Source organism: Andrographis paniculata, unplaced genomic scaffold (genome assembly GCF_009805555.1).
Source record: "Andrographis paniculata isolate CXL003 unplaced genomic scaffold, ASM980555v1 Contig62END, whole genome shotgun sequence".
Classification (NCBI taxonomy): Eukaryota; Viridiplantae; Streptophyta; class Magnoliopsida; order Lamiales; family Acanthaceae; genus Andrographis; species Andrographis paniculata.
The window spans coordinates 3,881,681-4,025,859 of NW_026137598.1; the positions used below are offsets into that span (position 1 = coordinate 3,881,681).

The following is a 144,179-nucleotide window of genomic DNA, read 5'->3' on the forward strand; positions in this document are numbered from 1 at the left end:
ACATAAATTCCACTAATATGAAGTGAAATTCAAAAATAAATCCATATAAATATTCAATAGTAATAATATCATACTAATATTGAATTAGTCTAATAAATCCATATTGACTCTGACGATACGATAGTCTTATTTAATTATATATATATATCAAAAGTTTCTCACCACTTTCACATCATTATTTTACTTTTCCACCTCAACAAAAAATTCCATATATACTTATATTTATATAAACATAATTTGTTTAAAAATTAAATTTAAACAGAAATATATTATATATCATTTTATAGAATTTTATTTTTTAAGTTGCGCTAACCCCAAAATTCATTTTATTTTTTTTAAACCCTGAGAAATGCCACAAAATAGGCCACGTAAGAGAGAGAAAGTACCGTTGCGCTAACCTTAAGTTGCTATTGTGGTCCACGTGGCAGAATGAGGAACGTGGGGTGAGCTGTACACGATAACGGCACCTGATTCGGCTTAAAAGAGAACAAAAACACGAAATAAAAACCTGTCCTCAGCTTTCCAACGTCTCTCTCTGCACTAACTAATCAGCGCCCGCCACGTGTCTCAATCACACACAACCTGTAGCCCCTATAAATATGATCAACCCTTATTTCTCCTCCATCTACACTACGCTTATCTTGAGAAATATTTTCGACACAGTTACATTTAATTTTGCAGTAAACTCACTCCATCAAAATTATACATATAATAATTATCAGTTTCTTGCTCTTGGAATCAAATGGCACAAGGGACAGCAAACTGCATTGATATTCTTGTGGCGATTCTGCTGCCTCCTCTGGGAGTCTTCCTCAAGTTTGCCTGTGGGGTGAGTCACTAATTATTTATATTCCTATAAAATTAATAGACAACAAATCTGTTTCATTTTTTTTTTTTTTTTTTTTGAAGTGGATTGGTTCAATCTAATTTGGTGATTAGTTAATTAATTAATTTTGATGCAGGTGGAGTTTTGGATATGCTTGTTGTTGACACTGTTTGGTTACATTCCTGGAATTATCTATGCTATCTATGCTATCACCAAGTAGGGTTTTCTCCTATCATATATATATACATTTACATACAGTTACATTTGTTTGGATTTTGGGCCATTGGTTGATTGATTGAATGTTTCTGCATCTTTTGCAGGTGAAATGTGAAGGGCATAAATGTCATTTTAGTGTGATGGGTTGATAATTATCTTGAGTTCGGGGATCCCTTTTGCTGTCATTTTACTTCTTTTCTTGTTTTTTTGTTTTAACACATTTTATTTGATGGGCTCCTCCTGCATTGCATTACTGTAAGTTGTGATCAAAAGTGGTGTGTATTAGCTTCTTTTATTCAGATAAAAGGGAAAAAAAAAAAAACTCTTTGGATCATATTAATACAGTATATCCACGTTACTGAGCATGATGAACATACAATCATATATAATACTTCCCCCCGTCATTCAATTGTGTGTTCATTTGATCGGGTTTTAAGAAAAATATGTAAAAATAGAAATTTTTATTTTTTTATTTAAAAAAAAAAAAGTGGTATTTTTTTACTAAAAAAATAAACGGAAATAAATTTGGATGACGACGAAAAAAAAGAAAGTGAGAATAGACTTGAATGACGGAGATAGTAAATAGTTTTATATAATAACTAAGGAGTAATTAATTAATTAAACATGTCATACAATAATGAGATCAAGATCTAAGGCCTACAGTTAGACCATCTTCGACCTATCTAAGTTTGCATAATTTGGAATATATTTTCCATTTTTCCAGAGTCTTCTAGTTATTTATTTTCAATTATACCCTCTCTTTTTGCAAGATCAAATAATATTCTATATATATTTTATTTGATTTGATTTGATTTTATATATTATTATATGAATTTTTTAAATTTATAAAAAGACATTAATATTTAATATAGATATTAATTATAAAATTAAAATATAATATATAAAAAAATAAAGATATTGACAAAAAATAAAATAAACAGAGGTAAAAATATAATTTATACATATATTTAAATTAATAATTCTTAAAAATTAAAATAAAAAATAATATAAAAAAAAAAAAAAAACACATCCTCTCTCTCGAGAGGGTGGATTGGAGATAAATTAAAGACACTCAAGAACACATTAAAAAAGCAATGACCATATATATATATATATATATATGCATTCTAGTTTTTATAGATAAGTTTCAATCATATCAATTGATTTTGTAGGGTCGGTAAAAATAGGCACAGCCCAATAATTTGACCCGAACTTGACACCAAAAAAAATAAAAAAAATTCGTCTTTGAGCCTAAAAAAACAGGCATGGAAAAATTCGGATCATGCCTGACCCGGCAGAGTATGAAACGGGCCTTGCCCAGGCCTTTGAATGTCGGGCCATGCCCAGCCCGGACCGAATTTTAGATTAAATATAATTTTAAAAAATAAATTTACAAATATATAAACAAATGATTTTGTGTTGAAAGTAAAGGTGTAGTTTAATGGTTTTGTTTATGAGTTCAATTCTCACATTTAATATATAAAATTATTTTATAATTAAGACAAATAAAAAATAAAAAAATATAATGGGCCAGCCCGACACAGTCTGATTTAAAATCGGACCGTTCGTATCTAACTAGCCCAAAATATTTCTCCCATTACTAAATTTTTCATTCAACCCACGGTCACATTGTATGGACCTTACCATTCATGTTAAATATTTATTTTTATCATTTAAAAATTTACATAATTTATTATTGTTATATTATTAGTTTAATTAATTCTATCATAATTTTTTTAAGTTTTATTTTGATAATATAAAACATTTAAAATATCTAAAAATAAATAAATATAATTATTAAGCAAAAAGTCTAAAATATCTAATTTGATATGTTATAATTTTAAAATTAGAAATTTTAAAAATTTTAACATTGTAACAGTTAGTTTGATGTGTAAATAAAAAAATTAAATATATTTACAACTTCAAATTTATTAAAAAAAAGTAGAATAATTATAATATTTTTTTAGAAAATAAAATATAACAACTTAAATATTGCAACAATTATAACAATTTTCTAAATCAACGTAAATATTACAATAATCATAAGAATATGAGAAAAAATAAAAATTTACAACAATGAAAATAATATATTAATAAAAACTGTATTTCTCTTTAATTTTCTCAATGCTACCATTTTTATATTCATTTTAACGGTATTTTTTTTTGTTAAAAATTCACAAATTCTTACTAAGTTAAGTTTCTCAAGCTCATATTTTATATTATCCCTAATCTCTATATTTTTTATTGTTTCGATACGAATATTTTCAACAACATTATTTGATATCACATCTTTCATCTTAGTTTTTTCTTTTCTTTTTTTTGTCTTTTGACCCATTAAACGAACTTTCACCTCACTATTATTTAAGTCGAAACTTTCATTCATAGTAGGTGAAGATGTGTAATATCTACAGTTATTCGTTCTTATCTTCTTAAAAGGACATTGCACAGATATCATTATCTCTCACTTTGGATTGTCTTTTACAATCACCCACATATGTTCATACGTAAAATGTTGATTCATACTTTGGTGATACAAAATAGGAGCTCGTTCACTTCATCCACATTCCATCCACTATGATGTTCGGCTACCGACCTATTATAATGTTGGTTGAATTCATTTATCTGTTGACTTATCCAATGGCAATGAGCTTTTGTTGCCTTATATTTTCTATTAGGGCTTTTTCTTTTTATTCTTATTAAAATATTTAGCGACTCATTTTCAAAACATCAGCTCTATTTACGAGTTATCTATTATATTGAAATCGGAGATGTTAAGCCATGCTCTTGCAAGGATCTCCTCGTCTTGCATACTCTACTTCACGCTTCGTGATTCATCGATTGCAATTATTGCTTCATTCAAGAAATATCTTTGATGTCCCACTATTTTGAATAAGTTGGAATTTGTGTGGCTAGCGTAGAAAATAAATGTGTTTGCTGTAGAAACTGTGGTATGTTTTGAAAATTTTGAGTAGCAATTTGAAAATGTGGTTGGGACATTAAAAAATTTCAGAAAGAGATTTCGAAGGTTTGAAAGTATTGTAGATTGAAAATTTTGTGCAAGAATAAAATCAGAAAATTTGGAGGACAAACATGATTTTACAAGCTATGATTACATTATATGCAAAATTTGGCACTTCGTATGACGAAAAGGAAGAATTTCCAAATTTCGGAAGATTAAAAATATTTTTTCAATTTTTATTTTGGATCATGGTATTTTAAAAACTTTGAAGATATTAGAATTGGGAAGAGATTTGAGAGAAATTTATGGAAAAAATGTGGAGATATGTGAGAGATGAAGAAGTATCAAAATAGAAAACATATATATCATTTTGTTCACTTTGCATATTTGGATTGATTTATTTTTATATTAGATATGAAAAAATTATGTAATATAAAAAATAATATTTTTTATTAAATTGTTGACTTTTTGTCGATGAGTAAAAAATATATATTATATATATATATTATGTTGATATGTATATATTTGTATTTTTTCTAATAACATTTATGAGAAATTATTTCACTTCAAAATAATAGTAAGTAAACACACAAATTTTTTTAGATATATTTCTGAAATTTTAATAAATTTAATAGTAATTGGTAAAATCTTTAACGGCTATATAGCCTTTACAAAGTACTGATTTGATATTTGAAAAGTAATTAAAAAAATATTTAAATATATTATAAAAAATAATAATGACAATATAACCATTGAAATTTATTTTTTTTATATTTAAATATATCGATTAAATATAAGGTGGAGTATCAGACTTCACCATACCCTTGGAGTGGCTCTTATACATAATTCATTTACAATGAATTATTTTATTTACTTATAATTTTATTATTTTTATTTTAGTGAATAATAGTTACATTATCACTATTTTGCCTACTTACTTATTATCTTATCAATATTTTTAATAAAAATTTTATAATAACATCAATTATTTTTATACCTATTATATTTTAATACTAAAATCATTGTATTTTTAATTTTCATATCTAACAAAACCTACATAATAATTAAATTGAGCCAATTTTCTGATGTTGCTAGAAGATTTTATTAATATTTTTGCACCATCATTTTCCAAGATTCAACTTATTTTTTTTGGTTTGAAAACTTTCAGGAACTTGTATTAATTGTTCTTTATTTTCTCTCTCTCTCTCTAATACGTGGTATCATATTAGTTGTTAGCTATTAAATTAGCCGATAACAATTAGCTGATTTAATTAGCTGGTTTGACGAACTGATTTGATTAGTTGTTTATATTAAAATGTTTGGTAAAACAACTGTGTTGTTTATACGTAAAATGACAATTGAGGACATTTTTATTTTATTTTTTTTTCTAATATATTCAATTGTATTATTTTGAATTTAGAATGTTTGAATTTTTTTTGTTATTAGTTATTGAAATTTATAAAAGTGTCATAAAATAGTATTTATTTATATTATAGTTAGATTTAAAAAACAATATATTTTTATTGAAAAATATAAATAATTTTTTCTATTGAAAATGATGTAAATTATTAAATAATAAATTTTCCGTGTATATATTTATTATGTTAATTATCGATTAGTTCATTATATTTATAATTTTCAATAAATTTAAGTTAATTTTAGTATAAAAATTATATAATGTAATTTTAATATAAAAATAAATTATTAATATTTATATTTTCTATTTTGTGTTGATTTTAATAATTTTATATATTTTACAATTAAAATAATTTATATATAAAAATTAATTATTTTAAATTTATAAAAGTAAAAATAATATAATAAAATATTCTAATATATTTAATAATAATCAAAATATATTTATTTGTGTAAAATGCATAATAATTTTTAAGGACAACTAAGAAATAAAAAATTTAAACTGAATAAGCTATTTCAAAACGATGGGTAGGTTAATTTTTTATAAATTAGCTTTTTTGGTCCAAAAAATTTACCAAATACCTAAATTAGTTATTTGACTGATCAAATAGCTAAAAAAGCTATTTTAAAAGTTATTTGCCAAACACCCTCTGCATAAAAAATTCACCAAAATTTCTTAGACTTTTGGCTAACATTGTAGAATTATAAATAAAGTTCTTAATGTCGAAGTTCTTAATGTTTTATATGTCATATCAGGGTAAATTATATAGCACACCATGTATTTTAGTAAAAATTGCATAAAATACTCTATATTTTATTTATTGTGTGAAATCCTTTTGTGTTATTGTAAAGTTTGAACGAAACACTCTCCTTAACCAAAACTGATATTTGGCTCTAAATAAAGACCTAAATTAAGCAAGTTTTGTACAAATAAAAAACGTAAAATATCTTAAATAATGTTTTGAATAAAATAAATAAATAAATAAATAATTGATTAACCATTCATTTTATAATATTTTGAGATAAATTGTTATTTAATTTTTATAATTAAATTAAATTAAAATTAAATAAATTATATATAATGTAACCATAGATAGTAGAATGTTTATATAAAAATAAATATAGAATTAAGATTTTACTAATATTTCGATATTTATGTCATAATTTTAAATAGTGATGAATAGGTTATTCAATTACAATACAAGTAAAAAAACAAAAATATTGAAGATGATTTTAGTATTTTGTTATTACTTTAAATAGATAATAAGAAAACTTTATGGTTGTTTTCGTTACTTATGTTATGATATTTGGTTTTAAAAAGTCACCTAAATTATACCATGATAATATCTGTAATAATTTAAAATGTCGCAAGTATTTTGGTTATTTTTTTTTGCAACTAAAAATAGTCGCAAAAAAAATTCGTGCAATTTTTGTGATGAAATAGTCAAAAGGCACCAAATAGAAATATTTAAGACATTTTCGTTACATAAGCCGTTATTTTAAATAGTCACATAAACTTGTTTGTAAATTGTTTTGCAAATATTACCCATGGAACTGTCAAAACAAAAAATTGTGACATAAATTTGTCATGAAATTACTTTTCATAACTTTTAGTTATCGACTGTTTAAAATTTGCCATAAATTTCTGCAATTATTAACCTTTTTTTTTTTTCTTGTAGTGACAATTGCAAAATTATATTTCAATACCAACTGAAAATTTGATCCACACAGCAAGCTGCAAGCAAGACACAAGACACAGAAAGCAACCAAAAAAATAATTTCAAACACACCGGAAAGATATTCTAATTATATAGGTATGGGTCAAACATTATAAATTGCATCATTTTATGGTAGAAATATATATATATATATATATATACTTTGTTTGTCAATTGTTAATGTATATACATAAGTTTAATGAATATTATATTTTAATGATAATTTATTGGTATTTTTGTATATACAAAGTATTTTGTCTCTATATTTTAATTAAATATAATGATATTGATTTAAATAATTATAAGTTTGCAATTATTTATAATGTATAATAGAATTCATATTTATTTAAAAAAGTAATTATTACTTTGTGTTTGAAATTTTTGAAAATGTATAAATAAACAACATACAAAAGAATAATTAAAATATATTTTTGTTTAAAAAATTATATCGTCGAGCAACATCCAAGTATACATATATTTTTAAGCATGCATAAATATTTTAAGTTTGAATAAATATATATATATATATTAAACTACATGAAATTAAGAATTTGGACAAGGCTATATATATATATGTTGAACCTACAAGACATTTTAGAATTGACTTCTAATAAGTGCGCTAGTGTTTACAAATACTCTCTTCGTCCGACTGCAGGAATATATTTGTATATTTTTTTTATATAAATATCTTTATATTAGCATTATTTTTTATGATTTGTATAATATTTTGATATCATAATAATATTTAAATATCAATATAAAAAACAAATGTAAGTGTTGCAATCGGATGAAGATAGTATAATAAAGTAGTAAATGAAATTAAAATAATAGCTTATAAAAATAATTTTGAATATGCTTTTTTTGGTAAAGTTAGTATGCAATTGCTTATTACAAATTTTAAGAAATAATACTATCTTTTTCTACTTTGGAAGTTCACATTTTGATTTATTTTTTATTATTAATTATTATATCATAATATAGTACATTTTTTAAAAAAAAAAACAAATATACTTTATTATTGTCTTATTGTAATATAATAATTTTTTTAAATATTAAATATAATAATACAGAAAATAATATAAATTTATTAAGTGCACAGAGATAATAATATTTAATATAAACATGATGACATTAACTAATATGTATTGTGTGAATTAATATTATGTAATTTTATTTTATATCTTATGTGTTAATTATAGTGAACATAGTAACAAAAGTCATACCATTACAAGAAAATGTTCATGTCATGTTGGCTTTGGTTTGTTTGATTTTATTTTTTTTCTCCCAATTTTATTATTCATCTAACTGTAATTTTCTTTTCTTTTTTTTTTTTGTTTCAAAATATTCATAAGTTATATTTATTTTTTCTTTAATGTATTATAGATAAATAAATTATATTTATAGTATTACATTCAATAATTATATATATCAAATCAAATAATTATTATAATTCAAATTTTTGTTATATACCAAAACATAATAAAACAAAACCAAACAAATTTAATTAAATTTTTTTTAAAAAAAAAAAAAAGAAAGAAACTCGATATGAATATTTAAAGCTTTGTTTCCCCTAAGTTATGTTTATGTACTATTTAAATTAAATAATAGTATTGCAATGATAATAGGATTAATCATATGGTACTAATTAGTCGTAATCACTGTATTAATAGTGCACACGGCATCTTGACTGATCCCTAAAGTAGGTAGGATTATTGATCAATTATGGATAGTTTGGTGGATTAGAATTTAATTTAATTTAATTGTGTGTGAAGCTATATATAAATAAATAAATATAGAGGGTTTAAATTATTGACTAGAATCTTTTTACTTTTGCCATGGATTTTCCAAATGAGTGTTGGCCATAGAAAATGAATTGAAGGAATTCAAAAGAAACAAATGAAAGCTCGATGCCTTCACCATTCTTGATTCCCCTCCTCAATATATATATATATATATGTATACAGTGACGGAAAAGTTCAGGAGGGCAGAATCAAATTTTTTTTATCGATTCAATGTTGTTTTTTTTTATTCATAGTATACCCTCGAAAAAAAACAATTGAAAATTTTAAATGTTTTAAAAAAAGTTTCAGCAAAATAAAATTTAATATTTTTTATTATAAAAAATAAAATTTAAAGACTAAAAATATAAATCAACAAGCGGATAAAATATTTATGATTTTTTACATTATAAAATAAAAAAATTAGGAGGATATAATTTTATTATTTTTTACGTTAAAAACTATATATATTTTAAGGGGTGGGGGTCAACTGACCCCTAGTCCCCATATAGTTCGCCTCTGTATGTATATATGACCAAAATTTATTAATTTTTTTTTAATAATATAGGAATCTACGATCGCTACTTAGTGCATTATGGATCAATTTCAGTGGAATATAATAGTATCTAAAAAAGTTGTTTGAGATAGAAGAGTCTTGAGTTGATTTTTGTTGGACTTAAATTGTGACCATTTAATTCGTTATTTGGTTTGAGGGGAAGAATAGAATTTTATTGATTTGTTGGGATATATAAATTCTATAATAAAAATTGATTAGATGGTTGGATTCAATTAGTAAAATTCAATGATGTATGTAGGTATGCAGGGGGTATTTTTGCTTTATTGACCAGCTCCTTGTTTTTGGGTTTGTAGTTTTACAGCTTAATAATTATCCTCCATCCGTCTTATATAAAGAGTAGCATTTATTGTTTATACGTAAATTTTTTAATATTAATATTATATTGGATTGTAGTAAAGAGACAAAAATAACTTTGTTAGTATTGTGTAATATAAAGGTAATGAAATTTGTGTAATATATTGTAAGTTGGAAAGGTATTTATGATGTTAGGTAGGTAGTACAATTACTAAATTAGGAAATAGTATTCTTATTTTAGAACAGACGAAAATGAAAAATAAAATCTTTGTTATGGAACGGAGAGAGTATTTAATTTTCACATATTCAATTATTAATTATGAGAATGAATTCTTGGTTTTAAAATTTTAAAACTGATGAAATTACACATGTATATTAATTGAGCTGAGTGGGGCTTTCTAATTTATCAACATTATTATTATTATTATTATTATTATTATTATTATTACTTCTCTGATATAATTTTATTCTTATTTTACACCTTGAGTTGTTTTCAAATAATATTATCATTTTTATTTTTGACAAAAAAAATTAGAATGTTTTTCTCGTCCTTAAACATTTGGCCTATTTGGCCAGTGATACAGTATTTAAGAAAATAAAATTTAGTAAATTAATTGTAGTCAATTATGATATTATGATATTATTTTTTATGTGAGTTGTGTTGTAGATATTTTTAAAATAAAATTAATATATGATTAAAAGATATTTAAAATATGTGGTTAAATATTTTTAAATGTTATATATATCTAATAAACTATATTTTCTCATTCCCCTAATTAAGTATCTATTTATTTTTTCCTGTGATAATCTTTGAATATTAATTATTATATCAAAACATATTTCAAATCAAAGAAAAATGACAAAAATACTTATATCAATGTCTTATAATACTAATATAATTATATTTGTACAATAAATTATACAAATATAATAATATTTTTAATGTTAAGTTCAATGACGCAAATAGTAAATAAATATCTTATTATAAGACGGATGAAGTATTATAATATGGATTATTATTTTGTAAAAATTAAAATTTTATACATAATAACTAAATAAAAAATATTTATTTATTTATGATTAATGTAAATTAAATTTATAAAAAATTGGGAGTTATAAATATAAATAAAAATATTTGTTTATAGATATCATATATAATTAAATAAATAAATTTTGAATGATTTTGCATCTAAAAATTTAATTAAATTAAATTATATTTGTAAAATCGATAAATTTATTAAAAATATAAATATATCATATGATAACTTTAAAAAAAAAAAAAAAGTATTAATTGTTATGATATTTTATTAATAACAATAAATCACATTTATATTAAAATTTGAGTTTGTGTGTGGCGGGGTATTTTAGGTAGGCTTTTGATGTAACGCCTTTTTCCGGATCTACAACTAGACAAAATCTTTAATTTAATTGGTCCTCCAACCAAAATCCATTCTGCCTTTTCTTTTAAAAAAAGTTTGGGTGTTTACGAGAGATTTTGATTTTGAATAATAAAATTTTGAATTAAAATAATTTAGTGTGATATAAATATGTATTGATATATATTTTGAAGGTAAAATTAAATTTTAGTGTAATAAAATAAATAAAAATTAAATGTTTGATTTGATATTTTTGGAGAAAAAATAAAATTGAAATAGTTGCGAGTAAACATATTAGACCAATTATAATATTAGAATGCAATCATTTGTATATATATATATATATCCACATCTACAATTTAGGAAAAAAAAGTCCACCATTCACTATAAGTTAAGTTATACTTATTTGTCTTATATTATACTCTTTTCGTCTCAATACAATAGTCTTGTGTACCATTTTTGTCCGTCCCAAAACAATAGTCTCATTTTCATAAATAACCATATCACTATAAAACTATCTTTATTTTTTCATTATTATTACACAATTGTCACTACTTTTTACACTAATACACTCACAAGAGCAAAAAGTCTTTTACTCTTACTTTTTACCCACTACCAATATAATATCAATATTCTTTAAATCTCGTGTCAAACACAACCCAGACTATACACTACAAAAAAAATAGTATATTTGTAACGAAATTCCGTTTCTAAAGTTCACGTAGCTAACGTAATTACATCTTTAATTCCGTCTCTAATATCATTAGTAACGGAAAAAGTGGATTTAAGAACGAAAAAATTTCGTTACAAAATTGATATTTTTTTGTAGTGATAGTTCTAGGACAGAGGGAGTACGTTTTTTTAAAAATAAAAAATTACACATTTTAATCCCATTTTAAATTTTATAATAATTTATAATCTTTTTAATTTTAATTATACTAATCAGTTATCATAATATCAATATATAACTAATTTTATTAATATATATTTTAATTATTTATAATAATTATATATTTTCTAAATTTTTTAGTATCCACAGTAATCAAGACTTAATATGAGGGACAAAGAGAATAAAAAATACCTATAATATAAACTAATTTATTTAATAAAAAATTTAATAATGTTAAATAATTTATTAATATAATTTAAAAAATAATATATATCTTTATATCGTATAAAAATATCACGCATTCAATTTATAGTATCAGTGTGGATATATATTCAATGTAAAAATGAAAAAATAATGCCAAAATAACATAAATTCAAACTATAATGTAATTAATTATATATGAACCACACAAGAATAAAATGCGAAGATGTACGTGTGTTTGTGCGGCCTTGAATTTTGAGTTGGGATTTGAATAGTAAAAGTTTTGAATTTGAATAGTTGTATGATGTGATATAAATAGATGTTTTGAATGTAAAAATGATTTTTATTATAATATAAAAAATAAATATTTGATTTGATATTTTAAAAAAAAAATCGGATAAATAATGTATTTGTGAAAGAATCCCCAAACAAACACACTATTTAAAAGATTCTTGCAAAAATAATAAAGATGAATTTTATTTACTGTTAGGAGCATTCGGTACAAATAACAAATAATAGAATGGTAGAGAAATGAAGAATAAAAAATAAAATTTGTCGGAAAAAAAAATTAGTAAAGAATAATTTTTTTTTTTTTTTTTGTTTAGAAAATCAAATAATTCAATTGAAAAATATAAAAATAAAATAAAATACACACAAAAAAAATAGCTATTTAGATGGATTGATAAAAAAAAATTAACAAGTAAAATTCTATGAAGAAATATTTTTGTTTATTTATTTAATAATAAATTAAATATAATATTTTGTAAAATCATATTTAGGGTAATTTTTAAAATTATAAAAATTAAATACTTGAATAATAAATTAAATATAATATTTTGTAAAATTACAATAATATAGTATAAAAAATTATAAAAATAAATAGTATAAAAAATAAATAAATAAAAATAAATGTACAGGGTCAATATTCAATTCTATGCATTCAAAAGAAATAAAAAAATCATAAATAATTTATTTGTCGAAGTACTGATTCTCTAATTGAATTAAATAAGATAACTGACGTTATTTCTATTTCTTCGGACTCCAAATAAGATAATTGAGGTCATTTTTTTTTACGATCTCGTTTCTCTGTATCAAACACAATCTAAAGGTGTTTAATTGCATGTGTAATCTAATACAGTTTAAATAAATTATATAATTATATAATTATAAAATTAATTAATATTATATTTATTTTGTTTCATTATATAAATATAAACTCAGATAAATTTTAGTAATCTTACATTTAATTATTATATTATTACAGTGACTACAATCAATTCCAAATTTTAATAAATTATAATAAATATATAATTAGATTGAATAAAATAGTATTATACAGTGTAATTACTTAAACTACACACACCCTAAATATACAAAATATGCATAATTAACGAGAATGTGTTGCTCAAATGGTTGAATCTTCCCTTGACATATTTGAGGTTAGGGGTTTGATCCTCGTCGAGTGCGTATAGAGATGAATAAATCTACCAAAATATCGATTTATCGTACCATAAATTTCGATACGATATTGATTTTAATTTTTGAAAAGTTTAATATTTCGCTATTATACTGTATCAATAATATTTTAATTAAATAACCAATAATATTTTAAATAAATAAGGTAATCATTAATATAAATAATTAATTTTTTTAAAAAAAAAACAAAATTAAAGAAAAAAAAAGTTCTAACTCACTCTACAAATTCAAACGGTCATAGCAAAAAAAATCCTAATTTTTCTCTCTTATCTTTCTTTCCTTAAACTTTTTCGTCTCTTTCAGTTATTTTTCTTCTCCATCATTCCTTCTTTTTTCTTCAACTTCTTCGCCTCTTTTTTCTTCTTCTTCATCATTCCTTCTTCTTTATTCGACTTCTTCGCCACTTCTATTCTTTTTCTTCTTCTTCACCTTTTTCTCTCTTCTTACTATTTCTACATTGCGCTACTTGCTGGAATATCTGTGGTCGCCACCGCCGTTATTTCGTCGTTCTTTGGCTGAGCAAGGGAAGGTCTTTTTTGAATTTTTTAAAACAAGTTTTGGCATAATCAGAATATATCGATTTGATACTAAAAAATTTTAAAATATTGAATTTTCGGTATAAACAATATATACCGGTATCGTACCAAAAATTTCAGTATACCGGAATCGGTATATCGAATGTTTCAGTACAGTACCGGAATATATTTCTACCATTCCGAACTTTTTGGTACGATATGCGATATGATTCAAAATTTTCAATTCGGTACTGTATGTCATCCCTAAGTGCGTGAATGTGTGTGGGTGACGGTACAGTGCTAAGTCTATATTTCGGTCAGTATAGCATATCAAGATCATAGTCCCAAATGAGAGATATCTTACCACTAGATCTATGAATTTGACAATAATAATTAAATTGGTATTCATTATACAAAGAAATATTTTAGAATTACTGTTTATATACTTCCAACCAGCCACATAGTTTAGAGAGTTATATGTAAGAAATAACTTATAATTTATTATTTCTATTCACCCTAAAAATCTTATACTTACTATTTTAATATTTTTATTTGCATCGAATTTTGATAATTCGTTGGTTATTTATGTGCCCTTGTTGCCCACTAGATAAATGAGGAAGAAATGTCATATTATTTGTTGTTCTGTCAAACTTTTTGTATCATTTTAGAAGATTGCTAATGTCCGTTGGCCATTTGTTGAAGTTGTTGCTTGAAAATTTTTCGGAGTTCTAACGTCATTTGCTTTACATTGTTGCTAGACTCATCTCATGTGGTATTATTATTGTTGTCTTTAAACTAGTTATTGTTAATCACGAGTTTAATTATTGACTAATAGAATCTTAGAGGATATGGAAATAATAGCATTGAATACGTTGTAAATAATCTTTTATTATTTTGAACATTTTTGTTCTAATAGAAATTTGTTGTTACGGGCATATTTACAATGAAATTTATATATATTACTAGGAAACACTAAACCCTAACATACTATCAAATACAAATGTCTCAGGAGTCCAACAAAGCACAATACAACCAGCGCATTCATGATTGTCTAGGTCATAAGCATTGTTGTTGTAGGCCCAGTCACCAAAGCAGAAACAACAACCGAATTTTGATTCCCAAGTCGGGGATGTATCATGTGAGGAAGACATAAATAAAATTATTATTTTTAACTAGTAAAAACATAAATATAATTTATAAAATTTGTGTTATTTAGATATATCAACAACAGTTGCATCACTAATTACACAAAGTGACACCTCGTGTTAGTAAATTTCACATGAGTGCTTTAATTGATGTTTCATTTAAAGTATATGAATTTCATATTTCAACAACTGATGCAGCTTCTCAATCAACTACCGCGAGGCGACCTATGTGTACGAGTAGAAGTCCAGGTAGATAGGAGCTATATTTTTGCTCTAAATTTCTTTATGCATTTACCTTTAAATTGTATTATTTCTACATGTGTAATACTTGCAGCGCTTTCTGGCCATATGAGGTCTCAAAGTATTTTCGAACTATATTCAAATCAAATTGTAAGGAACAAAAGAGCAAGTGAAAGAACATACTGACAGAGACGCGCTAATAGTATGCGACGGAGATGAAGTTGTGATAATTAATTATGTGAGTATAGATTAATTTATTTTGGTCCTAACATGACTGTATTTATTCTAAACCATGAAAAAGTACATCACGTGGGACCAAGTTCATGAGGCAATGGTCATATGTAAATTTAAAAAACAGGCCCAAGATCTATACAATAAATGAATGTACGATGTCCATTATGAACAGGATAAGAGTAGGGCTCTATTAACTCTCCGTCCGGTGCTCACCGCGTGGAAAGAAGGGTTTATAACTCCGACAATGCATAGAAAAAGCTTAAAAGTACCAAGAAGAATACACGGGGCAATTTGATGGGTAAGGCAGAATGGATCCATACCAAAAAGTTCCGATCTTTTATAGAGACCATGAAGAAAATGATTAGTATTGTTTTATTTGTTGACATGTATGAACTAATAACTAACTACATATTCTATCTTTTTCATATGCAAATTCAATGCAAGGTCTTGAAAAATGGGAGACATATGACCGGGCTTACACAAAGGTTACGAAATAAAACGCATGTTAACCCAACAGTTGTCTTTGTTGCAGTATGCAAAAATATGAATTTATAAATATAATTTAAATGTATATTATACAATATATTCCAAATGTTTGAATTTTCAGAAAGACATATAGGGGATTAAGTAGAGATGTCCAAGCTCGGGAACACATAATACAACAAGGACAGTGTTTTCCGAGCTTGGTCATTTAATATAATAATAATAAAAAAACATATATTCGGGTTGGAAACATTAGCATCAATTGTGCCAAATGAACTATCGTCCTTCAGTAGTAACAGTCGTGCCCTAGGAAGTCCTGTGTATGAAAAACATAGAGGTCCAGTAGTTTTTAATGGAACATAATATGACTATCATAGAACTGTTGAAGAAGATCCAGACTCATATCAATCGTCGTGACTAGAACGGTGATACGGGTACTCCCTCATCACTTGTTGTGTGTCCCTTACATTTAATTATCATTTTATATCATTTGTTTTATTGGTGGAATAGTTCATTTGTTGTATATTATTGTATTTTAATGATTTGATTTTCATTTACTTTGAATTACATAGTTTAAATGGGAATATGTAAATTTTGTAATTATTGTTAGAATTAAATGACATTTAGATTATAAATTTTTAATTGGTTGCCGACATGTGTATGAATTCAAAAACTAGTTAAAACATGTGTAGGAATTTGAAACGTACAAGTGCTCGGGGAACATGAGATATAATTTACGATGAAATTTATGAGGAATAGTTTCCCTTACAACCTCCGAGTTAAAGTTCGAAAGTAAGCCATCTCAATTCATTTGCGACGACTTGAAACAAAAATTGCGAGGGATAATGTCCCTCGTAAAACTTGAATTACATATGTGTAGGATTTTAAAAAGGGATACATCCATCGTAACTTATTTGCGAGTGATCATTAGTCGTATATTATTATCGACGAATTTCATTCTAGAATACTTTTGTTCCAATCTTCTTTGAACTTTAAAGATTCATAATCCCGCGCAACACCCCTCGCTACATGCTTACGAGAGGAAAATTGAGGATTTGGTGGATTTTTACCTTCAAAAATCCTTAATTCTTTTGTAATGTATTTAATTTATAAAAGTAGATATTTATTCAATATTGATTTTTTTTCAAATTCTTTGAAAAAAAGAAATAATATCCTAGTAGTTAGGAATTTAACTAATTCAAATTGAAGAAATGATCTTTAATTCTCAAGAGTTTGGTGAATAAAACATTTAAACTTTATTACAAACCTCCTTAAGCATTGAAGCAAACCTGACCAAAATAAAATAAAATAAAATAAATGTAAAAATTACTATAATGGTATTGATTCCACCGTATTGAAAATAATCTAGAATATTAAGATTTTTTTACTTATAATAGACTCGCCATTGTGTACTCGATTCAAAATTCTAAGACCTTTATATGGTAATATATATATATTGGATGACAACCAAGAGAATATTTGATATCAACGATTATCTTGATTTTAATATGTCTTTGCATGATGCAATCAGCAAGTTTACTATCTTACCTTATAATATGTCTTTCTATAGTTATTCAGATGGTTTGCTGCGATTTAAAGGAAAATTGGTGATGGGATCTATGGGGAGCTGAGGGCCCAGATTTTACACCAACTGCATAATTCTAGTGTGGGAGGTCATTCGAGTATCAATGTTACATTTCGGAGGATGACCCAAACCTTCTGGTGGCCAAGAGTTCTACAAGATGTGCAAACGTTTGTGAACTCTTACCATGTGTGTCAAATCAGTAAGCATGAGAACATTTGAAATCCGGGGTTGCTGTAGCCATTACTTATCCCGAGCAGGCTTGGACTCATATTTCTATGAATTTTATTGATCAACTCTCACTTTTAGACAAGAAGAATGTCATTTGGGTGATTGTTGATAGATTAACTAAGTATGCCCAATTTTGTAGCTATTTCGCATCATTTTATTGATTCCAGTTTAGCTCTCTTATTTGTGAACTCTATCTCTAAACTACACAGCCTACCTCATAATGCGATCTCAGATAGAGACTGAATCTTCACTAGACAATTTTGGCAATAACTATTCATAGTGTTGGGAATTTATCAGTGTTTGAGCACTGCTTATCACCCATAATCTGATGGAAAAACGGAGAGAGATAATCAATGCTTGGAGTTTTACTTGAGGTGTATATGTAGTTCGAATCCTAAACAATTGACTTCTTCGTATCCTATGGTTGCACTATGATACAACACTTCCTACCATACTTCGTTAAACACTAGTCCTTTTCATGATCTCTATGGATTCCATCCAACTCCGTGGCTTGTTGGTCTCATTGTCTATACTATAGTGGAAGATTTAGACGAATTGGTTCCTGACAAACAACAAGCCCAACAACTTTTAAAGCAGGCTTTAGTGGCTACACAATCTAAAATAAAGTTATTTGATAATAAACAGAGAAGTGAATGAACTTTTCAAGTCGGGGACTGGGTTATCTCAAACTGAAACCCTACAGGCAACTTTCGACTCATTCCAACCAGGCGTAGAAACTCAGTCCTAAATTTGTTAGCCCATTTCAAATGATTGCATGAGTGGGACCTGTTGCCTACAAGCTTCAGTTACCTTATTCTTCAAAAATCCATCAAGTCTATTTACTCAAGAAACATGTAAGATCTCTTTCTGCAGTGAGTTCATCCTTGCCAAAATTTGATGAAGATGGTAAAATCTTGTTAAGGGTGTGTTTGTTTTGGGGTTTGAATTTTGAGTTGGGATTTGAATAGTAAAAATTTTGAATTTGAATAATTGTATGATGTGATATAAATAGGTGATGATGTGATGTTTTGAATGTAAAATTGATTTTTAGTATAATATAAAAAATAAAAAATAAGTATTTGATTTGATGTTTTTGGGGGAAAATTTTTGGATGAATAGTGGGATTTTGTCAAAATCCATCAAACGAACACACCCTTAAAGCATCTTAAAATCCTTGTTCGGCGCATAGTTAAGAAGGGTTCTTCATCAGCTACTCAACTTTTGGGGCACTAGGCTCATCTTCCTGTGACACCACGATTGGTAAGCTATGCAAAGTCGGGCAAGTCAGGATCATAGACTGGTTCTACAGGTCAATATAAGTCCTTCCAGCGCGCTTCTGTCTTCATTCACGCACACCCTGAGAAACTTTCCAGGGGGTCATCCATCATCAAATTACTCTATGGCAATCACGCTTAACTCTAGAGTTTTTTCAGTAGAACTTCCGAAAAGAAATGTGCACATTGTTGACATGAGTCTATTCAATTCATTTAACCTCTAATCAACTTCAAATAACCCAATACCGGCTCATTCAAACACGGGAGTTGGCCAAGCAACGGCCCAACCCTGGGGTATCACACCTTCTAGAAGCTGAGGCGACTTTGGAATCTTTTGAAGAAATTCATAATTGCTTTCCTGAATTTTTGTCTTGAGGACAAGACACTTTTTAGGGGGGGGAGCAATGTCATGAAATTATTTTCTGCTATTTCATATCCTTTCTAAAAGCATAGTTCTTTTCATAAAAGCGTGTGTAGGGAACTCTATAAATACTATTGTTTTACCTTATAAGGCATTTATAAAAAATAATAACATATTTACCTTGCTTTCTTCTTCTCTCAAACCTTCTACAACCTCTCTGTTACGCAGTGCATGACATACATCTAGTACCATCTTATATGAATTTAAATATTATTAAAAGAGCTTGGTTTGAGCAAAGAAAAAGCTACAAAAATAATAACAAGTTATGTCTAATTTTGGCCAAGAATCTAATATAGTAATCAAAGTAAGCTTATTAATAGCCGATCAAAAAAAAAAAGTAAGCTATTAATAGCCACTTTCATTTTATTTGAGAATGCATCGAGAAGAAAGAAGTAGTAGAAGTTTTGTTGGTTCCAAAAGTAATTTGGTTCAGGGTTCCAAAAATAAGAATGCGTCGGAATCAAGCGATTTGTGTTGATCAATGGATTCAAATTATGTTGCCTAAATTTTACAAGCGGAGGATATGAGATAGTTATCCACTGAAAGCCGAATTGATGATCAATTAAGTTGCTAAAGTAACCAAAGATAAATTTTGTTTGGGGGATTTTCCTTTAAATGCACTATTCATCCAAATTTTTTCTCCCAAAAAAATCAAATCAAACATCTATTTTTTTATTTTTTAGTTATATTAAAAATTAATTTTACATTCAAAACATCACATCAATACTCATTTATATCACATCATACAACTATTCAAATTCAAAATTTTTACTATTCAAACAAACACACATAATGCCTAATCAAGAGAATAGCATGAAATGCATAAACAATCTAATTATTCTTTAAAATAAAGAGTTATTCCGAATCTAAAACAAAACCTAATAAGCATCAATGGCTAAGTTTTGATCAATAACCTCTTGTGGATAAATATCAACCCTTCTTTGGTTGAGATTTTACCCATACTTTTACGCTTAATTATATCTTCCCAAGGTCTAGAAAAACCCTATCTATTGAGGCCTTGGCAAAGCTTCATTAATTAGTTCAGTTCGTGATAATCCTCTTTGTTAGACTCAAGTCAAATGTTGTTAAAACACTATTGGGTTTAAGGAAAAAAAATTTCTTTTGGCCTATTGGATTTGGACATGATCTTATAAATTCGATAGTCGAATCAATATCATAAAAATAGCGGTTGCAGGTTCCCACGTTACCAAAAATTATATATTTATAAAAGTAGCGAGCATTGTATGAAGCAATTGAAAAATTATTGTTTTCAAATATGCTAGCTAGCTAGTTTTAAGTATATCGTTGCATAATGAATTAAAATGATAGCAAAATATTTTAAAAGTGATGTTCTTCCAAAATGATCTTATTGAGCTTCTTTTCTCTTTCTTGTTTTTTTTTTTTTTTTTTTTTAAAAAAAAAAAAAAGGAAGTTAGTGTTGCTCCTCCTTTTTCCAACAACAATACATGCCTTCAATCAAATACCCAATCTCCAATGAATTATGCAAAACTGCAGATATGATGAGACACAAATCAAAATCAATCAATTAATTAATTACATCATGTAACGACATCATGATCATCTTCATCGTCTTTGTTCTTGTTCTTCCGAAAGGGACAAGTGATCAGAGCCAGGAACTACCTAACGACAATTAACAACATTAACAGAAATGAAAAAAACAAATAACATGAAGACGATGGATTTCAAATGATGTCAGTCAAGCTTGTCCCATTTATCAGTGGTGAAGGAAATGTAAGCAGAAGCCCTTCTGTCGATCCCTGGCTCTGCCACCCACCTCCCCCTGTCCTCGTCGCCTGGATACACCTTGTAGTAACCCTTCACGTACTGTTCCTCCTCCCTCCAGCTCCGGGACCTCCCAAAGCAACTCAGTATCGACATGTTTGACCAGCACGACCCTGCCGACTTCTTGCTGTGCTTTGCCATTCTCGTCTTCTTCGAATGCTCAGTCAGCCCCTCCTCGTCTTCTTCCAGTTATTTATAGCGTTCAAGAAGACTCCGCGACCGTCAATCTCAATCTCATCGACGGCCGTGATTCATTGCAGCATCAATCTATGTATATATATATATATGTTAGAGGGGTAGGCTAAGCAGAACATGGATTGTCGACCGTCGGTTTGACTGAAAACACAGTTTGCTTAATGGAGGATGCTTTCCTACTGCTACTACATCTGTAGCCCTTCTACCTTTTTATTTATTTTTATCCTTTTTAACTTTCATATTCTTTATTCTTAATTTCAAATTTACAGTTCAAAAATAAATTCTACTTTTAAAAAACATACAACCGATAATAATAATAATAAGGTGCAAGTTGATGGTAATTGAATTCAACCCATTCATTTTAGGTGAATCTTTTTTTTTTTGCAGTTTTTCTCCTTATTTATTTTTTTACAGTATTAGTATTAGTATTAATATTAAATTAGCTTCTGAAAATAATAAAAATAATAATAATAATAATAATGTGAGCTTCCTTCCAACAATGGGTGCAAGCTGTCTTGTGTCAACCTTTAGGGATTCTTTCCTTAAAATATAAACTTTTAATTTGTCTCTGTTAATTGTACTTACAACCTACGGAACTCATATCATATGTATTCTGGATCCTTTGATTGCTTTATACACTTTTTTTTTTTTTTTTTTTTTTTTTAAATTTGATCAGCTGCTTTATACACTTTTGTGTGCAAGTACAGTGTGTAGTGTGTTGTTGTTTACAGCAGAAGAATAATGATTATATATATGTGCATTCAAAACTAATTTAGGACCATCTCAATCTTCATTTAAGCATCTTGTTAGGCTGCCTGCCTTTTTTCCTTTTTTTTTTTTTTTTTTTGCTTTCTTTCTTTCTTTCTGGTAAAGTAATTAATTAACTAAGTACGTGTGAAAGCTTATTGTTGTTCATCAGTCCTTTTTTATATTTTTGTAGCAATATTTTTGACAAGTAAAGATACCAAAGAATTTTCATGATCTTATATATATATATATATATTTACGCGGCTTCGATTAGTGAGCAGCATGCTTATTAGTTTCAATAGCACACCGAATTCTAACAAATAACAATTGTTCTATGTATTGTTGTATGTATTTTTATTAGAGTGAATAATATTATTTTATTTAATTTAATTATATGTTTACCATATACTGTATTATTATAATCTTAAATAAAATAAAGCCCTGTATAATAATGTTATAATAAAATATTATTATTATTTTTTTTTTTATAGACGATATTAAATAATACGAAAGTATTGTTAATGCTAAAAGCCTATTGTATCTTTAATTAATAACTAATCAATTAAAGTAAAATATTGAATTATTTTATCATATGATTATGTAATTTATTAGAATAATAGATGTATTATAATCCTATCCTAAAAAATAAACATTAATTTATATATAATATGTTGCCCGTATATATATCAAACAACCATCCAGATATGTAACATACTATTCGGTGGTGTGGGGTTGGACGTGAATTTGCCTGTCGGACCTAGTTTGCAGGTAGTAGGTTGTGCCAAAAAAAAAATAATTGAAATAATTATGTGATATATTCCCTCCGTCCCATAACTAAGTATCCGTTTGCTTTTTGCACGGAGTTTTAGAATTTGTGTAATATGTAATATATTATATATTGTAAGGGTATTTGTAATGTTAGTACAGTTACTTAAAAAAAAAAAAAAGAATGGATACTTGTTATGTAACGGAGCAAAATTGATAATTTGTTATAGGAGCGAAGGAGTATTATAAATAGATATTGATAATAATAAAGAAAATAAAAAAATAAATATTTAATGTAATATTAAAAAAATAATTAAAAAAAAATCAATGAATGGTAAAAGTCTACCAAGATCCTCCCCACCAAACCAAACACGACATAGGCTCTCTTTAGTTACATTATCAAAGTTATTTTTACATTATTAACCAAAATTTCTTTTTCTATAAAGCATTATATTCAAAGATTATTTTTAACATCAGATACAATTCCTATTTAAATCACATAAAAGTATAAAACACTATTTGAAAAATAGCATGACTCCTCTGTAAAATAAACATTACTTTCAATGTCTATATATTATTCCAAAACTTTTAAATCTAAAAACACAATCAAAGACAGCTATTTGCCCTATTTCTTATGGTCATAAGCTGCTATATTTTGGGGTTCACATTCGGGACTAAATAGTCGAACCAGCAAAGCAGTGGTTGTGCTCATCGAGACAGCTCCACAGGCAGCCCATCTTAGACTTCGAGGAGTTGTAATTCTCGGACCTGCATCAGCATCAAGAACTCAAACACTTGACCCTCGAGTCAATAAAGACGACAAACACATTGATATATAAATGCATTTCATAATTTCAGAGAATTATAGACACTGGGACATGAAGAAGTATTCCTACACAAGTAAATAACTGCTCAGTTCATTTAAATATCCGAAACCATCAAGGAAATAGGAAACAAGTAGATCGTTTAGAGGGGGTGGTTCATTCCCATTTGAAGCCCTATAAGGCTCCCATTTCTTTTCTCGGATTTACATTACCTCATTAAAATTCGATTGCATGCTTATCATAATGTTGACAATGTGAAATTCCCTACATATGTAACCTATATACTTCATTCTTATCCCAATTCTAAGAATCACAACTCCAATTCCCATACGTAAAAACATTTGAATTTAGAAACAAATGATGAATAAACTTGAGCCAAAAAAAAAAAAACCCCACATGAATCTATAGTAAAAACACTTAAAACTAGTTTACTACATGTTTACTGTGGTTTCTTCCTCATCTACAAGCTCAACTCTGCATTTGTCCATAAATATTTAGATTTGACTCAAATTAGGGCAGAAAAATTAAATTTCAAAACCAACAATGTCAAGCAGTAAAGAATGGAATCCGAAAACAGTTACATCAAACATAAGCAGATCATATCACAAGTTTTGAAAAAAAAAACAAACCTAATCAAACATACCATAATGCAAACGGCAAAGGACCCAAAAACCCAATGCTCCTCCCACAGAACAAATGCCAGCCGTTTGCCTCATCAATCGAGAACAGGGCTTTCCATCTGACCTCATCAATTCTCCATCCGAAAATCCAAGAATGCGCCTTAGCGCCATCCTGGAGTCTTAAAAACTATATGTCTTGTTGTTAATTTCTTCCTATTTCGGGTTACCAAGGTACGAATATCAGATTAAAGTTGAAGCACAAAACAAATTCACACTCCAAGAGACTACCTGCTTTCGAATAGGAGTCGACTAAAACATCAGAATCCATTGAAATCAGTACATGAGTGTTTAAATATCAAAATAAAAATTTTCAGAACTGAATTTAGTCGGGCATAATGTCGAACACCTCGACAGCAACGTAAAAAAAAAAAAAAAAACAAACCAAAATACCTCAATCTAACGCTTCCTGTCGGCCTTGACCTTGTGAATCCGAAAACTGGTAACACAATCCTCTCAATCTCTTGAATACCCACTGACGGAACACCAAGTCGAGCCGATGCTATTTTTCGCAGACGATGTCAACAATACTGACCTTCAGAATCAATACGGGTGTAACCCGAAGCAATATCCTGGGCCGAGGTGGGCCGAGTCCATAAACTTAGCTCAATTCATAATCCACCCAAAGTTAAGAGCGGCTCTATGGAAATTGAGGTTTATTGGAATTCTTTTTATATCTAAAAAAAAATGTAAATAAATAAAATAAAATAAAAAAATTGAATAAAATATATATAAAAAAATCATAAAGAGTTTGGCCAACTTGCTTATGGATTTTTATAAAATTGATAGGATCATATTTATTAATTTATATGAATTTTCCTAGAGTAGATAGGATTGTGAAAAAAAAAATTATTTACATGGATTTGAAATAATTTTTGCTGAAAATATTGATAATGCAAATATATATTGAACACACTTATATATAAAAATATATACTCAAATATTTTTAACAAATTATTCATATAAGAGAAGTTACATATGAAATTTTAAAATTTACAAAAATTTAAAAATAAAATAAGTAAAAATCCACTTGTAGCCACATCATCAACATGTCACTACCGGTGACGAAAGACCATTTCCGTGGAAAAATTAATTGTGGAAAAATTTTCATATAAGTCATGACAATATGTCAAAGTGAAAAAATAAATAAATAAATAAATAAAATAAAAATTACCTAGTAAAAAATAAATAGTTACCTCAAATATAAATAAAATAATACTACATCCTCCCACATACAGTGTTTGTTGCATTTTAGACAAGGTATTTTATAGGAGGGGTGTAATTAATAGATACTTTTATAATATAAATAATTATAAATTAAGATTAAGATAACTAATTAGTTTAATTAAAATTTAAAAAAAATTAAAAGTTTAAAATGGATTAGAGTGTGTAATCATTTTTTTAAAAAAAAGAAAGTGGCATGTTATATGGGACGGACAGAAACGGCAAAGTGGACATGATATGTGGGACGGAGGGAGTAATAAACTTTTTTTTTAAGTTTTGAGAATGAGTAGGAAATCCAGAAATAATCATAACTATTGTTTAAACTAAGGTTGTGTTTGATACAGAAAAATGAGACCAGAGAAATAGAAATGTATCATTTATCTTGTTTGTTTGAGTTGAATTTGAAAAATAAATTATTTTCATTTATCTGTTTTAATTTATCTCCCATATGCAGAGAAACAGAGAGAAATGATATTGTAATATTTTTTTTTTTAATTTTTTTTTTGTACTATTTAATTTTTATAATTTTTTTAAAATTATATTATTTCAATTTTACAAAAAAAAAATTAATTTATTGCTAAAGTATTTAATTTTTATTATCTTTTAAAAAATTATACTAAAATATAATTTTAAAAAATATCGTATATAATTTATAATTTTTTTAAAAAAAATCACTAAAAATATTTTTAATAAATTCTCACTCGTTAAAACTCTTTTTTCATCCAGTTAATCATTTATTCTTATTTGATCATTCGTATAGTTGTATTTTTTTTTTTATACTTCTCAACTGAATTATCTATTCAATTCCATTTCTCTATTCTTGTTTATCTGCAATTTTATTCTCTGTACCAAACGCCCCGTAAAGAGTTATTCCAAATCTAAAACAAATCCGAACAAACATGGCTAAGTTTTGATCATCAATAACCTTTTGTGGATAAACACAAACTCTTCCTCGTACGAGATATGGAATTGCAACAATGGCTTTAACGCGAGACCTACTAGGAATAATTTAGCTATGATAATTTAATTAGCTGATATTCCGAACGATCAGATCAGCACATAATCAAAACATTGTATAGAAACAGACTATTAAAGTTTTAAACAACTACTGCATCGAAATACAAGCTTCAGCAAATAATAAAAACACTGTAACTGAACAATTCAAAACCATGACAGCACCTATAATGTGAGATATATATCGAGAATCATTTTGTTGTCTTGATTTAATTCGTGAATACTATCCTGAACAATCGGCATTCTTGTGCTTTATTCTCAGTTTGTGGAGTAAAAGATAATCGAAACACCAATTAAAATTTGTATCATGAGATATACCAGAAATTGTTTCACCATCCTGATGTAATTCATCGATATTCTGAACTACCAGCAATCCTGTGGTTCAATTTCAATTCATAAATTAGTAGATGATCAAAACATCGATTCAAAACTGTAAAAGTGTGCTAAAGACTGTAATGGAAGATATACCAGAATTGTTTTGCAGTCCTGATTTAATTCACCACTTGATTTGAACCTTAGAAGAAGAGATTGAATTCAAGACCAGGCGAGCTTTCATCCTCCTTGCGGGATGTTTCTAAAGTAATATTTTTTTCTGACTAAAGAAACTGAACAGAGTCATTGTGAAAATTAATAATGATGACTGCAGAGGAGTGGCGATGAGGTATCATTAACATATTACAGAAATGAAATAACAAAATACGACAAAAACAATAACAACAATTTTCCACAGCCTAAAAGTCCTGTTTCTGCATCTTTCGACCACTTCTATGTCTCTACAAAAAGATAAAAACCAATAACACCTTGGGAAGGAAACAGACTTTTCCTTCTCAAGGGAAGAATCAAAATATTGTAAAATGCTAAAGACATGTAATCCTGTAGTGGCTAACATTGGTTATTCTATCTAATTTACTCAACCAATCAGCCAAAGAAGGAGTTAAGCTGCCACTGAATCTCTTCTACTCGTATTCGCAAAGAAATTGAGTGAAATGCCGTACAAAAAAACAAAATTTCCATAATTGCAGTTTTCATTTTAAGGTAGAAATGTAATGAAATGAAATTTTTATTAATCTCATTTCTGTATTTAACATTAACTTAATTCCGTCGAGTTCCAAATTGGATATAGACGTCCATTTATAATTATAACATGCAAATGTCTAAAAACCTTTGAGAAAACGCAGAAATCATCATATCTTATCAGCCTAAACTCAGCAACAAGAATGCCTGAAGAAAGTCCTGTGGTATAGAAGGGTTCCTGAAAAGATGAACTCCAACGAAAGCTTGAAAATGACTCTACAATGAGCCTTTTTTATCATATGTTTGTGTTACTTAGCTAAAACACTTAAAGAACAACAAAGTAAATTCTAAGCTTCATTTATTTCATCATTCTTAGTGCATCCATTAATTCATATTTTATGAGGAATTAAAAACAATTTGCTTGACTATATCATAACTTGTTCTTATAACCTTGGATTTCAAATGCTAAGATTCAACAATCGCTTTTTATATTTGTTCACTGGATATTGAACAGCACAAAGACCAGCATCCAATTTCAGTCCAAGAAATCAACAGTGATGCAAATAATTAATCACCAATTAAATATGCAAAATAAGGACTCACTAGATCAATTTCTTAGATAATTCAAGGCGATCTTTTAGGAGATTCAGCTCCATCTTGAGGTTTGAGATTTTCCTTCTTCTCCATAACTTCTTGTATACCTTCTTGATATCCTTCAATGAAATTTCTCAGAGCATCTCTATAAGCAGAAGCTCTTGTCATGTATATACGCTGCAGCGCTGGCCTTAAAGTCTCCATTCCCCCTCGTGCAGCCACAGCTATATAATGAAATCAGAATTGCGTGTGATGAAAACTTGAAAATGCGGATAGATAAAAATAGTCATACAGGATGGTTTATCAAATTTATAAAAGTTCATCCTCTAAAAGCGTTATTTAAGTATTAAATTGTTCCCTCCCACCAACTCAAGTGGACATTAAAACATAATTTCAGTCTCAGCAAGATGTATATTGGTGAACACAATAATTCGTACAAGATTTCTGAACAATCCATACCCAAAAAACTTCTCCATATGCCTAATACAATATGATTCAAGGATACTCTACATGAAAATATAAAAACACTCCTTGGAGTTGCACTAATTTTTAGATTGAGGATTACAGAAGGAAATGAAAACAAAAGTGATTCAAATATTGGATTGACGTTGAATACTCCAAGGACAAGAAAATCTGATGGAAACATTATACTCCCTCCGTCGACAAATTAATGTCATGCGTTCCTATTTGGAGTGACCATCAATTATTGTCCTCTTCCTATAGGACAAGAAAATCTGATGTGAACATTATGCTCCCTCTGTCCAACAATTATTTCCTCTTTATTTTTTCATACACAATTTTTTTTTTTTTGTCATCCTTTATATACTCTTTCTTTTTCTATACAAGATAAAGGGCAAATTCGTAAGCTAATTGCCTAAAGTATATAAATATCAATTAGGACAGTACAAATGGACTGAGGGAGTATTATTTTTCTGTCCAAATAGGTCAGAAAAAGGTAGACTATCTTGTCTACAACATAATTCAACCGAATTTTATCTTTTCCATCAACTTAATCAGCATTAAAGCAACACTACCTTCAAAATTTATTCCTATTTCGTATGTTTTTACTAACATATTAAAACCAGTCAAGCACAAAAGTTACAAAATCTACAAAAGTTTCATTTTGTTATTATGTTTTCCAAACATTATATTACCCTAGTCAATTTCTCCTAAAGTCCTCAAACAAAACACATTGTGTTAATATCTCATATTGCATATCATATTAAAAACATGCAATGCTCCTTACCAAGGTCCTCAAGTGTGGATGGTTCTTTATCCTTTGGTGCACCTTTCCCTGCAATTGGCACATCATCACTCCCCTCTTTCTTCTTGTAATCTTGTGGCCTGAGCTCCGGACCGATGTCCCTAACCCAACTAGCGGCATAAAGTCTAGATGCTTTCTTCAACACCTACCAACACACCCCATAGACTTTATCCTTCAGCCACAAGAATTTGATCAGCGTGCAAATGTGTTCAATATTGAGAAATCATAGAACTAACAAGAAAGCTATCTTTCAATGTGAGTTTGGGAAGTGGTTTGATGTGAGGAGGATCAGGCAAAGAAGACGGGAATGCTATTTCTTTGAGATCATATCGAACGTAATCATAAATCTTCTTGCACGCCACTCTAAACTTCATTCTTGGCCCAGTATTTTGCGCCCACAACACCTACCTGTTGTACAAAACAACAAGAAGGCAGCAAAAGGCAAATATATAACATAAACCCTCATGGTTCATAAAGTTATCAAGTCATAGCTATTAGATGCTCCATAGCGGCGAGTCAACACTAGAGCAGCAAACGAAATCACTATAAACAGTCGACAACCAAATCAAATGGATAATTATTTGGCGTAAAATAGGTGTAACTAGACCGATATCAAACAATTTACCAAAGAAAAAAAAATGCTGAAACACAGCTCTCAGCGCTGTCTTCCAAATCATCTCCGAAATGGAATTGATATAACAAATCAATAAACACGTGTGTAACTTGTGTAAATGCTTGAAAAATTCTCAGAGAATGATTGAATATACAATTTTCTCACACATTTGCACGACAAAACTGCAGTAGCACTGTAGCAGCGAGAAAGACGCGACAGCCGATGGCTGTGTTTACTTGAGCTATTTTCCCCTGATTTTACTATGCGTTTATTATTCAAAAAAACACCCTCCAGTCCCTTCGGCCAAAGGACAATGAAATGACAGCGGCAGCGACCACCGGCGGAAGAAACTGAAATTAAAAATAAAAAAAAAGATAACAAAAATGTTAAAATAAACTCGATTTCCTTCGTATACGGTTACGGTGGAAGTACCAAACAGAGAAATAAATAAAATCAGAGAAAGAATCAAGAGGAGAGGAGGAAAAAAGAATAAGCAAAAGAAACAAACGCACCGGATGTTCTAGCTGCCGGCGGCGGACTTCGTCTCCGAGAGAAGTTTAAAACTTCAATTTTAATGTAAAATTCTTATGATGGGTTTGTTTGTAGGTTTTTGTTTTGAGCTTTAGACGATGTTTGGGGAAGAGCTTATTTAAGAGATCAGACAAACAGCTATATCTGGTAAATTAATTTTTCCAAAAATTCATCTGCTGTTTTAGAACAAAATTTTTGATTTATTTTTTTTATTTATCTTTAAAAATTAATCATTTATTTCATATATGTTAAATACTATTATTTTATTTATATATAAATTTTTTTATATGAATTTTATATCAAAAAAATAAAATAAAAATAATAAATTAGTTACTAATTAAAATAATACAAATATATAAATATTCATTATTTATCAAAATAACTGAAATCATATTTTCTTTTTACTATTTTTTATATCTCTTTCAAAAATATCAATATAAAATAATCACACTACTATCAAAATAACTTTGTTTTATTATTTTTTTTTGTGAACTATTAATGTATCATTATATATAAAATAAAATAATAACTACATCAAAATCATCTTATAATTCAAACCAAACCGGGCCATATTGGGTAAAATTTGAAAGGCCATACCAACCGGCTCGTAATTGCTGCTTCTAATTCTCCCTATCACCTAAAAATATGTTTATTTTCTTATTTATCATTTTTAAAAAATATATTATTGTTTTTCTACTAGTAAAAAATCATAAACTAATAACAAAAAATACATTTTAAAACTATTTTTTGTAACCGAATGAGCATATTTTATTGTGACATTGAGATAGCGTAAAATGAAGTCTGATTTGGGTTAGGGTTACGAAAATTGGAGAGCTAGCTCGGCCCGCAGTCTTATCTATTCTAGCCACATTGGCCCGGCTCATTTACTGAAACAGGAAGTCATGCGACGTGCACGTGACCACCAAAAAAGGGTCAAAACTGATCTGACTGAGTACCATCTCCTCCTCCGCCGCGCTGTCCGGCAGCCATTTTCGTCAGTATTTTATGCTTCTTCAACTCGTCTTCTTTGCATAGTTTAATTCGCAGCCGTGTCAGTATCCACTGCCAAGTTTATTATATTGTTACAATTCCCTTCTCAATGATTAATTCTGCTCAAAACCCTCAAAAATGGCCGCTTCAGACCCCACCGCCGCCTCAAACCCTACCCCCATCACCGCGGCGGAACTCCGGGAGGAATTCTCCCACCATGACCCCTCCATTGCCCGCATAAACAACGGAAGCTTCGGTTGCTGCCCGGCCACCGTAATCGCCGCCCAGGACCGCCACAAGCTCCTCTTCCTCCGGCAGCCGGATTCCTACTACACCAACGACCTCAAGCCATCCATCCTCCGCACGCGCCGCCTAATCCAAACCTTAATCAACGCCGACCACGTCGATGAAGTCTCGATCGTCGACAACGCCACCACCGCCGCCGCCGTCGTCCTCCAGCACATCACCCGCACCTTCTTCTCCTCCGATCTCCATTCCGGCGACGCCGCGCTCATCCTGCACTACGCATACGGCGCCGTTAAGAAGTCCGTACAGGCGTACATCTCACGCGCCGGCGGGCACGTGATCGAGGTCCATCTTCCTTTCCCCGTTAAATCCAACTCCGAGATCATCCATGAATTCCAAAAAGCCCTCCATTTAGGGAAATCAAACGGCCGGAAAATCAGACTGGCAGTCATCGACCATATCACCTCAATGCCCTGTGTCGTCATCCCTGTCAAGGAACTGGTGAGAATGTGCAGGGACGAAGGCGTCGACAAAGTTTTCATCGACGGCGCCCACGCAATTGGAAACATCGAAATCGATGTCAACGACATCGGCGCAGATTTCTACACCAGCAATCTACACAAATGGCTCTTCTGCCCGCCCTCAGCTTCCTTCCTCTACTGTAAAAAGTCGAATAAACTATCCAACTTACACCATCCAGTGGTGTCCCTAGAGTACGGAAATGGCCTGGCAATGGAGAGCTCGTGGGTCGGGACTAGGGATTACAGCGCGCAGCTTGTCCTGCCGGAGGTGATGGAATTTGTGGATAGGTTCGAGGGGGGGATCAAGGGGATCATGAAGAGAAACCATGAAACAGTTGTGGAGATGGCACAGATGTTAGCAGAAGCATGGGGGACTGAATTGGGGGCGCCCCCAGAGATGTGTGGGAGTCTAGCTATGGTGGGGATGCCACCTCGTTTGGGCATTGGGAGTGATTCGGATGCATTGTTGTTGAGGAAGCATTTGAGGGAGTGTTATAAAGTTGAGGTGCCAATTTACTTCCTGGCGCCATTGGAGGGGCAGCTCGACTGGCGCCGGAGGATAACCGGGTACGCCAGGATTTCTCATCAAGTGTATAATGTGGTTGAGGACTACTTTAGATTTAGAGATGCTGTTAAGAAGTTAGTGAAAGATGGATTTACTTGTGGGCATCTTTCCAAATAGGAAGGTACTATTTCTTTGTGAATTTTGTTGGTTGTTAATTGGGGTGATTTGTGATGTTAGTTATGTATACTTGGTGACACGAGGCTTCGAGTTTTGGTGGTTTGATGAAGAACAGAGGATGAGAAGGAGAGGAAATCATTGTCAATGTATAGTTTCTTCTGAATAGCTTAATCTAATACTCCCTCCCAATACAATAGTCTTGTTTACCATTTTTGTCCGTCTCAAAACAATTTCTATAAATAATCATATCATCGTAAAACTACCCTTGCTTTTTCATTTTTATTATACAATTACCACTATTTTTTACACTAATACACTTACAAGAACAAAAAATTATTTTATCTATATTTTTTACCAACTAGATATATAATATCAATATTCGTGTCCAACCCAATTAAGACTATAGTTCAGGCACGGAGGGAGTATTTATTAGTAGGCTGGAGATCTGATCTGTGCTGATCCGATCAAGTCAGCATGGTGCTAACCGACATATATTTATATGTATCTCAGCATATAATGTGTTATAAGATAGTATATGTTAGAATTATAATATAATATATATTGCATTAAAATATGCCGAGACATATATAAATATATGCCGGTTAACCTGTGGCATACACTTACGGTATGAATTTGTTTTACCAAACATAATAATTAATTTCATTTTGCTAGCATTTCTCTTCAATTCCATTCTAACTCTATTTTGCCTATCACTAGATATACATACCATAAATAATTTTTCTGTTAGCTAACAAGCAACACTACAATCTATTTTATTGTTACACAGAAGTGAGAACTGATGTGAGTTGAGGTTCACTATTATGGGAACAAAGCATTTTAATGTGTGATTGGCATGTTTCTGTAGGCATCTTCATTATCCCGTCCTCACAATTTTCAATTAAAATACACTATTTCTTTCTATAAAATATCACATCAAACCGCTATTTAAATCAAAATTCAAACAAAAAACCCACAAAACTCCAAAAGAAACAGAAAAGTTAACGGGACAAAATAATAATCAGAAAATATTTCTGCAGATTCTGTATGTCAGGGTTACTAAATATCAACATGAAGAAGTTGACATGATTTTGTTAAGTTATGACATGTATGGGTAATTCCTAGCAGAAATGCCATGGTTCTTGAGATGAAGCAGACCAAGATAAAAGTGCCAAAGGGACATGAAGGAGTGATGAACAGCAGGTAGAGAAGTGGAGGAAGAAGGTAATCTTAAAAAGCTAATTTTATTCTTGGAGAAATCACATGATGTATAGATAATTTCATAATTAGTGCTTTAGAAAGGTAAGCCAATCACAGAAAATTACCAGATTAAAACTTCGGAAGAAAATACTTTCTTGCAACACCGACAAAAGAGGCTTTTGAGAATAAAAAAAGAACACTACAACACCTACCATAAGCTGAAGAGAAGATAATCGAAAACTAAGAACTAGAAACAAGAAAATCATAAAAACAAGTTCCGACAAAAATATATGAATGAAAAACACTAGCATCATCTAAACAGGCAGAGCAGATTCCTAAGCACATGTATTGTTTATTTTCAGAACCTTTTCCGTGTACTTCTATCCTAGTGATCTCACTTAAGAGGTTTGACAAGAACAAGCACCAGAACTTACGAGATATGCACTTACTTTTGGCAATGTTCTCAATCAAATTCTCGGAAATTCCCACCCAAGCAAATAAACCAGGTTCCTGCAATAAAAATCGAATGTCAAAAAAATAACAAAATACATCGAAAGAAAGCCTCAGCAGTTCTTTCTGAATGACAACCAACAGTTTAACACATGACCAAAACTACTGAAATGCTTCCATTTCTGATCCTAAGAAATCTTTTGAGAGCAAGAATCATAATGCCTTTCAATAATATGCTGCTAATGTCACTATTCATTTTCATCAAACAAACTAAACTTTCAAACTACTGGCAAATAACCCTACTCAGATCTAAATGCTTATTGCAGTAGGCATTCCAAAAATTAAAAGCCAATCAACTCAGAAACATAGTGCACACAAACACTAATTTCTCCTCCCCATTGAAGAAGTTCAAAGCCAAATTCCAGTATAAAATCTTGTTAAATAAGATCTTGATCTAAGCTACAAATCCATCAAGAATTCTATCAAACTGGGAGTACATCAATCATTCCAGTTCCCAAAACCCTAACTCTCACCACATGCAGCTCCAGAAAGAAATCTTCAATTCTTAACCAAAATCAATAAGAGGAAGATTACAGAGAATCGGGTAAATCCAGAAAATGTACGTTCAAATCCCCATAGAATCAAATTCAGAATATATCATCACAGCCAAACCTAAAACTTCATCAACAAATCAAAACTCGGCTAAGTTACAAAATTTAGCGAAAGTAGCGTTTAACTCGGCCATTCCCTAGCAGAACCCAGAAATATACATGCCCCAAATTACATTCCCCCTTCAGAACTAGGGTTCGACAAAGCCAAACAAAACAAGTAAATTCCCTTCGCAGAGCAAGAAGCCATCCAAAAAGGCATTACATTGATTAAGCGACCACCTGCCTCTCAAGTCGGTGCGCCACGATGGATGTTAATGTATTAGGGTTCCGCGTATTTATTTCCACCAAGGTAAAAACGATAATTAAAGAAATCTCTCGAGTCGATCGGCGATGTTCTGCGAATATTATATGAAAATATATATATGAATCTTACCCGTAGCAGTCACGGCCACCGTGGGGCGGAGCGGAAGGGAGGAGCTTGAAGAAGAAGTGGAAGGAGGAGGAAAGGAGAAAATGGGAGAAGAAGAAAAGAAAGAGGAAGAAGCTGGTGCGGGGAGGCGGCTCACGGCTGTGAATCAGCGGATGATTACGCACGGCAAAAACTTTTGAAGTATAAAATTAATGGGTTAGTTAGGTTTTGAAAAGAAAATAGGGGTTACAATTGAGTTTTATGATTTTATTTTATTTCTTTTCCATTTTCAATTTTAATCAACGTTACTTATCTGTATAAATTTTAATAAAAATACACTATTAGACAAATTATTATGTAATTATTTTTAATAATATTTAAAATTTTATTAATATATAAATTAAAATAGTTTGTAACAAATTAGTATTGAAATTATTTTCATACAATAAGATAATGCGAAACTGCATATGTATGGTATTCATCGGGGGTTATAAATACGGATGAATTTGATATTCACCTTATTTTTCAGTCTTCGAACAACTTCGATACCAACATAAACGATTTAGGGTGAGTCAACGTTAGTGGACAGTAAATTCGAATGAAATCTAACATAACATCACTGCTACGAGAGCAGCTTGGACGAGCCATTTCAATTTTACCATGGTTTCTTGAATATTTCACTTGAAAAGAGAATGGAAACCATGGATAGTTGTCGAACACCCTCCATCAATCGGCTCTGGGTTCGGGTCTAAATCTGGAACTATCTCACAAGAAACAACTTAAACGGACGTCAACAAATTAGATTTAGCCGCATTGGACTCCGATTTGAGGGGCTTGAGCTTCGAATTAATTCAAAGCAATAAGTAAATAGATTGAGACGATTAATGTCATTGTGCAAGATTGGAAAATAAATTTGCTGACTCAAGGACATTACTGTCATTGTATGCCCCCGACAAACGAAAATAAGCATGTCATATCCAAATATCGTAATTAGCCACAACTTATACGATGATTGTCGGTTTGCCTGAATGTCCTGTTTACTGTCAGGCAAATGCTGTAAGACAATTTTTTCCACTTCCAATGGATATAATCTAAATTATCCAATATTTCGGGAAATTTACAGCTTTCGCCAATATGCAGAAGCCTCACCACATCATTCGTATTGGGTGATCTTAGTTACGTTTCTGCAAAAATTTCAACAATCGAATGGCAAAATCACTTAAGACTTTCGATTGCAGTTGACTCACCGATTTTTACATGTTCGTATGTTGCATCTTCCGGTACACCACATGCCAACATTCAAAAAACAACGTTTCCTTTTTGGAGAGGGGATAATCCAAGTTTTCCTACCCTATCACGCCATTACTGGAAGTATCTATCATGAGATTTAACACTCTTAAGAATACAGTGAAAGAGGGGTCATGATATTCGATACCGACAAAAAAACATTTCATCGTCGTATTGTAGATTATCACTGAAATAATCTTTGAATAAATTGAAATCTGCAGCTTTATGATCACAATTTATCACTATATGAACGGTAGGAGAGCCACTTAAGGAAGAATACTTGAGCTTGTAAAGATTATCTTTTAATCTTTTGTTGTTATTTTAAAATATTGAAAGTAATATTTTTTGCTCTACTTCAAATTCATCACCGGAAGAAGATGATGAAGAATTATAAAGTGAAGAGCCTATATTATTGTAATTCATCTTGGATTGAGATGAATGATAATTTCATTCTACACATATATTTATAGAATGATTTAAAGAGATATTTTAATTAAGTTGAATTAAATAAAATGAATTGACTTAATTTAATTATTCACCTTGGATACCATTTAAATGGACCAAAAAAATGGCACAATTTTACATTAAATTAAATAAATGGACTTAATTAATTATTCACATTATCGTTTTAATTGACAAAAAATACATAATTTTAAATGAAATAAAAAAGAATGGACGCAAATAAATATCTACATTGGATACCAATTTAATGGACAAAAATTTGCCATAATTTTGAATCAAATAAAAAAGAATAGACACAGTTAAATATTTATGGATACCAATTTAATAGACAAAAAAATGACATAATTTTAAATAAAATAAAATAATTTGAATAGACATAAATGTTCACATTGGATACCAATTTAATGAAAAAAAATGACATAATTTTAAATCAAATAAAAATGAATAGACACGATTAAATATCTATATTGGATATTAATTTAATGGACAAAAAAAGACACAATTTTAAATAAAATAAAATAAATTGAATGAGCATAAATAAATATTCACATTGAATACTAACTTAATAGACATATTTGAAGATTCCAACATTGATACCACACAATGTTTTGTCTATATATACTAAGCTTCTAAATAATTCCATCCAACAACATCTTTACTTTAATATTCTCTCTAAAAAAAAAAAAATTAAAATACTACATTTTTCAAAATTTTCTGTTCAAACAAAATGAGTTCTCAGGCTTTTCGGTACATTGCCCATAAAAATATTAATTTTTGTGGGACTTATATGAGTATTTGTCAAAATCCTGTTGTAGATGTGTATCAATCTATGAAACAATTATGAGAAAGAGTTGAAGCAACATATGAATGATCAAATTGAGCCTGATTCAAAGATTCGTAATGTAAATTTATTACAATATCAATGGCATAACATAGAGAAAGTCGTTCGGAAATTAATAGCATATGTCCGGCAAATTGAAAATATGAACCCCAAGTGGAACATTGGAGCAAGATATTGTAAGTATATATAAATTATATGTTATGATAGCAATTTATATGTTTTAATATATATAGTGAAATCCAACGTTATCTGTTGTTGAATCGAACGAAGTTGTTATTCATGGAAAATCGAACGTTTTAAAAAGGTTTCAAGTTCGACCATGTCTGGAACTCACTGAAGAATTTTTAAAAATTTTACGATAATGTTTCAAGTGTGAGGCAAAAATCTGATCACAAAGAGCCGGCTACGTATCTTCCAATCCTGGCAATCCTATTCCTTTTTTGAATCTAGTTCTCCAATATCGCAAGGGTTTTCAATTTTTTCTATCAATTTAAATGAGGATATGTGTGGATCTTCGAGTCGAAGACCCATTGGAGTAAAAAAAGTGAAACTGAAAAGAGAAATTGAAGAAAATAACAGCGCAATACATAAAAACAAAGAAGTACGGAACAACAACTACGTTTTTCTCGTGCACGGATCTCTTTAGCTATGAGTTTAATAATTTAGGTGGAGGATCAATTTAGATGAAGGTGGATCCGATCTTCTGTCATATTATGTATCTTTATTTATATTTCACTTATTTAGTTATTGTTGCTTTTAAGATTTGTTTGTATTTTATTTTACTTTTATATTGTAATATTTATGTGTAATATTATCTAATATAATATTTATATTTTGTAATATTTATATTGTTTATTTATTATATAATATAATATATTATGTATTAAAAAAATCACACCAAATACATCTTATGAACCATCAAATTGAAAGAGAATCAAAACAGAAGAATAACCATAGTTGTTGTTATAATAATAATAATAAATACAAAATAAAAAATAAAATAGAAAAAAAAAAGAGTTTGAACATACTCTCCAAATTGAACCCACCGAATATGAAATAATATTAATAATAAATAATTAAATTAAAATAGTCAAATATATAAAACTCAAAACTTCGAGAACTAAATTGACAAAAAATCATTTTCTCCATTTTTCGAGAAAAATGACCTTGTTCATCTTGCTCTAATAAATTATTTACTCACTGCAATATTTATATATTATCATTTTGATAGAATAATGTTTTATATGAAGAGAAAAATTAAATCAACAAAAATATCAATTTAAAGATCTCATTCAACTTTTATAATCTTTATAATTAACAATGTGAATTAGAAGTTCAATGTATTATATATTTGCAGAAATTGTATATCAATTAATGGATTCAATAATTTTAGCAAAGATACTTGATTATATGTAAAAATTATTTAAAGTATAAACATGACATTGAATTAAAAGAATTTGTCACTCTATCTCATCTCAATATAATTAATATAATTATATATAATTATTTTTAAGGTATAAGCATCAGCACTTAAATTCATTCCGTAAAGTAATTGTCCCTCTCTCATTCATTATCAAATTTTCGAAAAAAAAAATAAATTAGCCCTTATTTATTCGAGTTGTGGTTTCACCGATGTGTGTAAACACTATGCATGTGACTTTTGTTGCACTTTTGTTTTGTTTTTGTTTTTGTTTTTTTTTTTTAAATTTAAAAACATTAACAACGGTACGATTGTGCAACAACTCAAATATTTTAGTTCAGTAACAGATGATCTGATGGTAATCCTAGTGTGACTTGCCTTGCTAACAACTCAAATATTTTATTTTGATACTTCAATAAAATATATACAATATATAGGTCATTTTGTAAATAATAAAAAAATTTATAATACAAAAGAATTTAAAAAAATATATAGATATAACATAAATTCCTATTCAAATAATACCATTATTAATTTTTTAAAAATTAAATATAATACACATATATTATTATATTTACTATCCATCAAATGAATACATATCAAAACTCTAAATTCAAACCAAACATACACTAAAAAAAAAAAAATAATAACATAAATTCAAATCTACCTAAAAATTTAAATAAAAATCAAATTCAAACCCAATATTCTCAAATAGCGTTTAAAAAACAGTCCTTACTTGATTGAGTAATAAGATATATCAATTCTTATGTGTGGCTCCCTCTCTCTTGATTGTTCCTTCACCTTTATCAACTTCTGAATTTTTTTTTTTTTAAATTCGCACTGTTATTATAGATACATATAGGCAGTCTCTTTAACATATTGTTATTAACATTATATAATGTAATAATGTCTCTCTTTAGATAGAAATTTAAAAAAAAAAAAAAGTAAAAAAATAATATTTGATTTAATATTTTTTAAGAAGAAAATATATCTAATAGGATATATATTTATATATGTGTAAAGTAAATAATACCTAATTGATTATATAAACTGGGCCTAATACTCTTGCCTGTCTTACAAGACAAAGAAAGATGTGTCCTTCCTTTTTTTTTGTAAGACGGACTTAATGGGCCAATACCATCACCATTTCACATGGCCCAAAATAGGACCGACCCGACCTGACCCAACCCGGATCCAAAATAAAATATAATGATATCCAGGAGATTGGATCATGTGATCCATAATTAATTTTAGATTTGCCACGCAGAGGTCAACAAGTTTGCTTGACTATATTCATAACTTGTTCTTATAACCTTGGAGTTTAAAAGCTATAAGATTCAACAATCACTTTCTATATTTGTTCACAATATATTGAGCAGCGCAAAGACCAGCATCCAAATTTCGTACAAGTAATCAACAGTGATGTAAATAATTAATAACCAATTAAATATGCAAAATAAGGACTCACTAGATCAATCTCTTAGATATATCAAGGCGATCTTTTAGGAGACTCGGCTCCATCTTGAGGTTTGGGATTTTCCTTCTTCTTCGTAACTTGATGTATTCCTTCTTGATATCCTTTAATGAAATTTCTCAGAGCATCTCTATAAGCAGAAGCTTTAGTCATGTAAATACGCTGCAATGCTGCTTAATGTCTTTATTCCCCCTCTTGCAGCCACGGCTATATAATGAAATCAGAATTGCATGTGATAAAAAATTGAAAATGCGGATAGAAATAAAAATAGTGATACGGGTTGGATTATCAAATTTATAAAAGTTCATCCTCTAAAAGCCTTATTTAAGTATTAAATTGTACCCTCCCACCAACTCAAGTGTACAATAAAACATTATTTCAGTCTCAACAAGATGTATATTGGTGAACACAATAATTCGTACAAGATTTCTAAAGAATCCATCCCCAAAAAACTTCTCCATATGCCTAATAACAATATGATTCAAGGATACTCCACATGAAAATATAAAAACTCTCCGTAGAGTTACATTAGTTTTTAGATTGAGGATTACAGAAGGAAAAGAAAACAAAGTGATTTAAATACTGGATTGACGTTGAATACTCTAAGGACAAGAAACTATGATGGAAACATTATACTCCATCCGTCCACAAACTAATGTCCTATTTGAAATGTCCAACAATTACCATCCTCTTTCTTTTAGGACAAGAAAAATCTGATGTAAGCATTATGCTCCCTCCGTTCACAAACTAATGTTCTACTTTTCTATTTAGAATGTCCAACAATATTGTCCTCTTTCTTTTTTTATACACAATTTATTTTTTTGTCATTCCTTTATTTACTATTTTTTTTTCAACACACAAGATAAATGGCAAGTTTGTCAGCTACTCACAACAAAAAGCTAATTGCCTAAAAAAACGTGTAAATATCAATTAGGACAATACAAATGGACTGAGGGAGTATTATTTTTCCGCCCAAATAGGTCAGAAAAAGGTAGACTATCTTGTCTACAACATAATTCAACCGAATTTTATCTTTTTCCATCTATTTAATCAGCATTAAAGCAACATTACCTTAAAATTTAGGCAAAATTGTCTATAACTCCTTTGTGGTTTCTAAACTCAGCGTAAATCTCCCCTCTACTTTAAAAATTGCATGACGTCGCCTTATACTTTAAAAGATGTTGCATGAAATTACTTTGTGGTTTCGAAACTTAGCATAAATCCCCACTTTACTTTAAAAAGTTGCATGACGGTCCCTTATACTTTAAAAAATATTGCATGAAACCCCATCTGCCATGCAAAATATATAGATAAGAAATCATCTTTTTATCACACGAGAAAAGTTTCATGGTGGTGGGGTTTCATGCAACGTTTTTTAGAGTATAAGGGGGTACCATGCAATTTTTAAACTATAGGGAGATTTTACGCTGAATTTCGAAACCACATGAGAGTTATAAGCAATTTTACCTAAAATTTATTCCTACTTCGTATGTTTTTACTTCCATATTAAAACCAGTCAAACACAAAAGTTACAAAATCTTCAAAACTTTCATTTTGTTATTATGTTTTCCAAACATTATATTACCCTAGTCAATTTCTCTTAAAGTCCTCAAAACAGAACACATTGTGTTAATATCTCATATTGCATATCATATTAAGAACATGTAATGCTCATTACCAAGGTCCTCAAGTGTGGATGGTTCTTTCTCCTTTAGTGCACCTTTCCCTGCAACTGGCACATCATCACTCCTCTCTTTCTTCTTGCAATCTTGTGGCCTGAGCTCCGGACCGATGTCCTTAACCCAGCTAGCGGCATAAAGTCTAGATGCTTTTTTCAACACCTACCAACACACCCCAAAGACTTTGTCCTTCAGCCACAAGAATTTGATCAGCGTGCAAATGTGTTCAATATTGAGAAATTATAGAACTAACAAGAAAACTATCTTTCAATGTGAGTTTGGAAAGTGGTTTGATGTGAGAAGGATCAGGCAAAGAAGACGGGAATGCTATTTCTTTGAGATCATATCCAACGTAATCATAAATCTTCTTGCACACCACTCTAAACTTGATTCTTGGCCCAGTATTTTGCACCCACAACACCTACCTGTTGTACAAAACAACAAGAATCCAGCAAAAGGCAAATATATAAATCAAAAACCCTCATGGTTCATAAAGTTATCAATTCATAGCTATTAGATGCTCCATAGCGGGCGAGTCAACACTAGAGCAGCAAACGAAATCACTATAAACAGTCGACAACCAAATCAAATGGATAATTATTTGGCGTAAACTAAGTGTAACTAGACCGATATCAAAATTATACTACATTGTGTAAAATCAAAATTATACTTACTAAAATACAATTATATATAATACCATTATTGCAAATGAATATAAAATATAAATATTGTAATTTATAATATCATTGTTAATTACTAAAAAAAATTATATTTTTTTTATTCTAACATGAGAATTGCTTTTTTTTTTTTCTTTTTTTTCCTGTGGTGATATTAATGTTTCTAAAATAAAAATTAATATACTATATAATTAAAAAAATAAAAAATGTATTTAAATAGTTTAAATACTATTTTTTTCAATAAAATATATAATATAATTAAATTTGGTAGAAAATAAAATTTTATATTTTAATACAATGAAAGAAATATTTAAACTATCAAGCAAAAAAAAATGGATAATCTATTATAATATTAAAATATATATATATATATATATAAAACAGCTCAAAGGTTGATCCACTTTTTGTAAAATTATATAATCATAAAATCTCATAATTTTGAAATTTTTGGTTTTTTTTAATTACAATTTATTATTTTTTTAATTATCAAAGTGTGAATGACAGTTTTGAAATAGTGAGACAGTGGTTTGAATGTTAACATTTGTTGCTTGCCAGAAGAAAGAAAGAGATAATATTTGAAATTTATTATTTGTCTTCTTATTTCATTTTCAAAATTTTTTCTTTTTTATATATATATTTTTTATAATTTTTAAATTTTTTTGGTTTTTTCTAAATTGTTTATGTTATTGTATTTTTTCTGCGTAGCCATAAAGTTTTGATCCCAAAATATTGTCTTCCTTCTATATATTGGAAGTTGTTTGCTTGAGGATTCCGTCGTTCTTATTTCTAATAATTTTTCTTATTTTAGAATTTTTAGATTTTTTTTTATTTTTTAAATTGTTTCTTTTTTTTCAAACACGTCAAACCGCGTTACCTTTGCCCACTTCCCTTATCTTCTTCTTTTTTATGGCAGCAAAAGATTAATGGCGTGTCAGCAAAAAAAACACAATAAAATAATTTATATAATAGCCAATTAAAATAAAATATTAAATTATTTTATCATATGATTATATATTTTATTAGAATAAAATATTATTATAATCCTATCCTACAAAATAAACATTAATTTATATATAATATGTTGCCGGTGCGTATTAAACAACCATATATGTAAAATACTAAGATTAGAATGTGTTTGGTTTTGAAAAAAGATAAATTAATTGAAATAATTATTAATTGAAATAATTATGTGATATATTATAAATAGATATTGATAAAATATTGTTAATATAAATTTTTTATATATATAATAAAGAAAATAAAAAAATATTATAATAATGATAATAATAATAATAATAATAATAATAATAATAATGAATGGTAAAAAATCTACCAAGATCCTCCCACCAAACCAAACCAAACCAAACACAACATAGGCTCTCTTTAGTTACATTATCAGTTATTTTTACATTATTAACTAAAATTTCTTTTTCTATAAAGCATTCAGATACAATTCCAAATTAAATCATATGAAACAACTATTTGAAAAATGGCATGACTCTCTGTAAAAGCAACTTCAAAGGTTTTCAGTGTCATCATTTTACAGTAAAATAAACATTACTTTCAATGTCTATATATTATTCCAAAACTTTTAAATCTAAAAACACAATCAAAGACAGCTATTTGCCCTATTTCTTTGGTCATAAGCTGCTATATTTTGGGGTTCACATTCGGGACTAAATAGTCGAACCAGCAAAGCAGTGGTTGTGCTCATCGAGACAGCTCCACAGGCAGCCCATCTTAGACTTCGAGGAGTTGTAATTCTCGGACCTGCATCAGCATCAAGAACTCAAACACTTGACCCTCGAGTCAATAAAGACGACAAACACATTGATATATAAATGCATTTCATAATTTCAGAGCATTATAGACACTGAGACATGAAGAAGTATTCCTACACAAGTAAACAATTGCGATTTCTGAAACCATCAAGGAAATAGGAAACAAGTAGATCATTTAGAGGGGTTGGTTCATTTCCATTTGAAGCCCTATATGGCTCCCATTTCTTTTCTCGAATTTACATTGCCCCATTAAAATTCGACTACATGCTTATCATTGACAATGTGAAATTTCATACATATGTAACCTATATACTTCATTCTTATCCGAATCCTCAAAAATCACAACTCCAATTCCCATATGTAAAAACATTTGAATTTAGAAACAAATGATGAATAAATTTGAGCCAAAGGAAAAACCCCACAGGAATCTATAGTCGAAACACTTAAAACTAGTTTACTATGGTTTCTTTCTCATCTACAAGCTCAACTCTGCATTTGTAGATAAATATTTAGATTGGAGCAGAAAAATTGAACTTCAAAACCAACAAACTCAAGAGTAGAGAAAGGAATCCGAAAACAGTTGCATCAAACATAAGAAGATCATATCACAAGTTTTGAAAATAAGCAAACCTAATCAAACGTACCATAATGCAAACGGCAGAGAACCCAAAAACCCAATGCTCCTCCCACAGAACAAATGCCAGCTGTTTGCCTCATCAATCGAGAACAGGGCTTTCCATCTGACCTCATCAATTCTCCATCAGAAAATCCAAGAATGGACCTTAGCGCCATCCTTGAGTCCTATAACTATATGCCTTGTTAATTTCTTCCTGTTTCGGGTTATCAAAACAGCAAAAAGGGCTACGGTACGAATATCAGATTAAAGTTGAAGCACAAAACAAAATTCACACCCCAACAGACTACCTGTTTTTTAATATCAGTCGACTAAAACATCATAATCCATTGAAATCAGTACAAGAGTGTTTAAATTTCAAAATGGAAATCGAATTTGGTCATTGTCAGCACTGAACTTAGTCGGGCATAATGTCGAACACCTCGACAGCAACGTAAAACAAAAAAAGAAAAAAAATACCTCAATCTAACGCTTCCTGTCGCTCGCCTTGACCTTGTGAATCTGAAAATTGGCAACACAATCCTCTCAATTTCTTGAATACCCACTGACGGAACACCAAGTCCAGCCTATGCTATTTTTCGCAGACGATGTTGACAATACTGACCTTCACCTTCAGAATCACAACGGATGTAAATGGAAGCAATATATCCTGGGCCGAGGTGGGCCAAGTCATAAACTAAGCCCAATTCATGAAATCCACCCAAAGTTAAGAGCGGCTCTACGGAATGTATTCATTGAGGTTTTATTCGAATTCCTTTTATATCTTAAAAAATGTAAAACAAAAAAGAAAATTGTGAATAAAATATATATATATATATATATAAAAATTATAGATTCTATAAAGAGTTTGGCCAACTTGCTTATGGATTTTTATAAAATTGATACGATCATATTTATTAATTTATATGAATTTATATAAAAAGAAAAATATTATCAATAAAGAAGAATAGCAAAACAATCATAAAACTAAAGAAGATGAAAATGAAATAAAAGATAAACAAAAATAACAACTGATACTAAATGTCAATATTCTTCACTTGGTGCTCTCTATATATATATACAGAAAAAGAAAAAAAATATCAGTTTCTTCCACTAATGTTAACATTGAAACCTCCGTCCCAGACATTCACACCCTTTATCATTTATTTTGATAATTAAAAAAATAATAAACTGTAATTAAAACAAAAAAACAAAAAATCTCAAAATTCTGAGATTTCAGGATTACATAATTTTACAAAAAGTGGGATCCACTTGAGCTGTTTTATATATATATATATATGTATGATATCTCACCATATGATGTGTTATAAGATAGCATATGCTGAATTATAATATAATATATGTTGCATTAAAATATGCTGAGACATATATGATTCAGTCAAATCAATACTTAAAGTACGAATTTGTTTTACCAAACATAATAATTAATTTCATTTTGCTACATTTTTCTTCAATTCCATTCTAAGTCTATTTTGCCCATCACTACATATTGCATACCATAAATAATTTTTCTGTTAGCTAACAAGCAACACTACAATCTATTTTATTGTTACACAGAAGTGAGAACTGATGTGAGTTGAGGTTCACTATTATGGGAACAAAGCATTTTAATGTGTGATTGGGCAAGTTTCTGTAGGCATCTTCTAGGTTCTTCATTATCCCGTCCTCACAATTTTCAATTAAAATAAACTATTTCTTTCTATAAAATATCACATCAAACGGCTATTTGAATCAAAATTCAAACAAAAAACCCACAAAACTCCGAAAGAAACAAACAAGTTAACGTGAAAAAATAATAATCAGAAAATATTTCTGCAGATTCCATATGTCAGGGTTATATCAACATGAAGAAGTTGACATGATTTTGTTAAGTTATGACATGTATGGGTAATTCCTAGCAGAAATGCCATGGTTCTTGAGATGAAGCAGAATTTTCTCAGGAGCATGGCCAAGATAAAAGTGCCAAAGGGACACGAAGGAGCGATGAACCGCAGGTAGAGAAGTGGAGGAAGGAAGGTAATCTTAAATAGCTAATTTATCACATTATGTATAGACATTTTCATAATTAGTGCTTTAGAAAGGTAAGCTAATCACAGAAAAATAAGCAGATTAAAACTTCGGAAGAAAATACTTTCTTGCAACACTGATGAAAAGAGGATTTGAGAATAAAAAATAACACTACAACACCTAGCATCTCTACCATAAGCTGAAGAGAAGACAATAGACAACTAAGAACAACTAAGTGCTAAGTGTAGCAAAATGTTGAGCATTCTGGTGATTGTGTCAACCAGTAGCCCCCAAACAGATTCATGAAGTAACATTTAGGGATCATTTTGCTTTTTTTTTTCTCTTTTATCCTTTCCAATAAGTAGCTTAAGAAAATAGCACAAGTGCAAAGCAACGGAAAACGCTGGGCATGGTAGTGCCACGCCAATGCCCAGTCAGATTCCAGATGCAGCAGTTGATAAACATGTTTAAAAGTTTCACATAAAAACAAGTCCCGACAAAAATATATGAACGAATAACACTAGCATCATCTAAAAGGCAGAGCAGATTCCTAAGCACATATATTGTTTATTTTCAAAACATTTTCCGTGTACTTCTATCCCAGCAATCAATCATATAAGTGGTTTGACAAGAACAAGCACCAGAACATTGTAACAAAGGAACTCAAAGATATGCACTTACTTTTGGAAATATTGTCAATCAAACTCTCAGAAATTCCCAGCCAAGCAAATAAACCAGGTTCCTGAAATAAAAATCAAATATCAAAAAATAACAAAACACATCGAAAGAAAGCCTCAGCAGTTCTCTCTGAATGACAGCCAACAGTCCAACAGATGAGCAGAACTACTGAAATGCTTCATTTCTGATTCTAAGAGATCTTTTGAGGGAAGGAATAATGTCACTATTCATTTTCATCAAACAAACTAAACTTTCAAACTACTGGCAAATAACCCTACTTAGATCTAAATACTTATTGCAGTAGGCATTCCAAATATAAAAAGCTAATCAACTCAGAAACATAGTGCACAGAAACACTAATTTCTCCTCCCCATTGAAGAATAAAATCTTGTTCAATAACATTTTGATCTAAGCTACAAATCCATCAAGAATTCTATCAAACTCGGAGTACACCAATCATTCCAGTTCCCAAAACCCTAACTCTCACCACATGCAGCTCCAGAAAGAAACCTTAAATTCTTAACAAAAATCAATAAGAGGAAGATTACAGAGAATCAAGTAAATCCAGAAAATGTACGTTCAAATCCCCATAGAATCAAATTCAGAATATATCATCACAGCCAAACCTAAAACTTCATCAACAAATCAAAACTCGGCTAAGTTACAAAATTTAGCGAAAGTAGCGTTTAACTCGGCCATTCCCTAGCAGAACCCAGAAATATACATGCCCCAAATTACATTCCCCCTTCAGAACTAGGGTTCGACAAAGCCAAACAAAACAAGTAAATTCCCTTCGCAGAGCAAGAAGCCATCCAAAAAGGCATTACATTGATTAAGCGACCACCTGCCTCTCAAGTCGGTGCGCCACGATGGATGTTAATGTATTAGGGTTTCGCGTATTTATTTCCACCAAGGTAAAAACGATAGTTAAAGAAATCTCTCGAGTCGATCGGCGATGTTCTGCGAATATTGTATGAAAATATATATATGAATCTTACCCGTAGCAGTCACGGCCACCGTGGGGCGGAGCGGAAGGGAGGAGCTTGAAGAAGAAGTGGAAGGAGGAGGAAAGGAGAAAATGGGAGAAGAAGAAAAGAAAGAGGAAGAAGCTGGTGCGGGGCGGCGGCTCACGGCTGTGAATCAGCGGATGATTACGCACTGCAAAAACTTTTGAAGTATAAAAGTAATGGGTTAGTTTGGTTTTGAAAAGAAAATAGGGGTTAAAATTGAGTTTTATGATTTTATTTTATTTCTTTTCCATTTTCAATTTTAATCAATCGTTATTTATCTGTATAAATTTTAATAAAAATACACTATTAGACAAATTATTATGTAATTATTTTTAATAATATTTAAAATTTTATTAATATATAAATTAAAATAGTTTGTAACAAATTAGTATTGAAATTATTTTCATACAATAAGATAATGCGAAACTGCATATGTATGGTATTCATCAGGGGTTATAAATACGGATGAATTTGATATTCACCTTATTTTTCAGCCTTCGAACAACTCCGATACCAACATAAACCAGTAAATTCGAATGAAATATAACATAGCATCACTGCTGCGAGACCAGCTTAGCCGAGCCACTTCAATTTTCCTATGGGTTCTTGAATATTTCACTTGAAAAGAGAATGGAGACCATGGATAGTTGTCGAACACCCTCCATCAACCGGTTCCGGGTTCGGGTCTAAATCTGAAACTCTCTCAAAAGAAACAACTTAAACGGACGTCAGCAAATTAGATTCAGCCGCATTGGACTCCGATTTGAGGGTCTCGATCTTCGAATTAATTCAAAGCAATCAGTAAATAGACTGAGACGCTTAATGTCATTGTGCAATATTGGAAAATAAATTTGCTGACTCAAGGACATTACTGTCATTGTTTGCCCCCGACAAACCAAAACAAGCATGCCATATCCAAATATCGTAATTAGCCACAACTTATACGATGATCGTTGGTTTGCCTGAATGTCCTGTATACTGTCGGGCAAATGCTGTGAGACAATTTTTTCTACTTCCAATGGATATAATCTAAACTATCCAATATTTCGGGAAATTTACAGCTTTCGCCAATATGCAGAAGACTCACCACATCATTCGTATTTGGTGATCTTAGTTACGTTTCTGCAAAAATTTCAACAATCGAATGGAAAAATCTCTAAGACTTTCGATTGCAGTTGACTCACCGATCTTTACATGTTTGTCTGTTGCATCTTCCGGTACACCACATGCCAACGTTCGAAAAACAAAGGTTCTTTTTTGGAGAGGTGATAATTCAAGTTTTCTTGCCCTATCACGCCATTACTGGAAGTATTTACCATGAGATTTAACACTCTCAAGAATACAGTAAAAGAGGGGTCGTGATATTCGATACCGACCACAAAACATTTCATCGTCGTATTGTAGATTATCTCTGAAATAATCTTTGAACAAATTGAAATCTGCAGCTTTACGATCACAATTTATTACTATATGAACGGTAGAAGAGTTGTCTAAGGAACGATAGTTGAGCTTGTAAGGATTATCTTGTAATCTCTTGTTGTTATTTTAAAACATTGAAAATAATATTTTTTGTTCTACTTCAAATTCATCACCGGAAGAAGATGATGAAGAATTATGAAGTGAAGAACCTATATTATTGTAATTCATCTTGGATTGAGATGAATGGTAATTTCATTCTACACGATATACTTATAGAAGGATTTAAAGAGATATTTTAATTAAGTTGAATTAAATAAAATGAATTGACTTAATTTAATTATTTACATAGGATACCATTTAAATTGACAAAAAAAAAAAAAAAATGGCACAATTTTAAATTAAATTAAATGAATGGACTTAATTAATTATTCACATTATTGTTTTAATTGACAAAAAATACATAATTTTAAATGAAATAAAAAGGAATGGATGCAAATAAATATCTACATTGGATACCAATTTAATAGACAAAAATTTGCCATAATTTTAAATCAAATAAAAAAGAATAGATACAGCTAAATATTATGGATACCAATTTAATGGACCAAAAAATGACATAATTTTAAATCAAATAAAATAATTTGAATGGATATTAATGTTCAATTGGATACTAATTTAATGCAAAAAAAAAACATGACATAATTTTAAATCAAATAAAAAATAATAGACACGATTAAATATTTATATTGGATATTAATTTAATGGACAAAAAAAAAGACACAAATTTAAATAAAATAAAATAAATTGAATGAGCATAAATAAATATTCACATTGGATACTAATTTAATAGACATAATTGAATATTCAACATTGGATACCACGCAATATTTTCTCTATATATACTAATCTTTTAAATAATTTTATCCAACATCATCTTTATTTTAACATTCTCTCTGAAAAATTAAAATACTATATTTTCAAAACTTTTTGTTCAAACAAAATGAATACTCAGGCTTCTCAATACATTGCCCATAAAAATATTAATTTATGTGGGACTTATACGAGTATTTGTCAAAATCCTGTTGTAGATGTGTATCAATTTATGGAGCAATTATGAGAAAGAGTTGAAGCAACCTATGAATGATCAAATGGAGCCTGATTCAAATATTCGTAATGTAAAATTATTACAATATCAATGACATAACATAGAGAAAGCCGTTCGGAAATTAATAGCATATGTCCCGCAAATTGAAAATATGAATCCCAATGGAACATCGAAGCAAGATATTGTAAGTATATATAAATTAGATGTTATGGTAGCAATTTATATGTTTTAATATATACAGTGAAATCCAACGTTATCTGTTGTTGGATCGAGCGAAGTTATTATTTATGGAAAATCGAACGTTTTAAAAATGTTTCAAGTTCGACCATGTCTGGAATTCACTGAAGAATTTTTAAAAATTTTACAATAATGTTTTAAGTGTGAGGCAAAAATCTAAATTACAAAGAGCCGGCTACGTATCTTCCAATCATGGATATCCTATTCTTATTTTTTAATCTAGTTCTCCAATATCGCAAGGATTTTCAAATTTTTCTTTCAATTTAAATGAGGATATGTGTGGATCTTCGAGTCGAAGACCTATTGGAATAAATAAAGTGAAACTGAAAAGAGAAATTAAAGAAAATAACAACGCAATACATAAAAACAAAGAAGTAGGGTCTGGTGCACGGATCTCTTTAGCTATAAGTTTAATAATTTAGGTGGAGGATCAATTTAGGTGAATGTGGATCTGATCTTCTGTCATATTATTATGTATCTTTATTTATATTCCACTTATTTAGTTATCGTGGCTTTTAAGTTTTGTTTGTATTTTATTTTACTTTTATATTGTAATATTTATGTGTAATATTATCTAATATAATATTTATATTGTGTAATATTTATACTGTTTATTTATTATATAATATAATATATTATGTATTAAAAAAATCACACCAAATATATCTTATGAACCCATCAAATTAAAAGAGAATCCAAACAGAAGAATAATCATCGTTGTTGTTATAATAATAATAATAAATACAAAAAAGAAAAAGAAAAAGAGTTTGAACATACTCTCCAAATTGAACTCACCGAATATAAAATAATATTAATAATAAATAATTAAATTAAAATAGTCAAATATATAAAACTCAAAACTTCGAGAACTAAATTGACAAAAAAAAATATTTTCTCCATTTTTTGAGAAAGATGATCTTGTTAATCTGGCTCTAATAAATTATTTACTCATTGCAATATTTATATATTATTATTTTGATATAATAATATTTTCTATGAAGAGAAAAATTAAATCAACAAAAATATCAATTTAAAGATCTCATTCAACTTTTATAATCCTTATAATTAACAATGTGAATTAGAAGTTCAATCTATTATATATTTGTAAAAATTGTATATCAATTAATGGATTCAATAATTTTAGCAAAGATACTTGACTATATGTAAAAATTATTTAAAGTATAAACATGACATTGAATTTAAAGAATTCATCACTCTATCTCATCTTAATATAATTATATATAATTATTTTTAAGGTATAAGCATCAGCACTTAAATTCATCCCGTAAAATAATTGTCCATCTCTCATTCATTATCAAATTTTCGAAAAAAAATTAAATTAGCCCTTATTTATTCGAGTTGTGGTTTCACCCATGTGTGCAAACACCGTGCACTGTGACTTTTGCTGCACTTTTGTTTTGTTGTATTTTTATTTTTATTTTTATTTTTTTTTAATTTAAAACATCAACAACGGTACGATTGTGCAACAACTCAAATATTTTAGTTTAGTAAAAGATGATCTGATGGTAATCCTAGTATGACTTGCCTTGCTAACAACTTAAATATTTTATTTTGATACTTTAATAAATATATACAATATATATGTCATTTTGTAAATAATAAATTTTTATTCAAATAATACCATTATTAATTTTTAAAAAATTAAATTTAATACACATATATTATTATATTTACTAATACATATCAAAAACTCTAAATTCAAATCAAACATACATGTGTGTGTGTTTGAAGGATTTGTGAGAATTTCTACTATTCATCCTATTTTTTTTCCCTAAAAATATCAAATCAAATACCTATTTTTTATTTTTTATATTATACTAAAAATTAATTTTACATTCAAAACATCACGTCAACACTATTTATATCACATCATACAACCATTCAAATTCAAAATTTTTACTATTCAAAATCCAAACCCTATTTTCTCGAATAGCGATTAAAAAATAGCCCTTACTTGATTGAGTAATGAGATATATCAATTCTTATGTGTGGCTGCCTCTCTCTTAATTGTTCCTTCACCTTTATCAACTTCTGAATTGTTTTTTTTCTTTTGAAATTCGCACCGATATTATAGATACATATAGGAAGTCTCTTTAACATATTGTTATTAAAATTATGTAATGTGATAATGTTTTTTTTATATAAAATTTTTTGAAAAAAGAAGTAAAAAAATAATATTTGATTTAATATATTTTTTTAAAAAAATATATCTAATAGGATATATATATGTTTTTAAAGTAAATAATACCTAATTAATTATGTAAAGCTGGTCTAATACTCATGCCTGTCTTACGAGACAAAGAAAGATGTGCCCCTTCCTTTCTTTTGTAAGACGACTCCATGGCCAATACCATCACCATTTCACATGGCCCAAAATAGGAACCGACCCGACCCGACCCGGATCCAAAATAAAATATAATGAAATGCAGGAAATTGGATCATGTGATCCATAATTAATTTTAGATTTGCCGCGCAGAGGTCAACCAAACCAGGTTCGAATTTTGTCATTATCACACAACCCTACCCTACCGCCCACCCCACGCAGATCCATCGCCATTGCCATTGCCATTCCCCAGTATCCCTTCCTCTACCTCTACCTCTACTCTATGCAGCGGCGTCACACACTTGCACTTCGATCTCCTCCGAATTCCTCTGCCTTGGATTGATTTTGTGGAGAAGTTGAAGCTGGTGTGCTTCTCGCTTCAGTCTCCTGATTTTTAGTTGTTTGCATGCTCCAGATCGCTTCATTTTGCGTCAGTACGGTTGGAATTACTCACCTCGCCCTGCGTGTGTATTAATGCGGGAGTGATTTTGTGAACGACTTACTTAATATGGCGCTTGGAGTTCGAAATCTCAAGTTTTTCGCTAGAATTTTGCGAATCTGTAATAAATGTTGCGTGCGGTAGTAGATTGGCATGCAGCGGCCATAGGTCTGTGATAGTGATTAGGTTCATTGACTGCGAGTTTTCAAACTTCTGGAATCCGTGTGTATGAGGTGAAGCCGTGAAGGTTTCCGTTATCGAGGAAAGTGATGTCGGAGAGGCGGGAGCCTCCGACGACGGTGGCGGTGGTGCGTGAGGTTGATCCGTTGCTGAAGGATCTGAGCGAGAAGAAGCAGAGCTTCCGGCGGAACGTGGTGTCGCTGGCGGCGGAGCTAAAGGATGTGCGCTGCAAACTTGCCTCTCAGGAGCAGTGCTTCGCCAAAGAGTCCCTCACTAGACAGGCATGTTGAAGAATATCTTCATTGCTATATAATCAGTGTGTTTTCTAAACTGAGATCAGTGGAAATGATGAGTAGATTTTCCTATTGTGTTGTCCATCCCCATTAAGGTGTATGCAACACAAGTTAGATGAATATCTTATGTCAGATCTTTGAGGTTGTATATGGCTTGTTACTTGTATTGATTAATTTGCTTTTCTATACTAATTTCAACAGAAAGCTGAAAGCAAAGCTAAGATGATGGAGGAAGAGGTAAGAAGATTAAGGAAGAGTTTGGATGAGAGAGATGTCCAGCTGCAGGCTTCAACATCTGCTGCTGAGAGGGTACAGTCGAATTCCCTAATTTTCCATTGTTTTGTTCAGATTTGAGTTTCTTCGAATTATATCCAATTTAGTCTTTGCTTGCTTCTGGCTGTCCTTGTTCTGGTTTATTGTTTGTCTCCGTGGCTTTCATTCTATTCTACCCTTTCTTATTGCGTTTGATGGGGGTTTCCTTTTCCTTGAATGTTTGGCGGATCTGATAACTTTGGATTTCATCATTACTTTGGTGCAGCCAAATCTGAATAATTTCTGTTTTTTCATGGCTTTCCTTTAGGTTTCTGATTTGTTCTAGTGCGAAGTGGAACTATATTCTCTATCTTTTGATTTCCTTAATGGCATAGTTGTATTTTTCAGAATGGTTTCTTCTTATTCTTGAATTTAATTAGAATGGGGCATCTTAAACATTTACTGATTAGATCCATTAATGTTTTATATTATTAACTTTCAATTGTGCTATTTGTTTCATTGTTCATTTCAAATGAATTATATGTTTACATATAATTTTTTGTGCAAACTCTTCCTCGCATTCCTAGCTATCAATGGGAAATTAATGTGTTAGTGCAAAGCAATATTGTGGGTGTAGATATCTTTCAATTGGATATGTGTTCAAATGATCTTTTCTCTGCACTCAGAAGAAGTTTTTGTTCTCTGCTAAATCTAAAGGGATGACTATAATATTGGCACCAGAGTGAAGAAACCTGTTTGTCTCCTGCACATGATTGGATAGACCCCCCCCCCCCCTCCCTCCAAAAAACAATTCTAAACCTTTGAAATGATGAGTCTTAGTAATGCAGCAGTTAATTCATGTAATCTTTTTTGATATTTCTTAATTTATCTTTGTTTCATGCTTTTAACTCGAAACTGTCTTTTTTGGACAAAACATAAAAAATCACTGCAGTATGTCGAAGAATTAGAGGATCTGAAAGTGCAGCTTACGGCCACTAAAGCTACAGCTGATGCAAGTGCAGTCTCTGCTCAATCCGCACAACTGCAATGTTCTGCACTCGTAAAAGAATTACAAGACAAGAATCATTCATTGAAAGAGCAAGAGCTTCGTGTAAATAGCCTCGCAGAGCAATTGGATCTTCTGCAAAAGGATCTTCGCACTCGAGAGTACTCTCAAACACAGCTAAAAGATGAAGTCTCAAGAATGGAGCATGACATAATGCAAGCACTGGCAGATGCCGGATCGAGCAGAGACTCTGAACTCTGGAAAATATTGGACGAAGCGACCCCAAGAAACTTCAATAAGCTTAACCAGCTGTTGGCGACGAAGGATGAAGAGATAGTTAAACTGAGGGATGAAATCAAGATCATGTCAGCCCATTGGAAGCTTAAAACTAAGGATCTGGAAGCTCAGGTACGGAAAATATTAACAATCTATTTCATTTAGGCTTTTCTGGTTTCAAATTCATCTACAAATAACCTGTTTACTCAACAGTTAGAGAAGCATTGTCGAACGGATCAAGAATTGAAAAAGCGAGTGTTGAAGTTAGAGTTCTGCCTCCAGGAAGCTCGATCTCAAACCCGCAAGCTTCAAAGAGTAATACAAACTCATTCCAAACCTTACATACATATATCACTCAAATATATGAACTGAGCATGAATCGGCGTAGATTTATATATATTCCAGCATATGCTATTTTATATCACAGTATATAGTTAGATATGTATAAATATATGCTGATCAACACAGGATCTACAGTCATATGAACTTAATCATCACACACACACATATATGTATATATATCCTTGATACTTTACTACCTCTTTTCCACGAACAGATGGGAGAGCGAAGGGATAAGGCCCTAAAGGATTTAACGGATCAGTTAGCAGCGAAACGGCGTAGGCAAAATGCATGTGCTGATGAAAAGCAAAACTTCTGGGAATCGCCGGGTTTCAAAATAGTAGCTTCGATGTCAATGCTGATCCTGGTGATGTTGTCCAAACGGTAGCATCTTTTAGCCCAGAAACAGTCGAGATGAGCCCGTAGGTAAGTAAGAGTTTTCATTCAGTTAGTTATCTTTGTTGCAATGTGTGTTTATTTCTATGCCAACTTTGTATCAATCGAGTAGAAAAACGGAGGATAGATCATAGATGCATGTATGTACATTGTGCATTTTGTGTTAAATGAGTTCGGTAGCTTTCTTCTAAATACATCTATCTATATATATATATTCCTAAATTGAATTATAAATGTCATGCATCAAGTACGTATTTAAATGTTGTGTATTTGTTTGTTAGTATTTGACATTACAAATATATATTTATGGAGTGTGTTTCAAATATAACTAATTGCGGTGTAATATAATATGCATAAAATGTATTATACTGAATAAAGTTGTTGCAATGACCATAAGCATAAGCTTAATTAAAAGCTAAATTAGTTATCTTTTGTGAAAAAACACTCATAAGTTTTGTACATTAATTAGTCAATATTTCATAAAATGTGCACTTAGTGTAACAACCCAACCAAATCTTGTTGAAAAAGTAGCACGTTTCAATTTATTATTATTTCTTTTCGGAAGAAAATCTATATACATAATTTCACATAATAATTTTACTTGGATGTCCACGAGCAATCGATTTATCAAATTTTAGGATTTATTTTTAAACCTAAAATTTCAATTTTCTGTAAAAACATATCATATTCATATATAAAACATTACAAGTGTTTCATCTAACAAAAGACAAGATTAGAAAACGTATTTCGTTTATTTACATTTACTCTACATATTGTATGAAACCAATATTTGTATTTGTCGAAGAATCACATATTGTAACCTTAACCTGAGTTTCAGCATTACTGATCCAATTGTTATGCTGAAATCTTAACAGAGAAAAGCGTCGTAATAACAAGACAAAATGAGTGCCACACAGCACAATCCCAATCCCAATCCCAATCCAAGAAATTAAATCAGCCAACCAACAACAGAACAGAACAAACATCAAACTTCCAGCATCAAAATCTTATCGATGCAAATCAAATCATGCTGGAAGGAACAGCATAATAGCTACACTATATAATTACGCCGCAGACATGATGCAATCGATTGCTCGCTTGCATATGCCCGTCATGGTGGCCTCCGGTCCATAAACCTGTAGTACATCAATAGAATCACTCGGAAATCTTGCAAGAAAAAAGACTTCTTGAATTCAAGGAATTAAACCAGTAAGATCATCGAATAAAACATCTGTATAACCAATCACTCGATAGATAGATAGATAGATACCTCGATGGGAATTCCCAACTCTTCTCCTAATGCTCGCATTTTCTTCAAACCAGTCTGGTAGTTGGGGCCGCCTCTACGAACATAAAGGTGCATTCTAGCTGCTTTCAGCTTTGATTCCTGACATGGTTTGCACCATTAAAGAAGAAATCTGTTAATTTCCAAAGAATGGATCGATGCGAAGCACTAGAAGGTATTACAACAGTTCAATTGACCTTCTCCTTGAGTGCCCGGATGATTCCATTGAACGTAGCAGCAACATCCGTGAAATTAGCTATGCCTCCTCCGATAAGAAGAGCTCTTTTTCGGCCATCGGGGTCAGCTGTGGCGCACTGAAGCAGCATCAACAGGCAATGGTGTTGGCATTAGATGTGTAAACCAGAGAAATATTTCAAGAATTCATTAATTAATTTGATCCCGTACATCAATGACTACTCTTGCGTATTGCAAGACCTCCTCTTCATTTGGAGCTCCACTGTACTCGGCATAATTACCGAGTTCGGATGCATACCCCAAATCTCCGACCTGCAGTTTTCATTACAGAATAAGGGCTCACATTACTTTACTGAAATAATAGATGTAAATTATGATCAATTCATCGATTGCAGTCTGTGGGAATTGAGACATAAAATAACAAATTTGGTGACTCACTGTGTCGGCATATATCACACTTGCGCCACCACCGGCTACCATTGTCCAAATACGTCCTTTGGGGTTCAAAATAGTGAACTTCAATGATGCACTCGTCTGAAACATAGCATTGAAAAATTGAAATTAGAAACAGAGAATATATATATATATACATACACACACACACACACAAAAGAAAACAAAAAGATCTACTTAAGCATTATGGTGCTACAAGAGCTAAGATATGCCATATAAACTATTCAAGAAATCAAGGGGTGAAAATGAAGGTTTGCGACAGAAAATTTAGAAAAAGCATCAATAAGTCGATATATGTGAAGTTGTTAACATGCAATAATATCATAAATTATTATTATCCATTACTATTTCAATTTTTTTAAACAAAAGCAATCTTTAGAAAGTGCTTTATATATATATATATATATATGACTACAATGAAATATAAAACAGTTCACTTTCAATTGAAAAAAGGTATCAGCACTTGACCAGTTCTTCAGGGCAGAAATCAACAAGTGACATATAGTAGCCGAACATTGATAAAGCGCACTTACTTTTTCATCCAATGAGTGTATGAAAGCCTCGGTTGGGCTCATTACTCTTCCGAAGGGCAGGGGAAACTCTATGTCACCCCATCTAGAAACAGAACAATTAGAGAAATAAGAATAGCATGTATGTTAAACTTAACACAAGATAATAGATATATGATTGTGCATCTTGAAACAATTACATGAACATACTTCTTGAAATTTTTGAAAGCTGCCGTGTCATCCAACTCTCCCCTCATGTCTAGAGGATATGGCTCACCATTCACCAGAGTAAATGGGTTCATCTCAAGAAAAGTAAAATCCAGATCTGAGAATACAAAGATCAAACCCAAAGATGTAAACAGTAGACTTAATTGGTTAAGCATAGATTTAATAAAACCCCAGTAGAGAATGGTTAAAAACAGCTACCCAAATCCTGCAAATTTTGTTTTAGAGCAAAACAGCTTTTTACATTAATCGATTTAAAAAAGAATCAGAATTAGCATCAATTTGGTGTCATATCTAACAGCCTTGCCATTACACAAGTACAAAACAAATTCAAGATTGCCAAGCAACACATACCTTGAAATACAGAAAATACACCAATTATAAAATCGCCTATCTTCCCTCTGACCTGAATCGAGAAATGACAATCAGGATAGTATGAAAATTTTAATATAGGCCATGGAGACCATAGATCATTATTGTTAAGAAAGAGATTTGGGGCTTCATCTTAAAATCAATTGGTGATAAGAGGAGTTGGCTCTCACTCTATAAACTAGGAGGGCTCCCGACATATTTTCTACGTGAGACAACTTAACATAATTATAAAACAAAGAAACAACAAATTCTAGAAATTAAGAACTTATAGATAATAATGCTAAACTTCATGATCCCCAGCATGATCATAAGACATGAAACAACTGTATCCAGAGGCAGTTATTCAACAACAGTATATAGAAGCCTACTATCATTCGTATAACTAACAACATTTAAATAAACTAAGTTATCAAGACCCACCTCTAAGGGAAGTGTAGCTATCAATGGTGCACATGCTTCCAAGTTCATTGGCTTTTCAGTTGGCAAGAAGATAGTCTTAACCTGAAAAACAACAAATTAATTTATTTCATTTCATTTAAATCATAAACATGATCTCCATGAACATTATATTGGTGAAATCTACCTTGTCCCAGTTCTCTTCAATTTCTATACCTCCACATTCCGAGAAGCTAATGGTACATCCTAGCCTCTCAGACATTATAGAAAGGTAGTATTCCTCGTCGTGGGGGACAAAAGGCTCGATAATAAATGTAGTAATCGGTGCTTTAGAACCGCCCATTTCAACCTAGATCAAAGAAATCAATGATAATAATATAATAAATTTTGTTTCAAAGTATTATGGTCGAATTAGGAGAAATCAAATCAACGGTCATTCATATACATGTCTACCTCAACACCAAGGCGTTCCTTAACAAATGAAGCAGACTGCGCAACGTCTAAATTCAACGCAACCAAGCCGCTCTTCCCTCGTTTCCCAAACAACATGTCGGGCTTTACAACCAACTTTGTGGATGAAAGCCATGGTTCTTTGTCTGTTAGCTCAGAAAAATCCGTTGATTGTGTCACCTGAAATTACATTTATTTGGAATAACAGCTCTTTGATCAAGTAAAGCTATACACAAACCCAACAATAGATATCTGAGGTAATTCCATGTATATTTGAATAAATGACAAAAATAAAACGCCGGCAGTAACATAATTCAAGCAACAAACAGAAACAGATAACGTTGTTAATAACTCTTTCCAAAACCATCTAAGAAACAAAAAGGAAAGTTACGAGGTATTTAGTCCAAGTCCTCGATCCAATTGCTGGACAAAATGATCAAATTTCAGATGCAACACAAACATGATTCAGGGTCGATTATCAGGGAAATCACGACGACTACCATAAGCTACCTTAATTCCCCAATCAATTTAGATAACCGATTCAGTACTCATTTCAAATTCCAGACACCGAGCAATGGCCATTGAAGATCAAACCCCTATCCAACTGAATTCCCCCAAAACCGCAACCGGTGGCAATGCATAGAGAGTTGAAACACAAATTATTATAAGGAAGCATCGATCAAATCGAGGAAACGAATACCTGCGCAGATCGGATCTGGAGGTCTATTCCGGCTAATCTTTTGAGATGCGCCTTGAGCAGCCTTTTGGAATCGTACTCCCTGATCTTCTTCCTCGCCATCAGTTAGTCAGTCAGTCTGCAACGAGAAGTGAGCTTCTGCAGTCGGAAAGAAATGGGAATTTCACCTAACAAGATTTTGATGAGCACTTAGAGTGAGAGAGTTGGTTGAATCATGGGAGGTGCGGTGTGGTTATATATGAATAGCAATTTGGCATTGGCAATATCGACAAAGAAAGGACTCGTGGGGTTAGGTGGGACGATAGGCATTGGCGATAGGGTAGTTTTACAGAGTTTTTGTTTTTTTGTTTTTTTTGGGCAAATAGAGTGGTAGATATTGGCTGTGTTTGTTTTGTAATTTTTTTAAAGATAAATTGTACAAAATTCAGCTGTGATTTTATGAAATTGCCGGCCAAATTTTTATATTTCTAAATCTAGCTCAAACTTTCTCATGATTTTATAAACTCTCTTGTTAACTGTATTTGACCTAAATGCCTTAATTGCAAATGAATTTTTTTAATATTAATTTTTAAACCCCTAAAATTACAAATATATTCAATTTTTTTTATTTATATTTACACTTAAAAAAATAGTAAATATAAAAATTAACATTTTAAAATTTATTCTTAATTTGAGCATATTTAGATCAAATACCGTTAAATAAGAACCGTCGAGGATTAGACACAGACTTTATGAAACCACGAGAGAATTTGACGCCAATTTTAGAAGTACGAGGATTTGACATAATTTTGTAAAACCTGAGTGGATTTTGTGTAATTTAGTCTTTTTGTTTTTATAAATAATGCTCCCTTCTATATTTTGGATTTGGGATTTATAGTAGATAAATATTTTATTATCAGTGGAAGTGTTTTGAGAAGTTTTGATATTTTTGTATAAAATAATTGTATATGTAATGATATATTTATAATTTAAATAAAAATTGATATTTTAATAATAATGTATAAATTTTTTTAAATAAAAAAAATATTTTGAAATATGACAAAAAATATAAGAAATTTTTTTTTTTCAAATAAGACTGAGAAAGTATTTATTTATTTTTATTTTTACTTGTCCATATCTTTTTTATTTTTTTTAAAATTACATTTTCCACGTAGATACAGAAATATCACTAATTTATTATATATATTATTTTTATACTAAAAAACAAAAATAAAAAATTTAGATACATTTTATATTCCCATGCCAAAAGTAAATAATAAAATTATTAGTGGAATGAATAGGTATAAAAATTAATACTCCAATTTATATTAAAATTAGTTATAATTTTAAAAAGAATATAATAATATTTTTATATAAATGGTATGTATATATTGTATTTTTTTATAATGTTAATAAAAGATTAAATAAAAAAGAATGAATGAATGATTATGGTCAAAGTTTTTACAGAATTTAATAATAATTAAAAAGTTTTAATATTTTTATTTAAAATTAAGTATAGTAGTTGATATAGTTTTTAAATAAAATACTTATTATTAAATAGTAACAAAAATGTATGTAATATATTACTTTTTGGAGTATTTTTACAAGAGATTTTGGTGTTTTAGAAATTTTCAAAAATAAGTAAAGCATTAAATATTAATATAATATTTTTATAAGAAAAATTAATTATTTAAAATGATATTAAAATATAAAATATTATTTAAACAAAAATTTAAATTAATTGCAACCCATAACTAAACAATACTAGATTTTCTGAATACCAGATCTATAGCCTTTTTCTTGAATATATATAAAATGATAATGGATATTCTATTAAATATATACTACTACTATTCTATTCATATACATTAATTAATAATTTTTTTTTTTTTTAAATCTGAATATAATTTTTATTAACTTGTTTTCAACAATCTTCACTATTAATATTATAAAAAATATATAACATATATTCATATTAAAATATATACTACTATATTCTATTCACTTTAAAAAAATTGCATTCTAATACAAATATTATGTTCTATATTAAAAAAATGTTTTTGGTTTTTAAAATAAACAAAACTTCAAATTAAAAATAAAAACACACCCTTAATATTTTTGGTGGGTTCATTTCGTGTTTTTAAATAAATATATTTTTTATATTAGGTACGAAGAATGTATTAGTAATATAAAATTAATATTTTATATTGAATTATTCATTTTTATAATTAATAAAGTATATATATAATATATATTTTATTAATATGGATATATATGTATATTATAATTTTATAAATTTGTAAAGAATTGTCTCAACTAAAAAATGTTAGGGTGAACAAATTCTTATTTGACATAAATACATATATTTAACGATAAAAAATAAGAAAAAATAAATAGGGTTGGTTTGTTTTGATTTTGATATTATAATAATATTTTGCTATATTTTGGGTAATTTTTTGATGCAAAATTTTGTATATATATGCTTCTCCTGGTGTGTTTTTTATTGTATAATAGGTTTGATGAAGTTGGCAAGTTTTGAGGTATATTTGGAAGACAATGAGCAAATACAAGAAAGCTTTAGGCGTGATCACGTAAGTACATATATGGAAAATATGAAATTTACAAAAAAGTCATCCGGAATAAATTGAAAATATAAAGATTATATGAAGATTTAAGTGCAAAGGGAATCTATTTAAAGAAGATCTTGAGATGGAGTTGAAGAGACACGATTTGCAATTGAAGAGGGAAAAAGAAGGGTTTTACCACGACAATATATTTTTTCTTAAAGGGAGGAGGAAGAAAGAAGAACACTGAAGAGATGAGAACTTAGAGGAGGATTGCAGACGATTTTTTGGGACGTTCTTCTTCTATTTTCGTATTGTTCTTCTTTGTCGATTTCAAAATTGAAGGCATGATGAAATTTTTTATTTGTTTTGTGTTTTCAATTCCTATGAATTCCGAGTAATTTCATTTTTAGTGTAGGTGTGAATTGATGTTTGAGATTGAAATTGTGAGACTTAATTTTGTTTAGTTGGGTGTGCATCGATATTTGGTATTTCTAATTCTTCTAATTTATAAATTTAGAAATCTTAAATTGATTATTGCACACGTATTGATTTGAGATTTCATAGCTAAATTGGAGATTGACACTTGTAATTGTGTAATTTTCCAATTGGTGTAGCAACCTAGAGGAATACTCTAGGGAAGAATTAGAATCAATTTTAAACAAATTCGCGTAGGAATTTTGTTAAATTGAATTGGACATTTCTAATACTTAAAGTTGTCGAGCCAGTAAAACTACGGTCGTACCTAGAATTCTCACTCGATTAGAACTTTTGATGCGATATAATGCTTTATTTTGATAATTTTCCTGCATATCCTCTTGTATATTTGAACCGAGGTTGTTGTACTTACTTAATTCATTAGGATCTTGTCGTGTTGTCGATGAAGTTAGATGACGAGTGTGCTTAGCTTTCTAACAAAGAACCCTTAAGTGAGTTATTTGAGCCTTATTTGAGCAAATTCACTCATACATATCATATATGCTCAACTTTTCTTGGATTGTGTGAACATATGTTGTATTTGAGTACTTAAAACTTGCTTGCTTATGCTTATTGACTCCGCGTTTATTGAAAATTGATGGGATTAAAATGATAAGCCACTAGGATTACCCGTGTTGGCCTTAATTTCATATCTTCACCTATATTATCCCTTAGTGAACCAAGTTTGAGCTTAATGTTATTATCTTATTTTTCTTGGTTTATATTTAACCCCCAAGCCGGTAAGCCCTTTTATTGGATTAAGCAAAACGCGTACTTGAACCCATGGGAACTTGAGGAATTGTTCTTTGTTTCATTACATTAGATTATTTAAAGTTGCATTCATTATACGATATTATTCCGAAGTTGTACTTGAAAGTATTCATATTGTGGTATAGTTATAAATTCATATATATTTTTGCCAAAAGTATCTTATTATCTAGCCCCTTAAAATAATAATAATAATAATGACAAGGGGCTGAAAAAAAAAAAAAAACTATTCCGAGTCCTAAAAAAAAGACTCGTGTAAAAGAAAGAAAATATATTCTTGTATTGCATTGATCATCGCTTGTGAAGTATTGTGTTGTTCTTGTTCATTCATATATGCGACTTGCGCTTATTGTGATGTGATGAATTGATAGATTAATTCCTCGGTCCCATTAGCCGTTAATATCATATTTTCTACCCCAACCATGGCCCCATTACAATATTTAATTAAGACCTTTGATTATGAACGTTAATTTCTTGATGAATTGTGGAGTTGATTTGATTTGCTTGCAAGCCTATGGGGTTCGTCGTTTACTTTATATGCATTGAGTGGATATAACCTAAACACTTGTGGGCGAGAGCTTTACTTTTATACATTCCAAATTTGGTGAGGTTAGTTGGTTCTTGCATGCTTTGAATCTGACATAATTGATAACACGGCTAAGTGACTTTTGCGCTAGTGAGTACAAGTATGGAATAGGTGTGGGGGAATTGATATGTATTGTATATGATAATATTTTACTATATTTTGGGCAACTTTTTGATGCAAAATTTTGTATATATGCTTCTCATGGTGTTTTTTGATTGCGTAATAGGTTTCATGAAATTGACAAGTTTTTGGGTATACTTGGGAGACAATGAGCATAACGCAAGAAAGTTTTAGGCTTGATCACACAAGTACATAATATGATAAATATGGAATTTACAAAAAGGCCCTCCGGGGTAAATTGGAAATATAAAGATTATGTGAGGATTTAAGTGCAAATGAGATCTATTTAAAATGGGATCTTTGGATGAAGTTGAAGAGACACGATTTGCAATTGAAGAGGGGAAGAGAAGGGTTCTACCACGACAATATTTTTTTTCTTAAAGGGAGAAGGAAAAAAGGAGAACACGGAAGATAGGAGAACTTAAAGGAGGATTACAGACGGCTTTTCGGGGCATTCTTCTTCTATCTTCATATAGTTCTTCTTTGTCGATTTCAAAATTGAAGGCATGATAAACTTCTTTATTTGTTTTGTGTTTTTAATTTCTATGAATTCCGAGTAATTTCATTTCTAGCGTAGGTGTGAATTGATGTTTGGGATTGAATTTATGAGACTTACTTTTGTTTAATTGGGTGTTCATCGATATTGGGTATTTCTAATTCTTCTAATTTATAAGTTTAGAAATCTTAAAGTGATTATTGCGCACGTATTGATTTGAGATTTCGTAGTTAAATTGAAGATTGACACCCGTAATTGTGTAATTTTCCAATTGGTATAGCAATTTAGAGGAATACTCTATGGAAGAATTAGAATCAATTTTAAATAAATCCGCGTAGGAATTTTGTTAAATTGAATTGGCCTTTCTAATACTTAAAGCCGTCGAGTCAGTAAAACTACAGTCGTACCTAGAATTCTCACTCGATTAGCGAAATAGCTAACGGGCGTACCTTAGCTATCGACAAAGTTAGAAAATGTTGGTTGTGAACACGCGTAGATCAACTATAACCAATTTATCCAACTAGTCAATGAACTTGATTTTTAGTCGATGAACAAAATTTATATTCCGAACAGAAAATTCATGTCTATGCTAGAGTTTAATCATCTTTGGTAATCCGCCTTACATTTTATTTTATTTTATTTAGTTGAGCGAATTTATTTTCTCCTAATTTAGTGTGATAAATCAAAACCCCCATATTATATATATAGTATAATTATAAATAACCGAATATTCAATATTGTTACTGTTCCCTGCAGAGACGACCGTACTAACCGAACTACTGCATTTTGCAAATTTTTTGTGGCGTAGGAACTTATACTTTATTTTGCAGCTGTACGACACACGTGCAGATTTAAAATTAAGTTTTATTTGAGTTTTTAATTTGAATGTATTATTTTAATAATATATTTTAATTCAAAATCGTGATTTTTTAATTTAAAATAAAAAAAACAAACACACCCTAGATGAACACTATAATTAAAAAAATGTATGCATAAACAAAATATGATGAACACTTTCGGACTTCGAGGAATTGTGCTAAGTTAGGTCATTATAATAGTATTGATATCTATTATATCAAATGATGCATAGTTAGGTCATTATAATTTCTTCTATTTCACGTCTTATCTTTTTCCTTAACTTATTGTTATGCTTAAAAGTAAACATGGGGATCTTGACATTATATTTTGGTCGTTATAAAAATTTGTTGCTTTGTTTTTTATTGAGAAAGAATAATGTGCCTGCACTTCCAAATTGGGTTTGTTTAGATATGAGTTTTTGGAGGTTTTTAAAAATTTGAAAAAAAAGTAAAAATTTAGTATTTTCTTTGATATTTTGTGAGAGAAAATGTGTATTTAATGAAATACTTTTTGAAAAATGCATAGTACCAAATGAGTGAAAGTGTTTTGTGTAAACGGAGCTGAATATCTGGGAAATGAGAATGAATAAGCATCATGATTCCCTTCTGATAAATACCAATAACATCCAATGCCAACCTACTTACTCTTTTTACTGGTCATTTTGTATTTTTTCACATATGAAAGTTCTCTTCACATTGCAAATTCGACTATAATGCAACCTTGCTCTATGGGGTTTGCTACCGGTGGAAAAGGGGATGCATGATGGTAAGCATTGCATGCATATTTTAATTTTTAATTCGGCAAAATTGTCCATAACTCCATTTGATTTCAAAACTCAGTGTAAATTCTTCATTTACTTTAAAAATTGCATAATGTTCTCTTATACTTTAAAAAATATTGCATCAAACCCCACTGTGGTTTTAAAACTCAACATAAATTTTCATTTTATTTTAAAAAATTGCATGACAATCTCTTATATTTTAAAAATATTGCATGAAACTCCCGTCATGCAATCATACAGATAGAAAATCATCTTCTCATCATATAGTTTTCATGATGGTGGAGTTTCATAAAGAAATTTCAAATTGAATTATGATCCATGATTACATTTTCATCATTGATCATCCAACTATTTCTCAACTTCTCAATTTCTTTTATTATTTTTTTAAAATTATTATTTGTCTTTGGACCCTTTATGTGTTTTGCTTTTATCACTATACATTTTAGTAAAAATTTCTTTTTTTCATCTCAATTCAATGTATTTATTTTACTATTTTTTATATTTAATTCAAAAGTATCAATTCTAATTATAGTAAAAATAATTATATTTAAATATTAAAATATCTTTAATTTTTATAAAACTATTCATGAGTACTTTTAGGGCAAAATGTCAAAATCATATAACATATTATATTAACTAATAAAATACTATTATTTTTTAATCTACTAAAATAAAATAAAATGGATACATTGGACCGAGGCACAAGAAGTATAATTTTCTTTAAATATAAACATACTATTTATTCCATCTATTTATATAAAGGGTAAACTGATTTTTTAGTCTCGCAACTGAATTCCGTTATTATTTTAGTTCCGTAATTAGAGTTTGTCGCAAACTAATCTTGTAGTGAATTTTTTTCACAATTTTAGTCCTCCAGAGATTCCTACATGGCACCCATGTGGCTCGCCGGAGGACATATGTCCGCCACGTGGATTATTATTAGGCAAAATAACATAAAATCCCCCATGTGGTTTCACAAAATTGCTGAAAACCCCATTTGGTTCTAAAACTCCAAAAAACCTACTTGTAGTTTGTAAAATGTTGCAGAAAAACTCTCATCCGTTAAAACTTAACGGAAAGTGTCTCTTACGCGCGTTAAATGCAAATTTTGGTCCAGAAAATGATAAATTTATATGTGAAGTTACTAAAATGACATCTGACGCATTTTTCTCTCACCCAAAATTCAATACAACTTAGTTCTTCCACAATGTCTTCTTCTCACCCATTGTGCAGGTTCAAAATTCAAAATATATTCAGTTCTAAGGAATAAAAAAAACTGAAATATATAGATCATGTTCTCAACAGATATTCACAAAAATTGAAGGCAAACAAAATTTAGTAAAATCAATAAAGAATTGTGATTTTTCATCTTCTCCCATATTTATCTAATGTTCAGAGAAACCATAGGAATGTGATACAAAACAGAGCAACTTACTGACTGTTAATTCTATGTTTCTTTTTCATTCTTGCAGATATTTTTTAGGTTACTTTTTAGGAGCAAAAAATTGATAATTGGAGAAGAATTTGGTGCCTAAAGAAGAACTGAGGAAGAAGAAGCAGAAGAAGGGAAAAAAAATTGGGAGGAAGAAGAAAGGAAAAAATTAGGGAAAAAAAAGAAAAAAAAAAAAAAAAACCTGGTGCGTGCGGTTGCGGCTGCGGGTCGGCTGCGGGTGAAGAAGAATTGAGAAAGAAAATTAGGAAAAAAGAATAAGAGAAAGAATTTGGTGTGACTGCCGCGGTGTGAAAAAAAAAAATTGGAGAAGAAGAAGAAATTCAAACAATTAGAACCCAAAAAAGAAAGAAAACTTGTGTTATGAAATTAGACGCGAATGAATCTGTTTTCCACAAATTGATTGATTGACAAACAACTCCAGCCCGTTCCGACGACCGGCAACGGTGGCGGTTCTCAACAGCTTCCTTCCTTGGACGAACAAACAACCGAAAATCTCAGTGAATACTTCCGCCGACGATTTTTTACTGATCTTCTTGAAAAAAAAATTAAAGAAAAATAAAAAGAGAAAGGAAGAAGGAAGATGGAAGTGGGTGTGTGGGAGAAGAGGGAAGAAAGAAAGTAGGAGAGAGAAATAAATTAGAAAAAATATAAATAAAGGTATAATGGTTTATTATGATAAAATTTAATGTCTGTTAGTAGAATTAGAAGAGAAGGGCGAGTGTGCAATATTTTGAAAATCACGAGTAGATTTTTTGTAATTTTAGAACTACGGGGTGTTTTCAACAACTTTGTGAAACCACACGAGGGTTTTATGTTATTATTATTATTATTTTTTTTAATTTTCAATTTTTTTTGAAAATTTTTAATTTTTAAAAAAAAGACAAAATAAGTAAAGATTTTTTAAAAAAAAATTAAAAAAAAAATCACATATCCGTTGGCGAGCTACATGAGTGCTACGTAAACATTTCCGGCGCCGGAGGAGTAAAAATAAAAAAAATTTCACTTTCGAAACTAGTTTGGGATAGACTCCGGTAATTACGAGACTAAAATAAAAAAAAAAAAGTTGAGAGACTAAAAAGTCAAATTACCGTTTACATACTAACATTGATTGATCCTACACATTTCTTACATATTTTATTTTAATCTAAAAATTACATTATTAATTTTGTAAAATTCAAATTCTACCCTTACTAATAATACATAAATAATACTCCATCCGTCCACAAACTAATGTCATATTTTTTTATTTGGGACTTCGAAAAATTATTGTCCTTTTTTTTTAAAGCACAAATTTTACTTTTTTATCTTTTATTTATTTATCACTTTTAATCTCTACCTTATATAAAGGATAAATTTGTCAATTTATACTAAAAAAAAAAAAGACAATTATCTAAAAAAAACCATGCAGATATACTTTAGACAATTATAAATTGACGGTGGGAGTATTACCATATTATTTTTTTAATTTTTATGTCTAAAAATTTTAATTAATTATTTTATTAGATACTGAGAGTGCTTGTTAATCATTTGTGAAAAAAAAAAAGCATTATACGTAATTAGTTTTAAATTAGTTTTAATTAAGGGTGTGTTTGTTTGGGGGTTTGGATTTTGAGTTGGGATTAGAATAGTAAAAATTTTGAATTTGAATAGTTGTATGATGTGATATAAATATGTGTTGATGTGATGTTTTGAATGTAAAATTGATTTTTTAGTATAATATAAAAAATAAAAAATAGTTGTTTAATTTGATATTTTTGGGGAGAAAAAATGGGATGAATAGTGGAAATCTAATCCACTTCCCCAAACAAACACACCTTTAAGGTAATTATTTTCATATATATATATATATATTTAAAAATATAGGGGAACGGAACTTTATAATCAAACTACAAGTGGATGCTGATTGAGTTTAACCTAATTAATAATATGTTTGTTTCCGCTGAGGAAATCGACTTAATTATAATTGAGTGCCGGACTTTATGTAATATAATTGAGTTAAATTGAAAAAGGGTTACATATCGTTTGGTGTTTATATATATATATATATATATATATAATATTTATATTGACATTATAAAAATTAAATTGTATTTACAAAATATTGTAATGTCTATGTGACACTGGTTTTTTATTTATAATTTGCATGCTCAGAAATTAATTGATAAAAAAATGGTTTTGGGTAGGGTTAGGTGGATATTCCCTTCCCCCGCCCCACTTTCCGTTGCTCAAAATTTCACCATTTAAAATATTAGCCCACTTAATTCCACTATTTATTATTTTATATTTTATCTAATTTCTCATAATGTTATATATATAGATATACATACAAAGAATGGTCGGTGCAGTGCAAGCCGCCGCCCCACCTACTTGAGACCACCTTAACTCTACAAAACCCTAATTATATAATCAACTAATTTCTTGCCTTTATTTTGGAAATTCGAATTTCCAAAATAATTGACATTCAATATTAAGTGTTAAGTATAAATTTGATCTGAAACCGAAGTTGAAACTATTCATTTCTTTGAGCATAACTAAAAACTAGTGAAAATATCTGATTTGATCGCGCCTAAAACTATATGATTCTAATCGAGTTGAAACTATGAAAATATTGTACATTCATTTCTTTGAGCATAAGCAAAAACTAGTGAAAATATCTTATTTGATCGCGCTTAAAAATATATCATTATAATCGAACTAGATTAAGTGGGCTTCAACTCCCATTCCCATTCCCAAAACGTGGTCCAAATCTTTATCATTCCATCTATCTATTTGTACAACTCAACTCCAACTTCATCTTTAACTCTATCCTAATTACTAGTTGTACTACTTATTCTTACAATCCTCTGTCCTATTACCATTCTCTATTCTCCTATTTCTACACACATAGCGTGTGTATATACACGCATGTGTATATATATATTATGTGTGTGTGGATAGAAAGATTGAGTTTATTTTTGGGACAGATGATACTATGGACATTCCTAATTACGTAGATAACCCTCCCTACCTACTAATCTAAGGTAGGCTAGGCTAAGCTAAGTGCAATTATATATCCATCCCCTCTTTCACATAGTACTTGATCACAGCACGCCTAAGTGCATGCCCAACTTGCTCACCATCCACTTCCCATATTGTCCAATCTCTCTCTCTCTCTCTCTCTCTCTCTCTCTCTATATATATATATATATATAGATACATATATATATATATACTACTACTACTACTAGCGTACCAACCTCATCGATCATTAATTACTCCATATATCGATCATGCTAATTAGTTGTTTGTCAGCTCTTTGTTTCCTGATCCCTCTGTGCTTTTTGGGTCTTTTCACTCAATCCCGGAGCCTTCTAGAAGACGATGACTATTCCCCAATCTCGGCGCCGGCGCCGGCGCCGGAACCTTCACCGGCACAAATCGTTTTCAACGTAATGTCGTATGGCGCGGCGGGGGATGGAATTTCCGATGATACAGAAGCATTTAAAATGGCGTGGGATGCAGCATGCCAATCTCAACTCCCTTCCCTCCTTCTTCTACCTCCCCATCGTACTTTTCTCATCCAATCCGTCATCCTCACTGGACCCTGTAAAACCAATGCACTGGTCTTTCAGGTACCTTATTCAATTAATTAATATGTATGTATGGATCGATTGATCGATGAAGAAGTAATTTTGAATGAATTAGGTCGAAGGGACGATAATGGCGCCGGACGGGCCCGAATCATGGCCGAGGAGCTACAGCAAGAGGCAGTGGTTGGTGTTCTATAGAATCAATGGAATGTCGATGCAAGGAGGAGGCGTCATTGATGGACGAGGAGCTAAATGGTGGGAGCTTCCCTGCAAACCCCACAGAGTCAGTGCCATTACAATACATACATACATACATACATATACATACAATTCTATCTCTATCTCTATCTCTATCTCTGTCTGAATGATGAAACGTACGTACGTACTGCAGGGAATCAACGGGACAACTTTACCAGGGCCTTGTGACAGCCCCGTTGTAAGAACTAATCAGCAATTGATTGAATGTTAGTAATCAGTAAGTAAATTAGAATAAATGGGTGCAGGCAATTAGGTTTTTCTGGTGCTCGAATTTGAGAATGGAAGGGGTGAAGATGAAGAACAGCCCACAGTTCCACGTGCGGTTCGACAGGTGCGAGCACGTGCAGATCGAGTCCATCTTTATAAAGTCCCCCGCCGGCAGCCCCAACACCGACGGAATCCACCTTGAGAACACCAACCACGTCACCATTTACAACTCCCTCATTTCTAATGGTACGCTAAAACAACACCAACTAATTTCCATATCAATTAATTAATTAATTATCTTATAGATTAAATATATATTCTCATTAGTTAATAATACTCTGTTTGTCAGAGAGTTAGATCGATGAATTATTAATAATAAGTTATGATATTATTTATTTTAATATTTTTATTATTTATATCTCAATAAAATATATAATATGAATATCATTGGTAAATAATAAAATTTACATAATACAAATAAATAACAAATTTATTTATTTATTTATCATTACCATAAATTAATTTTATAAAAAGATGAAGAGTTTTAAAAATTGATAAAAATATTTTTTTATCGAATAAACATAGAAATAAAAGAGTTTTAAGTAAATTATAAGTGTAAGAAATTAGAAATTTAATTTATTTATATTTACTAAATGTATTTAAAATTGATAAACTTATCAAAAATATAAATGAATCATTTTATGTGGAACCGACTTAAAAGAAAAATAGTTATATGTTACTGGAAGAAGGAAATGTATATTTTGACAGTGTTAATGACTGTTAAGGGTTTCATGCAGGGGATGATTGTGTGTCCATTGGAGCTGGTTCTTACAATATCTATATAAAGAACATCACTTGTGGTCCTAGTCATGGAATAAGGTGGTTATATATATATATATATATATATTATTTATTTGTAATAAAATAATAATTTCTAGGGTTGTAAGATTTTTTTAATCTTGAAAAGAGTAGCAACTTCCAACCTTATTTAGCATGCACCCACAACAACCTCCATATATAATTCGGTGCACGTAAGTCGTTACAAACAAATTCAATAATAATAATAATAATAATAAGTTTAAACTATTTTTTTTAAGTATCGTATTTAACCATTTTATCATTTTAGAACTTTAAGTGGACTATGTCTAAAAATAGTCTCGTGAGTAAAAATTTTTCGCTAAAATAGTCCTCTGGTACCGGACTCGCTATGCTGGCCCGCCGTTATTGACGTGGTGCTGATGCGGCTTACATGTCATCGCCACGTAAATGCCCCGTCAGCAACACGTGGAATTTTTTTTTTTAATTTTTATTTTACAAAATGTCTTGGTAAATTACTTTTTTAGTACCGTATATAACCATTTTTATCATTTTTAGGACATTTAAGTGGATTTTGTTTCAAAATAGTCCTGCAAGTAAATTTTTTTTTAGCTAAAATAGTCCTCCGATGTGGCATCTACGACGATGACATGTCTGCCACGTCAGCGCCACGTCAACAACGCCCGCTAGCGTTGCGAGTCCGACACTGAAGGACCATTTTAGCGAAAATCTTTTATTACGGGACTATTTTCAGACATGATTCACTTAAAATTCTAAAATGATAAAAAGAAGGTCGGGACTAAATAAAACAATTTACGTTGTGATAGTAATAATTATTATTATTATTATTATAATAATAAAACATTTGGTCCCCTCCCACCATAATAAGTAAACAAAATTAGTCCACTCTCTAAAGCTATGGTGGGCGTGGATATATAAGCGTGTGTGATTTAAGAATTAGGATAGATAGGTTAAACAATTATATACCATTGTATTTTTATTTAAAATATAAACAATATTTTATTTTTTATTTATTGATTAACACCACACTGTTAGTATGAGATCTGCATATCATACATTTTTATTATTTTTTCGCCCAAAAGTAACAATAACTAATAATAAAATATTATTATACAGATGCCCAAAATGCTCCTTAATTTATTTGACCAGATTAATTGAGAAAAATAGTCGTTTATAACACGATTTATTTTATTTCTTTTTATGAACCTATATACTCGTTTCATCCCATAACAAAATATCTATTTTTTTATTTTAGTCCGTCCATAACAAAGTTATTTTAGTCATTTATATCATACATATGAACAAAATTATTTTAGTCATTTCTACTTTATTTCTACTGTATCCTAATATAATACTAATATTTCTAAAACTATTTGCAAAAAACAAATGAATACTTCTTTTTGGGACGAATGGAGTATAATAAATGCACGATCTTTAAACAAAAAGATTATTTTATTTGGACTTTGTACTAACATAAGAAAATTTTATACAATAAATAAAATACTATAAAGTAGAGCTAGCAATAAATTGATTGGTGAAATCACCGATTCTAACCCGATATGTTATTACCGTATCAGATTCGTATTGATTCGTATATATAATTGAGTTAGAATATTATTTTACACATATAACAAATTAAATTATTAATATTAATATATAATAATTGAGTTGTTGTGTTGAGTTCAAATTAAGGCTCTCAATCCTAATCATATATATGTTTATTGTTGAGTTGGATTCGTGTTAACTTTTATAGATAACTAGTTCAAAATCCTTGATCAAATCTAATTACTTCTTCGTTCCGTCAAATTTACTTTTACTTTCCTTTTCAATGTCTCCTAAATTTACTCAATTACTCATTTTGGTAAAGTTAACAAATCAACGTTCAACTATTATCCTTCATTTAACACTTATTTACACCAAATGTCACTACTTTTATTACATTCTCTCTTTTGTTTTTTTTCCCTCTAATTTCTAATTAAATTTTCAAAATACTCTCAACAACTTTTTTACTTTTATCATTTTTCAATAAAATTTTTATTTTTTTTAATTTTTGTGCCAAAATCAAATGTTCTAAATTTACTGAACGTAGGGAATATTTCGTATCAAGTTTTATGAGCTTTAATATGAAGTATGGTTTGTATTTTAATAAAATACTACTCCCTCCGTCCTGTCTATAGGGACCCTTTGAGATTTAAAAAGCGATTAAACAATAATAGTGTTTTATTAGTCACTGAAAATGGATAAGAGGTTTTGACATTTTTATCTTTTGAGTATGTATAAAAAGTAAATATATGTGTAATAGTATATTTATAATTTAAATAAAAATTTAAAATAATTTGATATTAATATATAATTACATTTATTAAAATAAAAATAGATATTTTAAAATGGGACAAAAAAAGAATGCACTTTACCCATACATATATATACACACACGCGATATATATTACATGTCTTGTATTGTATGTATGTACATTGTCACGTGCGGAGGATGACGATACGTATACATATATATATATATATATATATTGATCAGCATCGGAAGCCTGGGCATGAAGAACACGGCGGCGTGCGTGTGGAACATAACGGTGTCGGAGTCGGTGATCAAGCATTCCGACAACGGGGTGCGGATCAAGACATGGCAGGGCGGCTACGGGGCGGTGTCGGCGGTCACCTTCCGCAACATCCTCATGGACACCGTGCGCAACCCCATAATAATCGACCAGTACTACTGCTCCGGCGCCGGCCGCGCCGCCTGCCCCAACCAGACGGCGGCGGTCAGCGTGACCGGCGTCTCCTACGAGGGGATCAAAGGCACCTACGATGTCCGGAGCCCGCCGGTGCACCTGGCGTGCAGCGACGCCGTGCCCTGCACCAACCTCACCGTCAGCGACGTCGAGCTGCTGCCGGCGGAGGGGCAGCGGATTTTAGACCCCTTCTGTTGGAATGCCTATGGGGATGTCGCCACGCTCACTGTGCCACCCCTCTTTTGCCTGATCGGCGGCGACCCGCGCCTCGCCGGCGCCGGCGCCGGCGCCGATCGTCAGCTACTTGATCATACCTGCCCGTAGCTATAGCCCATATCAGAATGATATATACGTATACATATATATATACATATATTAGTCATTTCTCCACTTACAATATATATATATAGATGATTAATATGTATTTGGATTTTTGTAGTTAATATATATATATGCAATTTGTAATATATGTTGTGTGTGACGTTAGGTGGTGAATTCTATATATATATATATATATATATTGTATTTGTGAATCTTTGGCTAATCCATAGTTTTGTTTTCCTTGGGCTAGTATGAGTTTCTTTTATTTAAAAAATTAATTGATTAATTAATAGACTTTTTTTGTTGTTTTGGAGCGTGTGACTCTTTTTAAAAATTTATCAAAAATTTTATATAAAATATTATATATTCAACAGTCATTTCATAAATATATATATATATATATAGAGAGAGAGAGAGAGAGAGAGAGAGAGAGAGACAATAAAAAGGGTATAAAAGAACAAAATCATTATCATAGTGCAAGTTCTTATATTACTTGTATGTTTAATTTGGATGTAAGGTCGAGAGTTTGGTCTACGATTGGTAGCATTAAAATTTTGAATTGAAAGGTCTGTTCCTTCATGATTTCAATTCATTCCAACATTATTTAGCTGTCTGTTTGATTATGATTTCAATTCATTTCAACATTATTTAGCTAACACAGTTACTCGATAAAATATATTATATACTACTTCCTCCGTCCACTTACAATATTTACACATTTATATTTTGGGACGTCTAATTACAAAGTTAACATTTCATTAAATACCCTACTTTTTACCACAAATACCTTTACTTTACATCACATCATTACTTTTACACAAAAAAGTAAGGCAAAAAATGTCATTGCACTACTTTTAACTATTCACTATAGTTAAAATACTATTATTTCTTAAACACCGCGCCAAAAGTAAATGTAAACCTTGTAAATGGACGGAGGAAGTATTATTTTTCTCATAAAATATTAAATCAAAATATTATTTAAAGCAAAACTCAAATTAAAACCAAACAAATCCTAAAGATTTTATGGCATATTTTAATGTAACATAAAATAAAAAATAAAAAATAAATATTTAATATATTATTATTATTATTATTTTGAAAATGGGAGAATTTATACATCAACGGTGAGACTCTAGCGAAAGCTCTACAACCATATACCCGTCCGTTTAATAAGTATATATTTTCTTTTTTTCTTTCATTGTTCCAACAAATGGTATTTATTTTATTTTTTTTAGTAAATATGAATTCCATTACACATTACAAATACGATCATATTTATAGTTAGATTGCGAATCTGATGTTGATTCAATCAAATCAACATAGTATTGATTTGATCGGGTATCACATATAGCAATCCAACATATATTTTTATCATACTTATTTGATTCCGTCAATACATGATCTGCACTCTTATACTTATTTATATTAATATCATCACAATAACTTTGTACATCACAGAGGAAAAATAGTTTCTATATACAAAATTATCATTAAGTATCATTAAAAATACAATATTTATTAAATTCCGTTTAAAAAATAAAAATATTATTATAAAGTGGATGGATGAAGAACATCACATAAAAAAACTTGTCCTATATAAAATATCACACCCAACATATATTTACATTACATCAAATACCTAATTTTAATTTATTCAACATTTAACTATATTCAAAACTCTCATAAACTTAAAAAAGACATCCAAACTTTTCCTAATGAGTACATTTAACTATTATTTACTTCCTTCGTCCCACTTACTTACTCTGTCCACCTTTTCATTTTTTGTCCTATTTACTATGTCACTTTTCTTTTTTTGGAAAAATATTATACACTAATATCATTTTAAAATTTTTAATTATACTAATTAGTTATCTTAATTTTAATTTAAAATTATTTTTATTAAATAATAATTATTTTTACTAATACATTCTTAATTATTTACTAATTATATTTTTTCTAAACTTTTTTTTGTCTATAGTAAAAGAAACATCTGGAACGAAAGAAGTATTTTATATTAATAAATATAATTAATATCAATTTAATTAGTTTTATAAAGTAATATTAAAGTAATTCATAATTAACGGAAGAATTATTTTATATTAATAAATATAATCAATATTCATTTAATTAGTTTTATAAAATAATATTAAAGTAATTTATAATTATGCATGTCAATGATAAATCGTAAGAGTATTTTATTTTATTTTTATTTTTTATAATATAGAAATTCGTAGCCATTATTTGAAAGTACATATATTGAGTAAACCCCAAACTGAACTTAATACTAGTCACTAGACTATGCATTAATACGTTAAATAATCCCACCCCACCCATGCACCCCACATGTACGACATATATATAGTTTATATACGTGTATGTATGTAGAAGTATAGCAATTTTTCCATCCACCGTAGTCTTCCTAGCTCCAGTTGCCCTCAACTTTAACTGATGGATATTATATAAACTATAATATAATAATGGAGTGCAGTGCTGATTTCTCAGATCAGTATGCGTTATATATAAATAACACATATTAGTATTATACACAATATATATTGTATATAATAAATATATATTATTTTTTAATAATAATAAGTATGTTGTATATAAGTATATTGACATGGATTAGAATCATCTTCATGAATCAAATTCGAAGACAAGTATCTAATATGTATTTAGGAATTTACAAATGCTAAATTGAAAATCGAAATAGAAATAGGATAAGTTGAATTCCAAAAGCAATCACTCTTCTCGAGCAAGCACTTTCGAGAATCCACGGACTGTCCGAGGCTGCCGATGCATATTCCGTCTCTCATGCAATTGCATCCGAAGCTCAACAATCGGATGCCCTCTTGGCAGATGGAATCACTCCAACTCTAAAGAATCTCTCCAAAGCTAGGTAAACCCTCTCTCAAAATGTTCTCATTTAAGTTGTGTCTATTTAAAAAATAAACAAGGCTATATATACTAAATGACAAATTAATCTAAGCCACACATTTTAAGTGGCAAGCTAATATAAACCACACATTTTAATTAAGATCAAAGGATCACAACCTCCAAGCAAACAAGTAGCTTCGATCGGGTTCGGGTTGCAATCGGTCTGTCTAAGTTCGGGTTCGCGTGATTCGGAGCCGTGTCATATATCATGAGCAAAAATCAACTGTTGTATGTGTTGTATGATACTAGAGTATGTGTTGTTAATTTATGTGTTGTATTTGTATTATATTAACATATACAATATGTTGTCTATAATAATATTGTATGTTGTTTGTATTAATATTGTGTATTGTTGAGACTATAATATTTGTATTTTGTTCATGTGTTGTATTTATATTATATTAATATACACAGTGTGGTATTTGTAGTAATATTATGTGATACCTAATAGCACATAATTTGTTATTCAGCACTGTAGCCGCTGCGTATAATAATATTAAAAAAATTCAACATTACTTAATAAATTTTAAAATTGTAAGAAACACTAACATATACACCAATACCACCACGCCACGTCCTTACTTCCACTTTACACACCAACTCTAATTCGATGCATACAGCTACATCTACAATAGTACAATACTATCTAATATTGAAATAAATAAATAAATAAATAATGACGTGAGTGTTAATGAGCTTAGGCGTGGGAGTTTGTAAAGGTAAGGTGCGTGCACGCGCGCCAACCGCCCATACAGTTTTTCTCCAACTCCACTCCACTCCACTCCACTTCTTATTTATATTCAAGATAAATGCCGTCTATATTCACACTTACATACCGTTCAATTATACTATTTTTATATGACAAATATAATAGCTAAGTTGTCTTTTAATTAATAATTTCAAAAATATATATGCATATATATTTTATATCTTATAAATACGAGTTTGTACGGATCTGCCACCTGAAAAGTCTATCTTGCCCCTCATTTTTAAAAATGACAATTTAGCCCTTAGCCTACCTTTGTACTGGCTTGAAAAGACGTTTTGGAACCGTCGTCAGCAACTGCCTTCAACCGCCCAAGACGAAACGTTTTGGAACGTCGTCTGGTCGGTTACATCAATCGCCTCGCCAAATGCCTCCACCAGTTTCAGAACTCAAATAGCCCAACCGACCAATCCAGAGACCAATCGGTAGACCAAAAGACTCCTTGGCCGCACCCACCAAGCGACATGTCTATCCACCTGCGGACCAGCTGACTTGCCTATGCGACCGCAGTCCAACCGACCTACTTTATCCGACCGCAGACCATCAGAAATGTCTGTCCGACCTTCTGACCATCAGACCTGTCTGTCCGAACGCTAACCATCCGACCGAGGACCAACCGACCAGATCAACCGACCAAGGACCTTCCGACTTGCCTATCCGACCGCTAACCAACCGACCTGATCATCTGACCGAGGACCAACCGACCAGACCAACCGACCGAGAACCTTCCAACCTGCCTATCCGACCGCTAACCAACCTACCTGACCATCCGACCAACCGACCTGACCAACCGACCTGAGCGCAAATTTTTCTCCTTTTCCACCCGACTTCGTGTCTAATTTCCTTTAAGATCCTGCTATCGTTATTTTTATTATTATTATTATTTTTTGTGCGTAACAATTATCAAAGTTGAAATATCCCTGCTATTTTTGACATTTCAAAACTCATAAAGAGATGCAGGGTCACCCTTCTTATCTCAGTCTATCCGCCTGCGGACCAGCTGACTTGCCTATCCGATCGCAGACCAGCCGACCTACTTTATCCAACCGCAGACCATGAGACCTGTCTGTCCAACCGCTAACCATCCGATCGAGGACCAACCGACCAAGAACCTTCCGACCTGCCTATCCCACCGCTAACCAACCGACCTGATCATCCGACCGATGACCTTCCGACCTGCCTATCCGACCGCTAACCAACCCACCTGACCATCCGACCAACCGACTTAAGCACAAATTTTTCTCCTTTTTCACCTGACTTCATGTCTAACTTCCTTTAAGATCCTGTTATCCTTATTTTTATTATTATTATTATTATTGCATAACAATTATCAGAGTTAAAATATCCTTGCTATTTTTGACATTTCAAAACTCATAAAGAGATGCAGGGTCACCCTTCTTATCTCAATCTATCCGTTTGCGGACCAGCTGACTTGCCTATCCGACCGCAGACTAGCCGACCTACTTTATCCGACCGCAGACCAGCTGATCTACTTTATCCGACCGCAGACCAGCCGACCTACTTTATCCGACCGCAGATCATCAGACCTGTCTGTCCGACCGCTAACCATCCGACCGAGGACCAACCGACTGAGGACCTTCCGACCTACCTATCCCACCGCTAACCAACCGACTAGACCAACCAACCGAGGACCTTCCGACCTGCCTATCCGACCGCTAACCAACCCACCTGACCATCCGACCAACCAACCTGAGCGCAAATTTTTCTCCATTCCCACCCGACTTTGTATCTAACTTCCTTTAAGATCCTGCTATCCTTATTTTTATTATTATTATTATTATTATTATTATTATTTGTGCGTAACAATTATCAAAGTTGAAATATCCTTGCTATTTTTAACATTTCAAAACTCATAAATCTATCCTTGCAGGGTCACCCTTCTTATCTCAATCTATCCGCCTGCGGACCAGCTGACTTGCCTATTCCACCGCAGACCAGCCGACCTACTTTATCCGACCACATACCATCAGATCTGTCTGTCTGACCTGCTGACCATCAGACCTGTCTGTCCGACCGCTAACCATCCGACCAGACCAACCGACCGAGGACCTTCCGACCTGTCTATCCCACCGCTAACCAACCGACCGAGGACCAACCGACCAGACCAACCGACCGAGGACCTTCCGACCTGCCTATCTAACAGCTAACCAACCTACCTGACCAACCGACCTGACCAACCGACTTGAGCGCAAATAATTCGATTGTATTTTTGTTTTACAGTTTATATTTCAAATAAATAATGTTTCACTACATTACATTATAGAATAGTCGCGCGGTATACCGCGCAAGAGCGTGTTCTAATATATATATATATATATACAGATGTGAAAACAGATTAGTGGGGCGGATGGGCCTACAAAGCGAGTTGTTTGCGGGTCAATCTGCGGCGGGGCGGATCAAAATTTCATCAGCTCAATCCAACCCACCGGCGGGTGACGAACTAAGCGGGCTACCCACGGAATTTTTAAAAATATTAAAAGAATATTAATATTATAAATATTTTCGTAATTAATATTTAAAAATAGCTAAAAATAGTTTTATTGTAGAATTTAAATAATAAATATTTTAAAATAAATAACAAATATAAAAATTTTCAATTCTAAATATTATTAATTGATGTATTTAAAAAAATTAATAATAAGAAATACTTCATTTTAAAAATAAATCATAATTAATTTTATGAATTTGTAAAATTATAAAAATAATAAAATGAAAGACGAATAAAACAAATGATGAAAAATCAAAATAAATAACAATGTCATGAATAACATAGTTAGAGAAGAAAAATAACTTGTAGACAATATTGATAATTTATTTAAGCTAATAATAATATAAATTTTATTTTATTCGTCTTAACTTATTTATAATGGTATATTTGTAATTTATAAAAAATTAAAATATATTCTTATTAATATTTGATTAGTTTTATTATAATTTTTTAATATAACAGTAAAAAAATGGTAACAAAATATATTTAGTTAGATGAGTGAGTACTAATTATTATATTTACTTTTCTCACGGGCTAACCCGCCCCACTGCGGGTTAATCCACCTTCAACCCGCAGCCCATGCGGGTTGGTCCATTTAGGCCCGCATTTTAACGAGCTTAAAAAATCACAGCCCAATTCTCCTTAAAAGTAAAGCGGGCCGGGCCAATCTGACAGGCTCAACCCATTTTGACGGCTCTACATATATATATATATATGCTACTTACATGTAAGAAATAAATAAAAATTATATGTTACGAAATAGATACGTAGTTACACGATGTAACTACGTAGCATATGTCTGTTTTTCCTTCCTATTGAAGTTTTCTACCTATAAATACGACGATGTAATGTTTAAAAAATTCACAATTTTGCATTCAATTTTCTCACCCTTGCTTCAAACATTTGCATATATTATTATATTATATATATATACATATTGCCTTATAAATACTTGATATATATATATAAATATACTTATTAATATTATATTATATTATTATTATATAACACGTTATCCAGTACGAAGGCTCTTGCCCATTTTATTTTTAGTTAAATGGATGCCAATTAAAATGATGCAAATATGTGTTTCATTGACAGTGCAACGACACATACCATATTGAAACACGAAAAATATTTCTCCCATTTGAAAAAGGAAAAGATGAATGTCAATACAATAAGTGGCAGTGCAAAATTAATTGAAGGCTTTGGAGAAGCCATTATATTTCTCCCCGCGGGGACGAAAATTGTGATACAGTATGCACTGTTGGCCACTAAGGCTCGAAAAAATTTACTGAGCTTTCAGGACATTCGGAAAAATGGTTATCACATTGAAACTATGAGTGATACCGATGGTGAATTTTTATTGACAACAATATCATTGATAAAAAGAAATGCAGATTACACTCATTCTCTACTGGTTTATATTATGTTATATTAGGTGTTGTTGAAACACACCTCACGGTAGAACAAAAGATTACCGATTTTCAAATATGACATGATCGCCTTGGGCATCCTGGCAATATAATGATGAGGTGAATAATTGAGAATTTGCATGGCCATTCATTAAAATGTCAAAAAGTGTTAAACTCAAATGAGTTAACCTGTGTTGCCTGCACTCAAGAAAAATTGATAACTAGGCCATCGCCAGCTAAAGTAGGTATTGAATCACCTACATTTTTGGAAAGAATACACGAGGATATATGTGGACCAATAGACCCACCGTGTGGGTCATTTAAATATTTTATGGTGCTTATTGATGTATCTACGAGATGGTCCCATGTTTGTTTATTATCTACTCGCAATATGGCATTTGCGAGATTGCTTGCCCAAATAATTAAATTACGGGCACAATTCCCCGATAATCCCATCAAGACTATACGTCTGGATAATGCTGGTGAATATACATCGAATGCGTTTGATGATTATTGCATGTCGATTGGAATTAATGTAGAGCACCCAATTGCTCATGTTCATACACAAAATGGCCTGGCAGAATCACTTCTTAAAATATTGCAATTGATTTCTAGACCATTACTGATGAGGTCTATGTTGCTCGTTCCAGCTTGGGGGCATGCAATCTTACATGCAGGAACACTTATAAGAATGAGGCCGACAAGCTATCATAGCTATTCCCCAATGCAGTTAGTATTTGGTCACGAACCAAATATATCTCATCTACGTATTTTTTGGTATGCTGTTTATGTTCCTATTCCACCCCCAAACGTATAAAAATGGGTCATCAACGTAGATTGGGCATTTATGTCGGATATGAATCGCCGTCAATTATAAAATATCTTGAACCTATGATGGGTGATTTATTCACTGCAAGATTTGCAGATTGTTATTTTGACGAATCAAATTTTCCGAAATTAGGGGGAGACAGAAATGAACCAAAAAGGGATATTAATTGGAAAATTTCATTGAATTTTTATGATCCTCGTACAAAACAGTGTGAACTAGAAATTCAACGCATTATACATTTGCAAAATATTACAAATCAATTACCGGATGCATCAATGACTCGACCAAAGTCACTCGATCATATATCCAAGTTGTTAATGCTCCGGCTAAAATAATTGTCCCTGATGGACAAATTACAAGTGCTAATGAATCAGCGACACGCTTAAAGCATGGTAGACCACTCGGTTCCAAAGACAAACATCCTCGAAACAAAAAAAGCAATTAATGATGATAATCATGAAAATATCATGAATGACATTGATAAACCTCAATCTAACGAGAAAGTCAGCCCTGAAATAATTGCTCCAGAAGAACACGATCTTGAAGAACATGATGAGACTATTGAAAACTCAATTAACTATGCTACTTCAAGAAAATTTTGGAACCGCAAAGAGGCAATTATTGATAATGCCTTCGCATACAATTTAGCACTTGATATAATGGAAGAAAATGAGGATCCAGAGCCAAAATCGGTTCATGAATGTCGGCAAAGAAATGACTGGCCAAAATGGGAAAATGCGATTCAATCAGATCTTGACTCATTAAACAAAAGAGAAGTTTTCGGACCAATTGTTCAAACACCGGATGGTATAAAACTAGTTGGATACAAATAGGTGTTTGTACGAAAAAAAAATGAGTATAATGAAATTGTAAGATATAAAGTCCGTCTTGTAGCTCAGGAATTCTCACAAAGGCCTGGAGTAGATTTTGATGAAACGTACTCTCCAATTGTTGATGGAATAACATTTAGATACCTTGTGAGCCTAGTAGTGCGAGAAAAGCTCGATATGCGTCTTTTAGACGTGGTTACTACTGCATATCTTTATGGCTCCTTGGATACTGATATTTATATGAAAGTTCCTGAGGGATTCAATATGCCTGAAGCATACAAATTAAACCCAAGGGAATCATATTCCATCAAATTGAAAAATTCATTGTATGGACTTAAGCAATCAGGGTGAATGTGGTATAACCGTCTCAGTGACTGTTTAATAAAAGAAGGTTATATTAATTATCCAATATACCCATGCGTCTTTATCAAGAAAAATAGATTAAATTTTGTCATTATTGCAATATATGTTGATGATCTCAATTTAATTGGAACGCCTTAAGAGATCCAAATTGCAGTTGAATATCTAAAGAACGAATTTGAGATCAAAGATTTTGGAAAGACAAAATATTGTCTGGGATTACAAATGGATCATGTGAACAATGAGATATTTATTCATCAATCCAAATATACCCAAAAGGTATTAAAACAATTTTACATGGATAAATCTCACTCTTTAAGTACGCCAATGATAGTCAGATCCCTTGATCCCAGTAAAGATCCATTTAGGCCAAGAGAAAAAAATAAAGAAATAATTGGCCCCGAGGTACCATATCTCAGCACTATTGGTGCATTAATGTACCTTGCAAATTGTACCAGGCCAGATATATCTTTTCCAGTAAATCTATTGGCCAGGTTTAGTGCATCCCTCACAAAGCGCCATTGGAATGGTATCAAACACATTTTACGTTATCTTCAGGGGACTCATGACCTCGGTTTATTTTATTCGAGTGAATCTCGAAATGAATTAATTGGTTATGCTGATGCTGGTTATCTGTCTGATCCACATAAAACAAAATCTCAAACTGGCTATTTATTTACCTGTGGTGGAATCGCAATATTTTGGAGATCTGCTAAACAGACAATAACAACAACTTCTTCAAACCGTGCTGAGGTTTTAGCAATTCACGAAGCCAGTCGTGAATGTGTTTGGTTGAGGTCTATAACTCACCATATTCAGAAAAATTGTGGCTTGATTTCTGATAATGTATTACCTCCTACAATATTATTTGAAGATAATGCAGCTTGTATAGCTCAATTAAAGGGAGGATATATTAAAGACAATCGGACAAAATACATATCTATGAAGTTCTTTTTCACTTACGATCTTCAGAAAAGTGGTGATATTGATGTGCAACAAATTCGATCTTCTGAAAAATTTGCAGACTTATTTACGAAGGCGCTACCGACTACAATATTCAACAAATTGATACAAGGAATTAGAATGCATCGGCTGAAAGATATCAAATAAAGTCCAAAAGAGGGGGAGCGCATTAATACAAGAATGATGTACTCTTTTTCTTTCACTATGATTTTTTCCTACAGAGTTTTTTTTCATAGTAAGGTTTTAACGAGACACATTCTTTATATAAAAGCATCCAATGAGGAGTGTCACGAAATACATACCTAGTTACACGAAACAACTACGTAGCATATGTCTGCTTTTCCTTTCTATTGAAGTTTCCTGCCTATAAATACGATGATGTAATGTTTAAGGAATTCACAATTTTGCATCCAATTTCTTTGCTTCAAACATTTGCATATATTATTATATTATATATATATTGTCTTATAAATACTTAGATATATATATAAATATACTTACTAATATTATATTATATTATTATTATATAACAAAAAATAATTTTTAATCATATAATTATTGTTTAAAGAAAACAATATTACATTAATATATATATATATATATATATTAATATACAAAATTCGGTTAAGCGGAGCCGAATTCCAATTAACTCCTAGCTGATCATTGAACGGTGCTTAAAAAGTAAAACACAATTCTGCGGACATATATCACAAGTTCCAAATTCGATTGTTTAATATGAAAGAGTTCGTATGTGGTCATCATTTCATTTGAATTTGAAGATAGTATAACTTCATTATTTAAAAAATGATATTCTCTCCGTCAGTCTCTAAGAGTCATATTTATCTTTTGCGTCATTGTACTTAATATTAAAAATATTCTTATATTTAATTGTATAATTTTTCATACAAATGTCCTTTTATTAGAATTATAAGCCACCAATGAAAGTATTTTTCTAATTTTTTTTAATTTGTACTACGTTTTGATATAATAATTAATATTCAAATATCAACACACAAAAACTAAACGAGACCCTTAGAGATAAACGAAGATAGTATTATGTTAATAATAATTCAATGATAGTAATATGAATGACATGAAAAAATTATAGTATTTGAAATAATATATATACCAATAAATCAAATTATAGTTAAACATATATAAATTAAAGTAATTTTATTGAATAATAATTTCAATAAAAGGATAAAAAAGGGGAAAAAAAATTAATAATCTCTTTTTCGTAATACATTAAAGATAGTAAATAATGTAGGACAATATATGATAAAAATAAGTATATTTTAATCAATAAATATAAATGAATACTAATAAACTAAATGAAATAAAAATATTATCTTAAATTGTAATATTGTTAACGATGACACGATTTGTATTTCTTATTATTCATTTAAATAAAAAATCATATAATTTAATAATTTTAGAAATTATTAGAAAAATAACATTATATCTTCTAACTAAAAATATACCAAATATATTATTATCAAATGACGATACATAAAATATATGTATATATATTTATAATATTTTTAAAAACTTTTGTAAATATATTTTTACATGAAATTTTTAATAAAAATAAAGTAAAAAATTAAAGAACAAAAACAAAAACAAAAATAATAAATTTCAATTTAAAATTAAGCAAATAAATTTATTACTTACCCGGTTGAATTTCATATTAAATTATATTAAATGATAATGTCATCAAAAGTTTAATTTTGTAACATGCATATCATTTATATATTTATATTTTAACGGGGACAACTAATACATTCCCTCACATGCAATGAGGATATACGCTACTATACGAATTTTGCACGTGGACGACGAATGGAGACGTACGGTGGGACTCGACTACGAGACGTTTTTGCTTTGATACCATGTAAAACATAAGTAATCATCTATGAATATGATGTTGTATGTGTAATAATATATTTGTAATTTAAATAAAAGTTAAAGGTATTTTGGTATTAGTGTATGATTATTTTTACTAGAAATAGAAAGAAATACTTTTGAGTGAGACAAACGAAAAATAGTAAAAAGAATATTGTGAATTAGAACGGATGAACTACTATAAATAGAATAATAAAATATTTATATATTTTGAAATATACCTACAAATTTAATTGTCATGTCCAATTTCTCATTTTTTTTTTCAAGTATACCTTCTTTTGTGTGTACGTTTGGATAATTCGGAGGGTCATTCGAAAGTTCATAAGTACGATAAAGTCTATGACATTCGGCATCGATGATGTTAATTATCAAATTGAAGTTTTAATATGGTCTATGCTTGTATTGCTTCAAGCGAAGTTGTTTTATTATTCTTCTTGTACAATATTCATCTATATATAAAATAAATATATACTTACCTATTTTCAAATATAAACTAAACACGTAATTTATCATTATTGTGCAACGGTATATTCAATATCATCTCCGTCTATTTTCTAATGTCCTATTTGATATTTACACACATTTTTAGGCAATTAGGGTTTTGTTATAAAATGACAAATTTGTCTTTAATCTTGTGTATAGAAAATGAAAGAATAAATAAAGTAAGGTAAAAGAGTAAATTTTGTGTATAAAAAAATAGAAAGAGGACAATAATTGTTGGACATTTCAAATAGGAAAGTAGGGCGTTAGTTTGTGGACGGAGGGAGTATAATTTTAGAACAATGAATACATTGTAAAGATTTAGAAATAATTTGTAATAAAATTATATAATATTAAAATAACTACAAATATAATCAAATTAAAATTTTTTTATATATTTTTTAATGAAATTTACAAAAAGAAAAAAAGAACAATAATGGTCAAAATTGAATTAAAAATTCAACTATTTATTAAATATAAATTATTTGGACCATCAATCAAATTAAAGTTAAAAATAACCTATTACATTTATTTGATTCAAAATGTAGGGATCGAGACCTCATCCGAATACACATAGTTAGATCCCGAGACCGAATCAAGATACATTGCTCAAAAGAAACATTGTCGACAGCATAAACTGCCACGTATGATATTTAATTTTGAGTTGATCATTTCAATCAAGTGAAGAAGTGAGGGTATGATGAGATTGGGTCAAATCGCACTATTCGCTATATGGAATTGGCATCAAATGTTGTCGCCAATTTTAGTGAGGCTTTTTTTGATACAGTTGGTTGCCAAGTCGAGTCGATCCAATTAATGGAAACTTGTTGTGGTAAGCTATCATTTTTTTTTTTGGCAAGCCAATCAACTTTTCCCATGGGTGATTCAGGTATATATATTTCACAAAATGTATTTTATATATAATATTTCAATATTTTGTGAAATATAGAGATATTACGTTGTCACACGAAAATTTCATCAATAATGGCGGACCGATTCCAGAATATTTTAATCGATTGGATCAAAATGACTTGGACCGACGTAATATAATTTTGTTAACATCAGGTCCAAGCATTCAAATTGAATCGGTCAATGGTGGATATTGGCGGCAATCCAAAAGAATGCAAACGCAGTGAAAAAACTAACTTAATCGATAACATAGGATGGTTGACATTTGGAATGGAGAGTTATGGAATGAATTATCATTGCCAATACATAAATGATACCATCAAATGGTTGTTATGGAAGTAATAATGAAAAAGATATGCAATCGAATTAATTCATTGGTAATAGATTGTAGACATGGAAAAGTGGGATAAATGTTACCGTGAGAAATTAAAGCACTTGAATGTCAATTTATGAAGGTATTTTGCATAAAAGAGAAGAGAAGCCGTGTGAGAAGAAAAATCAAGTTTTCATCCACAAAATTTATCATTTTATTTTTTTATCTTTTGTAATTTTTTCTTTTCTATTTTGTAGAATAATGTTGAATCAATACAACTCGTTTGTATCATTTTTTTAAATTTTATTTTTATGTTATTTATTTATAAATTTATCGTATATCACCAAGAATTCGCATCGAGCTGCCCGGAAATCCAACAATTCCTCCGATGAAAAGTTTTAGACTGAAAATTATTTTTTAGGCCTACAAAAAGAAAAAATATATATATATTTTTACCCACTCTTTTAAATATTTGTACTGCATAAGTTAGATAATAGAGGAAGTATTATTTGAATTTTATTGTACCTAGAGTTTCTTCAATTTTGCTAGTTTTGTTCAGTGTACTGAGCAGTGAAAGAGAAAGAAAATGAAACTTTGTCCCACATTAAAAGCATAAAATACTTATACTCATCTTAAATAATTTTGGACTTTAATAATTGTAAATAAACTAATTTGGCTAAAAATTTAATTGGGGCCAATGTTTGGGCTTTGGCATGAAAGTTGTGTGGGCCGAAAGTCAATTTCTTCTTCCTCGTCCCATTGATAGACTTTAATTTCATATAATACTAATTTTTTTACTCTTTCGGTCGTAAGTTTACTTCCAGTCATATTTTATACAAATTTATATTTTCTTAAGTTCGATTCGCTATAGAATTTGTTATTCTGATCCATTCATTTTATCATTGAAAGCGATTGATGACGAACTGAATTCGCGTTAAGAAGTTCACGCACAATGTGAGTCTCGAATCCGATGATTTGATTATTTGCTATCTCAACAATGAATGTCAAGAAATATAGGAAAGGATAATGCAAAACTTGTCTTTATAACTTATAGTTGGTGACAAATATAGAATAAAATGAAGTCAAAACGTAATTACTTGTTGCATCAAAGATAAATTTTATATTATTTTTACTGATGAGTTTTTAGGTCGAATTTACTCATTTTAAGTTGTGAGATAATTCCAAATACCACTTAGTGAGTATGTGCTGGAAAATGCACAAAGTAAGATAGAATCGAAAGAAAACAAAACTTAACTCTAATTCTAATAAAGTAATATTCTCTCCGTCTGTCTTTAAGGATTACATTTACTATTTATACTTAATATTAAAAATATCTTTATATTTGTACGATTTTTTGTACAAGTGTCATTCTACTAGTACTATGAAACACTAATAGAAGTATTTTTGCAATTTTTTTTAATTTGCTGCATTTTGATATAATAATTAATATTTAAAGATCAATACGTAAAAAGTAAATGAGATCCTTAGAACCGGACGGAGGAAGTAGTACAAGAGGTGAAGTATAATGGATGAATTCTTTAATGATACTACTATGTATAGTTGTAGAGTTTAATTATGTATTCTAATTGTTTTCAAAATCTGTGCTAACATGATGCATTTATATTATGAGAATAGTAATTCAACATGCGACAGATAGATTTATTGTATTTAAAATTTGGAATCATATCTTGTATTTGGTTGATAAAATTATCCAAAATTTATATTTTCGAAATTCAATTTGTTTTATAGATTAATTGAATTTTTTTTTTTTGTTATACTTTAAATGACATAATTGTCCTCTCACAAATTTTATTTGTTGTGATAAATTAAACTCGTATATTCATCTCCTTTTTTGAACTTTATTCATTTATTTTTACCAAATTAGATGTGTTTCAATAATAAAAAAAAAATTAATAAAGTTTTCGATTAATATTAAAAAATTTAATATATACAAATTTATACAAAATATATAATATATAATATATAGACTAAAAATGCAATAATTCAACATTCTCATACTTAATGTAAAAAACATCTCAAATTAAAAATATAAAACTAACACACCAATCAAATAATTTTAAATTATTAATTTATTTAAAATATTAATAGTGATTAAAAATATAAAACTAACACACCAATCAAATAATTTTAAATTATTAATTTATTTAAAATATTAATAGTGATTAAAAATATAAAACTAACACACCAATCAAATAATTTTAAATTATTAATTTATTTAAAATATTAATAGTGATAGAATTAAATATAAATAAAATGAATGATTATAAATAAATATATGTATTTGTAGTAGTATTATGTTTAAATAAAATATCATATTTTTATAAATCAATCAAATATAATTGTAATATAAATATATATAATATTAGAAAATAGTTTTTTTTATTGGGTATGAAGATATAAAGTAAAAATTATAAAAGAGAATTAATACTATTATATTTTATTTTATTTTCCCACATTATTCACCTTGTTTCATGATTGATTGAGTAGTTTGTTAGCATTTGGGTACTTTAGTCTGAATGGTCTTAATTTATGACTTTAATCAACTAGATCCTTAAGGTAATGAATTGAAATGATTAAAGATACTGAATTGCTTAAGCAATTTATTTCTTAGATTTTAATGATGTTATTTTTATTATCTTAATCAATCAATCATACAAACAATTTTAGATTAGATGAAAGTTGATCGAAGCATTGAACCTCTTATGATCACAAAAAAAAACCGAGATAACTTTATGCAATATTTAAAGAATTTTGTCTCGTACAAATTCTATATCATAACAAGTATAATGCAAAATTTTTCAATAAGGACGAAGTATAGTGCAAAAACATTCCATACATTGTAAGCGGGGCGAGTCTACATTATATTCGGTGATGGCCACTCATTTTTATACCACCAGAAGAAAATTTTATAATTTAATAATTATGCAACCATTAAAAAAATTGGAGTGCCACCATTTAAAATTTGAAATTAATCTTTATCCCAAAAATTCAGATGAACCGTTTAAATTTTAATATTTAAAATGTTATCAATAGCCCAATAATTAAAATTCAATCTAAATAACATAATTAATTTATATTTTAAAATATAAATATACAAAAATTGTTTTATATTATTATTATTATTATTATTTTAACATATATTGTGACACCTGTAAAAAAATTTTCTAAATCCGCCACTGATAGTAAGGAAACCAGGAGACCCACCCATGCAAACCTTTAATTATCCTAAATGAAAATGGAGATGAGAGGAGAGGAGAGAAGTATCCTAAACTTGCAATATGATTGGAGATGTAGCAATATAGCTACCTAGCTCTCTCTCTCTGGACACACACAACATAATACTTATATATTTATGCATATGTACACCACAACCACAACCACAGCATAGGCCAAGAAGAAACCATCAACTAAAACAAAGTTTTCTTTTAAAAAAAACAAAAAAATAGAAAAACATGGGTGGGGTGGGGGGTTAATTTACGCTTACCTAGTTATGGAGATGGCGAGCTCAACTGTGATGATGAACGTGGATCGCCCAGCCTCCCTCAGATACTGCACATCTCCATTCATCAGCTTCACCAGCTTCCTGCTGATGAACAGGCTGATCCCGTCCTCCGACGTCTCCGGATCGTCCCCAAACATCTGGTTCAGCAACTCCTGCGCCACCCCGCCTCCCGTGTGCGTTATCCTACCAGTACCAATACCAATACCAATACCGATCAGATTTGCGAAACATATCCTATCATCTATCCTTAGTAGAGAGAGAGAGAGAGTACTGACCGGAACTCGACCCGGCCAAGCTGCACGGTTTCCCCAATCGAGTCTTTTGTCAACTTGGCCGCGATGCCCAGCTGGCCTCCGTCGGGTGTATAAGTAACCGCTGTTAGTAAGAAGGCAGCCAGCACCTGCTGAAGTCTTAGGCTGTCCCCATACAGCTTTTCCTTCGTCACGCTCGACTCCAAGTTATCCGCGATCATGATCCCCTTCCCGTTGCTCTTTATCATCACTTGGCTGATCGAAGCCACCAACACCTCCTGCAGCTTGAATTCCACCATTTCCAGATCCAAGTACCTGAGAAGAATAATAATAATAATGATAGTTAGTTCAATGTGCAGAGGCATGTGAATCAAAATTACGACCGTTCAACTCACTCACCCTTCGATTATATGATCAAGATCGGTGTCGTCCAGAATCTTGTTCAGCTGCAGTTGGCAGTGCATGCTGGTGCGCACGAGGTTCTTCTGCTCATCGTCCAGATCAGTCCCTTCCATCATCTTCCGGGAGAAGATGATCCCCGAAAGAGGATTTTTTATCTCCCTTCTTATGTAAGCCAGGACTCGCAGCCTCTTCAGCGCTGTTTGTTCAGACAACCGTTGCACGTGGAGGGCTTGCTGCAGCTCCTGACTCGCAAGCTGTAAGAAGCAGAAGACTCCCGTCACAGCTCCCTCCCCGTCCAACTTCTTGCTGACGCAAAGCAAGCATTCGATGTACTTCCCGGTCCTAGAAAAAAACCCAAATGGTACTTTCTCAGAGTCTACGCCCGTGACAGCGCTGTTGAGCACAACCCCAAGGTTCACATACGCCTCCTGATTCTTCAGACGGCAGCAAGCCTTGTTTATGCCGAAGACCTCGCCTAGAAGCATCTTGTTGATCACATCCTCTCTACGCCACCCAGATATTTTAGTCATGGCTGCATTCCACTCGGAGCACCATCCGAACTCATCTGTCCCGAAAATAGGTGGGATTAACTGGCTGGGATTTTGGACAATAGCACGGTAATCTCCTTCGATTCTTGTGAACTTGTCCATCATGCTCTTCTGGGCTGTTATGTCCTGCGCGATAAAACACACTCCCACAACATTCTCCTTGACATCCCGGCTCGCACAGGCATTCACCACTAAGCTGATAGGACCGGCTTCACTCCTTGGTCCGTGCGTTTTTATCTCAAATTGTACGTTTCTTTCTTCCTTCCCTGAACATAATGGAACACAAGATTCGTGTGTTAGAGCACGTATAATAAGTCCGTACGCTAGTCATTTCATTTAAAAAAATGTTACCTTGAAGTGCCAGTTCCAACATTTTGCTGACTGTATCCGCCGAAGACTCTTCAACGAGTAAGAGAAAATGTCTCCCGATGGCTTTATCAACAGGAAGGCCAGTCAGATCAGAGATTTTGGTATTCCAGCCATTCACTAGACCGTCTACATCCACAGCTAGGATAGGTACAGAGGCGGTTTCGATCAGACGGACCATCTCGGATGTTACGGCTTCAAGCTCCTGTATTCCATCAATTTGCAGGTCGCTAAGCCTTGTGTGAATAGCAATGGCATCCGAATTGTCACCCTCTGCTTCTTTAAATGCATTTCTTAGAATCAGCTGCAATGAGTGGATAGCATCCATCTCATAATCCTTCCATGGCAAAGATCGCGTCTTTACAACTTCCAAGAAAGCTTTGAAGGATGACCTCGGATGCATTTTCCTACCATCATCCTTTTCACCAGGTTCATGCTTCGCCCCACCCCAACGAATCTCCGCAGCAGTGTGTGATCTGAACCAGAAAAGCCAGTCCTTATCTGTTATTTTGACGGCTGCCATCCCACAAACGGCATCTCCCAGAGCTAGAGCCCCTGGAAAACCTGCATCATACAAGCTGTCTGTGCTCAAACCTGTCGAGTCCCTGTGATACTCATCAAGCCATGAGACTATATCCCGGATCTGAAAGTCGGATGGGGTCAATCCCAGCCTATATATCTTGCTCTTGTACAGCAAAACGGAACCCTCACATTTGACAAGATCCATGACATTGGGGCTCTGGGAGACAATCCCCAATGGCGCATCGCGCAGCAGCATATCACACAACAGCGTCTGAGTCCTCAGGATATTTTTCTCGAGCATCTGATTTTCCAACTCCAGCTCTTTGTTGACATGGATCGCAAAAACTTGTGCGAGAAACTCGCAGGCGTATCTAAGGGGGAAGGGGACGAATCTTGGAGTGGTGTGATGGCAGACCACTAATCCCCATAACCTTTTTCTCTTCTCTGGCTGCGAAGAATCAGCTGTGCCCTCATCATCTCCCTCATTTACCACAACCGACATCACCAAAGACGCAATTGAATTCATGTTTTCCATGTACTGCAAGTGGCAGCTGTGAGGAGCACGGAGTGTCGACCCACACAACGTGAGATCAAATGGGAGCTTCTCGTCTTGAACAACTGGCACGTGATTTGCTCTGCAGTCACATATCATTCGAACCTTGTTCTTCATGAACAAAAACCGAGCTGCCTGTGGGATGTCTGTAGCAGGATAATGCAAGCCCAAATATGGCTCAAGCCCAGGCTTTGTAATCTCAGTAAACACCTCTCCATGATCATCATCATGGAACTTATATATCATCACCCTGTCGTAACCAGTGAGTTCAAAAACTTCTTGCACCATCGTATCGCAGAGCCTTTCCAGGCTCCCGCTAGGCAATGCCTGCAACCGTGTAATAGCCTTAGCTGCAAGCTTGTAAGATTGCAAGGCTCCAGCAGCAGTCATCGGGACCTCATGAGGCTTAACTGGCTCGAAGTCAATGATCAAACTACTGGTGACTCTGTGGATTATAGCATAGAAAGGCTTTCCAGAAGTCTTACAGTGAACTAAGACCGGGTTTAACAGGGACACCTCCCCAAATCCTAAAGCTTTCTGCAATGCTGTGGCACTAGGAGCAGTGAAGATCGATCTGATATCAGATCCAATCCCGAGGACAGGGTGGTCACCAACGCTTGGCACGGCATGACTGACCATTGTGAGCATTTCAGGGGCATTTTTACTGTAGGCAATCACTCTGAACGTCTTATCGTCCAGCGCCAATAAACAACCAAATGGCTGGATCAACTTGCCTTTCTGGATTTGATGGAGGTATGCCGTGGTGACTTTATCAGACCTCGGCCTCAGCTCTCCACCAGTACCAGGCGCCACACGAACTGTGTTGGAGTAATCGAACGAACTGCCTGACTCCTCAAAATCTGCATGTAGCTTTGCATCGATGGACGTCTGGGCAATTATCCTAGCACTCTGCCTCGATCTTGCAGAGTTTGTAGACGATTGACCAGGCTGGGAAGACGACATTTTCTGTATCCAATTAAAACATCAAAGCAATAGGAACAATCAATCAGAACAGAACTTTTGAAAGCAACCGATTCAAAATAAGCTTGAACAGCAAGCACACAGTATGTCTCAATCTGTCGCTTTTACACACAGTAATGATTGGATGTCGGAGTCCCTCCTACTCAAACAGATCTTATGACAGGAAATGGCGCATTTTCGCTGCCCTCAACTTCACAAAACAAAGAGAACAACATAAAGCACCAACACGCTCACTATGCACTGCCAAGTGCCAATTAAATCAAACTAACTTTAGCTAAACTACCATTCAATATCAGAGCTGCAGCAACATATTCTCCGAGTTCAAATTACATACAAGCAAACTTCAATCACAGAAATCATTTCCAAGCATCACACTTGCAAACATAACATACACGAGATGCATACTATGAATAACAGCTTACCTCGTTACACGGGACAGGCACAAGAAAAAGATTAATTTCAAGAAACCCAGAGCAGCTATAAGAAGCAGAAAGAAGGAAGAATAAAAAAGGAAGAAGAAAGAAAGAAGACCGACCACTTTTGTTGTCTTTCTCACTGCAAGCCAAAACTCGGGTTTCAATAAGAAATCTCGAAACAACAAATACAAGCACTAGTCGAAGAGCTCGAAACTGGAAAACCTCAAATATGGAACCCAATGAAATCGAATTCCACTCTCCCCTCAAATCAAACCTTGATCACACCGCCTCACTCCCTCAATCCTTCCAAAGCCACAAATATGGACCACCCCTCCCATTAAACTAACATTCTTTCCCTCTCCAAAATGAAGCACTTACCAAACTACAATATAAAGACCCGATACATTCCCCAAAGCAGAGAGAGGGTGCGTGCCCTATGGCCAAACCACAGTCCCGCGTAATCAAACTGTAGACTCTACGTATCAATACGGACAAAGATGTCCGTATGCGTGTAAAAAATAGCTGCTTTGAATTTTACCAGGAAGGAAAAGGAAACCCAATCAGAGTGACGGGGCGGGCGAGGGGAGGCGGTTCAGTTATCTTTCCCAAAATAGTCAATTTTGACAGTTGGGGGAAACCCAGTAACCCTAGCTTTTGATTGTCGCCCAATTGGGGAAAGCAGCCAAAATATATCAAGATTAGCTGCCAGAAAACGAAGTGAGTAGTAAAAAAAAATTAAAAAACACAGAGCTTTTCAATTAATGGGATGCGGGCTGCACGTGAAATTCTGATGCAGGCCTCCCAGCCAAGAAGGGTAACTGCAGACAGTCCATCTGCTCATCTACTCAACTCCAGAATACTTTTTTTGAGTGCAATAAATGGAGGGTTTTGGAGTTTACCCCGAAATATATTAAAACAGATACGTTTAGTCAATCCAATTCCAGCACACACCAGTACAGCAAAGCAAGGCAAATCCATTCAATTAAGGGCAAATATTATACTATATTATCTTCGCCTCAAGGTAAGACCTATCCAACTACATGTGGGGACCTCTGTGAGGGAACAGATAGAGGATGAAGAATAGATTGAATTGCCATAACAATAAACGGGAGTATTTTAATGATAAATTCAATTGATCTGGAAGAAGTGCGTGTGATAAGTTCATATTTTCCTTCAATTACTATATACACTCACAAATACATACATATAAAGGGTCTGTGTTGTGCAGCAGACCATCCCTAAAATGGCAGATATCAGCCATGGATGGAGGTCACATGGGTTCCTAGTGGCTGATATGCTGTGTGTGTGTGTGTATGTTTTTTATTGCAGGGAAAGATGAACCTGCCCCACAGTAACCCTCCTTGCCCATACATCTGTGTCCTGCTCCTGCCCATTATTTATTCTCAATGGATAACATCAAGAAATTGATGTCCTCTGGGAGTAACTTGAAGTAGTGAAGTATGGATGTTTGTAATCTTTGAATCTAGTTATTTTTACATGACACAAATCCAGACAGAAGTTCCCCCCATCCCAAGTTAGGCTTAAACACCTGGCTTCCACTCAATAACCACCCCATAAAGCACACTGATTAAAGAAAGGTTAGTGGAACTACTGGACCAGTGCACTTGAATTATTACAGTGATTATTTTTAGTAGTATTATAATTGTTGTTATTGTTGTTTACATAAATTTGCTTCGGGAACAATCATTTGGTCAATTTTTTAAAAGTGCAAACAGAGTATTCATAAGAATATGTAAAAGATATGCTGTGATCTAGTGGGAATATAATAATTTGAAGGGTAGCTATGATTTAGTAATAGCAACAGATAGGATCTGTCCCCTACTTAATTATGTTGGCTACTATTCTGGAGAAAAGACCAAATATGATCCATCAGTCAGGATGAGTTCAAAATTAAACTAATTTTGGACACCATAAAGCTCATATACTGTATACCAATGATTTTAAATTAAATTTTTGAGGAAAGAGGATTTGTTGCTTATCTTTGATCACAAGTTCAATGGAGTCCAGTCCAGCAGAACAACCCTCTCCTTTAATGCTCTGCAATGGAAAAGAGTACTCATCATTTAACAGATACAGCAGAGTATTCCGACAGAAAATTTAGAAATTTTTCAATGGAATCACCTCATCTGGATGTCTTGCTGGAATTGCCTTTTCAACATTTTTGAGATAATCTAACTCCCAAAAACATTAACAGGCAGAGTATGCATAAGTTTTTCATTCACGCTGATAAATTGAATCCAGCAAGCAAAAGAATGTTTAAAGTTTAGTGTACAAGAAAATGAAAAAGCAAACACTACAGGTGTGGCACTGGCAATGCATTTCTCAAAACAAGAACTATAGCATGAATTTGTAAAAGACCTTGCATTCGTTATCTCTTTCAGACAAGGAGAAGACAAAAATGAGAGTGCATGTTTTTACAAAACAAGAGGTAAGCAAGATTAGCTTTATCTAAGCCTTCAATGTTGAGAAAAACTCTAAACTTGTTTGAAAGAACATTCTATCACTGAGCTCCATTTCTTGGATGTAAACTTAATCCAGTTCTTGCCACTACATCTAATATCCATCAAATGATAAAGAGCAAGCTACGATGCTCATCAGACAACAGATCGACTCAAAAAATCATGCTCTGTATCATTGAACAACAAAGACAACAATCCACCAGTATTTTAGCTGATTTCAAAGCTTCAACAGAATTGCAACAAAGAAAACAATCCACCAGTATTTTAGCTGATTTCAAAGCTTCAACAGAATTGCACACAATCGAAACACGTCAATACCAGCTATTTTGAGCATAAGCAGCCAATGTATCTTCTGAAATAAAGTGCTTTTAGACCAAAAACATGTCCAAGAGCATCAATGATGCAATAACTTCAGCCATCCAATCCCAAATCATACAATCCATAATCCAAATTTCGAAATTCTCAGCAAGTAATTCACATAGTGCACAAACGTTCACATGTATAAATCAAATCATTCAAAAAGATAAGAATTCTTCCATCTTTAGATATAATGATAATTCTACAAGGATTTACTCTCTATCATTGATATGCAAGCAACAAAAAAAAAAAACTGAAAATCGCAATTTTCAGAATAAACACAAATAGCCATGAACTCAAACCAAATAATTCCTCAACAACAAAATCCAGGCTGCAGGATCCACAACGAAGAACCAACTCCGATCATTCCACCCCTCGTGTGTCTTTCTCATCAACACTCACATGGGGATTGCATTCTTTGGAGTAAAAGTCGTTCTTCTCTATAAGCGTTCTCAACGTACCAAAAATAAAAGCCGAACCGTTAGGGTCACTTGTCAGCGACTCACCAACTGAGGAATCCAGAGACAACGGCGGCCCCTTCAGGCAGCACCACTTGCCACCACTGCCGCCGCCGCCGCACCTTATCCACCGACACCCCAAATTTACCGAAATGCCCTTCAGCTTCCTTTTACACGAAGACTTCTTACCCTTTCCCAACAGGAACGAAATTAACTTTCTACTCCTTTCCCCAAATACTCGGTCCTTTTTCCCTTTTAGGTCCCTGCGCCGCTCTCCGTCTTCATCATCGCCGCCGCCGCCGCCGCCAGCGCTGCTCTCGGACATATATACACGCAGCAACGCAACGACACGTCTGACGCAGCAATTACAAGAGCAACATGGCGAGACGCTTATCAATCAAAACGGTTTTATGCTGAATTTTGACGACAAAATTGAGAGGGAGATGATCTATGTGAAATTTTCTCCGGCCGGAATCTGAAGCACACCCAAATTCGTTCAAGTTTCTTCAACGTCGAGTCAGTTGTCGTGAAATCAATCGTTGAAGAACTGCCCGGTTGGATTCTCGCCACGTGTCATTTCATCATCATTCTTATTTTGGAAGTAACAGCTGGCATTTGAATTCCTACATTTTAAGTAAAAGTGTATGCTCTAAAGATCGCGAATAGAATCATATTTATTTTGGTCTCATTATTATAATATATTTTTCTAATATAGTTTTAATTTAAAAATATTTTAAAATGTTTTTAAGATGTGAATAAAATCAAAATAAATAGATATAATGGATTTGTTGCACATTATAATAATAAATCCAGGTAGAACATAGAATTAGTTATCTAATTTGAAAATAGTAAACGAAATATGAGCAAAATATAATTATTTAACTTGTACTCTGCAAATCAGATTCGACGAGAAAGTCACCTTAGGCGAACCATATATGACAGATGACTTAAGTCGTCGGAAGTTTGAACATATGACCTCACGATTACAAGTCCAACCGCTACTTATATTTTATTGGTATTGTACATGGTGAAAATATCAAAAAACTTTTCAAAATATTTAGTTCTTAATATATTAAGTTGTATAGTAAGTTAATATTAGTATTTTTTTTGTGTATATATGTCAACGTAAATTAATAAAACATCTTGTTGTAACACAATTTATTTTTTTTAAGGAGTTAAAACATTATCGGCTCTGTGAATATATTAACATGGTCTATGTATAACTCTTTATTACTGTTACTCCCTTCGTCTGGGCTATTATGTCCGCTTTAGTATAGACACGGGAAATTAAAAAGGGTGTAATTACTAAATAATTAAGAATGTATTAGTGAAATTAATTATATGTAATAAAAATAATTATAGATTAAAATTAAAATAACTGATTAGTCTATTAAAAATTTAAAATTTTAAAATTTTAAAATTAAATTAAAGTGTATAATTATTTTTCAAATAATATTAATATGGTCTATGTTAAGTAGTTGGTTTATATGAAAAGTATTCACAATTCTACTCTTCATTAAACTTCTCTTAAAACATGTATGTTACTTCTTTGGTGGAAAGAAGTAATTAAGACATGACGTTTATAGTTTTTGTTTCCCTAATCGTCACTGTATAAAGACGTCTACACCATTTACAAAAATAGTGCAAGTACTTAGAAGAACCAAGAAAACATTGTATTCGAGTTTGACACCAATGGCCGGAGATATGTTCTTGGGGTTTATTTTAGTTTCGATTCTTTGATTATATTTCGCATTGAATCGATTATTATGCTTTCATTTGGTATCAGAGCCTATTTTTACCTCTGTCTTGATGTTCTATTTTTTTTTTGAAAAAAAAAGACAGCTTTCTTTGGTTTGAGATATTTTTGAGAAATTAATGTTGAAAATCATTACGAGATCGATTTTCTTGAAATGTTATATGATTACTATAGTTTTGATTAATCTTGAAATACCACACCTTTTCAAATGAAATTATATTTTATATTTATAGTCGCACATAAGTAAATAACATAAATTGTAATTAATTATACATAATACAATAAATTTATACACAAAAATTTTGTTATGTTTGTATGGCTAATTAGGATATTATATCAGCTAATTTCTAATTTACCCACTGCAATTAAAAAAGAAACATAGTTGATAGTTTTAGCATATGATTAAATAAGTTTCATCGAATTAAAACTTTAGCCCACAGACATGCTTTTTCATATCTTATATTGGTAAAACATGTTATATGATTTATTTGTATTTTGATTTAATTACGATTTGAGCATGGTTATTTTGCTATTGTAACAATTTAATCTATTAATGCCTCTGATATGAAATCTAATATTCCCGATCGTAATAGAGACAATTATAAAGTTCGGAATGAGAGAATTCCTTTTGCATTTATTGTGGATGGACATAGATTATGCCATCAGGAAAAATGAATTGTCTCTTATTACTGAAAATAGCACTCCATATGAGGTTGATCTTTATGAAAAATGGAAGAGATCTAACCGTCTTTGCGTTATATTCATAAAGACTCGAATATCAGCTAGAATAAGAGATTTTGTTGAGCATTTTACTAATTTCTATGCCTTGTTGAAAGCTATTAATAATCAATTCGTAACATTTGATAAGACACTTGCTAGTACCCTGATAATGCAATTATTATCCTTAAAACTTACCGGGATAAGAGGTGTGCGTGATCACATCAGGCGCATGAGGAATATAGCGGATCAACTGAAGCGACTGAAAGTTGATATGTTTGATTCCTTCGTAGTTTATTTTGTGTACTCTTCCTCCGCAATATGGTCTTTCTAAAATTTCTTACAAGTTACAACACATATAAGGATAATGGTCAATAAATGAATTGATGACCATGTGTGTTTAAGATAAGAGACTTCTGGCTGTGGAATAGGAAAAGAAAGTGAACATAGCGGTTGGTGGCCAAAAAAAGAAAATGAAGCATCAAACCAAAATACAAAGGGAATGAAAAGATTCCTCCACAAAAGGACATCAAGAAAGTCAATACGTATTTTTGTTTGTGAAAAGAAAGATACATATAGAAAAATTATCCTAAATCCTTCAAGTGGCTTGAGAAGAAAGATATCCAACTTTCATTTATATGTTATGAATCGAATATGATTAACGTTAATCATGATACATGATGGATTGATCTGTTTCCACAATTCATGTTACGAATTCTATACAGATATTGCAAAACCGGCGAAAACTAATGGGGAGTGAGTTGAGCATCTATTTCGGAAACAAGATGTCATTACATATGGAATATATTGAAATGTGCAATCTAGTTTTGAGTAGTGGTTTTGTTTTAACTTTAGAAAAGACTTTCTACATTCTTAATTTTGTGAAACTTGATTTTTGTTTCAAAACTAGTTTCATGTAACAATTGTTTTAATTTCACAAACTCAAAATTTAGTTTATATTTCAAATCAAATGTCATTGGACTTGGAGTTTTGAGTGATGGTCATTTTTGCAAAATATCGATTGCCCAACTATTTTACACATTCAAGATAATCTGGTAGTAAACAATATATTATGGATGAAGATTCCTGTATATTGTGGCACTGGAGATTGAGACATATCTCCATTGAGAGAATTAAAATATTAGCAAATGAAATGGTACTTGGTACCTTGAATTTTACTGATTTTGAAACTTGTGTGGATTGCATTAAAGGTAAACAAACTAACGAGTCTAAAAGGGGTGCAAAAAGGAGCGCAAACCTGTTGGAGGTAATACATACAGATATTTGTTAGTTCAAATATGCATACAAGTAATCTAAAATACTCCATCACCTTCATTGACGATTTTTCACGTTATATGTGTCTCCATTTATTTCATTCTAAGGATGAGGCTTTGGATGTCTTTAAAGTTTCCAAGGCTGAAGTGGAGAAACAATGTAAAAAATATATTAAAATTGTCTGATCTGATAGATGTGGTGAATATTATGGTAGATATACGGAGAATGGACAAGTACTCGGTCATTTTGCAAAGTTTCTTCAAGAGCATTAGATTGTTACCCAATACACTATGCATGGTTCTACCGACCAGAATGATATTGCTAAAAGAATAAACCGAACCTTAATAGATATGGTGAGAAGTATGCGGAGTAATGAAAAACTTCCTAAGTCCTTGTGGACTGAATCTCTCAAGAAGACGGCATATATATTGAATCGAGTTCCAACTAAGGCTATCTCAAAAAGACATCCTTTGAGTTATTCAAAGGTTGGATACCGAATTTAAGGCATATACATGTTTATTGATGTCAACCTGAAGTGACAATTTACAATCCGTAAATAAAAAAACTAGACCCGATGACCATTACTGGATGTTTCATTGGTTGAAAGGTCCAAATGTTATAAATTCTATTTTTCATCTTACAGTACTAGAATTTTGGAATCAAGAAATGCAAAATTTCTTGAAAATGACTTGATCAGTGAGAGTGATTGTCTTCGAAAAATTGTTTCTGAATAGAATCATCATGAAGCTCAACCCTCTGGTTCAAGAGTTAGATTAGTTGTCGTTTATACCCCTCAAGTAAAAACTAGTATTAGTTGACCAATTAAGTCAATTCCACAAACTGTTAATATTGATGAAGTAGATCATTTTGTACATGAGGAACAACAAAAAATTGTTGAACAATAAGTTGATATCGTTGATCAACTGGCTGAACAACAGGTTTTTCAAGAGAAAGATGATCTAGTGTTAAGAAGATCTACTAAAATAAGAAAATTAACTATTTCTGGTGATTAGGTTGTCTACCTACAAGAGTGTGACTATAATATTAAAGTCGAAAATGATCTTGAAATATTTTCACGGGCTATGAGTTCATCAACATCGAACTTGTGGTGTAATGCCATGATATAAGAGATGGATTCTATGACATCCAATTAAGTTTGGAATCTTGTCAAGTTACCTGATGGTATAAAAGCCGTCGAATATAAATAGGTCTTTAAAACAAAGAAAGACTCAAAATGTAAAATTAAAATATATAAAGTACAATTTTTTTGTCAAGGGTTTCACTAAAAAAGAAGTCGACTACACGGAGATTTTTTCTTATATATCAAAGAAAGATTCTCTTCGAATCATTATGACATTAGTAGCTCATTTTGATTTGGAGTTACATCAAAGAGATGTAAAAAAGACATTCCTTAATGACACTCTAGATTAATATGTTTATATGAAACAATTTAAATAATTCTTCTCTAGAGACGGTGAGCATATAGTATGCTAGCTCAATAAATCTATATATGGTTTAAAACAAGTCTTACATCAATGGTATTTAAAGTTCCATAATGTCATTACTTTATTTGGTTAAGAAGAAAATATCATGAATCAATGTATATATTTGAAGGTTAGTGGAAGTAGGATTTGTTTTCTTGTGTTACAAGACGGTGAGCATTTAGTATGCTAGCTCAATAAATCTATATATGGTTTAAAACAAGTCTTACGTCAATGGTATTTTTAAAGTTCCATAATGTCATTACTTCATTTGGTTTTGAAGAAAATATCATGAATCAATGTATATATCTGAAGGTTGATGGGAGTAGGATTTGCTTTCTTACATTATATGTGGATGATATTTTATGTGCTACTAATGATAAAGATTTACTATACTATGTGAAATATTTTCTCTACAAATTTTGATATAAAAGATATGAGAGAGACATCTTATGTCATTGGCATTAAAATCCATAAAATATTAGGTTTGTCTCAAGAAACCTATATCAATAAAATTTTATAGAGATGTTGGATGAAATATTGCTCACCAAATATAGTTCCAAATGTCAAGGACAACAAATTCAGTTTGGATCAATGCTCTAAAAATGATATTGAGCGGAAATATATGGCTAACATTCCAAATGATTTAGTGGTTGAAAGCATTATGTATACTCAGGTATGTACTAGACCTGATATAGCATATGTTGTTAGAGTGTTAAGAATATAACAAAGTAATTCAGGTCCTAATCACTGGAAAACTGCAATGAAGCTATTGCGGTACCTTAAATGGACAAAGGATTACGTGCTCATGTACAAATGAGCCGATAGATTGGATATTATTGGCTACTCTGATTTATACTTTGCTAGTTGTGTTGATTCTCGAAATCAACATCTGGTTATACTTTCATGTTAGCCAATGGAGTCATATCCTGGAAAAATGCAAAATAGACCTCGACTGCTACTTCTACTATGGAGGCAAAGTTTGTCTCGTGTTTCGATTCTACCTATCATGGTGTATGGTTGAAAAATTTTATATCTGGTATTAAAATCATGGATTCTATTGCTAGGCCATTGAAGTTGTAACATTACAACTGCGGTTTTTATGGCTAAGAATTATAAAAGTGGTAATCGATGTAAGCACATCAAAATTAAATACTTGGCCATAAGAGAGCGTTTAAAGAAAATAAAGTTGTTATTGAGCACGTAAGCACTGAATTGATGATTGATGATCTTTTAACTAAAGGCATGCAACCAAAGAATTTTAAGGATCATGTAGTACGAATAACATTTGGTTTTGTGGTGTAATTCACTTGTTCGTACATCTTTGTATTCAATAAAACTTTTATTCAATTTATATTTTCTCATTTGGTTTTATGCGCATACTTGTCTTGAGAATATTGTTGTAAATGTGAAGGCCTAGAATAAACATAAGGTTTAATTCATTAAGATGTATGAGTGGTTTTAGGAATCAAACTACATTGCAATACATAGAAAATAATACTCGTTGAAGAGGGTCTATCGCCATGATTCATGGATTTTGCTTCTTATGGAATAACATATAGACCAAGTGAGAGAATGTTAATGTTAATGTGGTCTATGTGAAAAGTCTCAATGGTCTATGTGAAGTAGTGAGTCTATGTGAAAAGTCTCGACTATTCTGATACTTTCCAAAATTATTTTTTAAAATTATATATAATTTAACAATTGGGCTGAGTCAGACATGGCTGACCTTGATGGGCCCGGACACGGCCCGGCTCATACTCGTGCCAAGCCAGGCACGGCCTGATTTTTTTTGGATTTATCTTTTAGACTCAAGCATAGTTTTTTGTGCCGAGTTCTAATCTGATTTCCGGACCATATCTATATTTACCGGCTCTATATTTTGTACATATATCTATTTATTGGATATAATAATTAAAATAATTTCTACTTTTGTGGAGTTTATTATTATAGTTATTGTTAATATTATTTTCTAAATAAATTTAATCATATCTTTATATAACCTCCAATTTATTTTTTAATTCGAGCCCTAAAAAAAATTTGAAATATCCCAACAAAGCGAAATGTTCCGTATTCAAATCTCAATGCCTTTCGAGAAAATTTGTTTACATACAGAATTGGTCCGAAAGGAATCCACCTTACATATTCAATGGACTCTAATATTTAGAATATTCCTTTGTCAATATTTTATTTAATTAAGGGAACACCACCAGTATTTAATCTCTAACCATTAATTTAGTTTTTATTAACATAATTTCAAAATACAACATAACACATTAGTAACTCAAGTCAACAATTATAAATACTAGATACTCCTTTCGTCCGCCTCTAAGGGTCACATTTACATTTTGTGTTATTGTACTTAACATTAAAGATATCCTTATATTTGTATAATTTTGTGTACAAATATCCTTATATTAGTATTATAAGACACTAATGAAAGTATTTTTGGAATTTTTTCTTAATTTGTACTATGTTTTGATATAATAATTAATATTCAAATATCAACACACAAAAAATAAATGAAACTTTTAGAGCCAGACGGAGGTAGCATATGTTTCCTACGTATTGTAAATATATGTTTAATTATTATTTTAATTTGAACATAAAAAGTATGTCCATAGTAAAAATATACAATATTCTTTAAATTTATATTTATTATTACACTCGTTCTACTATAATTTAAAAATTATTAGGAATGACAAATGATCGAGTATGAGTTAGCTCCAGTTGAATCCAAGACCATATCCGAATATACATTGTTAGAGCTGAAATTCGAATTGAATTTGATTATATCCCGATCCAACTATATCCGAACTTAACTTGAGACATACCCGATAAGGTTTGATACTTAAAGACTCAAAATATCTTATCCTTCCTAAAAATTTATTTGAAAGTTGCATCCAAACCCAAGTCCAAACCCAACATATATAGAAATTTAAATATTTTATTCGAAAATATTATAATAAGATCAGACAAAATTGCTCATAACTCCCTTGTAGTTTCGAAACTCAACGTAAATCCCACTTTTACTATAAAATTTGCATTGAGTCCCCTTATACTTTAAAAAACATTGTATAAAACACCTCTATGGTTTCAAAACTCAGTGTAAATCTCCACTTTATTTTTAAAAAATTGTATAACATCCCCTTATATTTTCAAAAAAATATGGATAGAAAATCATCTTCCCATATGTTTCATGGGGGTGGAGTTTCATGCAATATTTTTTAAAGTATAGGGAAATGTCATTAAATTTTTTAAGCACAGAGAGATTTCATGCAGAATTTCAAAACCTCGTTGAAGTTTTGAGCAATTTTACCATAAGATCATAATCAATAAATAAATTAAAATTAAAAAAATATATATTGTTTATACTTTGTATTATTATAAGTGATATTCTTTTTCTTAAATATAATTGATATTTTATCTCTTTCCGTCCCAATTAAAAGTACTTTTATTAGTTTTGTTTGTTTTATTGAAAAGTATTAATTTTTTATTATAAGAAAAATAAATCAAAAATTAATACCAAAATATTTTTTAATTTTTACATAAATTAGAAATATATTATTACATATATAATTAATTTATACGTAAAATATGAAAAAAATATCAAAACTATTTACACATTTCCACTGACTAATTAAATATTGTTATCTATTAAACTATCTTACACGGAGTAATATATTGATCAAGTCTAATTGAGGTCCGGATCCAAACCCACCCTTAAACTATGGACCTAAACCCGACACGATTACGGTATATAACATCTTACTCATAATCAATTTTATATTCGAATAATTAGGTCTATATGTCCGGATCCGAACCCACCCTTAAACTCTAGACTGATCTAGACACAAGTAAAATATGTAACATCTGACTCGTAATCATTCAATATTCGAATAATTGGATCCGACTTCAAATAAATAAATCGGATCTCAAATCTGCCCAAATCTATTGTCATCGCTAAAAATTACTTCATCCGGTTCAAAATGAAAGTTTTTTTTTTTTTTTTTTTACTATTTTTTTGATAGAAAAAACAATTACATATCAATATCAAAATACTTTAAATTTTTAGATTAATTACAACTATACAGTTAATTTATCTATAAATTATAAAATAAAATGTCAAACTCATCTTTTACCTTTACCACTATTAATAAAATACTATTATTTTTTAATTTATTTAAAAAATTAAAATAATACATTGAAGTAAGACGAGAAAATACATTATTAATCTTATTAAAATTTCAATTCTTTGTTATAGAAACTGTATAACATATATGCAAAAGTTGTATACCATTTTTATTTTTCACCGTTTTATTTTTCACAAATATTCAAACATAAAGTATGAAAATAATATTAAATTACTATTTTTCTTAAGTGGGAAGTAGTAAGGTTTGTGTTTTTTGTAAAAGAATTTTAACATATTTTTTCAAAAATAATTAATATATTAAATATATTTATTATTTTTATATTATCTACTGCAATTATTTATACCTACAAAAATTTTCATTCAAATCAAAACACAAAACAAAACAAACCTAAATTACTAGAATAATCTACTAGTTTAAATAAACTACGTATTTGATTTAAGCGAACACAGTAACCCAAACCTTAAAAAATACCAAAAAACAAAAAAGCAAAATCGAAAACAAAAACAGAGGATTAAAGACAACTTTGGCTCTTTTTGTAATGGTGGTTTAAAGTGGCCTTTTATCACAAAGCTATCAAATGCCATTTTATTCCCATTACTCTCTATCACATCTTCAATACAATTAATTAAATTTCTTCATTTCACTTCACACAATCCACTGCACAAAAAGCATTATATGTAAATGCACAACAAACAATCACCCACCATTACAAACAAATGCCAAACTTAACCTAAAAAATGTCACACACACACACTGCAATCTGTGAGGTCACCTAGGCCCCATGACTGTAAGATCATAAGCTGCAGAAACAGAATCTGATGTATCCACAAGCAATGAAGAGCTTGTTGACTCTGGTTTTGAGATGTTACCTCCTGAAGATGATGATGAAGAAGATACTGTTACACCAGATAGTTGTATGCCTCCCAGCTTGGTACCAGGCAAATCCTTCTCGGTGCTTCTAATGGTGTCAATTTCTTGGCCTAAACCACTGGCACTGCGCTTCCTACCTGCATCGTCGCCTTCACTGGGATTGTAGAGCACATACTCATGGTAGGTTGGTGCAAACTGAGGAGTTGAAAATGCAGAGAATTATGATCTATAATGCATATAGAGTACATATCCTCATCCATAGTTAATTTGAGGTTTAGTTTGGGAATGTTACCTGGTGGACCGTGTCGTGGTAAAGGTCATTTAGCTTCATGGAGTGCACTAGGTTGGCGGCAAAGCCATGTTTCGCGCTGATACTTGTACCGGCATATTCTTTATAAGGGAATGCGTAGAGATGGCCCACAGCAGCAATAAGCATTTCGACGCATATTATGAAATTTTGGAACTCTGCAGCTGCATTTGTGTCTTTAATCAAACCAGATTTTGCCACAAGAAAAACCAAAACGCCCTGAAAGGAAAAAGGAGTTTTTACAGCATCGTAAGTTTCTTTGTGTATGTATTGAATTTTGGGTGTTTGAAATGTATGTATGCTACCTGCCAGTATGTAAGGAACACTACAGACTTGATCATGATAAACTTGGGAACCGGATTGAATGGCTGAAGCAAATCTCTGCAAGCCATATAGAACACGGCCAATGCATAAAGTGCCGTGGAATATGATATAGTGTATATAATGGTTAGGTAGAGATAAGACTGCAGAGGGTTGAAATTCCCGTCTTCGTATTTCCCTTTTGCATATAGTATGAGAGTAGCCATTACTAGAATGGGTTTCAGAATCACAAACTGCAAACAACCTTGTTTGCATCTTCGGATGAAGCGTCTGCACAACATTCACAATGTAATCCTTGAGTGGTATATTTTATAGCAAAACAACTCATTAGTTAGAGAGAAGTAGCTGAGTAAATACTTCACCCAATTTGATGCAAAAGATCAAGTTTTTAACAACTAACCAGATGTTAAGCTATTTAAATAGTGATTCCAGACGTAGGAATTAAAATGAGTTAATCAAATGCACTCATGTTTGATGCAAAACCTCACATGGGAACTGGATGCTATCATTTATTCAAGAAAATACTTTCATATATGCGACTTACCCATCCAGAGGAATTGCAGGGAAGCAACATGTCATCAAGCACCAATTTGGCTTCAGAAACTTCCCAAACAAGCTCACAACGACAGCTCCTGGACCACCTACCCATGCTAAGCACAAAGAAAAAAAATTATAGATGACCCAAGCTTCATACCTGCATAGTGCATAAACCTGTAATTAGGTTAGGAATCATTGAATTGATGAAACAAGAATGGATAAGCAACAAGAACCAGCCGCATGAGGACAATAGACCACCCTACAGCACTAACAACAATTTATTGATAAGTCAAAGTAGAAGAAGATATTGTGTTAGTTTAGGCACAATCCTTTTAAATTAATTGGAAGAATTAACCAATGTGTGATCTGTGAGTATTTCAAACAAAAGTTAGAGAGGAAAAACTATCGTCAGGGCTTCTACTTTTTTACCACTTCTATTTACGTGTACAATGGCATACAAGGTTGGCAAACAAATTCAGTTATCCCTCAACAATTATAGAAGTGCTAACTAGCCCGTGTGGCACAAACAACAAAGTTTGATCTACTAAATAGAACAAGCAGAAATGACCATGTCATAATAAACCTATGATGATGGCTGTACTGCACCAAACTACTACTCAAAATCATGACAGTCTCATGATATTTATATTGTTTAATGTGGAATAAAATACTAATTGCACAGCAGAAGAAAGTTATTTTCTACCTTGACCTCAAACAAATAACATTGAGCTCTGATACACTTTTAGCAACATTAGAAGTCACAAAAGCTATTAGAATATATCATGTATTTCCTCCAGAGTGATGTGAAAGAAATGAGTTCAATTGCAATCTCGACAAAATAAAGACATCACTTAAGAAAAGTACTGCGATTTATACACAAGAATTCAGAGAAAAGAAAATATCATAGCCATACTTACATTTCTCTGATTGAGTTGAAGTATATTGTGCTTTCATTTTGGACCAGGGACAAGAAAGACATCAATGCATAAACCTATAGCAAATTTAAAAATGGTCAGAGCGCAGATCTAAGGTAGGTTGAGGTAAAGCAAAACATGGGCACTTCCATAGGGAATAAACAGTTTGCAAATTCTTAAAGCAAACACAGATTTGGCACTATCGCAGAAGATCCCAACAAAAGAATAATATGCAAGAATAAAGCACTATCAAATCATCACTGATTGAGATAACAAAAACATTCAGAATCGGAAGCATGAACGGTTTGTTCAGAAGATAGATAATAAATTTGTACGTTCTAATACAAGATAAAGTGGGGATAGAGAAGCAGGAGCATGCAAGTCTCTGTCGTCGGGAAGAGGATAAAACAAGAAAGAAAGCTACAAACTGTCTAAAGATAAGGTCACTTAAGATAGCCATAAATCATACTTCTTACAATAAAAACAACTTCTCTCTATAGCATGAAACAGTCTCTATACATCACCAAGATGAAAATATCTTCAAAATTTGATGTCATTATCCATGTCCACAACATCAATAAGCACTTCTACGAGCATGTATACTACTGTTACAAAAGTTGCCTTAACCTTTCAAGAATGAACTCATAAGAAGGCAGAAATTGGATACATTTTTTATGACTTATCAACTGTGAAGAAAGAAACCTAACCTCAACTGCAGTAGAAAATCAAAGATGAAATTCAATCAAGAAGGGATTGTAAGATACTCACGGGAACCATAAAGATGATCCGGACAATGTATCTCTGATATGTAGGTTCAGTGTAATTCACTAGATGATTGTAAATGTGAACAATTGCCAAACCCGTGGCCACGACTGTACAAGGCAATGCTATCAGTACATAATACATCGGCCCCATTTTCAATCCAGAGTGAAAATTCACCCCAATCCAAGAACGCTCTTCTCCACCTGAGAGTATAACAAACCCATTAAATTGCAAAAATGAAAACAAGACTATATAACAAATAATTAATTCGCCAATGCCAAAAATTGAGTGGGCTTTTCTCCTCAGAGGAGTGCAAAACGAACCAATTCCCACAAATTGAAAGGAAATATGTCAAAACTTCTAACCCCAATAAAGCATACATTTCCCACAGCAGGAAACTTCGATCGAAAACTGTTAGATCAAATGGCTACAACAAGATAAGAACAACTCAATTGCCCAAGATTCAATCAAGTATTCAAGTATTCGATGAACAAAAACAATAGTAATATAATCAAATAAAATCAACGGATCGCAACGGAAACCTATGAAGAAACATTGTCACTAACGAGTTCAGAAATTACGAGAACCCAAGGTTGGCATGGAAAACAAAAGAAAACAAAGTCCAATTCCTCACTTCGACTCACCTTGTCGATTGAATCAAGGACAAAGAACCGGCAGTTCTCGGACCACAAAAGAACTCCAGCAGTCCAGCACCAATCAATCAATCAACCCAACTGAAGAATCTCCCAGTGAAGGAGAATAAAATGGCAGTTGAATGCGTAGTCTGCAGTCAATTGATGGCGTCGCTGTGGAACGAAATCAGCTCTCCTACATCAGATGATGGCTTAGCCGACGCTTCGCTTCTCTGTCATTGCTTCGAGCATAACATTGATCCCGAGGTTTACTCCAATTTACCATTGGCTAGTTTTGGGGTGCCTGTAGGGAGCTGAAAAGACGCATTTGCCCCTTTGTTTCGATGTTGTACTTGCGCCTGTAGAACTAGTAGACCTTCTTCTATACCGACAGCGGAGAAGATGATATTCAGGGTTTTCTAAGGGTGTGTTTGCTTGGGAGTTTGGATTTTGAGTTTTGATAGTAAAGGATCTCGAAGAGGCCACCGGCATTTTGAATAGTAAAAATTTTTAAATGATATTTTTATTGTAAAATTGATTTTTAATATAATATAAAAAATAAAAAAGTAAATTTTTGATTTAATATTTTTTAAAAAAATCTGGATGAATAGTAAAATTTTTGCAAAATCTTACAAGCGAACGCATCCTAAATAAATGTCCTAATTCAAGATTTTTTTTTCAAAAAATAGACCTGAAAGTAGTTCTAAAAACTACTTATTAATTTAACAAATTGAAGAGTTTCCAGAAATTCTTAGATTGTTGATTTAAGGAGTTCCTTAATGTAGTATATTATTTATTAATTTCTAACAACATTTTAAGGAGTTATCGGAACTTTTTAAATCTAAAAAGGAGTTTTGAGAACTTCTTTTTAACTATGAGTTTGTTTGTTTGATGGTTTGGATTTTGAATTAAGATTTGAATAGTAAAAAATTTGAATTGAAATAATTGTATGATATGATATAAATATGTATTGATACGATATTTTAAATACAAATTTAATTTGTAGTATAATATAAAAAAATATGTTTATTTGCTATTTTGAAGAAAAAAATTGAATAAATAGTAAATTTGGGTATAATTTTATAACTAAAGACACTATATACATATTAATTTATTTATTTTTTCTTATTTTTTAATAAAAATTTTCTTTTGTTCCCTACTTTTTTACTGGTGTAATTCAAGATAATTTTTTTTTTTTTAATCTAAAATATAATTATACTTATTACGTATTTTATTGATAGTTTTATAAAATATTGAAAAAATATTCCATACATATTTATAACAATTTATATGTATGATATGTTTCTTTTTTTTATGAATATAATATTGATAATTATTTGGTTTATATATATAGTTTTTATTTTTAATACTATTTTCGTCCACTTAATAAGTTGACATTTATTTTTTCTATGTTAATATTTATATATTAATTATTATATTCAAACGTAGTACAAATCAAGATAAAATTAAATAAAATATTTATTTTATAAAACAAATATAATAATATTTGTAATATATAAATATTTTTAATATTAAACACAATGATATAAAAGATAAATATAAATTTATTAAAGGATTTTTTATTGAAAAGTAAGTCATAATAAAAATTATTAGTAAAATCATATTTTATCTTACATTATTTCTATTTTCTAGTAATAATAAAAAAAAATATAAAAGAGCTATAATTATATCTATACATATATCATATTAGGATATATATATGTAAAAGATATATGATTTGCAATATTATTACTATTATATTTTTATTTTATGTTTTTGAAATTTTGAATTTTTTATAATTAGTTTAAAACTTTTTATATGTATGATATATTAATATTTATATTTTTTTATGGTTAAAAATATTATGAGATAAAATATAATTTTGTAAAATTTTTATTATGATTTACTTTTATAAAAAATTATTAAAAAAAGAAATAAAAATCAAATAATTATTAATATTATATTTATTAAAGAACACACAAAAAAATTTTAAAACCAAAAAAAAATTATAAAATTTACATTAAAACTATCATTGTCATCCAAAAATTATAAAAAAAAAAAAGAAAAAAAAATAAATGTATCTTAAATTACATTATGAAGAAGATAATGAACAAAAGAAAAATTATACTACTTTTATCCTGCTTTAAGGGTCCAATTTACTTTCGTATATATTTGAATATTAATTATTATATCAAAATATAGTACAAATTAAGTAAAAATTGCAAAAATATTTGTATAAATATTCTTATATTTGTATAATTTTTCTGTACAATTGTCTTTTCATTAGTATAAGAAAATATTAATTAAAGTATTTTTGTAATTTTTTTTTTTTAAATTTTAATTTAATAATTTTTATTTGTATAAAAAATATCAAATAAAAAATGATGATCTTTTTCTGACAAAATGCTACTTAGTATCATTTATTTTAGAAGAGGATAGTGTTTTTTTTTTCTTTTTCTTGCTTATTCAATACTTCCTTCATTGAATTAGTTTTTACTCCCCTGTCCCATATAGTCTCATTTCTACTGTAGATACAAGAATGTAAGAGAAGTATAATTAGTAAATAATTAAAATTATATTAATAAAAATAATTTAAAAATAAAAAAAATAAATTAAAATTTTCAAAATAAAATTAAAGTGTATAATATTTTTTCAAAAAAAGAAAAATGATAGATAGACACTGTAAGTAAGACGAAGTGAGTATTGTTTTAATAAATTAAAAAATAATAATATTATTATTTAATATTTAAATATAATTATTTTTATTAAAAAAATAAATATTTTAAATTGACATGAGGAAAATAATAAAAATGATAATAATACATAAAATTAAATTTGAATATTACTACCCCTTCCCTCTTTCTCCTTCCGTCCCGTCCCTCTCACCCCTCATTTGGACCGAACATACCCTAATTCGTTTGAGGGGTTTCAGACGATCGTCGTCTTCCACAAGGAATCGGAGCTCAGAATCCACTCTTTAGCGTTCAATTGAAGGTATTCAGTGCTCAATTTCTCACTATATATGTAAATATTGGCTTTGTACTAAATTTGAATCTGCGGTTAAACACGGAGGTTTAAGGTATATCATGGCGGATGTAAGCTTAGGTATCCTCATAGATATCGTGGACGAGGAGTGGATGAGAGATACTATACCTGATGACGGTACTCACCTCATTTTAGTTATTAATCTGGATTCACTGTGCATAACTACTTGATGAGGAAATTGATCTGGTACTTGCCTCGATGTGTTTCAGATGTTCCATTGCCCCCTGTTCTTGCTTCCAGAACTGAGGACGTTGAAGATTCGAGTACGCTCTCTTCTAATTGGTTGATGATTGAGATTTTCTTTGCGAAATTAGGGTTTCAAGTTTGACTTATTTTGATGCTCCCTACACAAGAAGATTTCTGATGGTTTCTTAATTGAGGAATGTGATGAAGGGAATTGTCTGGTAACATTTGAGTGTTAGCATTGCATCTAAGAACATTGATAGATATATATTTGTCTATAGAGACATTATTTCTTTGTCCGTCTTACCCTAGTCCATTAGCAAGAATTTCCTGCTTTGAGGTGTATCAGAACACCTTTCTGCTGTTGGGGCTTATTTATTTTGGATGCTGAGAATTTAAGATGGAAATTGGAATATCTTGAAGCTTGTCGGATCTCCTAGGAAGTAGAACAATATGTAGAACAGCAATTAGTTTCAAGATATCAATCTCGAACCTCCCCACAGGTTTGATTATTATGCAACGATTCTGGCTTCTTATTTTCTAAGCATCTCTTGCCTGCATTAATACGTGTGTTCTCTTAACTTCATCACTAACTTTTTAATTTTTGAGGTTGATAAATGTTGGAATATTAGGCTTTCTGCTCGTAAGCTATGGCTTCTGATGCTGAGAATGTTCGATGGGATTTGGGTTGTAATGTCGAATTGCTTGTCCTCCTAATGCATCATCGATACAGTAACTACACACGCACGAGTTTCATAGAAATCTTACTTTCATGTTCAACAACTAAGTTACTAAATGATCTGTTGACTCTATACTGTTTTGATCTCATGAAATGACTCAAGTTTTATAGCAGCTGCTATATTTTAGCTTCCGGGCTTCTAATCTTTTGAGTCTGCAACCTCTGTGATGTTTTCAGATCAAGAAACTCAACCAGTGAAGGCTGACGGCTGGCACGACCTTGCAGTGGCAAACCAGTAAGGCATCCAACTATGATTTATTATACATCTTGAGGCTGTAGAGAGTCGATTATGCTGCTCAAGTTTCAGGATTCACATGAACATCGATCGAATATCTTTTCTTGGTTGTGTTGTGTTTTCCATTTCCCCATGTTCTTGCTTTTCTGATGTTATTCTTCTTATTAGGTAATTCAACTTTGGATGTGCTCCAGAGATATGTAGCTTCACTTCATAGAAATCAATTTGTTGTGCAAATGAATGGGATTGCAATTTGCTGGCCGGGTAGAGTGTTTGAACTTGTAGTTTTGCCATATGTTTGTAGTTGTATTTATGCCATATGAATGCTAAAATATTACTAGCATGATCTGAACTATTTATTATAAAGGTTAGGTCAAAAACTTTTTTATTTAACCAGAACAAACTTAGGTCTAAATAGAAGTCTTTTTAATTAACCGGTCAGCTTATTTATTATTATTATTTTTTTATTTTTTTTATTTTTTATTATGATATATTAAGAATAACTTCCTATCTAATAATGATATTTATTAAATAATTTTAATTATAAAAAATAAAATTTTTAACTTTTATATATATTAAATAATTTGACGTACTTTATTTTTTTTTTTTATTTTTAATACTAAATTTGTAAATAAATAAATAAATAAAAATATTATGTAATCTCAGGTTTAGACTATGGGCATGTTCGTTAGCAATCAGTATTAGCTGTTTGTATTAAATATTTGGTAAAACAATTGTTTGATATTAGTTGTTTATACGTACAATTCAGGACATTTTTATTTTATTTTTGTTTCTAATATATTCAATTATGTTCTTTTGAATTTAGAATGTTTAAAATTTTTTGTTATTAGTTATTGAAAATTGTAAAAATGTTATAAAAGTATTTATTTTATTACAGTTAGATTTAAAAAAATAATATATTTTTATTAAAATATATAAATAGTTTTTTCTATTAAAAATGATGTAAAATATAAAATAATAAATTTTTCGTGTATATATTTATTATGTTAATTATCGATTAGTTCATTATAATATAATTTTTCAATAAATTTAATTTATTTTTAGTATAAAATTTATATAATGTAATTTTAATATAAAAATAAATTATTAATATTTATATTTTCTATTTTACGTTAATTTTAATAAATTTATATATTTTACAATTAAAATAATTTTTATATAAAAATTAATTATTTTAAATTTATAAAAGGAAAACTATATTATAATAAAATATTCTAATATAATCAATAAATAATCAAAATATATTTATCTGTGTAAAATGCATAATAAATTTTTAAGGGCATACAAGTAATAAAATTTTTTTTACAGATAAATTATTTCAAAACGCTGATCGGAAATTACTTTTTGGATCCAAAAAGCTATTTCAAAAAACTAATTTACCAAACATCTAAGTCAAATAGTAATAGTAAAAACTGTTCAATAAACTAAAAGCTCTTAAAAAAACTATTTGTCAAACACCCCTAAATATTTTTAAAACATGCTAGGCCTATTTCCACCATTCCACAATATTAGTCTACATTTTTTTTTTTCCATTTCTATCACATAATTTATCTTTCTTTTGTTAAAAATAATTATTCGTTCTAATAATATTTTAAATTTAGTAATTTATAATTTTTTTAATTTTAATTAAATTGTTTAATTATTTAATATTAAAAAACACAATTTTTCATATAGTAAACAAAATGCATCTATATAAAAACAGAAAATAAACCCGTTATTTTTAAATATTAATATAATAATTTAATTTCAAAGGATACAAAAAAGGCAGGGGAAGGCAGGCGTATATTAAGGATGTGTTTGTTTGGAACATTTTTTCCAAAATTTACTATTCATTATTTTTTTTTCCACCCTAAAAACATCAAATCGAACATTTCCTATATTGTACTAATAAAACCAATTTTACATTCAAAACAATCACCATCAAAATCAGAACCCCCAAACAAAGACATCCTAAATAAATGATGATCCATTCAGAACCAATAAACCAATTAACTAGATCAAAAGAAACACAACCATTAGAAAGACTGCCATTGCCACATCAAAAATAGCAAGAATATCCACTACCAAATTTAGCTGTTTCACTACCCCACCCCACCCAACGAACTTCTTGATTCCCAAAATACAAATCTGAGAGTAAACGAACTATCTATGTGTATCTTATCTATGAGGAGGAAATGAATGACCTCAATCATGGGCAGATTTAGCAACAAAATCGTTGGATGGAGATTTGCTAACCTGAGGGATATTGTAAACGCTAGCAGCCACTGAAGCTCCTATGGCTACTGATAATCCCACAAGTCCCCACACCCATCGCCTCCTCCGGCTCCGGCTCCTTTTCCGTTCTTGCTGTCTGCGCGCCACCTCTGCAACGACACCACCAACCTCATCATGTTCAAACAATAGAAATTTCATGACAGCAGATCCTGCTATAATCAACTGGCTAAAAACAAACAATGAAGTATTCAACTACACACCAAACTCATCGAGTTATTAATGTCTACAAATTGATAGCATCATGTTGTCACAGTATTCTAACATCTATGGCTTCCCAAGAATTTTGCATTCCAATTTGTATCACTAATCTCAACAAAAACCCTTCATAAGAATTTCATATCAAGTTTGCATCACCAATATCATAAAATCTTTGATGCGAAAAGATGCAACAAGCAGAGCAAAAACCATCACCCTTTGCCATAAGCATTTCTTCACAAAACAAAAGTACACATTAAGGAAGCAGAAAATGTCCTCGTACATTATTGCACTTTGATGAACCAAACATTCAGAAACTCGAAAGTTCCAAGAAGCTTAACTAACATTAATGAAGGCCGCAGATTTAATTTAAGCCCATCATAAATAAATTCGTATCAATTTCAGGTCTTACTACAGTAATAGATAGTACTTACAACTTACAACTTCAACCAAAACCTATTGTCACAAAATTAGTTCATGCAGTAGGCCAAGTGAAAAACTGAAGGTGATCTATGATAAAAAATAACAATTAAACAATCAGGGATCAATAAGTTAGTCAAGAAAGCTGAACTAAAGAAACTTACCCACAAGATTCCTCTGGGATAGTTCATGATTGACAGTCTCATAGTACTGCAGTCTATCCCGCAGCCGCAATATCTCCTGGTCTTTCAATTCAATAGCTTTCGCAGCAGCTTCTTCAGCTTCAGCACGAGCTTGACCCCTTCCAACTGCCTCAGCAACAAATGTAGCAATTAACATTTCCTGGGAAATACGGTCTGCCAGATTGTCCTCGGACTGCATACCACCACCAGACGGAAATGCAGGAACTGTTAACCCCGCCTCAGCCATGAGGCTCTTCATCCTCTCCCATTGACAATGCATCAAAACTACACTTTCTTCCGCAGCTTTTCTCCTGTCAATTTCCTCAAGAAGTCTGAGCCTTGAGGCATGCAATTCTGATGCAATTCTACTATCACAAGAATCAGCATTAGAAGACGATCCATCGAAGGAGAATTCTGCCAACACAAGAAATTAAATTATTGTTAGAAGCAAATTTAGATTACAAATAAAGCTATAGATCTTTCTATTCTAAGCTCCATCAAAACATATCATAAAACCATAAAGATGCTTGATAAACAAAAACAAAGCTCCATGATGCCTAGATGAATGAAGATAAACTTTATAGCATATGCGCAAAGTATTGAAAAACACTTAGAATCATATGCACATCGTCGACAGATATTTCATCAGAAAGTCCTGCAATCTTCAGTTAGCTAAAGTTTATGTCAATGATAATATCTCAAATTTTTACAAATAAATTCCCTCCTTCAGTTGGTAATTAGAACAATAATAGATTATAGGCACAAAGTGAATATCTAATGAGAAATACCATCAATTGCATCGAAAAATTCCCCCTGAGCAGAAACATAGCTCCGCGTATCGATTTCCTTCGTGCTCAAACTAGCGGCGTCGTCGTCGTCGTCGTCGTCCTTACCCCTAGCCTCATCGCATGGCAATTCCAGAGCTCCGCGCACGAAAAAATCCCCATCCTCGTTACGAACAAAGTCCTCATCGAAAAAATCTACTCCAACCACTTCCGTCTGCTCGTTCTCCAACCCCAAAACATCGCCCTTATCTAACTCCGGAACTGCACTACCCTCGTTTCTCCCTCCGCGGCGCTTGTGGTTAACCACGTAAGGGGAGGGCGAGTGCGGAGTAGCGTTTTCCGGTAGAGGGGCTTGGTGAGGAGTCGAATACAACGCCGGCATAATATACAAGTGCCTGGGACCACCATTTTTTGCGTCCGCCTCTCCATTTTCATGGAGGGGGTTCTTCTGCGAATCATGAGCTCCATGGTGGAGAAAATTGTCCAAGGCTACCGCTGTGAGGGTCGGCATGGATTTCCTTCTTTGGTGAGACGGCAGAATGGTTTGGTAGTTATATCAGTGGTTTCGCCGCCATTGAAGGAGGGAAAAGAGAGGGGAAAGGTCGCGAGAGGAGGGGGGGGGAGGAAGGGTCGAATATGGAAATAAAGAGAGATACAAAGAAAGAAATATAATACTAATAGGAGTATTTGAATTGATTTGAAAATCCCAATCGCAGCTGCATATATAAAATAAATAAATAAATAAATAATATAGGAATTAAAGAAGGGGCGTGTTTGGTAGGTCGTGGCCGCGGGTAGGGTAGGGTAGGGTAGGTTTTCGTTCTACAGAGAAATCTTGTGATGCAAGCAGGCAGGCTGTCACGTGCCACAACTTTTCCTTCAAGTTTGGAAGGCTCAGCTTGATTGGGCTGGGCTGGGCTGGGCTGGGCTCGGAGCATCACATATACAACTTGGTCAATTGCCGTGTGAAAACACACAGTTGAAACCATAAAGGAGGAATGGCAGATGCTTTGACTGACTTGACTTGACTTGTATTTCAAGAAATATCATGTATCTATGGATATATTAAAAAGTTTTTTTTTAAAAAAAACCTGCCCTGCCCTTCATTTCCAGTCCACTCCTCATCGTATATAAATGGTGTGTTTGTTTGGGTTTTGGATTTTAAGTTGGGATTAGAATAGTAAAAATTTTGAATTTGAATAGTTGTAATATAAATTGGTGTTGATGTGATATTTTGAATATAAAATTTATTTTTAGTATAATATAAAAAATAAATAAATATTTGATTTGATATTTTTTAGGAAAAAAAAATGGAATAAATAGTAAAAATTTAATCCAATCCCCCAATCAAACACACCTAAAATATATATATAGTTCTTTACGAACAATTTTGCCTAGCATTTAACATTATGAATTCTCACTCAATTGGGAAGAAATGGAGAATGAATTCTCTACATCCAACTACATACATCTGGCATTCCAAATATCATACAGACAGACAGACAAACACATGGGATCAAAAAGATATCGATATCATCAAACAACACTATTAGAATCTCGATTTACAAATCATCTCAAGAACATAAAAGTCGGACAACAGTAGCTCGCACATCAGTTCATATCACAAGAAATGCTGCCGGGCAAGCAGGCAGGCAGGCAGGCTAGCTAATGGAACACATCAATATCACATGAATGTCGCCGTGGTGCTGCGCCGGTTGTTTTTAAGCTTTGGTTCAACAATGGTATATATATTTCTCATTCACATGGCGCCGCCACATCAAATCCCTATAGAAACCGAAAAATATATAGTCAACTAACCTGCATCGATTTTCCTTAGGTGAAGTCGATCATTGGGAGCTCAGCACGGACTCCTCCTGACCCTTGGCTATTCAGCGGCTGTTGGGCACCCACAGACATAGTCGATGCATTATTCACCGTTGGGGGGACAGCTTCTTCAGTTCCAATAGGCTCTGAAGCAGCTGGGGATGATGACTTGGGTACCTCAGATTCTTCTACAGGAACATTGCTCGATTCCGGAGCCTGGTTTCCAGACTCGCCGACCGGAGGGGCAGAAGAATCTGATTCGGGCTGCAATGAAGCAACAGGCTCAGAAACTGTGGCAGTTTCCACTGGTGTAGCAGTTGCAGATGGAGCCACCGTGTCGGAGTTCTGTGGAGCACCCGACTCAGATGGGGGAAGAGCACTCGACTCTGAAGCAGAGGATGAAATGCTCTGGGGTTTTGCATCAGGTCCTTCCAATTGCAATGGTTTCTGCTGTGAACTCGGGAGGGCAGCCGTGGGCTTTTTCATACCAATTTGACCGGGATTAGGACCGTACAAAGACGACATTCCAGGTGGAAGAATTTCAATGGGAGGCTTTTTAGCGGCATCTTGCAAGCTGGTGATCTTAGATTCTTCGAGAGATGCCAGAAACGCAGCTGCGGCATCCATTTTGATGGAGGGTGCATGCTCAAGCTCTTTCTGCAGCATCTTATTCCATGCCTGAACTAAGCTCCTCAACGTTGGTCGACCTTGGGCCTGATGGAAAGCACAAACAGCTTTGATCAGATTAGATTCAAATGAATTTTTAGCTAATAGCATACATTATTAGAAAACTAATAAACCCATACATGAGCATGAAGTACAGCCTCTGCAAGCATTCCCGTCTCCTGCCAGGCCTTCTCCATCAGCACATTGTCTCCCAAAAGGGCAGCTGCAAATGCAGCTTCTCTTCCAGACCCCACAGATATCAAATTGCTCACCAAATTCTGCAGAATGCACAAATTATCCAAACATGTGATAGTAAAACGGAATGAAATTATAGACAGGTAAAGGCTTTTGAGTACATACGCCAAGTCGTGTCAACTCCCCATGATTTGCTAGTCGTAAGGCAAGCCCTCTTAATTCATGACCTTGCAGGGCACCTTTTACGGAGCCTGCAGCAGCTACTCTTTTAAGAGCTTCACGGGCCGTGTCAGTTTGCCCAGTAGCATCTGCAGCATCAATAAGTTCAAGGAACTCCTTGGCAAACTTAACTACCCCTTGAACAGCATCGACAACGTTTTCCTTCTTTGATGACAAATTCATAATGTCATTCAGATTCAATCCAAGAGCCTCTTGTCCGATATCCCGGCTGTTGCTCATTGTTAGAAGGCACTGAAGAGCTCTTTTTAGATCGCTGCTCTGCATTGCCAGATCGAATTCCAACCTCTTAGATATACCAGGCAAGTGAAGTGCCTCATTGGCATAACCCATTCCCATCATAAATTGTGCTAGATCATCATGATGTTCTCGGCCTAGCCTGCTAGCCCATTTTACTGCACTGACAGCATCTCCATAGGCAGCGAGACATCGACAGCGAATACCAGGATGGCCAAGTGATATTGCATGCGCCGACATGTACCTGTCAATCAGCCAGAGAACACCATCTCTTACACCAGCAATAACAAGAGGTCCCACTGGTCGTTTTTGCTCTGCTGGAAATCTGGTGACGGCAACAGCAACCCCACCACCACCCACAGCTACCTCGTTAGTTCTCCTTTCTTCAAACTCTTTGAGAATTGCCGAATCATTACCATCTACTTTAGACTGTCTAGGCAATGTTATGAATGGAGGTATGGAGGGAGCATGCTGAAAGGAAGCTAATCTGACAACCTGAAGCATCGGTGGCCGCAATGATACCCTCTCTTGCACAACTGATTGCTGACTATCAACAGTTATTAATGCCAATTCTCCATGTTCGGAAACAGCTCTTGATTGAGCTTCCATGAGTTTTACCTCTTCTTTCTTCTTCTTTGTTTCAATATCGACAGGAGTGATGCCAGCATCCACATAGACACACTCAATTGTGGTTGGGGTAGCAACAAATAATTGCCTTCGTTGCCAAACACCTCCAGTTGCATAAGGTATTGCGACATCTCCTAAGTAGCGAAACTGAGGACGCAATGAAGATATAACGATGTATTGCTGATAAGCAAAAGCACAATATTCAACAGTTTGGTCCCATGCCGTCCATTCAGGTTGAGGAAGAAGACCCCCAACAGGTTGAAAACTTTCCCAGCTGTATAATTGGAAATTTGGTGGTGCTGCTTCAGAAGAAGATTTCTGTGAAGAATATGCATCATCCATGGTGCTGAAAGAAGAAGTTGAAGTACCCCCAAATCCTGATAAGGGCATAGACTGAATTGTAGAAATAGCTGTAGCAGCACCAGGGCTTATTCTTCGGGATGTACGGTAAGCTACGCCAAGTAGGGCTCCCCCATGCAAACCAACAACTGGTTCACTGCGGTTACCCACAGATCTCATCAATATGTTTGATGTGCCATCATCCAGCAATATCCGAACTTGAACACCAGCAGATGATGCTGCAGAGGCTGCTGCTGCCGCAGCTTGGGCGGCTGCAGCTGCAGCTTCCTTTGCTTTCCTTGATGAGCTGCCTTTAGGAATTATTGGCATTTTGAATGGTGGCAAAGACTCCAACAAGGCAAACCTGTCTCTACATGTGTCCCAAGCCAATAGCCTTGCACTACCTGAATCGACAATCGACCAATCACTGACCTTATAAACTGAAAAGTAAGGGATGTCAGGCCACACAATGGCAAGAAACCTGCATAATGGAAAGAAAATCAAAGATGTTAAAGAAGGTGCTAGCTAATATCCACTTGGAGGACTCCCAGCACAGCAATGCCTCTCCTGAATGTGCAGAATAGGTAGTGCTCGAGCAGTGATCCTATTTTAAGCAAGAAATATCAAAATGATTACTCACTTTCCTGAACTGCTCACAGAAAGCACCGAATATGAATCGTGGGGTACAGGCATACTAATATGCTTTTTGACTTGCTTTACATGGAGCTGTTCAAGCGTCTCTCCTCTGACTCTTCCCATTTCATTCAAGGTGCCATTATTTCCAAGAGCTGCATTTCCAGTGTTAGACAATTGAAACTGTAGAAGTTTCAGTTCCCTTTCAACAACATAAACAGCAGAATGCTCTCTGCTTCCTGCTACCGTTGGCAAAAGAGCAACTGGTGGTAGTGATTTCATATCAAATTCACAAACAAGGACACCCATGTTGGTCCCAGTAGCAACAAGGTGAGGTTGTAAAGGATGCGCAACCATGGAATACACCTAAAACAGAAGAACTAGGTGCTCAACATTAACTGTTTTTTTAGAAATTAATCCGTTGGTGGACCAAAATAAATGAATAAAATATTGAAATCTTACCCGTAGCTTCTTGTGAGAAGCAAGCAATTGGGGCGGGACTAAAGATGACAGTTCACACAATGGCCTTGTTAGAGCTGAATATGTTGGATGCTCAATTGCCCTGTCAATGATTTTGATGGTAATAAAAACTCCCCAAATATAGCAAGTAAATATGCATGCCTGAATAGCATCAATTATAAATAACTTGGTATTCTTTTGAACGATCACTAACAAACCAAAGCACAAGTTGAGAAAAGCTGAATGGAAGAACATATAACACAATCTTAAGCTTCACAGGAGGCAGGTACACACCAGATATGGGAATCTTTAACGCATGTCAAGATATCAAGATTTGGTGCTCGAGGATGGCACCAAGAGGCCACACTATGACAGGCCAGTTTTGAAACAGGCTTTATCCGTCGTAGTTCCTAGGGTAAGAAAATTAGAATTAAAAAAGTAGAAGAAATTTCCAAAATTGATTCCTCATCTTGATAGGTCTAGATAATTTTCCAGAATTCAGTAGAAACCTTGAATGATATTGTGTCCCATATAGCTAAAGTTTTGTCTGCGCCAATTGTAATCAGTTGTGGTGCAGCACCAACTACACGGGAAAGCTCAACAGCAACAACCCCTCCATCATGTGCCTACAACACATAGCCTCAACTATTCAGATAGCAAAACAAATTGCAGAAGAATCCAACTTCACAAACTTGAAGCACCCCAAAGAATAGCTATCGATATAAAATGAAATAAAAAAAATTAAAAAAAAAAAAAAACCTAGAAGCAAAGATAAGACTTTATGAAGACAATTACTTTTAAGCTCAACTTAGGAACAAGTTCTCTTGAATCTTGACCGTAGTCAGCATTCCATAGCACAAGCAAACCATCACTACCACCAGAAACCAAAAGGGCCTGATTCAAATGCACATCAGAATAACAGGGGTAAATTATTAATGAAAGCACAATAAGAGGTACCAGAAACAAATTATTAATGACAATACAATGAGAGGTACCGGAAACATATGTTCATAAATTGGCTGGATAAAAACGGCATGAAATTAAGGCATGAGGTTTAGAAATATGAATTATACATTATTTCACCAGTTCTGAATTAAATGTGATTATATGTAAGACACAAATCATCAAAGTAGATCCTTGATTAGAATCGCATATGGGATTCATGGCACAAGATATCATTAAGTTATCAAGCTTAGAAAGAGTGTTTGGTTCTTTCAAAAGATTAGAATGAAATATTTAGATGATGAATGAAATCAATCTCAAATGCTATACCCAGGAAATTGATCCAGAATATCCATCATAACAATTAAAACATGAAAGGACGAAGTTCCACCTTTTTAACACCTGTGAACTCTCAAGAATGCTACATTTGCCCCACAAATCACAAGAGATGCTTTCCCACTAAAAGATTCAACCAGTAAAGCTATCCAAGAATCATAGAAACCTTTTCAAGCCAACTATAATCAGATTTGGGCTTCAATACTCATCCAAGGTTACACTAATGATATGCACAATTTGAATATAGTTTAATTACTTAACCACTTTCAACTGTCCATGCCTGAATTTGAACACACTAAAAGGCCAGAAAACCAACAAAGCAGGTCCGGCTTTGATACCACTTAACTGGTTCACCTAAAAGTTTAAGCTTGAAGGGATATACATCATTTATTTATGTATATATTACGGAGTCAAGCAACAGTCTGAAGGCCAAGCACAACTCCACACTTCAACATAGGAGTTTTACAATTAATCAATGAGGGAACTACCTCGCCAGTAGAAGCCATGAAAGTCATCAAACAAGAAATTGATCCTTTGTGACCTCCAGTATATCTTCTAGCAAGCTGCAACCAAAACAAAGATATCAGAAAATGTTAGCAGACAAGTTATTCCTTTCGCTTGAGATACCAGAAGTTAAAATTTTTGTAGATTGAAAATAATTTAGAGACCTTCCATGTTAGCATTGAGAGAACTCTAATTACACCATCAGATCCACCAAATGCCACAAGAGGCCCATCATTAGCAGATGATCTACACAGGAACTCCATGCTGCACAGAAATAAGTTCCCTTGGTTTTCAGTATGTCTTTCCACATATTTGAAATCAAAGTGATAATACATTCAGGCAAGATATACATTCGAAACTTAGTGGCAAAGAAAAAATAAAGGTTTTGAGTCTCATCCTGCAGGTAGTAATTATCAATAGGCACAACTCTAATATTAAAACTAGGACATATTATAGTATATGTACAGTCTGACTAAGTCTCTGCGTCTCAGCTGCTGAGCATATATGACCCTTTAAAAATAATTCTCTTTCGCTAACTACATTGCAGCTATAAGCAAGTGTTGCACAACAAGAATACAAAGGGATTAATCATGTGTACACATAATTGACAGGCAAAACCCCACTAAAGAGGAATTAATTGCATATGAATTGTATTCAACTGTGCCAAGGACTGCATCAAATGATATTATAGAGAATCTAGGTAGCATTATGTACTGATAATCCGTAGTATGCTCCATAGAAATTAAGAATCATATTAAATGATAAAAGGTTAAATTATAATCGCATGGTTCCCCCCTCTAACAAATCAAACACTATAAAGTATCAAGAAGTTAAATAAATTGCAGATACCAATATTATCTATTAATTAGAGTAGAACCTTTATCAGGCAATGTTTATACAGTAAAATAAGTCCTTCCATGTTATACGGTTTAAGACTAATATGTTTTAATGATATTCATAAATTTTCAACAATCCAATCTTCCAAGCACATCCTAGCGCACATATAAGGGTAACAGAAATGAGCAACTTGCTGCCTTACTGTACAAATGTTTACATTCATAATAAGTTATAAACTAGACTCAAGCAACCTCAGAAAAACATCCATACTTTGTCAAACTTTTATCTCAATAGAATGTCAAAAAATATATAGATTCAAAACTTGCCATAGAAGAGATCTATTGTCCAAATCTTGCTTTGGGACATCTCGGCCACGCATCGTCACAAGATCGAGGAAAATAGCTTTGTTCTCACAACATATAACAAGAAAATGGCGTCCTTTTGTTGAAGGGGCTGGAGAATTGAATGATGAAGTGATATTGCTGACAGCTGTTGGAGCTTCAGCAGCAGCTGCTCGATTCTTCCAGAGTTGCCAATAGTGCACATCATCATCATAAAAACTAACCTGTTTAACACTTGACACCAAATACACAATATCAGGCTTCAGTTTAACAAGCAAGGGACTGATGTAAGACTATCTGTACTTCAAAAAAAAAATAAAAATTCCAAGGTAAATGTGATTTGTGTACCTCCCCCCTCGAATGGCTTCTGTGGGTTTTCCTCTAATAAGCTCTAACATGCATCAAAGGAATAGTGTCAGAGCTCATTAGTTAAAAAGGAGAATCAGAATATCTAGTTGAGAAAATCAATAGCAATGGTACACAATGAATAGCAAAAGAGACACCAATATAAATGAAATGATCCCCCAGAAGTGTGAACAGTTGCATACAATAAGACTCACATAAACCCATCAAGGAGTGAACAGCACATTAAACAGGTAAATCAAATCTAAGATTGCCCCGAACAAATTGGATGAAGAATTTACCAATTGCTTAAACACTATTTTGAATATTCAGATCCACTACTCAGTTTTTTCATAATTTCCAAGAGAATGTCTATATCCGAACATTCTTCAAATGACATTTCCACACAAAGCCCGAAGATCAGTTGAAGCTCTTGATCCCGGCACCACAGAACCTCACATTCCAGCTTTCAAATCCAAACCACAAGTAGACAGTAAAAAACAACTCAAAGCAACATCAATTTATTCCCACCGATCTAGTATTCCCGTTACCATACATCATCCTCCACGCTAAAGGTCTCAGCAACCTAAAACTAAGAAAATGCAATCATAAAAAATACCTGTATCGCCCTCTGCTAGCTTCTCCAATTTAACACCAACCAAACGCCTCTCATCAACACCACCAGCTTTCAACTCGTACACCACCTAAAAATTACTAAACATTCAGTTCATACACCATACCCATTTCACCGCACACATAATAATCTTCACAAAGACAAAGGAGTACGAACGAATAAAGAAAAAATTGAACCTGACGGTGCTCCCAATTCCAAACGGAGACATGATCTGATGCATCAGATGTGACGAGCCAAGGGTGCGTAGGGTGCAATTGAATCTTCACTATCTTATCATTCGTCGGGCGAAAAGCGCGCAGCCGTAGCATTCTGCTCAAATCCCTCACCCAATTCTTTGAGCTAAACTATGGATCTGACGCAGAAAACAAAAAACCCTCAGTAATTTTTCACCGATAAACCCCTGATCTCTCGGGAAATGAAAGGGTCGCGACTGTGATTCAGATCGGCCCGATCCCGGGGCATCGGTTTGATGCTGCGAGCTTAGACAGGCACAACTTCTGGGAATTACGCTACACAACTGGGTACAGGCAGCAGCAGGAGCGAAACCAGCTTTGGATTCAGCACAACAATGTTGGTTTCGTTCGCTTCCCTTCTTTGCTCCGGAGAAACTGTTGAATCTATAACAATGGTAGAAATGTTGGTCAAAATTAAGGACGTGAAGAAGAACATAAGTCGATTTTTATTTTCTTTACTGTTACTTTTTTTTTTTTTTTTTTTCCAGTTCGACTCGATCCGACCCTAACTCTATTCTATGCAATAATAAACCTACCCTGTTTAATTTGTTTAATTTTGGATCAGTTATTAGGGTGTTTTTGTTTGGAGAATTTGTAGAGATTTTAATTATTCATTTAATTTTTTTTAAAAAAAATATTGAATTAAATACGTATTTTTAAAATTTTTATATTATATTAAAAATTAATTTTACAACATCATATCAATACCTATTTATATATTATACAACTATTTCAATTTAATTTTTTTACCGTTCAAATTTCTAACTCAAAATCCAAACCCCCAAACAAACACACCCTAAATTTCATCCGAGCACAAACACACCCTAAATTTCATCCGAGCTATGTGCTACTCGTTGTTCTTCCATTTCCTTTGTGCTCGCGGAATTCTTGTTCCAATCTCTTTTTTTTTTCATTAGGCTTTGTGCTTTTCTTTGTTCTTTCATAAGATTACTTATTGTATTACGGGTTCTTTGGTGTCAAATACTTGATTTCTTCCTTTTTGTGGTGTCGCTTCATTCGGAAGGTTTAGAGTTGACACGGAATATGTTGTAATCTAAGTCAAAAAATATTACCGATACGTTCGATTATAGCATCGTTTTCTTTGTTTTGTTTAATTTATTATTTTGATTCATTGACACTAATCTACTAATACTCTTTGTGAGAATTATTTGTTTGCATGAACAATCCGAGTCGATTCTAAGGAAAGAAATTTCCAACAATTGTACGACAATTTTACCGTTGAAACATAAGTTGTGAATTTTAAGTTTGCCCTGAAATTGATAATAAAAGACAAACTCTTATATTTTATTTGATAATTAGTCATAGGGTAAGTTCTTTTATGATTAGTCTTGGTTTTTATATCCCCATTTTCAATTTCTATTATTATGTGACATTACTATCTAGTCAGTTAACCACTGATAGTTAGTGAATTTGTACGATCTTTTTGCAGGGCAAATTGTGTGACTTTTGTGTGATACTTGCGTTATGAAAATTGTGTCTATTGCACTTTTCAATGAAGAAAATTTTTGAATTTTGAATTTAACAATGAAAAGTATCCTAGTAATACAAAAGGTTGTAAAAGTTATTAATGGTAATTTTTAGTCGTTTATTGACTGAAGACATAAAAATTTAAGTATATGAACCTCTATGAGATTAGAAATATAGAAAAACATAATCTACAAAAGAACTGTGAGAAAAGAATTTTATATGAAAAATTCTTTGTTCAATAATCTATTTCTACTTGAAAAGTTCTACAAATTTAAATGTGATTTAACCAAATCAATATATAAGAATCTTATATTTTTACTAAACTTATTAAATATATTAAACAAACATGAGAAAAAAATATTGATGAATACACTTTTATTGTGTTTTTTAATGTCATTTTCAAATATTTTTTTGATGTCAAATTATCCATATAGAGATATTTATTATTATTTTTATTTTACTTTTTTTTTATGACGTGGGAACCCGCAGCCGCTACCCAAAAGTGCTTACTGGATAAACCCACGGCCGAACCTAATACCCTGCAAACCAGGCCCGACGGAAAAGATATACTAAGCGAACCATGTGTAGTAGTAAAAAAGAAAAAGAAGCATTTGATTAACTTTAAATAAATCACATGATTTAGAAAATTTTGAAAATCAAAATAATAAGGGCAAAAGTAAAAGTAAGTTCTAGTATAAAAATAATAATAGGAAGTGTTATAATTGTAAGAACCAAAATTATTTTATTAATCAATGTCCACATCCAAAATTATTTTATAATGGGTAACGTGTTTATGGTAAGAGATAGTTTTCCTATTCGTGATTCTGTGTGCAAAACTGAGAGGTTACTTAATATTGCCTTAAGAAATTTATTTTCGATTTGTAACTTTGTCATATGTTTTTGTTGGTATTGGTTATGTTAGATCTAAAATTTAATTGTTTGGTTACATGTTAACTTTGAAATAAATTGATGTGCTACAACTTGGTGTTGTTCAATGTATTTGCATATATGCTTACTTTGTATTCTTTGTTTTTTTTTTGTGTCCAATAACTATATGATAAGTTGCACGTATTAAAACGATAATGTCAATATGTTCTCCACTCTTGTTATACTTCTTCAAAGCAATCATAATGGTTGATTAGAAATAAGGGAGAGATTATTAAATTTTTTGTTTTCGGTTCGACCTGATCCGGTTTGATTTGTTTAACATCGGATTTTTCTTCTCCCAAATCTCATGTGATTCGATAGACCCAATCATTTCTCTTTTTTTCTTCCTCTTGTTCCAACGACGATGCAATTTCAAGCCCATGCAGCTCAGAAATCTCCGAGATTGTTGCGATGAGGTATTTTTGCTTCTAATTTCATGGCTTTGTTAATTATCTCTTTGGATATATATATATATATTATATAGATAATTTAATATTTTCATTATGTAACTCATTATAATTTGAAACATTTTTCTCATTTTTTTTTATTTTCTTAATAATTTTAAAATTAATTTACTATTTTTTAAAATTTACATTTAAATTCATAATTAATGATAGTTATAATTATTTATACTAATTGATCATCATCAATACATTTTAATTACTTATTTTGCATTAATTACATAATACAAATTAGTTATAAATAAAATTTAGTATTGTACAATACATTAATATATTCTACAATGTAGTATAAGCCGATATACCAAATATTAAAATAATGCACGATATTTTAATATATAATGAAATATCAATATTATTTAGATTTCAGTATAGATTGAAAAATATCAAATAATATATTGTTATCGTACCAAAAAATTTAATATGATATGATATTGTATCAAAATTTTTAATATATTGAAGATTTCACGCTTCACTTGTGCAATTTGGTTGGATAAATTGCAGAGTACGACGAGTCCGTCAGCGGGTAGAGCTGTAAACAAGTCAAACAGAGCCGAGTTTGTCATGTTTGAGCTCAGCTCGTTAAGGATTCGAACTCGACTTGTGTTCGTTCGTTAAGAGATACGAGCTGAAATTTTATTTGAGCTCGATTCGTTTGGCAATTTTTTTGTTCGTGTTCGGCTCGGGTTAGCTTGTTAAGATATATTTTATTTTATTTATTTAATTTTTTTATTAAATTTAGTTAATAATAATTATAACTTTTATTAATAAATTTAAATAAAAAATAGAATGCAATATAATATTTATAAAGATATATATACTTATTAAATATAAAATCATTAATTTAATTTTTTCAATAAATACTATCGTTCACGAACAAGCTCGAGCTCATTCGTGAACATAACGAGCCAAAATTTATGTTTGTGTTCAACTCGTTTAGCTTAACGAACGAGCTTTTAGCGAGTTTAAACGAGTCGAACCGAGCCAAGCTCGCGAACTGTTCATTTGTTTTACAACCCTATCAGCGGGTAAAGGATTGTTGAGAAGTACCTCTGCGTCGCCTCCCCTCAAGTTTGGCTATGTTGTTTACACCATGGAGACCATGTTTGAGCTCTTCACCTTGTCCATCGAGGAAGTCATTTGCCATGTAAAAGGTGTTGATTTCATATCCGATGACGCCAACCACAACCAAAAAAGGTAAAACTTCTACAAATTGACGAGGAATGGTTGGTTCACCAGAGGAAAAAATAAAGCACCAATCAAACGTCATGCAATAATGACGGCCATATTCGACGTTGCGGAAGAGGTTGTGAACGGCTACCAAGACCAATGGTGGTTACAAAAACAGGTGAGAGTGCAAAATCAATAGAGATAAGTGCCACAAGTATGGAAAGTTTAGTTATTGGGCTAAAGATTGTTGACAACCACTCGCCAAGGAAGATGACTAGCAACCACATGACCGGAAACACCACTTTGCAAAGTTGGACACAAGTGCACCTGGTCAGTGAAATTTGGCAGAGGTTTGATCGTCGAAATTTGTGGATGCCGATGCAACACAGTGGTGTTCACAAGCTCAAATGGAGAGCATTGTACGATTACAGATTTCTACGCCATTTCAAGGCTAGAAAACATCATAAGCATTGGGTAATTTGATGAGCGTGGTGCAATGTGAGGAATGGTAAGGATAATGGCAAGGCCAGTATGTATAATGCCGCAACAAGACAATGATGACAATCATCTAAACTTTGAAACTTCAAATAAATTAGCTAAAGATAAGATGTTACGCAGACTTGCAATAATCGTTCACTCTAACGAAATTTGTGATTGATGTCTAACAGAAAAGCAAGGGCATACTTCCTCCCAATAGGTACACACTATCGGGCAGAAAAATTAGTTAATCTAATATACGGCGAATTGTGTCGTGAATATATGCCTATATATATATAATACTTGTAGAGGCTAACCAAGTGAATTAAAATATATATATATATATCATCATCATCATCATCATCCTCTTTATTGTCTTCAATCAGATCTTAAGCTTTATCCTTTACACAGGTAGCACACATGATCATTTGATGCTGCAATCTAGTCTAAACTCAAACTACAAATGACAAGCCAACATGAACATATATTTACATAGAGACTATAGATAATAAATGATCTGAATGAATATTATTCCAATGTAGAAGAAGCCATATTATTACCATAATAGTACTGTTTTTCAGGCTGAAGCTTCCCCATCTCAAAGCTACTTTTACCGCCATCAGCCTCTGCCGCCTTCAAGGTCTTTTTAGCATACACCGTGAAGGCAATGGTAGTGATAATAGCCACCACAAACGAAACTGTGTTGTAAATAATTTCCACCGGAGTTAGGTGATGGTTCCTATATTGGACATCCGCTAGCGTCCTTATTAGCCGACCACTGCCGAGGTCGGGTACCCAATGTCAAACCAAAACTCAAGTTAGCAAGAACAACATATCGAAAATAGTATAAATCACAATACTTGAACACTTTTGGAGGTTTTGGCGCTATTGATCAAAGTAACTTTATTCAAAAACATCCCATCAAATACCGATTATTTCTTATAAAACATCACAAAACCTCTCAAGACTAAATGGACTAATCTTGTAAAATGTTTGTTTGGGGCTCAATAACCTTCACCATGAGAGAAACAAATTATTTTCATAGTTCAATGCATCTAAATTGCATGAAATTTCCCTATGTTTTTTAAATAAAATGAAATCTTGAGAATAAAAGTTTTAATGCTACTTTCAATAGGAAATCAACAATGTTAGTCAAGCAAGGGACACATTTTTTTCATGGAAAAAATTCAACCGAGCAAAGAATTTTATTTGGTTTTAACAAAAAATTTAGGGTAAATAATACAATACCCCTTGTGTTTTTAGTAAAAAAGCATAAAACACATTGTATTTTATTTATTGCGTGAAATCCCCCCGTGTTAATATAAAGTTTGCACGAAACACTTTTTGTCCGAAACTGATGTTTGGTTCTAAATAAAAACCTAAATTACTCAAATTTTATACAAATAAAAAATGTAAAATATCTTAAATAATTTTTTTGAATAAATCAAATATCAATTTTGGACGAAAATGGTGTTTGGTGCAAACTTCACATTAACACAGAGGGTTTTCACGTAATAAATAAAACACGAGATGTTTTATGCATTTTTACTATAACACAAAGGATATTATATAATTTACCCAAAAATTTATAACTATTGTCAATGGGAAAGGAATAAAAAGGGAGTGTTTTGGGCGAAGACAAACCTGTAGATGTAAATGAAGGCTTCCGGTATCATTCCTGCAATCGATCCGCATAAATATGGCCAAAACCTCATATCAGTCACCACAATTGCATAATTGAAGATCGTGTAAGGAAAAGGGGAGATCCTAAAAAGTGCAACCACACGAAATTGATGGAACCAGCTTCCTTCCGCTGCGAGCCTCAACATTGCAGCGTTTTGAGGCCAACGCTTCAACCATTGCTGAGAATGATATTAAATAAATTACCATGATTGGAAAATAACTGCTGTAAAAAGATTGAAATATGTCCTACATGAATCCGGTCGCGGAAGAGTAAACCAATCAAGTACGGTAGGATCATCCCAATGGTTGTTCCAACCATAATGATGACAAACCCCAAGCCGTACCCAAAAATCATTCCGGCTAGCCACATGGATGGACCGGATGGGATTAGAAACACGGGGAACAAAGCTAAGGATGCTACGATTACAAGAGCAAGTACTGGACGGCCAAAGGCTGTGGCTTCCCATTGCAAGATTGGAAAAAGAACCTAATCAAGATCACGTCGTTAATAGCATGTATGTATGAAAAAACAGAAATATAGTATCTTTTGTCCTTCAAGAAAGGTCCATTTTAAGTTTCCACTTTTCTTAATGTTTAAGTATATAGAAATTCGAATTTGTCACCAAGTCGTTGCAATTTTGATTTCACAAGTTCTTTTGTCATAACTGAAATTCACACGCATGTCATTAAATAGTAACACTAAAATTTTTTTAATTTAACCTTGATCAACATAACTATAAACAGCGAAAGTGAAACCAACTTCTATTAAAAAGTATATTCTTAAATGCAACTAAATTTGAAATGGTTCTTCCATACAAGAAACGAGAAATGGTATTTTCCCCAAAGAAGAATGCACACAAGAGATAAGAAGGAAATACGTAAGAACAATCAATGCATAGAGATCAACATACCTTCTCGACAAGAAAGGGCATTCCCCATTTAACCAACACAAAGGTTAGTATTATGGCGATGATGCACCATATTATGGCCTTGATCCACCATGTCCGACCCTTCCGTGTTCGTGTTTGGGATTCTGTATCTACTTCAGGTAGTTTTAACTCATTATTATGTATTACCAATCTCACGTACTCACTATTGTCTTCCCTAACTTGCTTTTTCTCCAACTCAGTTGAAACCGGCGTCTTCATCAAGACATCAGAGGTCTGTAAAATCGAACAAATAACTCACCAACATATGCTCACAAACAACTAATGAACAAAAACTTCAGCTCAGAAAGATACAAAACAATCACAATCTTATTCCATGACAATACCAATTAAAAACATATCTGCGTACAAAAATTTCAAGATTTTGTTTCAGAAATTAGCTGAGTAAACCACCAATGCATTGGGCATGCTTATATACTAATGCTTTCGTATCTTCGAAAAAGAAAATAAACCACCACCAACAAGATGCTGCAATATTCAGCTGCAAAATCAAATTGCCACAGAACTGGACAGATCAACGTAAAAACAATTTGTTACAGATTTAGTCTCTTCTAACCCTATTGTTTATAGTAGCACCGACATAAGATTCCTCCAATCTCTACACTCAAATTTACCGAACCCGCGCATAAGGAATCAAGCGAATCAGGACGAAGAAAGTGCAACAGAGAACAAAACAGAAAGATTCAAACAATTTTCCATCAGAACACAAAAGAAGAGCCGCTCGAGATACTTCAACAGCGCCAAGATCACGCCCGGGGGAAGGCAATATACCAAAAATAAAAATGAAAACCCTTACTCGAGGAGCCGCTCCCTCCGATCACCGGCTTCTGACGATACTCAGACGAATTTGATGCCCCCTGATTCGGAAATGGGTTGATCACTTTCCTTGAAAGAGATGATCGAACGAAACCGTGGGAGAAGAAGGAGAAATTTTCACTTTCCGGTGGTTCGTGGGAGGAAAAGTAGAATGAGTGCGGTTGGGGTGCAGTATGCCTATGGCTATGACGTGTGCGTTTCTTCGATTTCCAAGCAAACTTCGATTCAAATTTTGTGGTCGCATATTTGACATTGACGAAGGAATTCTGGTGTCGTTTTTATTTTTTTATTTTTTTTTAAAAAAATAAATTTGAATTTTTATTTATATATTTTTTTATTGAGCTAAAAAGCAAGCCTAAACGAAGTAGCTTACGAGTTACGACACCGGGCCGGTGCGCCAAGTGTGAAATTCCTGACGCGTAAAAGACGAAATTGCCCTCCTTTTGAAAACGGATTTGGTCATGCTTTTGTAGTGATCGACGTGTCATTTTACGTCTAGAAGTCCTAAATCCATTAGTTATGATCCCACCTAACATGTAAAATTAATTAAATCCGGTTAGTATGTTGATTATGGACATGATGACATATCGTACCGTACTCAAAATATCGGTCGATATCGATATCGTATCGAATTTTTCGTTATGACGAAAATACATACGGATACTATACCGAAAGTTTCAATATACCAATTTTTGGTATATCGAAATTTTCGGTACTATACCGATATATACCGTTTATACCGAAATTTTCAATTTCGGTACGAACCAATATATACCGCTTATACCGAAAATTTTGATTTCGATAGATACTGGTATACACCGATTATAACGAAAATATAATTTTAAATTTCAAAATAATTAAAAAATTAATAAATATCATCATTCTTCACCAAAA

General features: G+C 31.6%; 13 protein-coding genes, 1 long non-coding RNA gene and 1 pseudogene across 42 annotated transcripts; 5 read left to right on the forward strand and 10 right to left on the reverse strand.

Annotated features, from left to right (window-relative positions):
- Positions 1-761: 761 nt before the first annotated feature.
- LOC127261073 (uncharacterized) lies at positions 762-1,376 on the forward strand. The gene is made up of 3 exons (XR_007840841.1): positions 762-829; positions 963-1,042; positions 1,147-1,376. It is a non-coding gene; the product is annotated as an uncharacterized LOC127261073 (long non-coding RNA).
- A 22,539-nt stretch (positions 1,377-23,915) lies between these two features.
- Positions 23,916-25,459, reverse strand: LOC127260902 (uncharacterized). 3 transcript variants are annotated; one of them, XM_051288947.1, is made up of 3 exons: positions 25,256-25,459; positions 24,829-24,992; positions 23,916-24,129 (listed from the first exon to the last, which is right to left on the reverse strand). In XM_051288947.1, exons 2-3 carry the CDS (start codon positions 24,974-24,976, stop codon positions 23,987-23,989), a joined length of 291 nt encoding a protein of 96 aa, XP_051144904.1. In that variant the 5' UTR covers positions 24,977-24,992; positions 25,256-25,459; the 3' UTR covers positions 23,916-23,986. The 3 variants fall into 3 exon arrangements, with proteins under 3 accessions (XP_051144904.1, XP_051144903.1, XP_051144902.1); XM_051288946.1 differs by having other exon boundaries at positions 24,829-25,093; positions 25,256-25,457; XM_051288945.1 differs by having other exon boundaries at positions 24,829-25,018; positions 25,256-25,446.
- A 1,681-nt stretch (positions 25,460-27,140) lies between these two features.
- On the reverse strand, positions 27,141-50,284 carry LOC127260900 (uncharacterized). 11 transcript variants are annotated; one of them, XM_051288922.1, is made up of 7 exons: positions 50,161-50,284; positions 35,202-35,262; positions 30,751-30,935; positions 30,209-30,380; positions 29,955-30,117; positions 27,569-28,932; positions 27,141-27,475 (listed from the first exon to the last, which is right to left on the reverse strand). In XM_051288922.1, exons 4-6 carry the CDS (start codon positions 30,344-30,346, stop codon positions 28,739-28,741), a joined length of 495 nt encoding a protein of 164 aa, XP_051144879.1. In that variant the 5' UTR covers positions 30,347-30,380; positions 30,751-30,935; positions 35,202-35,262; positions 50,161-50,284; the 3' UTR covers positions 27,141-27,475; positions 27,569-28,738. The 11 variants fall into 11 exon arrangements, with proteins under 11 accessions (XP_051144879.1, XP_051144878.1, XP_051144882.1 ...); XM_051288921.1 differs by lacking the exon at positions 50,161-50,284 and adding an exon at positions 36,247-36,412; XM_051288925.1 differs by lacking the exon at positions 50,161-50,284 and adding an exon at positions 36,076-36,215.
- LOC127260897 (probable L-cysteine desulfhydrase, chloroplastic) lies at positions 32,035-33,866 on the forward strand. Its single transcript, XM_051288914.1, has one exon. The coding sequence runs from the start codon at positions 32,245-32,247 to the stop codon at positions 33,553-33,555; it is 1,311 nt and encodes a 436-aa protein (XP_051144871.1). The 5' UTR covers positions 32,035-32,244; the 3' UTR covers positions 33,556-33,866.
- On the reverse strand, positions 41,722-43,870 carry LOC127260422 (uncharacterized; annotated as a pseudogene).
- On the reverse strand, positions 45,544-50,308 carry LOC127260901 (uncharacterized). 13 transcript variants are annotated; one of them, XM_051288943.1, is made up of 6 exons: positions 50,161-50,308; positions 49,166-49,226; positions 47,082-47,126; positions 46,937-46,978; positions 46,488-46,644; positions 45,544-45,832 (listed from the first exon to the last, which is right to left on the reverse strand). In XM_051288943.1, exons 5-6 carry the CDS (start codon positions 46,633-46,635, stop codon positions 45,672-45,674), a joined length of 309 nt encoding a protein of 102 aa, XP_051144900.1. In that variant the 5' UTR covers positions 46,636-46,644; positions 46,937-46,978; positions 47,082-47,126; positions 49,166-49,226; positions 50,161-50,308; the 3' UTR covers positions 45,544-45,671. The 13 variants fall into 13 exon arrangements, with proteins under 13 accessions (XP_051144900.1, XP_051144897.1, XP_051144898.1 ...); XM_051288940.1 differs by having other exon boundaries at positions 46,488-46,650; positions 47,082-47,153; XM_051288941.1 differs by having other exon boundaries at positions 47,082-47,240.
- A 5,177-nt stretch (positions 50,309-55,485) lies between these two features.
- Positions 55,486-58,645, forward strand: LOC127260899 (nuclear envelope-associated protein 2-like). Its single transcript, XM_051288916.1, has 5 exons — positions 55,486-56,181; positions 56,395-56,498; positions 57,394-57,855; positions 57,937-58,038; positions 58,280-58,645. Exons 1-5 carry the CDS (start codon positions 55,986-55,988, stop codon positions 58,448-58,450), a joined length of 1,035 nt encoding a protein of 344 aa, XP_051144873.1. The 5' UTR covers positions 55,486-55,985; the 3' UTR covers positions 58,451-58,645.
- Positions 58,646-59,191: 546 nt separating this feature from the next.
- On the reverse strand, positions 59,192-63,280 carry LOC127260898 (ATP-citrate synthase alpha chain protein 2). Its single transcript, XM_051288915.1, has 12 exons — positions 63,044-63,280; positions 62,347-62,523; positions 62,081-62,242; positions 61,918-61,998; positions 61,480-61,531; positions 61,111-61,225; positions 60,925-61,006; positions 60,377-60,472; positions 60,149-60,250; positions 59,941-60,057; positions 59,729-59,845; positions 59,192-59,594 (listed from the first exon to the last, which is right to left on the reverse strand). Exons 1-12 carry the CDS (start codon positions 63,140-63,142, stop codon positions 59,523-59,525), a joined length of 1,272 nt encoding a protein of 423 aa, XP_051144872.1. The 5' UTR covers positions 63,143-63,280; the 3' UTR covers positions 59,192-59,522.
- An 11,099-nt stretch (positions 63,281-74,379) lies between these two features.
- Positions 74,380-79,123, forward strand: LOC127260896 (polygalacturonase At1g48100-like). The gene is made up of 6 exons (XM_051288913.1): positions 74,380-74,733; positions 74,807-74,974; positions 75,083-75,127; positions 75,195-75,402; positions 75,954-76,035; positions 78,530-79,123. Exons 1-6 carry the CDS (start codon positions 74,392-74,394, stop codon positions 79,062-79,064), a joined length of 1,380 nt encoding a protein of 459 aa, XP_051144870.1. The 5' UTR covers positions 74,380-74,391; the 3' UTR covers positions 79,065-79,123.
- Positions 79,124-96,653: 17,530 nt separating this feature from the next.
- Positions 96,654-103,097, reverse strand: LOC127260573 (phytochrome A). 2 transcript variants are annotated; one of them, XM_051288345.1, is made up of 6 exons: positions 102,976-103,097; positions 100,953-102,891; positions 98,347-100,402; positions 97,445-98,261; positions 97,070-97,360; positions 96,654-96,977 (listed from the first exon to the last, which is right to left on the reverse strand). In XM_051288345.1, exons 3-6 carry the CDS (start codon positions 100,397-100,399, stop codon positions 96,773-96,775), a joined length of 3,366 nt encoding a protein of 1,121 aa, XP_051144302.1. In that variant the 5' UTR covers positions 100,400-100,402; positions 100,953-102,891; positions 102,976-103,097; the 3' UTR covers positions 96,654-96,772. The 2 variants fall into 2 exon arrangements, with proteins under 2 accessions (XP_051144302.1, XP_051144303.1); XM_051288346.1 differs by lacking the exon at positions 102,976-103,097 and having other exon boundaries at positions 100,840-101,108.
- Positions 103,098-113,983: 10,886 nt separating this feature from the next.
- LOC127261374 (uncharacterized) lies at positions 113,984-118,171 on the reverse strand. Its single transcript, XM_051289705.1, has 7 exons — positions 117,867-118,171; positions 117,229-117,425; positions 116,464-116,537; positions 115,554-115,703; positions 114,994-115,279; positions 114,674-114,907; positions 113,984-114,576 (listed from the first exon to the last, which is right to left on the reverse strand). Exons 2-7 carry the CDS (start codon positions 117,373-117,375, stop codon positions 114,280-114,282), a joined length of 1,188 nt encoding a protein of 395 aa, XP_051145662.1. The 5' UTR covers positions 117,376-117,425; positions 117,867-118,171; the 3' UTR covers positions 113,984-114,279.
- A 2,526-nt stretch (positions 118,172-120,697) lies between these two features.
- Positions 120,698-122,399, forward strand: LOC127260517 (anaphase-promoting complex subunit 13). Of its 3 annotated transcripts, none has more exons than XM_051288255.1 (5): positions 120,698-120,848; positions 120,927-121,016; positions 121,109-121,162; positions 121,999-122,056; positions 122,225-122,399. In XM_051288255.1, the coding sequence occupies exons 2-5, from the start codon at positions 120,941-120,943 to the stop codon at positions 122,226-122,228; spliced, it is 192 nt and encodes a 63-aa protein (XP_051144212.1). In that variant the 5' UTR covers positions 120,698-120,848; positions 120,927-120,940; the 3' UTR covers positions 122,229-122,399. The 3 variants fall into 3 exon arrangements, with proteins under 3 accessions (XP_051144212.1, XP_051144214.1, XP_051144213.1); XM_051288257.1 differs by having other exon boundaries at positions 120,934-121,016; XM_051288256.1 differs by having other exon boundaries at positions 121,999-122,399.
- Positions 122,400-124,080: 1,681 nt separating this feature from the next.
- Positions 124,081-126,607, reverse strand: LOC127260387 (uncharacterized). The gene is made up of 3 exons (XM_051288110.1): positions 125,937-126,607; positions 125,131-125,562; positions 124,081-124,440 (listed from the first exon to the last, which is right to left on the reverse strand). Exons 1-3 carry the CDS (start codon positions 126,442-126,444, stop codon positions 124,262-124,264), a joined length of 1,119 nt encoding a protein of 372 aa, XP_051144067.1. The 5' UTR covers positions 126,445-126,607; the 3' UTR covers positions 124,081-124,261.
- An 837-nt stretch (positions 126,608-127,444) lies between these two features.
- On the reverse strand, positions 127,445-135,732 carry LOC127260765 (uncharacterized). Of its 2 annotated transcripts, XM_051288680.1 has the most exons (14): positions 135,263-135,732; positions 135,072-135,156; positions 134,459-134,501; positions 134,096-134,344; positions 133,097-133,196; positions 132,917-132,991; positions 131,946-132,044; positions 131,660-131,776; positions 131,445-131,560; positions 131,154-131,253; positions 130,699-131,057; positions 128,784-130,539; positions 128,564-128,701; positions 127,445-128,471 (listed from the first exon to the last, which is right to left on the reverse strand). In XM_051288680.1, exons 1-14 carry the CDS (start codon positions 135,392-135,394, stop codon positions 127,767-127,769), a joined length of 4,074 nt encoding a protein of 1,357 aa, XP_051144637.1. In that variant the 5' UTR covers positions 135,395-135,732; the 3' UTR covers positions 127,445-127,766. The 2 variants fall into 2 exon arrangements, with proteins under 2 accessions (XP_051144637.1, XP_051144638.1); XM_051288681.1 differs by lacking the exon at positions 135,263-135,732 and having other exon boundaries at positions 134,096-134,334.
- A 4,428-nt stretch (positions 135,733-140,160) lies between these two features.
- LOC127261294 (uncharacterized) lies at positions 140,161-143,537 on the reverse strand. The gene is made up of 5 exons (XM_051289584.1): positions 143,266-143,537; positions 142,434-142,685; positions 141,773-142,009; positions 141,484-141,701; positions 140,161-140,617 (listed from the first exon to the last, which is right to left on the reverse strand). The coding sequence occupies exons 2-5, from the start codon at positions 142,668-142,670 to the stop codon at positions 140,368-140,370; spliced, it is 942 nt and encodes a 313-aa protein (XP_051145541.1). The 5' UTR covers positions 142,671-142,685; positions 143,266-143,537; the 3' UTR covers positions 140,161-140,367.
- Between the last annotated feature and the right edge of the window lie 642 nt (positions 143,538-144,179).

Bases quoted from the DNA above. Each gene is read 5' to 3' on its own strand.
- LOC127260902 (XM_051288947.1), bottom strand. From the start codon at position 24,976: ATGGCGCTAAGGCGCATTCTTGGATTTTCGGATGGAGAATTGATGAGG. The intron at 24,130-24,828 runs GTATGTTTGATT...ATGCTGATGCAG, and splicing joins CCTTTGCCGTTTGCATTATG to GTCCGAGAATTACAACTCCT.
- LOC127260900 (XM_051288924.1), bottom strand. From the start codon at position 30,346: ATGAAGTTTAGAGTGGCGTGCAAGAAGATTTATGATTACGTTCGATAT. The intron at 30,118-30,208 runs GTTAGTTCTATG...GTGTGTTGGTAG, and splicing joins CATTGAAAGATAGCTTTCTT to GTGTTGAAGAAAGCATCTAG. The intron at 28,933-29,954 runs GTAAGGAGCATT...TTCATTATATAG, and splicing joins ATCCACACTTGAGGACCTTG to CTGTGGCTGCACGAGGGGGA.
- LOC127260765 (XM_051288680.1), bottom strand. From the start codon at position 135,394: ATGCTACGGCTGCGCGCTTTTCGCCCGACGAATGATAAGATAGTGAAG. The intron at 133,197-134,095 runs GCAAGTTTTGAA...ATTTCTGTGCAG, and splicing joins GACAATAGATCTCTTCTATG to CATGGAGTTCCTGTGTAGAT. The intron at 131,777-131,945 runs GTAATTGTCTTC...TATGTGTTGTAG, and splicing joins TTCCTAAGTTGAGCTTAAAA to GCACATGATGGAGGGGTTGT.
- LOC127260898 (XM_051288915.1), bottom strand. From the start codon at position 63,142: ATGGCGAGGAAGAAGATCAGGGAGTACGATTCCAAAAGGCTGCTCAAG. The intron at 61,532-61,917 runs GTGGGTCTTGAT...TTCTCGATTCAG, and splicing joins TAGCTACACTTCCCTTAGAG to GTCAGAGGGAAGATAGGCGA. The intron at 60,251-60,376 runs GTGAGTCACCAA...TGAAAACTGCAG, and splicing joins GTGTGATATATGCCGACACA to GTCGGAGATTTGGGGTATGC.
- LOC127260573 (XM_051288345.1), bottom strand. From the start codon at position 100,399: ATGTCGTCTTCCCAGCCTGGTCAATCGTCTACAAACTCTGCAAGATCG. The intron at 97,361-97,444 runs GTGAGTGAGTTG...TATTCTTCTCAG, and splicing joins CTTGATCATATAATCGAAGG to GTACTTGGATCTGGAAATGG. The intron at 96,978-97,069 runs GTCAGTACTCTC...TGGTACTGGTAG, and splicing joins CTTGGCCGGGTCGAGTTCCG to GATAACGCACACGGGAGGCG.
- LOC127260517 (XM_051288256.1), top strand. From the start codon at position 120,941: ATGGCGGATGTAAGCTTAGGTATCCTCATAGATATCGTGGACGAGGAG. The intron at 121,017-121,108 runs GTACTCACCTCA...GATGTGTTTCAG, and splicing joins AGATACTATACCTGATGACG to ATGTTCCATTGCCCCCTGTT. The intron at 121,163-121,998 runs GTACGCTCTCTT...TGATGTTTTCAG, and splicing joins TGAGGACGTTGAAGATTCGA to ATCAAGAAACTCAACCAGTG.
- LOC127261294 (XM_051289584.1), bottom strand. From the start codon at position 142,670: ATGAAGACGCCGGTTTCAACTGAGTTGGAGAAAAAGCAAGTTAGGGAA. The intron at 142,010-142,433 runs GTATGTTGATCT...GATCTTGATTAG, and splicing joins TGCCCTTTCTTGTCGAGAAG to GTTCTTTTTCCAATCTTGCA. The intron at 140,618-141,483 runs GTTTGTCTTCGC...CGACCTCGGCAG, and splicing joins GCCTTCATTTACATCTACAG to TGGTCGGCTAATAAGGACGC.
- LOC127260896 (XM_051288913.1), top strand. From the start codon at position 74,392: ATGCTAATTAGTTGTTTGTCAGCTCTTTGTTTCCTGATCCCTCTGTGC. The intron at 74,734-74,806 runs GTACCTTATTCA...TGAATGAATTAG, and splicing joins CCAATGCACTGGTCTTTCAG to GTCGAAGGGACGATAATGGC. The intron at 75,128-75,194 runs GTAAGAACTAAT...AAATGGGTGCAG, and splicing joins GGCCTTGTGACAGCCCCGTT to GCAATTAGGTTTTTCTGGTG.
- LOC127260387 (XM_051288110.1), bottom strand. From the start codon at position 126,444: ATGCCGACCCTCACAGCGGTAGCCTTGGACAATTTTCTCCACCATGGA. The intron at 125,563-125,936 runs GTATTTCTCATT...TTGTGTTGGCAG, and splicing joins ATTTTTCGATGCAATTGATG to AATTCTCCTTCGATGGATCG. The intron at 124,441-125,130 runs GTAAGTTTCTTT...GTGTCGTTGCAG, and splicing joins ATCCCAGAGGAATCTTGTGG to AGGTGGCGCGCAGACAGCAA.
- LOC127260897 (XM_051288914.1), top strand. From the start codon at position 32,245: ATGGCCGCTTCAGACCCCACCGCCGCCTCAAACCCTACCCCCATCACC.
- LOC127260901 (XM_051288942.1), bottom strand. From the start codon at position 46,635: ATGGCGCTAAGGTCCATTCTTGGATTTTCTGATGGAGAATTGATGAGG. The intron at 45,833-46,487 runs GTACGTTTGATT...ATGCTGATGCAG, and splicing joins TCTCTGCCGTTTGCATTATG to GTCCGAGAATTACAACTCCT.
- LOC127261374 (XM_051289705.1), bottom strand. From the start codon at position 117,375: ATGGGGCCGATGTATTATGTACTGATAGCATTGCCTTGTACAGTCGTG. The intron at 116,538-117,228 runs GTGAGTATCTTA...AATTTGCTATAG, and splicing joins GGATCATCTTTATGGTTCCC to GTTTATGCATTGATGTCTTT. The intron at 114,908-114,993 runs GTAGCATACATA...TTTTCCTTTCAG, and splicing joins TGTTCCTTACATACTGGCAG to GGCGTTTTGGTTTTTCTTGT.
- LOC127260899 (XM_051288916.1), top strand. From the start codon at position 55,986: ATGTCGGAGAGGCGGGAGCCTCCGACGACGGTGGCGGTGGTGCGTGAG. The intron at 56,499-57,393 runs GTACAGTCGAAT...AAATCACTGCAG, and splicing joins CAACATCTGCTGCTGAGAGG to TATGTCGAAGAATTAGAGGA. The intron at 57,856-57,936 runs GTACGGAAAATA...TTTACTCAACAG, and splicing joins CTAAGGATCTGGAAGCTCAG to TTAGAGAAGCATTGTCGAAC.